At 56.8% G+C, this 141,068-nt stretch overlaps 1 protein-coding gene across 1 annotated transcript; it reads left to right on the top strand.

The window, feature by feature from the left end:
• Positions 1-48,374: 48,374 nt before the first annotated feature.
• On the top strand, positions 48,375-109,844 carry NECTIN1 (nectin cell adhesion molecule 1). The gene is made up of 6 exons (XM_030332646.2): positions 48,375-48,728; positions 93,849-94,199; positions 94,731-95,033; positions 95,445-95,562; positions 96,990-97,141; positions 105,587-109,844. Exons 1-6 carry the CDS (start codon positions 48,650-48,652, stop codon positions 106,132-106,134), a joined length of 1,551 nt encoding a protein of 516 aa, XP_030188506.1. The 5' UTR covers positions 48,375-48,649; the 3' UTR covers positions 106,135-109,844.
• Positions 109,845-141,068: the final 31,224 nt, after the last annotated feature.

Below are 141,068 nucleotides of genomic sequence, written 5' to 3'. Positions count from 1 at the left end.
CTTGTCTACACAGCACAACCACTGAAAACTTCAGAAAGCCCCCAGATGCCATCTGGCCCCCAAATATCTGGAAAGCCGTTTTGCTTTTTGTCTGGATGCTTGCAAAGGGCATGGGAGTAACAGGGCCTCTCTACCCCCAGGCTCCAGAGTCGCCCCACTAAGTACTCTTCAGGAAGGCAGCCAAGAGCCAAGGTGCTGGGTGAAGGGGTAGCCAAGCCCCCTGCTCTCATCAGAAGCCATGCCGGTATTTTTAGTACCGCAATCAACAGTGGGCCCGCCTCTGGATCGGTTTAGGCAGCCTGGGCCGAGCAGAGCTGTTAAAAATGGAAGGGCACACGCTGCAATCAGTTGTGGCGGACGAGGGGCACCGGAGGGGCAGCAGCTGTGACATCGGAAGCTATTGGCCCTCGAGCTGGCGGAGGGGAGCCCGGCAGGGGCATGGGGAGAGCAGCTTCCGGGAGCACGCTGGGGCCTGAGGTCATGCCGTCCCAAACCCATGGTGCCCCAGAAGCATCCGGGAGTCAGGCCCCTTCCCCAAAGCACTGCCTCCACACCCGCTTCTTACTGTGCCACAAACCCCACCGTTAGCATCCACACCCTTTCCTTCCCCTGCAGGCCTTTCTGTAAGTGGCCAACTTCGGATGTTGGGGGGTGGGGGGCCCAGTGAAAAGGGGAGGGACTACAGACCAGTGCTGCCCCGGGCTAGAGGGTGGTGAGCGCCGAAGAGCTGGATAGAGCAGGACACAGATGGCCCATCCCGCCCACTGAAATCGGGGAACCGACGGTTGTCGCCTCTATTGTCCCCCACTTCTCTGTTCTGGTGGAAAGCAGAGCTGCACCGAGAGCTCCCTGTGTCCCTTCCAGGGTGGGAACTGTAGTAGGCGGCCTGGGTCAGCGCACCTGTACTACGCTGAGACCCAGGAGGCCTGCCTTCTAAGCCATTTGTATCACTCTGTGGCACCTTTGGGGCCTCCAGCAAGTGACCTTCCCTCTCTGGCCTTGGTGGCTCTATGTAAAATGACAACACTGGGGTAGCAGCAGGCCAGGTGCAGTGATGGGTGCTTTGGAGGCCCTGGCCACAGCCTCTCCCCTCCATCCCAGAGCAGAGGACTCCTGGCTGGGGCGGAGCCGGGCCCCCAAAGAGGGACGGTACTCAGTGTCCCCTTCCAGAACAGAAGCCCAGAGGATGGGCTTCCTGGCATGGTTGGGACATCATTGTCCTGCCCAGCCAGGAGCAGAGAGGGCTGCGAGGGTGCAGAGAGGACAAGGAAGTGGATGCGGAACTCAGGGACCCAGGGCGCCTATCAAAGTAGTGCCTAGAGGCCACGCTGTCCCACCCCCTCACCGTACAAACCCTGGCACTGAAGTCAGGGGAAGGCAAGAGCCCCGGTGACCCCGCCAGACATGCGCCCGGGGGGAGACACGCATGGGACGCCCGAAGGCAGGAGCCAATGCCCCCTCCCCGCTGCGTCCTGGGTCCTTCAAACGACCCCTTCCATCGGGGTCTCCAGAACCCCGATTCACCCCAACTGAGCCCTCAGCCTCGCAGACGGGCCGTGGGGCTCCGCAGCCATCTGCCAGCCTGCATGCAGGAGCGCGGGGGTTGTAGAGTTTATTGAATTCATGTAGGAGCATAAATCCGTGTCAACTTGCCTCTGAACAGTGTTCAGCTGGCAGACGTGCTGTCCTAGGAAGATGCTTCGCTGCCTGTCCCACAACCCTTTACTCCCCAAGCAGGGCAGATCCAGGCCCCACCAGCTGGGTGCCTCGCTCGAGGAGGTGCCCTGACAGGTCATTCCTTCCATCCCCCTGCCGCACCGCCCCCCGCTCCCCGCACCAGGCCACAATCATGCCGAGTCAGCGTCTCCTTAACAGCATGCCCTGGACAACTGTGCTCCGTAGCCGCTTGGCCCTGCAGATGTTCGGCATCTGGACGTGTCCCTCCCCCCACCCCCGGGCATGGGAGGGGCCCTGCTGCCTTCCCTGAGCCGGGGCTCCTGGAGCCAGGGGCAGGAGGAAGCGTCCAGTTGTCCCCGCCCATCTCCGGCTGCCCTGCGGGCATCGCGTCTTCCCACCTGGAAGGTGGGTACCACACCCAGGGTGCACGGACAGGAGCGCCCCCAGGCTGGCATATGGCAGAGCCACGTTCGCCACCACGGTGTGGGCTGGGTGGCACATCTCGTGCTTCCTCAACACCTCAGGAGGCGGGATGAGAATCTGCCGTCTGACAGCCTCGGGCACCGCAGCTTGCTGAGGGCTCAGTCACGCACCTAGCTCTGCAGATGGCTGGGCCGCATCGGCATCAGGGGGGAGCAGGTGGTCGGCTCTCTCTGCGTGCGCTGCTGCGGCCACTCAGTCTGAGAGACGCGGCGATGCCCGCCTCCGGGGACAGCAAGAGGAGAGCTGCGCTGCCTCTGTACCCGGGCTGGCCTGCTGGACGGTGGCGGGCACGGCCACTGCCCTCTCTTCGTGTGGGGAGGCTCTCTGCTGGGGGCTCAAAGCCTCCCTCCCACCCACCCCCAAAAGCTGCTAGCTGTGGAAGATCAAGAGAAGGGCTGGTTGGGACTCAGCAGAGGGTAGAAAGAAAGAAACTGTGCCAATGAAGAGGCGCGGGAAGATTGGCGTCTCTCCACAACCAGCCAAGGGGACAGCGGCTTCTTCCAAGGGGCCGCAGCGGTGGCCATGCCTCCAAACCAGAGGAAGCGTTCAGTAGCTGAGAGTCGGGCAGTTGCGACAAAAAGGAACGGGGAAGGAGAGAGTAGTGATATTGCCCCCCTTTTCCGCCGCGACGTAGAAACCCCAAGCACTCTTCCTAGGAGAGAGAAGTACTGGTCTCTGAGCCGCCGAGAAGTTTGAGGTGACTGGGCCACCATCACGCGGCTCGCATTGAGACCCAGAAGGAAACCCCATTCTTACTTGGACATGAAACCATCATCCCCCCCTAGGCCCGAGTTTCATGCCCTGTATTCCCCCAGAGCCCTGAACGCAACCACCCTCAGCCAGGCTCACAGACAGTGGGATAGGCGCTCTCAGTGGTTTCTGTGGGTGAAGAATTGCCCCCCTCTGCTGCCCATCCTCTGCGGTGAAAATTGCCCTGGGCTGCTAGCCCTCGGTGTGAAGGCATCTTGGAAAGTCTGTAGAAAGACAGTGGGAGGCGATCCTGGGCTCCATCCATGCACAGTCTTGCTCAGGAAACACAAGGGGAAAACCTAGCTGCGTGGACTGGAGTCAACTCCCCACCAAGGCCCCCAGTTTCTTCATCTACAAAGCGAGGCGATGGGACTAGGAGATCCCTGAGGTCCCTCCCAGCTCGGACTCCGTGAATCTGGAAAGGAAAAACAACTACTCCGTGACTCTATCCCTGACCTCGTCCCCCTGGCCCTCTCTGTCTCGTGCTCCATTCTTTGGTTTGCGCGACGGTGAGAGGCCCTGCGTATTTCTCGGTCTTTCTCTGTCTTCCCCTGCTCTCCCTGCTTGTATCTGCCTCTCTCTGGTGGCACACTCCAACTGAGGGTCCTGTGTAGGGACAACCCTTCATGGATCCAAGGAAGGGAGCACCCACAGTTCTGAAACACTGTCTAGAACTAGTACTCTGTTCGGTAGAGAGGACAAAGCTGGTCACTGGTTGCTGTGCGCAAACAGTGATAGTGAGAAAAGAGAAGGCGACGTGCCTGCTGCCCTCAGGGAACCTCCTTTTTTTAATGGCAGAGACAAAACCATCCAGAAAGCGAAGAGGAAAGCTCAGACTGGCCATCGGGGCCCAGAGATAAGTCCCAGCAGCTGGGAAGAGGGAGGCAGACAAGCAGATGAGGGTTAGCACCTGCCATAAAGACTTCGAGGGGAACCAGGCATACGCACAGAACATCGGCCTTCCAGCAAGGGCTCAGGTCAAAGGCAAAGGAAAAGAGTCCAGACCGCCAAGGCCAAAGGGAAGGCGCAAGACCCAGGTCTGTTTTCTCAGTGTCCCCCCATCCCAGAGGCCTCTCCCTATTGGAGACCATGGCGAGTGCAGTGGCCTCAAGTGCTCCTGAGCAGAGAGATAGCATGCATATGTCCAGCACGAGGACTCAGACCCCCAAAGGACCTGGAAAAGTCTGGGACAATAGCAGATAGAGGGGGAAAGGGACGTTTCTGGTCTTAGAGGCAAAGTCTGGCTGCACAAGTACAAGATGGGGTGGAACCCACTTTGCAGCAGAATGTGGAAAACAGAACTCCGGGTGTAGCTGAAACCAGCTTGCGATGAGACCAGAACACGATGGGGCCGCTGACCCATCTCAACGTGTGTACCTTCGGCCAGAGCTGCGCCGATAGAATAGTGGCCAGAGGAGGGAGGTCAGGTCTCATGCTCCTGACATTCTGTGCTCAGTCCTGGGTCTCCCATCATGAAGGGTCACTGACAACCAAGTCACCTCCACAGGGGGACAATAAAGGGAGGGGTGGAGGGAGCCATGTCCTGTAGTTAATTTTACAAAATGCTTCTATAATGCTGTATCCCTGCACACTGCTAACTCCCGCATCCTCATGATGACCATGTGAGGGCGGGGCACTATTCCAGCCCCCTGGCCGGGATGAGGAAACTGAAGTGCAGAGAGCTTAATTAACTTGCTCAAGGTCAACCCCCAGGCACCTCGTGCAGTCAGGACTCAAACCCAGGAGATCTGGCTCCAGAATCGTGCTCTAACCCCAGCTCCGTTGCCTCCCGCACACAGACAGCTGAGAAGGAGCAGGGATCCTTAACCCACAGAGGAGAAGGCTCTAGAGTGACAGGCGATGGGGCTGCCTACCGTGCAGGGTGTGTGCGGGGTCAGCGCTGGGGGACCCGGACAGCAGCCTGGGCATCAGCGAGTGTTGTGGAGGCAACACTACTCCTCACCCCTCACGCTCACCTCCACACTATGCTATTCACGGGCCCCTCTGCTCTCCCATTATCCAGTCCTCTAGGGCACTTGTGCCACGTATTTGATAGAATCGTGGCATCTCGACGTGAGAAGTGGCTCCCTGAAGTTCTCCTGCTTGACTTCTCGCTCCTGCAGAATTCACACCAGCCCAAGGGAAGAGTATACAGTCTTGGCCACCTTCAGTAATGGGGAGCTCAGGACCAGTCAAGTCACCTATGCCAGTGGTAAGTGGGCAAGTCCGTTAGAATGAGAGCTTCTCAATATTCTAGGACAGTTTGTTGGGGGGGGGGGCAGGGGGAGGAAGAGGTGAACAAAGTAGAAATGTAGGGCCATTAGGCTGAAAGTCTTTCTGCGGAAGGAAATATAAGCACCTTCTATTTGTGGAAACCTGAGATAACAAGTTACAGCCTTCGGGTGCTGCAGAGAGGAAGCAAAATGATTCCCCCACGTTTACAGGAGCAGGTGACAGAAGCACAGAGGACCAGCCCTTGCTGACAGTTACAGAGCAAAGAACAGGAAGGATGGAGTGGGAACCCAAGATCCTGGCTTGCGGGGGGCTCTCTGACCTGTTGGCCCCCAGGGAAGAGGCCCGGCTGGTGCTTCAATGCCACGTGCAACATCCGGTGGCCCTTCCCAGTGCCAAAAGTTGTTTAGATGTGCTGTCCACCCTACTGGGACACGGAGCACTGGAAATGCGGCCAGGGGACATGAGAAGGGCTCCAGGTACAGAACACACCATGGGATTTGAAAAGAAGAGTGTAGGGGCGCCTGGGTGGCTCAGTCGGTTAGGCATCCGGCTTCGGCTCGGGTCATGATCTCGCGGTCCGTGAGTTCGAGCCCCACGTCAGGCTCTGTGCTGACAGCTCAGAGCCTGGAGCCTGTTTCAGATTCTATGTCTCCCTCTCTCTGACCCTCCCCCATTCATGCTCTGTCTCTCCCTGTCTCAAAAATAAATAAACGTTAAAAAAAAAAGTTAAAAAAAAGTGTAAGACATCTCGTTAATAATTTTGTAATACTGAGCACATGTTGAAATGATCCTATTGGGTTATATAAAATATATGATTAAATTTAAAACAACTGTTTAAACCACGGCATCCCAACACGGAACGAAGGCACACATGGGCAGAACGCAAATTCCCTATTAGTGCTAGGGGTCCAGAGAGTCAGAACCTTGGGAGTTCAGGAGTGAGAGAGCCCTCTGCAGTGTGAGGGAAGGGTCAGGAAGGAAGGGCTGGTGGCCTTAGGAAGAGCCCTGAAGGATAGGTCCAAAGTGGGCAAATATCGAGAGCAAAGAGGCATTCGTGTGTAAGGGAGTGGGGTGCACTGGGAGACTGGGAGGTTGAGGAAGGAGTTTCCTGGTGACAGCAGTCGAAAATGAATCAGGGCAGGGACGATGTCTCCCCACAGAGGCCCACCCAAGGTCCTGTCTTTGTTCCTCTTGAGCTCCCAATCCAGACTTCACTTTCCGTGGCCTCTTTCCTTAAAATGCATTCAGTAACCAATCGCTGAAGAGCGCCTACCATGTGCCAGGCACTCTGTGAGGTGTTGGGGGCACAGCAATGGACAAGACCTACTCGGTTCCTATCGTTGAGTTTACAACGACGGAGAACGTTGAGTTTACAACGTTGAGAAGGCAAAGAGATAAAAATTTACCAGTGCTTGTGCACTAACCTCCCCAAATCCAGTTCTAGCAACTACTATCCTGGCAGCGGGTCCATGACCCCCCTCGCTCCCGCCCCACCCGAAGGAACAGCCCCAGCTCCGTGACTCCTAGGCAGTCCAATCTTCTGAGGGTCCAGCCAGTCATGAAAGCCCAGCCTACCCCGTAAGTAGCCTGGGGACCCAGATCTGGATCTACTAGGACCTGTGGGTGTCTGACAACCCATGACCACCAGGCCACAGGCCTAGTAGGGGCACCAAAAGGTATGAAGGGACCTTCCTACCTTCATAGGCCCCGTCATGGATCCCGTCCGAGGTTCTGCATTCACAGAGAGGCCTGGCTCCTCCAAAGGGGGAAGATACCACTTGATTCAACTACCCACCCAGACACTTCTCAAGAAAACAGGGCCCTTGGAGTTTAGCTCATGTTCCCCGATCGGCCAGACCTGAGTTCCCAGTCCTGTCTCCTCCGATCTCATTTCTCCCTCAGCCAAGTTCACCGAAGAACCAGCTTGCAGAGGGCAGAAAGGTGGGGGCTGGGCCCGGCCCCCTCTCGGAGCCTCCCAGCCTGACCCAGAGGAAGCCAACGGAAGCAGGAAAAGCACCCCAGGCCCTCCTGAGTTGAACTCTGTCAGCCACTTGCTTGACTCCTCAGGACTCCCAAGAACGTAAGGGGACGTGAAGACCCACTCTCGTATTCCACAAATCAGAAATTGGACTTGGGGTTCTGTCTGTGTATTAGTACTATAGCCCTCCCTATACAGTCTGCAGCCCTCTACCTGCAACGCCCCCCACCCAGGCACCCCCACACACACACTTACATCCACGGGCACAATGGCAAGGACTAAGGACAGAGAACATTGCATGGAGATGGCCTCAGTGTAAGAGGCTCCGTCACATCCCAGGCCCTGTCAGTGGGCAGGCCGTCCGGTCCAGTCGCTGTGACAACAGGACCCATCACTCAAGGAGGGAGCTGCGTGAAGCTGCTCAGAGCTGGGTGTTGGAGGAGGCCATCCTCATGCCTTAAATATCGTTCACTAGAGACCTTTACCCTTCCTCACCCTTCACCCTACAGCTCTGAACCTCTCAGTGACCATGTCCCTGCTTCCGGAGGAGAAGACAAGTACAGCAGGGGAAATGAAAGCTGGATGCAAGAACAAACTCTGGAACGGGAATCGGGAAAGACCGGCTTTGACCTTGAGCGAGTCATTTCTCCTCTGGGCCTCCGTCTCACCCTTCCAGGAAAGTCAGCGATTGCTAAGGTCCCTGACAGCTTTGACATTGAAGGCTCCGGGGTTCCGTGGGCTTGTCCTCTGGAGCCTGGCAAGCTGACAACTATGCACATCAGAGCCCACATGAGCAACATATGTGCCAAAGGGTGGCAAATGCGTCTACAGGAAATCAGCCTGGCACTGCCTTCTCTGGTGACGTGGGAAGAACACAGCCCTCCCCTGCATCCCAGGACGCCCCGCAGCATCTCCCCATGTACACTGTGCAGTGAGAACAAATGAAAGAGCCTGGCACGGTGCCTGACCCAGAGTGGCTGTTCCAGAAGGGCCCAATGTCCCTTCCTTCCCCTCTCAGATGCTGAATGTGTATCTCTTTTCTTAGAGGACGGTGGGGGCAAGAGAAACTAGAAAGAAGAGGGGAAGGACAAGGTCAGGGAGGCTGGGAGAGTAGGAAGGACCACAGCTGCCATCATTAATCACCTTCCCTGGTAACCTGTGTCTGGTGACTCAGCACCTGTGACACTGATAAAGGCTGGAGGGATGGAGATGACAAAGTCACAGGCGGGATGTGATTGCATGGGGGAGGGAGAGGCAAGGTTGAGTCCTGCTTTCAGGGTTTAATCTCAGTTGGAGACACACACACAAACACATACACACACACACACACACACACACACACACACAAACACACACAGCCATTCTGCAGCCTGCAGAGCCCCCTCCTCCTGCTGCCACCCCATCTGTGCTCAGGCTGCAGCCCCCTCTGCCTACTCCCCATGGCCAACCAGGACAAGGAAGGCAACCGCTATTGAATATTTTACACATTAAGAATTCTATGAAGCCAGGTGCATTAGAAGGGCAGGGACTATGTAATGAGGCAAACTGGCGTAGTGGAAAGTGCACGAGGTGACCGAGGACCCATCTGCCTTCTCCGATCCTCCCCCAAGACTTGCTTGCTGAACGAATGGGCATCAGCTGGTTCCTGGCAAACCTTGCGACCAACTAGCTGTGTGACTGCACGCAACTCACATCCCCTCTCTGGGCCTCGGTTCCATCATCTGCACGATGACTAGGTTGGATGACAAGATCCCCAAAGTCCCCTCTGGCTCCAGTAGGCTGTGACTCTCAGATTCTATAAGCTATCCGCACGTCCCAGCAGATGGCCAATAGCAATAGTCATTGGTTGAGCTGGCTCCCACCAATTCCCTGTAAGAAGTGAGCACATACAGCAAATGCTCTTTTTGGTTCCTATCCACGCAACAGCCACTGTTTATAATTAAAATTCTGAATTATCAACTGTTTTCATTATAAGTAAGGAAGGGGAGGGCAGAGCACAGCAGAACAGAATTGCAGGTGGGCTCTTTAGGACTCCTGTGTTCTATATTCATCATTCCCTCTCATCTATAAACCTCTAAATACCTCTCTGTCTCCCTCTCTCAGCGCCCCCTCCCATTAAATATTGTCATGGGTAGAATTCTAGGGTGGCCCCGAGATTCCTGCCTCCTCCTGTATCATGATTATCATGAGATAATTGAGGTTTCAAATAAGTTGATTTTGAGTTACGTAAAAGGAAGATTGTCCTGGGTGGGCCTGACTTAATTAGGTGAAAGCACATAATAGAGGGAGGGGGCCTTTCCAGGAAGAGAGAGACCTCGCGGAAGTGAGCCACTGTGAAGTGAGTGAGTCCGCGTCAGTGCTACAGGTCAGGAAAACTGCGAGCAGCTTCTGGAGGTCAAGAGAGTCCCTTGGATGACAGCCAGCAAGAGAATGGGACTTCAGTCTTACAGCCACAAGGAACCGAATTCCAACATATGAGCTTGGAAGAGGATCCTGCGCTCCAGAAAGGACCACAGACCAGCCCACGGCTGGCTTTCAGCTCTGTGAGACCCTGAGCAAAGGACCAAGCTAGGGTGGCGTGGACTCCTGCCTCGCAGAAACCACGAGATGATAAAATTGCATGTCGTTTTAAGCTGGCAGGTTCGCGGTCACCTGCTACTGAGCGATAGAAAGCGAACAGAAATATCTAACCAGATGGTAAAACATCACACCAGCATCTCCTAACAGGGGTTGCCTGGATGCCACTCCAATGCCAAGCACAAGTGGCCTGCCCCCTCGGCTGTTTTGGAATTGCCTAAGAGCCCTCCCTCTGACCCCAGTCACTGAGACTAGGCCGCAAAGACAAAGGGCTACTCTACCCAGGGAGGTGCTGCCTCCTCCCACGTGAAGGCGATGACATCTGTTCAGTCCAGTGCCGACACGGGATGGCAGAGGCCACCCCAGGGGACAAGTGCCCTTCTATTTCTCCCAGCCAATCTGGTAATGGCATGCAAATGACTCCATTAGCTTCCAGGCCAATTGACAGCCAAGCCATGCGTTAGATAAATTGCCTCCAGGAGGGTGCCCACTCCCACCCCCCCATAACACAACACCTTGGCACCTAGTGCAGTCGCCGGCCCTCTGCCCTTCCTCCTTCCGTGTTCTCCCTCCTGCCCTCCTCTCTGCCTGCCCCATGGGGCACCAGCCCCTAGTGCCTCTGCCTGCCACTTCTGCCTTACTGCAGCAGAAGCCTCATCCAATGTGACATCGGAGGGCAAGGGGACAGGGAACTCAGTTGAGGTTTTGGAATGTGCCCTAGGAAGGCATGAGCGTGGAGGACAGGCCCTATCCCCCCTTGTCTCAGCACCCCTCCCAACCCTCTCACATCCCCACGTGTACCCCACTCCTTCCCTGACTCACACAGGTCGATGGTGAGCCAGGAGACCTTCCAGTGATGAGCAAATCCTATGGCACATTCCTAGGGCCTAGAATCTTTTCATCTATCCCATGCCCCTCCCCTGAATCTGCCAAGAGGACAGCTGTCCCCAAGCCCCAGAGAGAGGCACCTGACACTTAAGTTCTCCCTAGTAAGTAGCCCAGGACTCCTCTGTTTCCCTGCCTCCCCTCCCATCCTGGTCCGCACTTCCCCAAGGGCTAGATGGGCAGTGAGGTTTCTGGGACCTCATCCAAGAAGAGCCTGGAAGACCCCTAGAGTTTATTCTTTTATTAAAAGCAGAGACATAGCACTGGTCCTATCTCTGGGCACTGGAGAAACACACGAGTGGAAAGGAATTGGATCCCAAGCCACCGGCTCTGCAAAAGGACTTGCTGAAGTTGACTTAGCACCTTCGCTGCTTGTATGTAAGCAGCTACAAGTGCCCCACCCTCGGAGACAGGGATCCCAGACGCTCAGAATTCACAACCCACCCTCCCCATCCCACCCCACCCCCCCCCGTGCTTCTAGGGCTCCGCACCAAGCATCTCCTCCTTCTCTGAGCAGAGCAGACCTTACACTTCCCCCACATTTGCACGGGCTGAGCCAGAGCCCCGCAAAGCGTGGCCTCTTGGTGATGCACACCAGAGTCACGTGGGGAGCTGGTGAGGATACGGATTCCCTGCCCGGTTAGCACGTTCTTCAAGTGACTCTCACGCACGGAAGTTTGAGACCCGCTGTCTAGTTTCTCTGTGGATGTTACTCTCACGCTTTGCTACCAAGTCAATACTTACCCAGAAAGAAAACCATCTAGAAGCAAGATCAGATGTTTGATCCACTTGTTAGGTGATGCGGTGGCTACAGGACAATTTACTTAACCTCTTTTCAGCCTCAGCTTTCACAGGTATAGAATGGGAATACCCAGGTTACAGTATTCTTAGGCTAAAATTAACCTCCACTCATTCCACAAGGATTCACTGAGCTTATCCTCTGCTCAGTACAAAAGCAAAATCATAGTCTCTATCCTCCCAGAGCTCAGTTTTATAGGGGAAAAGCAGAAACAACATATAAAAATCAAGGAAATAAACAAGAACATATCATACAATGTAAAGGGCTGTGCAAAGAATAGAGCAATGGCAAACTACCAAAACTCATTTAAGACGAAGTGAACTGAATTCCCCTGTATTTATGAAAGAAATTGGAGTTGCAGTTAAAAATCTTCCCACAAAGAAAACTCCAGGCCCAGCAGGCTTCCCTGGTAAATTCTACCAAACATTGGAGAAACGAATATTACCAGATCTATATAAACTCTTCCAGAAAATTACAATGAGGAATCATTCAAAACTCATCTTATGAGGCCAGCATTACTCTGATACCAAAACCAGACAAAGACACTCTAAGAAAACTACGGGGGTGCCTGGGTGGCTCAGTCGATTGTGTCCGACTCCAGCTCAGGTCATGATCTCGCGGTCCGTGAGGTCGAGCCCCATGTTGGGTTCTGTGCTGACAGCTCAGAGCCTGGAACCTGCTTCCGATTCTGTCTCCCTCTCTCTCTGCCCCTCCCCCCCCACTAGTGTTCTGTCTCTCTCAAAATAAATAAACATTTAAAAAAAATTTTTTTTAAGAAAACTACAGACCAATATGTTTCATGCTGACAGATAGATGCAAAAATTCCGAACAAACTTTCCAGAAATGTATCCCAACAATATAGTAAAAGGACAACACATCACAACTAAGGGGAGCGCATCTCAGGAATACAGAGTTGGTTTAAAATTCAAAAATCAATTGATATAACTCACCGTGTTAATAGACTCCAAAAGAAAAGCCATAATGCTCCTCTCAAAAGACGCAGAAAAGGCATTGGACACAAATCCAACATCCATTCTTGATAAAAACTCTCCGCAAACCAGAGAAAAGGAAGGAACTTCCTCAAACCGATGAAGGGAACCTACAAAAATGCATAATCACAATAATGCAGCGGACATCCTATTTCATGGTGAAAGGCAAAAGCGGGCTCAAGTCAGGGCAGTGGCCACCCAGGCAGGGGGCGGGGGTGGAGAGTGCATGCTCACGGGCCGGGTGTGAGGTCAAGGCCGGCTCCTGCATCCGTGCAAGCAGCTGGCCCTCGGGACATGGTGGCTCTCGGATCTCCACAGACCCTCCCCTGGGCATCCCAGTGTGTCCAGTACAAACCTTGGTGTCTCTCCAGCTCAACTTACTGTGGTTGGTTACACCTGCCTCCCTTCTCTGCCCGAAGATCTCTTCCTCCTACCCCAGCACCCAGTACAGTACCTGGCACCAGACAGGTACAGTAAATGTATGTTGAGTAAATAAGTGAAGGAATGAATGGCGAATTCACTAATTAAATCATGAATGTGGAGCAAGGGAAACATTTCAATCTGCCTTGGCCTCAGTGTCGGATCCTCTCCTCCACCCCAGGTCAAGGGCGCCCCCAGCTACCACCCTCCTATTTCAGCAGCATCCCCGCCTGCTCTCTCTACCCAGAAGCTGCAACCACGTGGCCAGACCACTGGGCAGTCAGTGCTGGCCGACTCCTGGTGGCTGGCAGCCGGGCCTGACCTAGTTTGGAGCTGGCCGAGGCTGACATTTGCCACAGTACATGCAGCTCATCAGATGGGCTTAGCGTGTTGGGCTCTGAAGCCGGATTCGGCTTTGCATGCCAGAAATTTGGACAGAACACGATGGGCTCAGAGCCCCGTCTCGCCCTGTCCCACGGGGAGGCGTGAGGGACATTGCTAAAGGAACAGGGAGCGGGGAGGACTCCTCGTGGCACGGATTAGTTTACTAATCTAAGCATTTTCTGAACGTCTTTTGGTGCGTTTTCCGTTTACTACACATCGGCAACGTAGGTCAAACGCAGAGCGATTGCCGAGGGCCCCAAGGTGATTCAGACACTGTCTCAACCCTCAGTTACTCCCTGTCAAGAGTCAGGGAGAAACATCGTGAATAACCAAAGTAAAAGCAGATAGTTGTTACAACGGAGATGTGTGCCTCACTGGGTGGCATTTCCGTGGAAGGAGAGGCCAAGGGAAGCCTCACGGTGGAGGTGGATCTTGAGAGGAGACACGAAGGGTGGGGAGCATCTCTCTAGAGGATGAAGTCGGGTCACGGTCCAACCTGGCAGAGTGTCAGCGCGTCCCAGCGTTCAAGGTGGGAGCGAGCACGCTGTGTCTGGGGCTGTGTGCGTTCCCAGGGCCAGAGGACAGCCTTGGAGTACGGAGTAGGGAGAAGCAGGCTGTAGGGCAAAGCAGGGCTAAACCATGGATGGACCACAGGCGCCAGGCTCAAAAGTTAGATGTGGTGCTGTCAGCAATGGGAAGTTACTGCAGGATCAAGGGTAGGAAGGAGATATGGTCAGCATTTGCCTGGTGGATGCAATGGAGGCCAGTTAAGGCTATAGAGTGGCCTCGAGTCTGGATAAACAGTGACAAGGTCTGGGGTAATGGACCTGGAGAGGGCAGCTCAGGCCAGACCCCGAGGGGGTAGCTAGGAAGGCCTGGGGGGAAGGGGAGGATGCACCCTGCACCCTGGGGCTCACCTTGCACCAGGCTCACGCTCTCTACCCCTTCCCCCTTCGCTCCTTATTCTGGGTACCCCACAGAGCCTTGTACCCACCCCCCGAACCGCTTTCTTCCTCAGGGGTGTGGTTACGTGCCCTGTCTGCTCTCCCTCTGCTGCCCAGCCCTCAGGCTGTACAGAGGAAAGCAGGGGGGAGTTGCAGAGACAAAGCTGAAGTTGAGCAAAGCAGAAGGGAAACCACATTGATGGCAGGGGCCTGCTGGGTGTCCCTACAGGACTAACAGGGTCTTCTCCTTTCGGGAGGCAAGGTCTGAGTTTCTTCCCCGTGACATCCCGGCTTGTATCCACCTTCCCCTTGTATCCAGGCTTTGTTGGGCATCGCCTCTGCGCTGAGCTTACAGAGAGGGTCTGATGGGTCCTCGGAGCCTGAACTCTCCCCACCAAACCATGAAATAGGAGCCTGCCCCCCTGGAGACACCAGAATGATGTGTTAAGGGGTCAAAGCTTCCTTCCCTCAGTCAAACCCTCAGTCCCTAGGAAGTGGCGCCTCCCAAAGGCTGGGCACCCAGGAGGCCCTGACTGTATCCCCAGGGGTCAGGAATGCCACCGACTATGGCATCCAGCAGGAAGAAGGGAGAGAGGGGCAGGCAGCTGATCTCGTGGCTGGAGGGAGTGGGCACTGAGTGCCCACTTAATGCAGTATGACACCCAGGGCCCCATGGCAGCATAAATATTCCACGTCATGGTAACTGAATCTGACATGTCTTCCCTGGCACCCCCTGTGTGCACCTTCCCTAAGCCATCTCTACCCCCCCCCACCCCGGACCCAGGGGTCAGGACCAGGCGAGGGGAGTTCCAGAACCCCTGCTGTCACACTAGGTTTCCATTGTAGGAGAGGGCCAGCCTCTATACCAGCATGGGGGTGAAGGGGACTCTCCCCGGCCTGGGGGACAAAGCCACGCAGGAGTGGGAGAGGAACTGGGAGAAGACAGGTTCACTGGTACAACTGAGGCAGGTGAAGAGAGGCAACTTGGTGTCATAGAAAGAGCCCTGGCATTAAGGGATGCAGATCCCATCGCAGCTGGGACACTCACTGTGGGCAAGTCTCTTAACCTCCCTGAACCTCAGCATCTTCATTTCTAAGGGGGGTAGATAGAATCCCTGCCACATGGGATTCTTATGGAAGACAAAATGATGTCTGTGGGAGAGCTCACTGACAAGAAAATGCTAAACAAAGGCCGGTCAAGGTTATCAAGAGATGAAGCTAGATTCTGTGGCAGGACGATCCGCCGGGCAGGGGGCAGGCAGCCTGGGCGGGAGAGCCCAGTCCTCTGTCTCAATGAACAGAGGTGGCTGTGGGGGCAGGACTGAGCCCACTGTGCAGGTCTGGCTCCCTCCCCCGCCCTGGGAATGGTCAGGGACCAAGACTCGGGGGGTCCACCCTCCCCAAGTCTTAACAAACTATCCCTTCCCAGTCCTTCTCTGCCCTCACAACTAAAGGGGCAAGCAGTGATCAGGCAGGGGGTGCCCCAGGGCCACACACATCGCATCACTGAGACCACTCACCTGGGACCTTTCTGATGGGCAGCTTTAGAATCACCTTGACCCTCAAGAACCCAACCATCCTTAGGGAAACCATCCTATGAGTTAAAGCACGCCAAATGGAACTAGGCAACAAAGCCGAGTACGTGTGACATGCCCAGGAACAACAGTGACAGTAGCTACTAGCATTTGGACAGCACCGAAGACTTCCCAAGGCACCTCCCCGGGTACTTATCTCCTTCATTCTCATCGCAACCCTAGCAAGTCGGTGCTAAGTTATTATGCCCATTTTTCAAGTGAGGAAACTGAGGCTCAGAGACTCAAAGTGCTGCCTAAGCTCACACAGCCGTGCGGCAACAGGGCCGGGCTCTGAGCTCCCTCTCCTGCCACCATTAACACCAGTCAGCTGATGCTGCCTGAGCACCTGCTCGGTGCAGGCATCACGGGGCTGCTAGTGACACAAAGATGTGTGCAACGCGGGCCCTCAAGGGCAGAGCGAGAACCGTGGAATGCAGAATGACTCCACCACACGCCAGGAAGGAGCTTTCGCGGTACTTAACTCGGATTCCACATTACACAGACGAGGAGAGCAAGGTGCAGAGCCGGGCTTCTAGACCAGGGATCAGAAAACATTTTCTGTAAAACACCAAAGAGTAAATATTTTACACCTTGTGGCCACATACATCTCTGCAACATATTGTCCTTTGATAATTTTTTTATGTTTTACAACCCACCCCTTCGAAAATGTGCGCACCATTCTCAGCTCGAGGGCTCTACAAAATAGGCTGGCCGCAAGGGGCATAGAGCCCGCAGGCTACAGTTTGCCAACCCCTGTTCTGGGGAGGGGCGGGGTCACACATCCTAAGTTGCTTCCTAAGCTGGGGTTCATTCAGCCAACAAACCAGCCAATTCTTTGAGCACCTGCTATGTCCCAAGCACTGTGCTGTGAACTGGAGGGACCGAGAATGTCACCTAGGCCATGGCTTAAGATTGCCAACAGTAGGTGGGCAAGATAGTCAGATAAGGAAGTAGTGCCACCAGATGGGAGGCTGTGCAGGACAGGGCATCCTGAGCAGGGAGACCCCAGCTCTTCCTGGGTTTCCTGTGTGCTGCCTCCCCACCCCACGGAGGCAGATGTCACATCCTATTTTATTATTTTTTTTAATGTTCATTTATTTTTAAGAGAGAGAGCACAAGTGGGGGAGGAGCAGAGGGGGGGGGGGCAGAGGATCCAAAGCTGGCTCTGTGCTCAGAGCACAGAGCCCAGTGCAGGGGCTTGAACTCAAGAACCGCGAGATCATGACCTGTACCAAAGTCGACGCTTGACCGACTGGGCCATCCGGGCACCCCTTCCACAACATATTTAATCTCTATTCCTGTCTGTATGTCACATGGGGGCAATAACCTACGTCCATGATCTTCACTGCGTCATACTCAGCACCTACGACAATGCCTGGCAGATAGGAAGCAAGCAGTATTTGCTGAATGAACGCATGAATGAATGAATGAATGAATGATAACAACCACAGAGCTCTAGCGAGGGCCAGGTGGCTGGTGAGAGCTACCAGAGCTGAAGGATTGCTCACCCTGTCCCCCTCACTTGTCGAACAACGTGGGCTGACTGGGCCTGGAAACACAGCCCCACGCACCAGAAGCTTTCTGCACCCTCCTCTGTCCTCCCCCCACCCCCCCAGCCCGGGCCTCTGTTGACTCACAGCAGCTGCTAATCGCACCCCAGTCAAGCATGCTTAATTAAGCCCCAGTTACCCACAGCTTCCTAGCAAGAGGAAAGATGGGACTCCAGTCGCGTGCCAGACCCAGAGGGGGCTGGGCCGGGTGTGGGATTGCTGGGGAGACGCGTGCAGAAGACGGCAGGTCATTCACTGGGAACCGGCCATAGAAATGGTAGTAACAATAATAATCGTGATAATAATGCCGCAGACTAACAGAGCACCTACTCTGTGCCCGGCCTGACTCTTAACACTTTCTGTGTGTTTAAGCTTCCTCATAGTGAGCTCATGACGGGTACTATCATCACGTCCATTTTACAGGTGAAGGAAATGAGGCTCCGAGAAGCTACGTGACTTGTCCGAGGTCACACAGCTAGGAAGTCACAGAGGTGGAAGGACTCCCCTTTTCCTGTGGTCCATATTCAGGGAGAGGAAGGGCGATCACGTCCAGAGCGCTGACCCCACTGCCCGGTGGCCTCGGCTCCATCCCGACTCATATACAGGGATGCAACTCTATTTCTTTTTTTTTTAATTTTTTTTTTCAACGTTTATTTATTTTTGGGACAGAGAGAGACAGAGCATGAACGGGGGAGGGGCAGAGAGAGAGGGAGACACAGAATCAGAAACAGGCTCCAGGCTCCGAGCCATCAGCCCAGAGCCTGACGCGGGGCTCGAACTCACGGACCGCGAGATCGTGACCTGGCTGAAGTCGGACGCTTAACCGACTGCGCCACCCAGGCGCCCCATCTATTTCTAACTCAACTCACATTCGTCATATGGCCACTACATGCCATCGGGCCTTGGAGAGAGGAGTTGAAGGGACCGAATCCCTCCCACGGGGAGCTCACAGACCAGGGGTTAGTACCCATTCCACTGTGGGGACAGCACGATAAATACAGCCATAAATGCACATCCTGGTGCCTGGGGCTGAGGCCGGGGAAGAAAAGTAGCCTTTAGGGAACACCTCCCGGTACCAGATACCAAAGCTGTCACACTCCTTCCTTTTCCTTCCTGGCCTATAATCGCATACATGTTAGTGTGAACCTCTATCGCTGGTGTCCCTGGCGTGAGCGATTACTCCATGCTAGACCATATACTCCAAGATACAAACCAAGTATCCCAGCATCTGCCACAGGGCTGGGTGTAAAGTCCGTGCTCGGTAGGCTTTTAAAAAAATTTTTTTAATGTTTTTTTTTTAATTTATTTTTGAGACAGTGACAGAGCATGAGCAGGGGAGGGGCAGACACGGAATCCGAAGTGGGCTCCAGGCTCCGAGCTGTCAGCACAGAGCCCGACGCGCGGCTCGAACTCATGGACCGCAAGATCACGACCTGAGCTGAAGTCGGGCGCTTGACCGACTGAGCCACCCAGGCGCCCCTCGGTAAGCATTTTTAAATAAGTGAGTCAATGAAACATAGTCCCACCCTCCAGGAACTTGCAGCCTAGGAGGGGGAATTGAGGCACGGATAGATGGTTGCAATTGAGTGTGATGAACACAACAGGAACAAGACGCGGGTCACAGGGGAAGGGATCCTCCCGGAGCAGGGGAGCTGGGCACGGTGTCCCAGAGAGGGGGATGCCACAGACAGATCTTGGAGAAAGAGCAGGAGCTTTCCAGGAAGATGGGGGTCCTCGGCACTGAGAGCGTGGCCCTGGTGTGAACCACCAGCTCTATTAGAAAAGCTCTAGGTGACCCCAGAGACACAGCTGGAGAGGGGCTGGACCACATCTCAGAGGGCCTTGCTACCACCTGAGGAGATTGGACCTTACTCCTTAAGCAATTAGGAGCTATATAACAGGGTTTAAACAGTGGGGTGCTTAAGGGGGTATTTTTTGTGTTGTAGAAAACAGCCCTGGCAGGGCTATGGAGGTTGCATGGAAGATGGTAAGCTTGGGGCAGGCAGACCAGCTAGGAGGCTGGCGACGGACCCTGAGTGTTTAAGGGGAGCAGAAACAGCAAGGACGGGCAGGTGGGTGAGAAGAGGGACAAAAGTGACCCTGAATGCACAGAACTAAGTGGCCATGCGGTTGTGAAAGAGGAGCGATGCCACATAAGCTCTTAAGAGTCTCGGGCTCTGCCCACCTAAGATGGGGACAAGATGGTCTATCCAGCAGCGTCACCGTGAGCCTCCAAGGAGTCAGAGACTATAAAGGGCTGCACAGGGTCCCACTGGCAGTAGGCAGCTTTTTCCTTTGCACCTTGCTGTCCTTTTACGCCACGGGTTTCCACTAGGGCATCACGCAGCAGAGCCAAGTTCGGAGGGAAAGAACAATGGGGGGGACAGGAGGGAGGCGTCTCCTGGGCTCAGAGCTGCACCTGTGTCCTCAAGACATGTGCCCTGGCAGTGGAGAAAGGCTGCCAGCTCTGTAGGCCAACAGGTCCCAGGCACATCAAACCTGGCTGGTCTCACAGAGCCTTCTTTCTGAACAGAATAAGCAGCAATTTAGTCATTCATTTCATGAAGCCCACGGAGAAAACAGAAACCACTCTAGGCCTTTCAACCGGAGGGATTTACATCAGGGATTTGGTTGTAAGGTAACGGAAGAGGCGGGACAACCCAGAGATTAGCCACCACCTCCTTGGGGCTGCAAGGGGAAGGCTGTGTTCTAGGGTCCCAGGAGCTCAGGCCACCAGACAGAAGTGGGAACCACTGCAGGCCTGCCAGAGGGAGCTGGGCCGTGCCGGCTGCTCAGCAGGAGCCAAAGAGCAGACACAGACTCTGCAGAGACCTGGCTGGAAACTGAGCGAGGCAAGAAATACCCTGGCCTTTCCCCTCCTCCCACCCTCCACCCTCTTCCACTGCCTCTGATTGTCTGGACCTGCCCATAGGTAAGGGAGCCTGGGAAATGTAGTTCCCTGTGCCACCAAACAGGACCGAGCAAGGCAGGAAATGGACCTGGGAGCAACAAAGGACCGGCACACTCATTCATTCGTTCACTCACTCACTCCTTCGGCCAACATTGACTGAGCACCCAAGTGCTGGGGAGATGAAGACAAACAAAAATTCTGGGTCCTGTCCTCACTGAGCATAAAGTCCAGCAGGACCCCTCAGTGCCCACCGCACCTGCTCAACTAGCCTCGGTAGGGGGGTTGGTGTCGAGCTTTGGGGGGCCCTGGGAAGCTTCTAGTGTGCAGAGTAGGTGAAGCCAGGCTCTGCTTAGGCTGTGGATTTGGAGGAGCAGGAGCTCAGCCGGCTCGGCCTCCTCCCCAGCTGAAAGCTCACAGCTCAGAATGAAATGTCTCCAAAAAGGGAAGAAAACCCTTAAATCCCACTGTTTGTCTTTGGAGCCTGGGAAGCGAGGATCTAATGAACATGAAACGTGCGGGCTGCTCAGAAGTTGTCTTTGAAACCTCCCCAGGCCGGCTTTGTCAAGGAGCAGCATTGCCTTTCAAAGCTGCCTGGCTCCAACTCCCCTCTCCTCCTTCCTCGGTAGCAGGCGGCAGCTAATTAGCCAGAGATGTTAAACGCTCCCTAATTCCTCGGTGAAGTCCGCAGGCTTCTGGGGGACTGGCAGCAGGGCTGGCAAACTGAGTTCTTCCACTCCTCCTACCCCCTCCATCCGGTGCCAGCCCCTCCCCTGCCAGCACGCTCCCAGCCCGGGGCCGTCCTGGGTCTCATCCTCTGGGCCAACCTTGCCACCCCTCCCACTCCCTCACACTGGCCTGTGCAAAACCACCGCCTCTGGTTCCTAAAGTCTTGTGTGCCTCTTCCAAGAAGACTCCCTAGATGCACCAAGTGGGGGATGACCAACCACACGCCCTAAGTCTTTGTCCTCAGCGGGGCCCTAATACGCAGCCCCCCTCCTTCATACCGGCCCAGGGGGCTGCCCTCACTGCCCACCACTCAGAGCAGCCTCCCTAAAGAAAAAGTGCTCCAAACTAACCTGTCCCTGAGTATTTATGCCAGCCCAGGGGAAGGAGAGGCAAGAGGCAGAAACATCATACAGATGTTTACAGACAGGTCACCTAGAGTCATAGCCTGAACCTAATGCCACTTGCTGAGATCTTGGGTAAGACACGCCCCTCTCCGGGCCTCAGTTCCAAATCTGTAAAGCACGGGGGTTGGACCGGCCCAGCGCTTCTCAAACTGGCACAGGCATCAGAATCACCTGGAAGGCTTAAGCACAGATCACTAGCCCCACCCTCTGATTTCGGATTCAGCCGGGCTGGGGAGGGGCCTCCTGAGACTTTGCATTTCTAATAAGTCTGCAGGTGGTGCTGCCGTTCAGGGACCGCTGTGGAGAACTCGAGGGCTGGCTGGCTGGATTTTAAGCTGTATTTGTCAAAGCTCCAAGGGGTTGCAGCAAACTCGCTCCCTCAAGGGGCATGTGGGAATGGTAATGGGGGCTGGGGGATGCTGAGTTGGCTGGCCCCCAGCCCCCAGCCCCCACCCACCCTACCCCCAGCAGTTTGGCATCATCAGTTGGCTGTTTGTTCTCATGCCCAGGTAAGAGTTGGTCAGAACCGAGGTCCCATGCTTTAGGTGAAGTGTTTGAAAACCTGTCAACCAGATTAGCCCTTCCAGCTCGGACGTTGCAGGGTCCCCTGCTCATCCCGTTTCTCCTTCACAGTCAGGGATGGGGGCAGCAAGAACACGGCTGAGGATTCGGGTCCCGACTCTTAGGAGGGGCTGTGAGACTAGGTGGAGAAGCGGATGAGTTCCTGGGTCATCGCCATCGGGAGGTACATTTCAACTCAGAGATGCACCTCTGGGTGACGTGGGACCTGTGTGCACGCACACACACACACACAACACCTGTGCTTGCAGCCCCCACCCTGGAAAAGGGCCTGGGGCCCAGATGAGTTGGAGAAGTTCCTGGAAAACATACAGTAGCAAAGCTTCCTTCGGATGTGTGCATGTGTGTGTGTCTTCATGTGTGCATGTATGATGTCTGTGCATACAAATGAGTTCAAGAGAAAGAGAAAGAGAGATTGTAATTGAAATGATCATGGTGCAGACAGGTTCTAAATAGGGCAGAAGTCTCCTAGAATGTCAACGTTTTGGAATGAAACTAAAGGTCATCCGTTCCAAAGCCCTCGTCCATCTGATGAGAAAACCGAGGTTCCTCTGGAGCTAGAACCAGGGTTTCCCGACTCCTGTGTCAGGGCTCACCCTCCACCATGTGGGTGTCAAAGCCTCTCCCACGCACCAGAATGACATCAGCTGAAACCCATGAAACATCGTGGCAAATGGACAAAAATGTTCGCAGAAAAGCATCCAAGGCAAATAAATCCCTTCCCGGCCCTGCCTGCCCCCACCCACATAGCCATTCCTTGGCCAGCTCTTCCTGTGGATGCCACTTCGAGGAGGGGGCCCGCCCGGCCCTGCAGTCCTGCTGGAGGAGCCTGCAAAGATAGCAGCGAGAAGAAAAACAAGAGGAGAAAGAGCCCGGATCCGTTAAAGATTAATGGGGTTCTCTGGGACCCAGGGATGTGCCCGGATTGGAGAGAAACAAAGATCAGCGGAGAAGCAGGGGGATAGACAGAAAGTGTGTGTGTGTGTGTGTGTGTGTGTGTGAGTGTGTGTGTGTGTGTGAAGGAGACACAACAGAGGGATTATGACGCTGTGCGTATGTCTGTACAAACCCAAGAGAAGCCACTGCGGATGAACACACACACACACACACACACACACACACCCCGGATGTGGGCGAGGCTGGGAACAGGAGAGCCAAGGTGAGTGCCAGGAAGTGAAGCACCATCAGAACAAGCCAGGGTGCAGGCCTGTTTGTGTCTGATGGGTGTGTGACAAAGGACGACAGAGCGTGTCGGTGCACGTGTGCAACTGGGGCTTACCGCAGGGGCCCGGGGGGAGAATGAGGAAGGCAGGCCACGGCGTCCCACAGCCAGCAGCCCCCAGGACCGGATGCCCACTCGTGGATGTGCGCTCACCCTTCTGGGGGCCAGGCTGCCCCCCAGGGTCCCCTTCCTCGGACAGCCTCCTTCTGCTGCCACTTGGACCCTCTCCTGCCTTCACCTCCCACACTTGCCACCCCGCCCCCCTGCCCGGGAGTCTCCTCCTTCCTCCCCAGGGTTGCATGTCCCTGGCATGTGACAGTCTCCAGAAGCCACAAAACACCTGCCCGCCCCCACACCCGCTTCTGTCCTGAGCAGAGCACCAAACACAGGCCCCGAGTTGCACAACCCACCTTCAGATTTTGTCTCTCCCTCTTCTATTTGTGTGACCTTGGACAAGTTACTCAGGCCTTTCTAAGCCCTAGTTTCTTCCATTTAAAAAAAAAAAAAAAGAATAGAGTTCCTCTAAGAAATAAATAAGATATTTCTTGAAGCCCCTGGCACTGTGCCAACCATAAAGTAGTTACTAGTATTTTCCAGTCTCTCTGCTTCAAGCCCCCATGGGTAGGTTTTTGTCTCAGAGCCCTAGGGGCTTCCCAAGTTGCACCACCTCCTTAAAATCCTAAAGCTGGAAGTGACCTTAGAAGTCAGGAGGTCCAAGTGCCACCACATGCCCGTGTTGTAGGTGAAGACGTGAGGCTCACAGAGGTGTAACTTGTGTTAATACTGGAACCGAGACCAGAATACATTTCTCCCACTTTACTACCATCAGCCTTCAGCTTTCTGCCTTCAGCCAGAGCCAGAGGATTTCACCGTGCTATTCTTGGAAGGTTTGTTCCCACTGGTCTGGAGGTAAGACTTGAGTCCTGGGTGTGGGCCGGGCAGAGGGCAGGGGAGGAGGACGCAGCAGGACAGAGCCATGACTCCTTCCAGAGTTCTGTGCAATTCTGCTCTGGCCCCCGACTTGCATTCCCACTTAGCAAAGCCAAAAGCTCTGCAGAGAACTAGATCCTCCCTGCACCCCCCCCCCACTGTCGCTCGAAGGCAGGTTAGTGCCCATCTGTGGCCCCTCTCATGTGTCCCTAGGGGGGTTAGCCCCCACCGATTGTAAGCGATCAAAGGATTTCCCCCAACCACACGCCGCCCTCTCCCTAAAGGAAAGGATCTCAAGTGATTACAGGCTTCTCCATCCCATGATATTTCTGTGGCACAGACCAGTGCCAAGGAGCCTAGAAATCTGGCCCTTTATTCTGGCTCTGTGTCCTTAATACACCTCTGTCCTGGCCAACAGGATCACCTAGTGCTAGGGCTGGCGGGATTGTGCCAAAACAGATCCCCTCCTGGAAGACAGGAACAAAGCAGCCCCCTGACCCCCACTCTGTCCACGGGGCTTCCAGGGACACAGGAGGCCTGGGAGGAGGCAGACACCAGGACAGGGAATTCAGGGGTTCACACGTCCGTGCTGGTCTCCCTGCACTTCCGTAATTCTAGGCAGAGGGAACCAGGAACTACGGCAAGTCAGGGGGCCCTGAATGCACTCAGCACGTGACTGGGGAGGGGGCGGACGATGGGCCCACAGGCCCCCCCAGGACCTCCTGTCCCTCTGCAGATAAACGGGGGCCGGTTGTGTCCTGCTCCTCAGGACCACATGGCCCAGTCTATAGGAGTCACACCGTTCGCTCCCTCCCCGAAAACCCTCTTGTCCACATGCAGCACACATGATAAACGTGGAACGTGGCTCCCTCACCCGCGCCTTCTGAAAGGCAGCACAGCGCTGTCACTAAGAGCGTGGACTCTGGGGCCAAAACGGATGGCTTGAATCCTAGCTCCACCAGCTGATGGCTGTGTGGCCTTGGGCAAGTCACTTAACCTCTCTGTATCTCAGTTTCCTCACCTGTAAAATAGGGATGATGTGAATAACTAGCTCATAAGAGTCTTGTGAGGTTTAAATAGGTTAGTATATGGCAAGTGCTTGGGCTAATGGCTGGCACATTTTTAAAAACCGGGTAAGTATTTGCTGTCGTTATTACTTATTCAGTCATCAAAATGTTACTGAGCACTGACTACATTGTAGGTGCTCTTTCAAACCCCAGGCAAGCCGTCCAGATGTGGTCTCTACTCTCAGGGAGCTGACATTTTAGTGAGAGAGACAGTCAATAATCACTAAAATAAAAAAAAAAAAAGTCTACTTACAAATTGTAATGAGAGACAATAAAGGCAAAAAATAGAGAACTCGGAGCATACAACAGGGGACCCGACAGATTCTTGGGTCAGGGAAGGCTCTTTCAGGTGTGATGCTTATCTCGCTCCTCCCTGCTGAGTCTGACCACCCCGGGTGCGCCATGCCCGGCAGCCGCCACCCACCAAGGACAAAGCCCATCTGTGCCCTTCACGGGTCTGGTGGCAGCAGAGTATCTGCTCCCTCTCCGTGTCAGAAGCCCAGGCAGGGCCGAGTCCCCCTCGCCTGGCCTGCCACTGCCACCCCACTTCGGGACCTAGGGTGGCCTGGGAATAGAACCAGAAGTCCTGCATTCCGTCCAACCAAGAGGAGGCACTCTTCCTGCGGAATTTCCCGGCACAATCCGGCCACTCTGAAGGTCACGGCCATTTGTCAGGAGTCCTACCTTCTCCCTTCCAGGCTGTCCTAAATCTGGTCATCAGCCAGGAAGACAAAGCAACGTACTGTGCTAGGTACTTTACAGTTTATATCGCAGATTTATTCAGCCGTCTCGTTTAATCACCGCGGCAACACTGTGAAGTCGGTGTCGCTCTCATTGTTCGCACCGGTTTTGTAGATCAAGAAACTGAGGCTCCGAAAGGTTAAGCCACTTTCCCAAAGTCATACGTTAGGAGTAGTGGAACAGCTAGGACTCCAAACTAGGCCTGCTCGACTCCAGACCCTGTAGCGACATCATATGATCTTTTTAATAACACGAGGAACGATAATTCATGTAATGGCTAATATTTACAACAACACTTTTTTTTTTATTATTTTTTTTTAAGTTTATTTATTTTTGACAGAGAGAGAGGCAGAGAATGAGCAGGGGAGAGGCAGAGAGAGATGGAGACACAGACTCGGAAGCAGGCTCCAGGCTCTGAGTTGTCAGCACAGAGCCTGACGTGGGGCTCGAACTCACAAACTGCGAGATCACCTGAGCTGAAGTCAGATGCTCAACCAACTGAGCCACCCAGGCGCCCCTACAACAACACTTTCTATGGGGCAGGTACCACTGTGAATTGAAATCACTCAACCCCCATAAAAAAAATAGCCCTCTGAGGGAGATGCTATTGTTAATCTCGTGGTACAGGTCAGGAAACTGAGGCACAGAGAGGTTAAGTGAAGCCAGGGGCCCAAGGCCAGTTGGATGAGTCCTGAGGGACAGTCACCAAGATGAGAGTCACAGAACGGTGGGGCTGAGCATGACCTCGGCAGCCCCCAGCTGGAGGCCCAGAGGGAGGGACGGACGTCGTAGTGGAGCCACTCCGTGCCCGGCCACATCCCCTGCCTCTCCCCGTGCTGCCTCTCTCCCCCATCTGTCTCCAGGTATCCAGGGGCCTCTGCTTCCCTTGGGAACTTGCCCTCCACAACCCCCTCTGGCTCGCCGTGCTGGCCACGGCCTGGGCACCGCCTTATCTGCCTTGTCCGGCTCTGTCTCCCCGTGACCCCCAGGCTCTGCCGACCCTCTCGCAAGGCTCCCTCTATAGCTGAGCCAATGAAGGAAGAGGGTCAGCTGATGGCCGGCTCAGAGGCCTTGGGGCAAGGTGGCCCCTCCTTTCCGCTTGGGTTTTCTTCCAGAAGATGGCCTCAACCCAGCACAATGGGCCTATCCTAAAAACCCAGACTCAGGATACCTGGGTGGCTCAGTCAGTTAAGCGTCCGACTTCGGCTCAGGTCACAATCTCACAGTCCGTGAGTTCGAGCCCCGTGTCCGTGAGTTCGAGCTGTGCCGACAGCTCAGAGCCTGGAGCCTGCTTCCGGTTCTATCTCCCTCTCTCTCTGCCCCTCCCCACTCGCACCCTGTGTCTCTCTCTCTCAAAATTAAATAAACATTAAAAACAAAAAATGTTTTAATAAAACAGACCTTGGGGCAGGGTGGGGACAAGGGGTGCCCTTTGCAGTGTCACCTCTGTACCGGACAACCCTGCCCCCCTTCCTTGGGCCCCTTCAGGGCCGGCCCTCCCCACAGTGCACAGGTCCGTCTCTGCCTTCATCACAGGGCACGGGGTGAGGGGCCAGGGCAAGGGGGCAGGAGTTAAAGCCCAAAAAGGACCTGGGAAGCTGGAGAATTAATTTTGCTTGTGTCTCCGTGCCTATAGCGCCATCCTGCGGCTGCCCCTGGGGACCATGAGGTCCCTGCTACTTCGGTCTGTACACCTGCCAAGAGCTCAGTCTCCTTTTTGCTGGGGAAAAAACCAAGGGGAAGGGTTTGTTCGGGAGGGGCCCGTGGCAGGGGAGGGGAAGTCCTTGCCTCTAGCTGGGAGACGTGGGAGCACGGAGGGAGGTGGGGGGGAGCAGGGGCAGGCCTGGCAGGACACCGCTTGCCCAGCAAGGTGACCTGTCGTTGTCGCTCTCCCTCCTCCAGCTCCCGGGGCTTGATTCTCCAGGGGCCCTGTGTGGAGGACAGAGCCGAGTAGAGAAAGGAGCCTGGTGCGCAGCGAAGAAGGCCCCACAAACTAGACGCCGGCTCTCGCCTCCCTGGGGCTGGCAGAGCACAACCCTCGGGGAGCTGGAGAGGGAGCCACGGACCCTGGCGAGGTGGCGCCCTCCCTCCCAGTTGCTCGGAAGCATCTACACAAGGCCTTGTGCTGAGCTGGCATGTTTCTGCCTCCCAGCTGGACCACAAAATAGAAGGAAACATCCATAAAGTTCCCGAGCCGCCTCTGAGGCCGGAAGGCCTGCCAAGGGGCTGCTGGTTCCCCCTCTAATTGGTCTTAATTTCCATGATTTGCAGGTCCCAGGCTCACCGAGGGCCCGGTCTCCCTCGTGATGGATGGGCAGGAATAGTGGGCCTGGTGAGCCAGCTCCCGTGATCCAGCAGGGTCCTGTGGGGTGCAGGGCAACCTAGTCCCCCACCGGGGCTCAGCCAGAGCCCCTGGGGCCCGAGCCCACTAGAACACCATCCTTTCTCCCAGTTAACCTCTGCAGGACAGGGCCCATCCCTTCACACGGCAATAGGAAGTGGAAAGAGGAGGGGCTTAAACCAGGGCTCAGACTAGAGACCTGTGGCATCCTCCTAGGAGCCCCTCCCGGGGCCCGGCCCGTAGTAGATGCTCAATAAACACATGTTGCTCCACGGCTTGGCTGAGCTAAGGAGACCTGGCCTTATGCCATCGGAAGCTTGGACATCTTCTGCCTCCTGCTCTGTGGTTCTGCTTTTGTCACAGTAACTAAAGTACAACTCTGGAGTCAGGCTGCCTCGGTTTGAATCCCAAATAGATTAGTACCGGCAAGGTAATCTTGGGCAACTACTGAGCTGCTCTGTGCCTCCGTTTCCTTATCTTTAAAATGGGGGTAACAGCACTACCTACCTCACGGGTCCATTATATGAAAAAGCACAAGTACGCCGAGGTAGCAGAATAACGGATCCCAAAGATACCCACGCCCTAATCCCTGGGACCTGTGAAAATGTCACCTTACACGGCAAAGGGGCTTTGTGGAGGCGTTTAAAGTACGGCCCTTGAGATGGAGAGATGATCCTGGATTATTCAGGTGGGCCCAGCCTAATCACATGCGTCCTTAAGAGCAGAGAATCTCTCCTGGCTGGGTTGGGGAGAGACGTGCGACTGGAGGAAGCACCAGAGAGAGGCAGCATTGCTGGCTTTGAAGACGGAGGAAGGGGCCACAAGCCAAGGAATGCAGGCTTATGGAAGCTATAAAAGGTAAGAAAAAGGAAGCACCCCTAGAATCACCAGAAAGGAACACGACCCTCCCTGCACCCTGACTTTTAGCCCCGTGAGACCTGCATCAGACCTCTAACCCACAGAGAACCACAAGATTAATTCGCGTTGCCTTAAACCACTACGTTTGTGGTCACTTGTCACAGCTTCAACAGGAAACTCACACATACTGGTGTGTAAGCACATAGTCAGAACTCGATGTTGGCTCTGTCTGTCATCACCACCACCATTGTTATGGCCCAGGGCAGAGACACCCTGTTGCCTCCACCCTGCCCCCGGCAGCCACCTGTCCAGTGTGAGCTTCTCCAAGCCGGAATCACACTCAGCTAAGCACTGGAGAGTAAGTACAAGGCAGTCAGGGAGTAGGGAACATCCTCAAAACAATGTCCCTTGGCGCACTCCCGGTGAGCCAGAGGCAGATGACTGGCCTCCCTGTGATCCCTTTCTTTTAAAGAAGAGCCGTGGGGGGCCCCCTGGGAGAGGGGGGTGGGCCTGCCTGACCCCGACATTGTCACTGGAGAGATGACAGCTCCGGGGCTTACCTGCTCCCCATTCCAACCACGCACAGCGGGAGAGGCCTGGCCACTCCAGCGGCTTGGCACCCAAAACTTGCACCTGCTGTGCGCGTGGGAATATGGCAGGACCCGCAATAGGAACGACTTCGCCAGACGGAAGGGGGGACTTTCTCCCGTGAATCAACGCCAGGTACCGCAGCATCTGCCGGGATCCTTCCGAGCAGCTGTGTGATGGAGGCGGGATGGGGGAGGGAGACGGATGGTCTCCAGAGGCCTGGTCTGTGATCAGCAGTGGTCGCCCTCACAGAACAAGCTCCCCTCAGGGCTCACCCCCACACCCCTCATTCGCAGTCACTCCCCCAGCCAAGCAAAAGTGAGGCTTTCCCCCGACAGACACACCCCCCCCCAGCCTATGTACCTCCCTTTCCTCCTTCACCCCCAGTTTTCCTCCTCAGTGACACCCCACATTCTCCCCGGAGGGGAGAAACCTCCGAGATCTGTCCCCACTAGATCTCCTTCTTAGGAAGTCAGTGAGGCCCTGTGGTCCCTCTCAGAGCCTTCAGCCTCCGACCAGACTAAGCCCGGTGCAGGTACCAGACTGCCCAATGATGTTGACAGGCCTCTCGGGACAAAGGCCATTTCCTCTTAGACTCATGGGCAAATCACCGTTAGACTGGAAGTTCCCTGAGGACAGGGTTCATGCTGTCAATCTGCCACAGGGCCTGGCCCGGAGTGGACCTTCATTTGTTGGGTAAGGGAACACCTCTAAAAATCTACAGCCCTCTCAGAAGGCCCTGGAAAAAAACCTTACCCCTTCCCATCTCACTCACAAGGGGAACTCAGCACAAAGAGCCACCTCAAAGAGACCAGCTGCTTTGGAGGTAACTGGAGACGGGAGTGAGCCAGGCTGAGGGGACAAGGAGAGCCACTGCTCCCAGGGACACCCGTTCCCTTCGCCAAGGAGCCCATCCCATGTGGTCACCTACTGCCGGCTGAGACCTGCTTCCCTACACCCCCAGCCCCTCAAACTCCCTTTCTGTCTAAAGATTAGCTTCCCACAGACACTTGCCCACCCCTTCCGGGCGGGCAGTTCATGGGCCACGGAACCTCTCTTTGTTCCTCTCTCCAGCCCCCCAGCCCACAACCTCACCTTCTGATACAGAAATTCCCTTTACCACCACCACCCCAACTCTGACCAACCACAGGGGCCCAATCTGCGTGGGGACCTTGCAGGGTCACTACATGCGGTACCTCTGTGCAAATTAGGAAAAGGGCCTCTTTCCCCAGGTGGATGTAGGCCCCACCCATGCATAGCCTGGTGAGAACAGCCTAGGGCAGATTTCAGCCCCCATCCACCCCTTGGCCAAGTGTCCTTGCACGATGCACAACCTGCCCACCTGTGCACAGCAGCCCCGTTTGAATAGCTGCAGAATATACCCACTGTAGGGGTCTGATAGACCCACATTTTAGGGGTCTGATAGACCCTCATTTTAGAAATGAGAAAGGGGAGAAGGGCAGGGTAATTTATCCAAGGTCATACACCAAGCTGGGGGCAGACCCAAGGCCAAAGATCCAGGTGCCCTGACTCCCAATCTGCTGCTTATTCCCTCGGCTACTCTACCCATGCCTCGCTCTTGGGGACAGATGGCAAAGCCAAGACAGCCAGAGAGCTCCTGAAAGCGGTGCCTGGGGAAGCCTTCCTGCACTAATTAGAAGAAAAGTGATAACCTCATCCCAAACTCTGTCTAGACATAAAATTGAACATAAAACTCTCTGAACTGAGTACCACCTAACCCTTGGCTGGTGTGGAACATAAATACAGATCGTCCCCATTTGTTTCCTGTCCACCAACCGCATTTATCCCACACCTCTTCACTGTGAGTATGTCCCCTATGTCCCTCTAGGCCCGTACATCTGTCTTGGCCTGGAGACTCTCAGACTGTGCTTACTGCCTCAGGAGAACCCCTGAACACACAAGTGCTCAGAAGATGACTTTTAATTTAGACAAAGGGGAGGGCGATGGTGATGAAGAAGAAGGGGGGTGGGGAAGGGCGAGAGGGAAGGAGAGGAAAGGAAAGAAGGGCAATTTGGGGCATCTGGGCGGCTCACTCAGTTAAACAGCTGACATCAGCTCAGGTCATGATCTTGCAGCTCGTGGGTTCGAGCCCCACATCAGGCTCTCTGCTCTCAATGTAGAGCCTGTTTCAGATCTTCTGTCTCCCTCTCTCTCTGCCCCTCCCCCTCTGTCTCTCTCTCTCTCTCTCTCTCTCTCTCTCTCTAAGACAAATAAACATTGAGAGAGAGAGAGAGAGAAAGAAAGAGAAAGAAAGAAAGAAAGAAAGAAAGAAAGAAAGAAAGAAAGAAAGAAAGAAAGAAAGAAAGGCAATTCTTGATGCCTTAATTTCTTGTCCAGGATTACTGTGAACCTCTAATACTGCTAAACCTGAAATGAAGGTGAAGATACATACACACACACACACACACACACACACACACACACATTCTCTCTCTCTCTCTCTCTCTCTCTCTCTCTCTCTGGGTGGTGCCTACCATTATAATATGGTGATTAAGCTCAGGCAGAACCAGACTTTCTGGTTTTGAGACCTGGTTTTCCGACTTCTTGGCTATGAGATTTCAGGCAAGTGCCTTAACTACTCTGTGCCTCAGGTTCCTCTTCCATACAATTAGGTAACAACAGACATAACTTCATAGATTTTTATGAAGATTAGGAGAGTCAATATATGTGCAATACTTAGCACAGGGCCTGGCTGATAACCAGCACTCAGTAAACACTGGCTGTAAATATATTGGGTTGCTGTCTCTTGACACCTTGTCCTGGTCCTGTTTTCCTGCAGTCAGGGGTGGGGGTGGGAAAGGACATTGTCTAGGCTGCCTGGCAGAGTCTCCATCTCAGTATTCCAACTGCCAGAGCAGGGATGGACTGCCTTGGAGAGTAGTGAGCTCCCTGTCACTGGGAGCAATCAAGCAGAATACAGATGAGCACTCGGCATAGTTGGGGCAGAAGGGGGCAGGGGGTGGGGCAGAGAGTGAGCTCTTCCAAAGTCCCTTCAAACCCAGATAGACTGTGAATATGTGAAAAAAACCCACATCTCTAGGCACCCGTGTGGGCACAGCCTCGCCAACAAATGGGGGCACACATACAAGGGCACAGCCTCCACATCAGCTTTGAGGACTAGGAAGGAGTGTTTCAAAGCAGGCAAGCCAGCACCCCCAGCCAGCCCCTCCCCCAGCACCCAGCCAATTCCTGTGTGCACATAGGTATCCAGGTGGCAAGCAGAAGCTTTGAGGGAGGCACCAAGTGGGATTTCAAGGAGCCTGTTTCCTGCCACTCCCAGTTCTGTATTTCCAGGCACCAACTGCCAGCATCCCCTCCTCCCCATCTCCACTGCACCCAGCTCTAAGACAGGATGGGGGCAGGGACCAGGAGCCTCGCAAGGTAGGGAACCTGAGACAGCCCTGGCCTCTAAAGGGTCAAGGTGCCCAGAATTTGGAGGCGGTTTCCTTTTCACAGACGTTGATAAAGCAGGAGTTTGGAGAAGGGTCAGAAGTCCTGCCTCACGCCAAGGCTCAAACGTAGTTCCGCCCTCGAGGAGTAGGATAAGAAGAGAGACTCAGGGAATCCTTGCTCCAGAACTATTCCTGCCCCTGCCCTCTCCGGTCTCCCACCCCGCCTGGCACACCCCCCGCCCCCCCCGCCCCCCGCCCCCGACACTTCCTCTGAGTGCTGCGTGCCCTCTATTAGCCATTCTACAGAGAGGACCGAGTGCTGATAAACCAGAGCGGCAGCATGGTCAAACCTTCCTATCAGCCCGGGATGCATTACTGCATGTTATTTGTCTGCAGCAGCAGAGACAGCGGTTCCTGGTTCCTAACAATACTGGCTTCGCCTGGTATTAAAAAGGGCCCCTAAGTGCCCCGAACATCTTTGCTGGGAGAGGAGACCATATCTGGGGGGCCGATGGGGAGGATGGGGAGCTAGGCCAGCCTCTGGGAATGAACCATTCGCTGCGGATTAGTCCAGAGGTGGATCATGGGTGCAGAAATGAGGTGCGATGAGGGTGGGAGGACCGCAGAGGGCAGAGAAGGAGAAGTGGGCGAGGCGCAGAGCTCTCCCCAGGCCCTGTCGTCCAGCCCCATGCCGCCGCGGCCCCCACCCCCGCCCCCAGCAAGAGTGCTGGGCGCTGCAGGAGGCAGGGCGCGCGCGCGCGCGTGTGTGTGTGTGTGTGTGTCCGCGCGCGCGTCCCCTCCAGCTTTTCTACCACAACCCGGCTACTCTTCCCAATCAATGGCCTCTTTGTGGCTGCGGAAAGACGGGAACGACGACGCGAAGTGCGGGGGGAGGGGTGGAAGGCCGTCCTGAGGACGGCAGGACGCGCAAGACCCCAACTGCTGCCGTCGGGGCCAGGGCTCCCCGGAACCTGGGACGAGCGCGCTTGCCCGGAGGGCCTGCACTCTCTGGACGTAGAGAAAGGGGTCTAGCGGGGCGGTGGCCCTGGCCTCCCTACTCTGCGCTGGGGGGCGGTTGCTCTGCCGCAGGCCTGGGAAGACCCGGACGCGCTCTCCCCCGGCCCCGCGCCCGCTAGGTGGCGCTGGGCAGTCGTGCTCCTCCGACCCGCGTCGGAGGCAGCCCCAGCAGCCTCGGAGGCGCCAGGCGGGCGTGGGGCACCTGGAAGTGGGCTGGAGTGGCAGGTGTCGAGGCAGGGACCCGCAGGGGTGGGGGAGGGGGACAGGGGCAGCATCCTCCATTGAGACGTGTCTGTGGGATTTCTGCCGCACTCAGTTGCCTGTCCTCTTGAATCTTAAAGGTCTAAACACCCCAGTCCTGGGGAAGCTCACACAGCCTCAGCGACAAGAGATACCCACGGGAAAAGTTATTACAAAGGCCAAGTGAGAAGTACAGCCAGTGCTTTCCGTCTAGAAACAACCACAGAATAAGGCACCACAGACCTCTGAGAGGGGTTACCTTGACATTCTGCTACGAACCAATGGGACGGATGAGAGTCGCCCATTCCTTCCGGTGCCAGGCACCCACCGAGGCTCTGAGCATTCACTTGTGACCAGGTGACAATCCCTGCCCTCAGAGAGTTTGTGGACCAGTGAGGGAGAAAGACAGACATCAGGGAGATAACTAAACAAATAATTAACTAACTGCAGCTGTTGTTAAGTACACAGGTATATAAAGATTTAGGGTGGAATGTTCCAGTCACCCCGGGTCACCTGACCAGTCCTAACCAGGGTCAGAGGTGGGGAAGTTGTCCTATGGAAGACACGGGCCCCCTTCCCCTTGGCCCAAAGTAGACTTAAGAAAAAGTTGCCTAACATCCGAAGCAAACTCAGGGCTGGGGTGTCTCTTGTCCTCACTTCTCAATCTTCACTCTGTGGAGTGTAGGTTAAGCCCACTTTACAGAGGAAAAGATTGAGCTTGGGGAAGTTAAGGGACTAGCCCGGGGTGCCAAGAGCCAGCCTGTGGCAGAGCTGGGCTTCGAACCCACAACTGCCTGGGTCCAAATCCCACACCTCTTCTATAAAGCACTGCCTCTGGGACCCTGTCCGGATGCCCTGCTGGAAGCCGAGGCAGGGAACAGAGAAGGGGAGCGAGAGAACGAGAAAGGGGCAGGGCAGGCTAGAAAGTCACCAGATTGCCACCCCCCCCATCACCACCTCCCATTCTTCACAGCCAGCCCTTTCTCAGCATCTCCTGACCAAACCTCCACCCGCTTAACATTCCGTTCAGTTTCCACTCCGCTCCGACTCCCAATGTTTATCAACACATGCTGTAATGTAATCAGCTCCTGGGAAAATACACACCAGGTAACGGATGCTGACAAGAGTGTCAAACAGATGTCCCCTCCCTGCCCCTCCCTCCCTCCCAGCCAGAGCCGGCACACCCAGGAGCCTGGGGGAGCGCCTCTTGCCACACCACCCCTCCAGTCCTGGCCGCGGAGGCCCTCCCCGGGAGACTGACACCATGGAGCCCAGCGGCGCACCAGGCACCGTGCGGGGGGCTTTATACACCTCATCTCGTCTGGCCCTCACCACAGCAGTGTAAGGGTGGTCTTAATATCCCCATTTTGCAGACGCAGAAACTGAGGCACCAGTGATGATGAAACCAGAGTGAAGCAGCAGTGGCAGAAGCAAAGAAGGATGATCACACTGGCTGTCCTTTTACCATCAGGCCACCTCCCCACAGAGCCCAGGCCTTTGAAGAAAACTGTCTTTGTCACCTTTCCGAGTAATTGGATCTCAAGCCTAAGGGTCTGGCCCCCGTGGCTGTGGCAGGCCAGGTGTAAGGGGACTGGCAGCCTGTTCCGCATTTCTGCCCCAGCCAATAGAAGGCAGGGTGCTGGATGCCCCGAAGGCTCAGGACTGAGCAAAAGAGGGAGCCTTCTGCAGTGGCTTGGGGGAGAGGGGCTCTGGGGGAGGGAGAGACCTTTTATTGTCCTTTTGTCCCCTTCTCCAAGAACCAGAGCTCAGGACCCCCGAGGCCAGCCCAGACAGAGGGGAGAGGAAGTGCACAGAGTAGGGGAGCGCCCAGATGGGACAGGCTCCACCCACCCCAGGACCTCCGTGCCCTCCCCAGGATCAGCTGTCTGAGGCCACCGTCCTCGAGGAGCTCGGTGTTTGCTTTTCCCTCCAACGCAGTCAATTGCTCCTTTCATCTGACTGGAGTTGTAAATGAGACTTTATGGGATTCCTAATGATGGCGGTTTCCCTTTATCAGCCTCCAATTCCCACTTCTCAGCCAGGGTTGACTCGGGGAAATGTTTTGACCAGGAATCCAGAATCCAGCAGCAAGCCAGTGCCCCGCTTGCTGCTTTCCACAGTGCGAGCTGGAAGTTGTCAAACAGGCCTGGGGCCCCCCCGTGGAAGCTCGCTGCGGAGAAGTCAGATCTGGGTTCCAGGCCGCCTCCCAGATGGTGTATTTCTCCTCTCCTGGCTTCTGCTTCTTCAACCATAAACCTGGGGTAATAAAGCCTACTCCACCCACCCGCCTCACCGGGCCACTGTGAGAATCAAATGAGATTATAGGCTTGAAAACCCTTTGAAAAATATAAAGCAATCACCCAAGCCGGTTTTGCTATTATTATTATTGCTGTTGTGATTTTGTGTAGGTGCGGCTGGGAGAGCACATGATAGCAACCTGTACATCTTTGAGAGTAAAGCCTGTTTTTGCACACGGGAGTGTATGTACCTGTGTTGTGGAAGGATGGAGTTCTAGTGTTTGCACCTGCCTTTTTTTTTTTTTTAATGTTTATTTATTTTTGAAGGAGAGAGACAGAGCATGAGTGGGAGCGGGGCAGAGAGAGAGGGAGACACAGAATCTGAAGGGGCCCTAGGCTCTGAGCTGTCAACACAGAGCCAGATGCAGGGGCTCCAACTCACGAACCGTGAGATCATGACCTGAGCCGAAGTGGGACGCTTAACTGACTGAGCCACCCAGGCGCCCCTGCACCTGCATTTAAAGGAGTGTATGGGGCAGGGACGCCTGGGTGGCTCAGTCGGTTAAGCGTCTGAGTCTTGGTTTCGGCTCAGGTCATGATCTTGCGGTTTGTGGGTTCGAGCCCCGCATCTGCCTGCTTGGGATTCTCTCTCACCCCTCCCCTGCTCACCATGCTCTGTCTCTCTCTCAAATTAAATAAACAAACTTTAAGAACATTTTTTAAAAAATACAGGAATGTATGGGGCAAGGTATGGGTGTCTATGAGTATATGGGGACATGTGCACACATTCCAGTATCTTCATAGAATACCACATTGATACATAATAACATAATAATCTTGAGTGCCGGGCATTGTGCTAAGCACTTGATACAGGGGTGTGTGTCCGCATAGGTGTGCAGAGCATTTGCAACATACGCGTGTCAGTGTTGGAGGAATGCAATGGAACGTGTGACTATTCGTGTCATACCGGCAGTGGGGAATCCCTCCGTGTGCTTGCCCGGGGGTCAGTGATGGTGTGGGCCTAAATGTCAGTGAATCTGGGCATATGTGCGCATGCACGTGTCTGCACGCGCGTGCACATGGGTGCACACCCACCTCCCTGTTCCCGGACGGGTTGGTGTAATTGTTCGTTATTTATCAGCTGCCTGGGCTACGTGAGCCCCCTGCTTGCCCTGAGCTCGCTGCCACGCAGCCATCAAGCCCACACACACATTGTGGTGACAGCAGCCTGCTTGGGAGGGGGGCGCCACTCTGCTCTCTGGAGCCACACTCTGTGCCAGGCAGCAGGGCCCCTGCCGGGGAACGGCACAGATTGACGACACCAGACTTGGAGCTGCAGGAGTGCTCAGCAGATGGGTCGGGCTCAGGGGCCCTGGGAGCAGGACAGACAGAGCTGGCACCTTTAGGTCCAGACGACCTGGCTCTAACAAGCTGAACCCAGGGCCCGGCCCGAGACTACCACCTTAGCATAATACCGGTCGTGGCTGCCCAGTGGCCAGGAGTGAAACATCCTTGCTCTGCTGCACCCCCACCGTGGCTCATCGCTGCTCTCGGGATTAAGTCCAAACTCCCTCAGGCAGTGCACAAGGCCCACACCTGGCACATACCTCCCAGCCCCTTCTCCCCCCACCCCTCCTTGCACCGCACCAGGCAGACAGGACTACTCGCGGTCCTAAGATGCGCTTGGACCCATGGGTCTTTTCGCTGCCTTTCCCCTGTCTGATTTCTCCATGCAACATCCCTGGCTGGCCAGTCCTGGCTCCCAGGAGGTTCAGCTCACCTCCACAGGAATGCTTCCCTCGCCCTTTCTGACCACCCGGATTAGGGAAGAGTCCCCACACCCCCGACATTCCTGTAGGCCCCTAGATTCCCCTAGTATCCCGCTTCCTTATTCGCCCTCTCTTCTCCCATCGACTCGGGCCCCGGGAAGGGGCAGAGCATGCCTTAGTGGTTCATGGCTTTATTCCAACACTTAGCGTGGTCCCCAGTCATAGGTGGTCCATAAATACTTGTTAACGAATCGCTGCTAAAGCCTTTTGTGAGAGAGTGGCTCCCTTGAGTTCCCCACGTTACATCACAGCGTGCATCTGTACGGCTTTGGGTGTCTCAGATCTCCGGGCTGAGGAGAACTACCCCCTCTCCCCAGTCCCTCTCCTTCATCCCATCTTAACAGCAATAATCCCCATCCCCGACTTCTACAAATGGAAGTCAACGACACGATCTTACGAATGAGCAAACTGAGACGCAGAGAGGTAAAGGGCTCGTGAACAGGATGACCATCCCCCGGTTTGCCCAGAACTTTCCCCGTGGTAGCACTGAGAGCCCCATGTCCTGGGAAACCCCTTCGGTCCCGGGAAAACTGGGACAGTTCATCCCCCTTCTTGTCCACGGTCCTCAAGTGGCAGATCCAGGACGCAAACCTGGGACTCCTGACTCTGAATCATACACACCCCTCCCTGCTCAGCTGCCTCCCAGGCCTCCTCCAAGTTCAGTGACTTTGCATGGGCATTGTCTTCCCTTCGGATGTCACATCCAGGCCACTTGACACGCTCCTGGAGGAGCTGTGCCCAGAAGCATGTACTCAAGGAATACAGGGCATTAATATTAACCTAAATCAAATATAATTCAGAACCTCATTTCTGGAGGAAAAGCACTGTACCTGACACAGAAGGAAAAAAAAAAAAAGTAAATCTAGCATAAAATAACTTTATAATGATGTTAAAGTAAATTTTAAAATTAAAAAAAAAACACCACTTTACCTGCAAATCGTTTTCATTTCTCCACACGGCCTTCACCGTTCTCTCTTTACCGGTGTATGTTTTTTACAAAATTGCAACGCGGGACGTGTGTCGTGCTTCTTTTCAGCGCACGCGATAGAAATCTGGTTTCGATTTTCCTCATTCTGGACCCTCCGTGTCATTAACATCCCTCATTAGCCCAGATACCAGGGAGCCTGGGCTCAGGGCTGTCCCCTTCCTGAAGGACTCCTTCCTAACCCAGGGCCCAGCTGGGCTTCTGAGGGGCTGCCGTGTAATCGCTGTCCTGTGCATGTGTGCGGCCGGCAGGGCAGAGGGAGACAGCTTCTGCCGGATCCTGAAGAGGTCTGAGGCCCAAAGAGCTCAAGAGCCACACTCCACAGCGCCCCGGAGAAGAACAAACAGCCTCATCCCCCGGCTCCCAGGGCGAATGTCCACCACGCGCTTTCTCTACGAGGCTTGGGTTGACCCAGGATCTCTGTTCCTCCCTTAAGATCAAGTCCACTTCTTGACTTCCACATGGCTCTCAAAAAAATAAAAAGTAAAAAAATCTGGTTCCTCTAGACAAGTAGTACAACCTGATCATTATCCTGACCACAACCCCCACCCGCCCCCGATCTGAAGGCACCAGTGAAGAAAAGGGAGTGTGGGTGGGAGGCCGAGGGTCTTCGTCCTCGCTCTCCTCCCTCTGGCCTTCCCCATCAGGTATGCTGCAGGTGGAAACCTTCTCAGCCCCCTCCTGTGTCTTGGTTGAAGCTCCCTGGCCCATGCAGGTCCTCAGCAGAAGCTTCTTCGTACCACTGTTGAGTTTTAGGTATTCCCAAATCAGAAATGGTGCCTCCACTCACATCTAGAATCCTTTGGGGTCTCTCTCTCTCTCTCTCTTTCTCTCTCAAAATAAATAGAATCCCCTAGGACTTTGGACATGGTGATTCACAGCAATGCACTGAGGGCCTTCTAACCAGAGCCAGGGTGTGGACCAATTTGCCTTCTGGGCCCTTTCCTTCTGGAGAATTGGGTGGTTCGAGGTGAAACTGGGGCCTTCTATCATCGCTCAGAGCTCTCGCTCCCAAAGGCTTGGAGATCCCTGGGACAGCATGGCCCACAAGGGAGAGGCTGGCTGGCTGTCAGCCATCTTGGTACCGCTCTGACCTGGTCGTCATTGTACCTGGGGCAGAGCTGTGTTCAGCTGATCCGTCGTCCCCAAGAGCAATGGCAGCCGTGGCAATAGGGAGGCTCTGCAATGATCTCTGTAAGAATAACAATAATTAAACGTTTCTAAGCACTGTGGGATACACAGGCACCATCATAATCACCACAGCTACCAAGATGGTGATAACAGTAATTAGGTGCTGTGGTTTCCCACTGCCTGGGGTGAGGTTGGCCTGTCAGGTTAGGGAAGGGGGCCCCCACACCAGTGGGTCCTCTCTGGGGCTGGCTAGGGCTTAGCCATACTTCCTCTATGGGGTTCCCCTCCTCCTCTCCTCTCCCCTTGCCCTCAGCCTCCATTGACCCTAGACCCGGGACCAGGGTCACAGGAAAGGGTGACCCCCATTCGGCATACCATTCTAATATGTGTTCAAGCTTATCTTCTGTCAACAGATTTTGGGGTGTTGGGGAATCTTGGGGACTTCTTAAGAGGGCTCCCCGCACATCAAAGTGAGCTTTATTAGCCAATTACTAAATGACACAGAGGGGCCTGGAATATGGCCGGGAGGGGAAGTCATTATTGTGTTGACTTTGGGTCTTTTCCAAGCCCAACAGCTGTCTCTATGAAAGAGCCTGTGGAGGCTGAGGGGGGGCGGGGGACCTTGGGACAGTTTCCTGGTGATGGCACCTTCCTCGGAGCTGATCTCTGTGTGATCACTGGCCCCAGACACGGGGTTGGTGAGACAGGTGAATTCACGTGCCCGTCCTTTGAGTGTTATTCCTGCGGCCATCAGTCTCAGAGCCAGGAGAGAACATGGAATTCATATGGGCCACTCTCCACCCCGGGGCAAGGATCCCGCATACAGCAAGGGGGACCTGAGGCCTGAGTGGCAAAAGAGACAGGGAATCTACTCCATTTTCAGTTCCCTAAGCAGTCTTCCCAGACGAAACCAAAATCTACTTCCCCCCCACATATGCCCACTGGTCCTGATTCTTCTCTACGAAGGCACGCAGACCACGCTTGTTCCTTTTCCCTTCGGGTTTTGGAAGATCGCTAACCACACCTCCCTTCCCCCTCCTCTGGCCCTTCTCCTTTGTGAGGTCTGAAGCCACCTCTCTCGTCTCTGGGCAGGTAACTCCATCTCCTACCCCACTGCAACGACCTTATCATTCACTTCCCCGATGGCCACCCCAAAACTTCCGTCTTCACTGCCCTCTTCACATTCCCTCCAGGCTCAGAAGAAGAGAAGTCCCTTCTTTTCTAAGGCTGATCCCTCCTCCACCCAGGTGCCACCACCCGTGCCTCGTCCAGGGCCCACTCCATGAAGTGCACCCTTTTTCACACCTTACACCTGTTTCCCAGATCTCACTGTTCACTAGCTCTTTTCTCACTGCCTGCGAGTGGCTCAGAGTAGCTTCTGATTGCCCAGCAAAGAGGGGAACATAAGCCCCCTGGTCTCTGTCGCGCCAAGTCTCTCCAAGCTTCTGAGCCATTTCGCTCATTCCGACCACTACCAAACTTCTCAGGAGCGGGGTGGGACGCCTGCTGCCTCTGTTGGCTCACCTTCCATTTGCTTCTGCCCCGACTCTGCCATCACCATGACTCCAACGGGCCACTGGTGCTTCTGCCCCTGTTTCCAAAGACCCCCTTCTGATCCCTACCTGCTTTCTGCAACATCAGACACTACTGGCCACCTCCTCGTCCAATAAATTCTCTCCTCACTTGGCTTCCATGACAACCCTGTCTCCACACTCCCGTCCTCCCTCACTGACCAGTCCGCCTCTGACCATCGTGCCCGTGATATTGCCAGATTCATCTCCTGAACCACAGTCCCGGCAGCCCCCAATAAGTGCTTCTCTGCTCAGAGACCTTCCATGGCTCACTGCTGCCTGCAGAAAAAAATAAATCAAGGAGTTCTAAAATAATGCGACTACAGTTAACCCTTGGAAAAAATACGTGTTTAAACTACACAGGCCCACTTACACGTGGCTTTTTTTTTTTTTTTTTGCAATAAATACAGTCCAGTGCTACAAATGTATTTCCTCTTCCTTACGATTTTTTTCTTTTTCTTTTTTTCTTTTTGAGAGAGAGAGAGACAGAGCGTGAGCAGGGGAGGGGCAGAGAGAGAGGGAGACACAGAATCCGAAGCAGGCTGCAGGCTCCGAGGTGTCAGCACAGATCCCAATGCGGGGCTCAAACCCACGAACCGTGAGATAGTGATCTGAGCCAACCGACTGACGCTTAACCGACGGAGCCACCCAGGCGCCCCATGATTTTCTTAATAACGCTTTCATTCCCCTAGTTCACTTTATCGTAAGAATACAGTATATAATACGTAGAATATACAAAGTGTGTTAACCGACTGCTTATGTTATTAATAAGCCTTCCGGTCTTAGCAGTAGGCTGTTAGTAGTTAAGTTTGAGAGAAGTCAAAAGTCATATGCAGATTTTCAACTGTGTGGGAAGCTGGTGCCCCTAACCTCTGCGTTGTTCAAGAGTCAACCATCTATGTGATACAGAATACATAATGCAATAATATGTCGGGTTGGGGGGGTCAAACGTTTTAAGCAGCAGAATCCATTAGGAAGAAACTTCCTCAAAAAGCCCCATGTTTAAAGAGCGTAAAACAACGTGCTCTTTAAACATGGCTCCTAATTGAAGCAGGAAGTGGGGAACCCAGGAAAATGTAGGGCTTTCAAAGCGCAGTTGGAAAACCACTGAACAAATTCTATTCCTCAGGCTGCAGAGAAGACACCTGAAGCCCAGAAAGGAGAAGCAACTCCTAGCAAGTGGCACAGGGTGTGAGTTAGTCAAGCAACACGTTTTCGCTGAGTGCGGACCAAGTGGTAGGCACATTCCAGATGCTAGGGAGAGAGCAGACGAGACCCACAAGGTCTGCCCTGGAGAGGCTGAGAGCCCAGTGGGGAAAGAATCACGTATTATAAACACTTGCTGAAGGGTTACAGGCATGCGAGGGAGCTGTGAGAACATATAGAAGGGGACTCGCCTGGTCTAAAGGGTAGAGTGGACCATTCTGGGGAAACGACACATGTAAACTGAGCCATAAGAGATAAGTGGCTGGCCGAAAGGAAGAAAAAGAGCATTGGTGCAGATGAGTAAAGGCCAAGGAGGCGAACTAGATGGCCTCAAGAAACTTCAGGAAAGCCCAGTGGCTCCTACTCAAGGCCCTGGAACTGGGTAAGACCGGGCGGAGGAAACATGCAGCCCCACAGGCCTTGAAGAGAATTTGACACAGGCCTCCGAGGCTGGCAGGCCAAGGAAGGGGTCTCTCGTATGGGGTCCTGCTCATTTGCATTAGAACACAATCCACTGCTAAATGCAATGTCGTATTGGGGCGCCTGGTGGCTCAGTCGGTTAAGCATCTGACTTTGGCTCAGGTCATGATCTCACGTGTCAAGCCCCACGTGGGTCTCTGCCCTGACGACACCACACGGAACTGGCTTGGGATTCTCTCTCTCTCTCTCTCTCTCTCTCTCTCCCCCTACCTCTCTCTCTGCCCCTCCCCCACTTGCTCTCTCTCCAAATAAATAAACCTAAAAAACAAAAAGAAAAACTAAATGCAGTGTAGAATTGTGGACTGGAGCCTGGCACACTGAGCAGACATTAGTAGAAAACTGAGAAATCCAGACAAATTCTGTAGCTAATAGTATTATGCCAATGCTAATTTCCTGGTTTCAACAAATACACCATGGGCGCATCAGGTATCAACATGAAAGGAAGCTGGATGAAGGACACCTGGAAACTCTGTTCCACCTTTGCCACTCTTCTGTAGATTCCAAGTCACTTGAAAATCAACGTTTTAGGGGCGCCTGGGTGGCGCAGTCGGTTAAGCGTCCGACTTCAGCCAGGTCACGATCTCGCGGTCCGTGAGTTCGAGCCCCGCGTCGGGCTCTGGGCTGATGGCTCAGAGCCTGGAGCCTGTTTCCGATTCTGTGTCTCCCTCTCTCTCTGCCCCTCGCCCGTTCATGCTCTGTCTCTCTCTGTCCCAAAAATAAATAAACGTTGAAAAAAAAAAAAAATTTAAAAAAAAAAAAAAAAAAAAAAAAAAAGAAAATCAACGTTTTAACAATTCACGTAGCCCTCTAGCACCAGGGCAGAGAAGAGCCAAACTGGTGTGGGGAGATTACGGTTACACTCACGGCTAACACACATTGTTCTTTATGTATCCCAGACACTGTTCCAAGGACTTCATGTTGTCCAACCCGTCTGATCCTCACAACAAGTCCGGGAAGTAGGTGCTAGTATTTCCCCCTCATTTTACAGGGGAGGAACCCGGGCCCAGAGAGGTGAAGTCACTTGCCCAAGGGCACACAGCTACTGCATGGCATGGCAGGGCAGGGGTTTAAGGATTCAAATCCAGGCAGTCTAACTCCAGGGTCCCATGTGCTGGGCCATTTTACTCCCTCCCCTCTGGGTGCACTGTCTATACTGCTGATGAGCACGTGGATAGTGTGCTAACAGTAGAAATGGAGCAAAGTCACTTAGACTTAAGATAATGCTGGAGGTAGAATGAACAGTGTTTGCTTTTGGATTAGAATATGCTGGTTGAAGACAAAGCAGCAGCAGTGGATGACTCCTGGGCTTCCAGCTTAAGAGGAGGGACCAGAGTCTAGCCTCCTACCACGTGGTCCTGTGCTCCTTCCTGCCACCGAAGGAGCCCTTTCAGACCTTTTGAAATCTGACTGCAATTTTCTGTCCCTTTCTCTTACACATCCCCAGAATGCAAAAAAAAAAAAAAAAAAAAAAAAAAGAAAAAAAAAAGAAAAAGAAAAGAAAAACATAAAAAGCAAAACAACAAAAAAACAAACAAACAAACAAAAACCCCAAACAAACAAACAAAACTGCACTGTCAGTCGTTCCCCCACAGGGTCCCAACCTCTCCCACCTCCATGTGCTCGTACAAGCTGTTCCCTCCACCAAAGTTCTCTCCTCGGTCCCCCTTGGTCCAAATCTGATCCACCTTTCGGAGTCTCAAACAAAGGACACATCTTCCAAGAAGCCTTCCCTGTTCTCCACAATGAGAAGCACTCACTCCTCCCTCTAGGTGGCTGTGTTTGGGGGGCGGTCTTCGGCCGTGACCAGCTTCCATGCTATAATATACTTATTTGAGTTAAGGCCTTGGCTGTGCACTTTCGTCCCGTCAGTCCCTAGCACAGTAGACACTCAAAAAGACATCTGTTTACTCTCTGAGTAAACAACCTCTATCTTATTTTCCTCTGTGCCTCCCCTGGCTCTCTTATCTGTCCCCTGTAACCCAGTACACACACACACACACAACACACACACAACACACACACACACACACACACACACACACACACACACACACGGCACCTATTTGGTGCTTTGCATATTTCAGGGTCTGTTTAAAGGTGATGAATGAATGACCACACTATCTCATTTACTTGTCTTCTTCTTTTCCACCCAACCCCATCCCCAGACAGCCATGCTAACCCCCAGACACACCCTCTCTGGAAGCTCATTTAAGAGCAGATCAGAGAAGCCTTAGCCAAGGATGAAGAGGCGGGAGAACATGCGCAGGGCACTGGTGGGTACTGGTGCATCTGGAATGACCCTCTCAAACCCATCCATTCGTCTCCTACAATACGCCAGGCAGAGTCTCAGACCGCAGCAATGAACCAACTGAGCCCTGGCCCTTAAAGTACTTCCGGGCCAGAGAGGAGGTAGCTACCATCGGACTGGGTTACCACCTCCTGGTGGTCCCCCAGACATTCACAGACCCACAGGCCTCTCCCAGTCTTAGGCTCAGGCTACAACCAGTTCGTGGGTCCTACTCATCCAGTGATTGCTGGTCTTCGTGCCTTTCCTTACACGGACCTCCCCCAACCTTAAATCCAATCTCCTCAATGCCTCCCCACTCCAGTACATGTTTACCAGATGACTCACCAGCCCCTGTGTCGCTGCTCCCCAGAAGCCTTTCCTGATCCCCATCCCACCCCAGGCTGAACTCAGCACCTTCTCCAAAACCCACCAAATCCTGGGTGTGCACCCCTGGGACACACTACACACGTTAAATACTTATTTAAATACAATATCTGTTTCTATATCTGTCTTCTCCCTTTGCCCACCCCCCACCCCACCCCCACCCCCAACTAGATGTTGTGCCTTTAGGGCAATGACAAGGTCTCTATATCCCCAAGCCTGGCACACTGCTTGGCACAAAGACAGCTCGATTACATTTGTTAAATGTAGAAGATATACACACGAGGGCACAAACGTCCACGTGAGTGCCAAACTAGACCACTTCGGCAGGAAAACAAGAGACACTCCAGGGCCAGATCCCAAAAAGTGAGAAAATGGTGCCCTCCTTGCCCATCCTCCTTCTGTTCCTCCTACACCCAGGAACTGGTATTTACACGTGATCAGAAACCGGTGCTTCCTCTGGCTCCCACCCGCTGGGCAAATGGCAGCAATGGGCAAAGGGAGCATTATCTGGTCAAACATCTGGGGAGAACTTCTGGTGGGAAACCGTCTGTCTGTCTGTCTGTCTGTCTGCCTACTCCCAGGGTGCAGGACGAGGGTAGGACGTCCACAGAGAAGGCACAGAGGGCAGGCTTCTGGCTGCCAAGGGCCCTGAAGGTCCAGCCCCCTTGGCAGGAAGCCAGACACACCCCAGTGCGGTGGGTGGTGCACGGGATGGACTGGAGAGTCCCTGCCCTGCCGCGGACACTGACTGGATGGGTCACTTTCGCGGGATTTCTGCAAATCACTCAAAACCAAGGTTCTGGCAAAGGAAGCAGAGCTCGGTTTCCCGCTGACTTCAGAAGAGGGGGCTTCAGTCCCGGGAGAGGAGACCCCCGAAAAGCGGCGGAGATTAGAAAAGGCCAGAAACCTCGGTGGCCCCATCTCACCCACGGATGCCCACCACCGACTTCTCTGGCAGCTTCCGGTCGTCCCCGCAGAGCTGCCTCTCCCTTCAGCGTTCAGGAGATGCAGAGGAGAGGTGGGGGGAGCTCTGGCTCTCGGGTTCTAGTCCAAGCTCGTGCCTCTGGGCGAGTCGCCTTCCCTTCCTCTGGGCCTTTGTTTCCGCATCTGTAAAATGGGGCCAAGGCTGGCGTAGAGGGCCTGCAGACGCCCTTTCAGCTGGACTTCGCCAGATCCAGTAGGCTCCATACTGCACGCTCGCTCCTCCACAGCCCCCACCCCCGCCCCGTCTTAACTCCACCCCCACCGAGCGGCTTCTCCCCCCCACGCCGGCCGCTAGGGGTCACTGCCTCCCTTTGTCAGCGGGGAGGAAGGCGGCTAGCCCTCCGGCCCTCGCCCGGGCGGGAAGGCGACCGAAGGGGCACCTCCCGAGCCAGTGGGCCGCGGCCGACCCCACGGCCCTCGCCCGGGACCCGCCTCCGCCGGGGGCCGGAAGGTGCGCGCGGCCGGGCCGGGGCCGGGCGGGCGCGGGCCGCGCGTCGGAGCCAGGAGGGAGTTAACGCTAACCCCTCCCCCTCGGTCTGACATCACGGGCAGAGCGGCTGAGAGGCTGGAGCTCGGCGAGTGAGAGAAAGAGCGAGAGCGGCGAGCGCGGCGCGACTCGGCGCCCGGGCAGCTCCACATTGTTGCGGATCGGCCGGGACCCGGCAGCGCGAGCGGCGGCGGCGCGGGGAGGGGGGGGACGCGCGGCGCACCCGGCTCGCCCTCCGCGCGCGGAGCCGCACCGCCCGAGCAGCCGAGCCGCGCGCCCGCCCGCCCGCCGCCTGGGCCCCGAGCCCACCGCGCCGCCCGCCCGCCGCCTGGGCTCGTCCCGCCGCCCTCGGAGGACGGCCGGCCATGGACGCCTGCAAGTTGGAGCCGAGCGGGAGGGTGTGAGCGCGCCGGGGGCCGGGAGCCCGCGCCGCGCAGCCGGGCAGCCGGGCGCGCCGGGGGTGGGTCCCTCTCCCCAGCCCGGCTCTGCGTGGAAGAAGAGGGCGGGGACCGGCACGGGGAGGAGAGCGGAGGAGGAGAAGGGGGCATGACTCGTGCAACTTGCGGCGGGCATCCACCGAGCCTCTGAGCCGCCGGCGGCCCGGGGCCCGGATTGCGGCCGCGCGGATCCCACCCAGCCCACCCCGCCCCGGCCGACGGCTGCGGCTGACCTGGATCCTCGGAGCGCCCGGCGGCCGGCAGCGATCGGCCTTCGTCTTCCGGGCTGGTTTCTGGAGCGCGGGGAGCGCTCTCCTCGCGGCCCCTCTCGCCGGACCCCCGGACCCCGATGGCTCGGATGGGGCTTGCGGGCGCCGCTGGACGCTGGTGGGGACTCGCTCTCGGCTTGACCGCATTCTTCCTCCCAGGTAAGCGCGTTCCTCCTCTGCCTTCCACTCTCCCCCCACCCCCTTCCCCGCCACCATCCAATGCCTTCCCGAGGCTGGGAGCTGGATGGCGGGCACGTCTGGGTTACAGGCAGCAGAAGGAGGCAGAAAAGTTGGGTCACGGCTTAGGTAAGGGGGGTGCGGGTGGCACGGCGGAGAAAGAGAGGATGAGAAGCCTCACAGCCTGCCCTGCAGGGAGGCAGTCGGATGCACGTCTCTGTGTAGCAAGAAAGCACTTTCTCCGCTCTGTTTTTCACAAAAATAATAATATGTAATCGCGTTCTATTTATTTAATAACCAGCTCTCAGCTCGGGAAGCAGTTTGGAAACACTGCATGTTACATAAATGCAAAATAATCGCCGTAATCGCCGTCTCGGGGTATGAGACAACAGCCCCAGGGGGAGGGCGTCAGTCTCGGAGCTGGTGGGCTGCGGGTTTGGAGGATGGCAGGGGGGCTTCGTCTCTGTCGCCGGCCCCTTCGCCAGACGGCTCCGCGCGCTCGGGCCCCCTCCCGCCCCACGCAGCCACACGCGGGCGCGGAGAGCCGGCTCCTGCGTCAGAGACAGCTTCTCGCTCACCTGCGGTTCCTATCCCGGTGGGTGAGGCCCGGGCCGCGCGGGCTCGCAACCTCCCCGCCTTGCGCGAGCCGGACTTCGCCTCGGAACTCCGCGCCGGGTTTGGGGGCTCTCCCCGGAGGAAGCGCCGCGGGCTCGGTGCCAGCCAGGTGGCTGCATGACCCACTTTCCCGAGGCTGCCCCGCGTGTCCTTCCTCGAGGCGGCCGGCGGCTGAGGGGTTAACCCGATGCCCGACCCTGGGGTGCCCGCGGTGGCCCATCTGACGGGTGGGGTGGGGGCGGAGGCTGGGACCGGCCCCGGCGTATTGTGCTGGGGAATGAACTGGAAAATGCGTTTAGGAGGCAAATCCGACCGAGTCCCCTCGCCTGGGTTTAACCCTTTGTGTCCCTGGGGAAGCTGCTAGGCTCCCACGGTAGCTGGTGACACCAGCGAGGGTCAGGGTGGGGGTGGGGGTGCCTCCAGCCCTCCGGGAGGAAACCTGAGACGACCTCCCGCCCGGGCTAGATGGGGGATTTTGTGGGGGGAGGGCGGGGGTTGGCTGGAGCACGTGGTCTGGCCTTAGGATAAGGGGTCGGAGTAGGGAGAGACCAGCTCCGCATGGGGCAAGAATATCACATCTGGAGCGCCGCCGGCAGCGGCCCGTTGGAGACGCCAGCGGTGCCGCAGACTCGCCGGCTAGTTTGTTACCCCGGGGCGAGCCTGGCTGCCGAGGTCCGGGGCTGGGGTGTACCCCTGGAAGGCAGGAACCTGGCCTCATTCAATTCTATGCCCCTTCTGCCGCCAGCTCACTGCCAGGGCTCCACCGATCTGGCTGAATGGCCTATGGTAGCAAAAGCACTTTGTGGAGGCCGGCACCACGGTGCCCCCACCCCTGCAGCCTGTGGGGTGCTGCCCTGCTAGGTGGGGGGCGGGAGTTCTAGGGCACACAAGCAGCATTATCCATTTCTAGGGGCCTGAGTCGGCCTCCCCTTCCCCTGCAGGGTGGTCGTGGTGAGTGAGAGGTCTTTCTCTCACACCGGACCTCCTGGGAAGCCAGCCAGAGCTTGGGCCGTAGGACTTCTCTGACCACGGGAAGGGGGGTGCGGTGAGCTTCTGGGAACCCTTCGATTGCATAGTGTCCACACCCAGATGCTAGGGAAAGGAGAGCTTTTGGGGAGCTCTAGCTGGTCTGGCACACCAGGGGTTAACCTCATTCCCATCGGACAAAGAGTGGAAAGGCTTGGGGGCAAAGAATGGACTCACCCCCGTTTCCACTCCTTTCGTTGTTCTCTTCCCCCAGCTTTGAGGTACATAGTGGTTAACTCCTCTGGGGGGCTGGAAGCCTGCCCTGCTCCACCCCACTCAGGAAGTGGGGTCAGGGAGATGGCAGTCTCACCTGGCTCAGTGTAGACACTCCCCTCTCCCCAAAACTGCAGATTGAGGGGTGGGAGGCAGAGAACTACAACTCAGGCACTTAAGCCCTCCTCGGTCGACTGTCATTGTTACGGCCGGGGTGGCATCAGGGGCAGCCAGAATTCATCCCCCCGCTGGCCAAGCTCCCTCGCACACCCGCCTGTGTGCCCCTGTGCCCCTGCAAAGGGAGGTGGGCGGGTGTGGTTGTGCCCCTCTGACACTGGATGGAGGCTGGGGGGCTCAGAAGTTGCCTGCCCACACCCCACTTTCCACCACTCGCCAGCTCCCTCCTGGCGAGGAGCTTTCTGTTGCTCCTCTCTGGAGACTTGCCAGCCAGATGCTCTTTTCTGGGTTCTCCCGGGCTGTGTCAGGGAGCATGGAGGGCAAAGAGTGGTCCTCTCTCTGGGGCGAAGCAGGTGGGGGCAGCCCCCAGTGTGTGCGATGGCCCCCTGACTAAAAAAAAAAAATAAATAAAAACACTCAATCTGGCTATTGACGTGTAAATACAGAAGTATGTTTTCAACAACACAGCCTTTACCAGGCTGGGTGGTAAAGCCCTCAAGCTTCGGAGATAACAGTCTGTGGTTCCTACAGGTCAACTCAGAGGAGATGGCCAGTGGAGCATAGGGACTACACCCCCGAAGAGGGACAGGGGGAGCCCTGGGGAGGAGGCAGAGAACCTGCCTTAGAAGCAGGTGCACCGAGCCGGTGTCCCACCTACACCACACCCTCCCTAATTGGCTTCCCCAAACCTTTTGTCTGGAAAGAGAACACACACCCCAGGTGTCGTGCACACCCTCGGAAGACCTGTCGGGCCCGCGGCACATCCCTTCTCTGCAGTCTGTACAGAGCCTGCAGAAGGTGGTTTCCTTCAAAACTCCGAGTGTCGGAGCTGCTGGGCTATTTTCCTCTCTCCCCATTTCTCACAGGCAGTGATGTGCTCAGGCTTGCTGGGCAGGACATTATGGCCAAACCAATTCTGCCGGCCTGGGGATTACAGCGTGTGCGAACAGCAATCTCAGTGCCCGCTTTGGAGGCTGCGCTGTAGAGAGTGTCTCAGAATCAGATGCAAGGCCTGACAGTCCAAGCTGGAGGGGAGGAGAAGATGTTGCAGAGCCTGGGCCCCGCAGCCCTGGCTGAGCAGCCCGTGAGGCATCTCTGAGCCTGAATATCTGTGGCTCAGGGGGACAGGTGGTCCCTTGTTGCCCGATGCCGGCCAAGATGATGATACCAGTTCCCGTCTCAGCCACTCAGCTTTGCACAATGAACCCACCTACTCGTTAGCCACTTCCTGACCCAGGACCCCGTTGAATGCTGCCAGGACGGTCATACCGGCCAGCAGAACCCTGGTGCCGATGGCTCAGCAAGCGAGCAAGTGGGCCAGGCTTGGGGGGGGCAGGGGGGGGGGCGCGGGGCGGGGGCACGGGCAGAGGGTCTGCCCCCGTTGCTGCGTCTTACGATACTGCCATTGTTTAGCAGCTGACTAACGTTCATTGTTCGGCACAAACAGAAAACACCCGAGGGAGGTGTGAATATACCTTCGATTTTCCTGATTGTGTCTTTCCCTGGTTAACCTGGTAACTTGAATGGCTCCCACCTGGGGGAGAGACAGACTGAGGGGGTACCTGTGTATTCGCCTGTTTTACCGTCGTCGTCGTCGTTGTTGTTTTGACTCTGACCGTTAGCCCGCGTGCCGGACTAGACTGGACACCAGCCAGCTGTGGCGCTCTGGCGGTGACATTTCTGACAGCCTGCATATCGTCTCACCATCCGTGTGGATTGGCACACACACGTGCCAGGCTTTGTGTGCTTGCGTCGGTGATCTGCAATCCCCTGCGCACGGGCAGACCCACGGGCGCGAGGGCAAGGAGGTCTTGGGCGCTGGTGGCTGTGGGTCGGCACGGGACCAAGGCTATAACGGTATATCAGGTGTATATTCACATATAACTGATGTCTTCTGTCTTTCCCACTAGGATTTTGTGAGTGGCTCTGAGCCTTGATAAGACCTGTGTTGATGTCACAGGGTCAGAGAGGTGATTTTGGGAAGAGACCTAGGACTTCCCAGGTGGGCTGCTGGGTCCTTTGAGAGCGGGAAGCCTTTACACTGGTTTCTTTTTCTGTTCTTGCCCTTGGCGTTACACTGGGCCTCGGCATGCTCACCTGGTGAGGAAGGAGGCTTTCCTGTCTTGTCTCCCTGGCACATGGTATCTGGATCCTGGTGTTGACTGGGGCCCGGCTTGCCCCACGGCTTCTCGAGATCCCTAGAAGGCTGGGAGGGGCCCCGGGAGATAGGTTTGCAGCTACTGATTTGGCATCTTTACTTTCTGCGTGAACACTTGGGGGAAAGGGGATCATCTGAGGAGAAAGGTGGCCTACTCTGGGCATTTTAAAAGGGGCAGGAATGTGGGTTTGGGTCTTTGGGTCCTCCACGAAAATAGCCCCGTGGAACCAACCACAGGTGTACTCAGGTCGGCAACATACATGTGCCTGGAACCACCCTGGGCTCCGCGCAGCAGAATGGGAGAGCCCCCTTAGAGGGAATGAGGGGCGAGAGGCAGGGAAGAACTTTGCCTGTCCTGGGAACCCAGGACCCCGTGCCCAAGACCGGCTGGCAGGTGTTTCTCCCCCACAACGCCCGCCCCTCTCCATAGAGACCAGGTCTGCCGAGCCAGCAGCAGATGTGCTGGCGGGGGCAGGAGGTAACTTAAGATCTGAGCAGGGATCACTTTGCAGAGGGAATGCCCTGAGTTGGAGATAACACCCCTTAGTCCAGTTAACCCTTGAAACTCTGGATTGTGCCGATCTGGGAGGTGGGGAGAGGGAAGAGGTGGGAAGAAAACACATCAAGCCTAGCACCTGAACCCTGACCCGTTCCCGAAGGACAGATGAACACAGTGCAATAGGAGAGACCCGACAAGGACACAAAGGAAGTCTTCTGGTGGCAGATGACGGACTCTTTACTTTAGGGCAGTGGATAATCCCAAGGTTTATCCTTGAATGGGGGAGGGGAGCAATGGTATGTATTCCACCCCCCCCCCCCCCCCCCCCCGCCCCGGGCTCATGGGATCTGTGCCTTTCACAGTCTTCTAGGGCAAGGCAACAGCGGTCACGGGCCCTAGTTCTGAGAGAGAGCGGCAGACGGCTTGGTTCCTCTCCCTGCAGCCTAGGAAGGACCCCATCGTGGCCACCCAGCATAGTGAGACAGCAGAGTGCAGCCAGGTGGACTGGGTTTGAATCCCAGCTCTCCTACTTGCTGGCTGAGTGGGCTTGGTTAAGTTACTTTGTAGGCCTCCATTTTTCCCATCTGTAAAATGGATTTCTGTTAATACAGATTCCAGAGGAGGTTGCGAAGTGTAGATGGACAATAAAGTATGAAAAGTGCTTAGCTCGTCGCCCGGCCTGTGATAAACATGCAGTAAAGTAGCAGCTACTCCTATTCTCCACGCCCGTCCTCTGAGTGGTCCCGGCGCCCTCTCAGCTGCCCGCTGGGCAGTGGCCACTTTGTACTCCCTTGAGAAAGAGCCACTCAGCTGCCTGCCCAGTGCTGACCTCTCTTCCCTTGTCGCCAACCGGGAGCTGCTCATTGAGCCCCACCTGGAGATGAGGGCAGGGGCTGCAGCAGCCCCTGGGGGCTCAGGTGGCCTGGTGGGCTCCAGGCACCTGCGCGCCCAACCCCGGTGGTCATGTACTCACAAGCAGCAGGTGCTGTGTGGTCTTTGCTCTGCAGCGTGTCACCAGGGGCTCTCCCCGGCACCCTCCTCACTCCCTGGCTACATCTGGAGTACTGGCTGTGGTAGAAGCCGGGGCCGGCAGGGAGGGCCTGGGGCTCAGCCCCTGCCTTTCTTCAAAATTCCACGTTTGGGGGAAGGGTGGGCAGCACGACCCTCTCTCCAGCAGCCCACTCATCTGGCAAGACGGTACAGCCAGATAGAGCATCCCTCCTGGCGTCACCCCCTTCTCACTGGCAGGAAGCCCTCTTCCAGTTTCTCCGGTTGCAGATGGAATCCTTTCGCCACCAATAATAAAAATGTCTGTGGCGCTGTTTACGGCTCGTGGCTCCAGCCGATCCTCCCAGTAGCCCCGTGAGAATGGTATTCCTGGCCCTTCCATTTTACAGATGGGGAAAGTGAGTCAGGCTTAGTAATTTGCTGACCATCTCAAGCCAGGGAGGCCAAATCAGGTGCCAGAACTTGTGACTTCAGATCCAGTAGATGAGGGAGATGACACAGGCTGAGATGGACAGATACAGAAGAGGCTGAGCCGGGCCACCACAGAACGTGTCCGGTGAGACGGTCATTCACTTCACCAGCCACCACCATTCTCCCCCTACAACAAGCCAGAGCTCCCTGGGGAATGAAGGGAAACGGGGAGGACATAGGTTGGAGGGTGGCCCAGCTGGAGGGAGCTGACCATGGAGCCCAGGTCAGCACGCCCAGCAAGAACAGCTAGGGAAGCCAGGGACAACAGTGTCCCTCTGGAAGCTAGAGCATCACCCCCTGGAGATCTAGCCTGAGACATGGGCAGGGCCCTGAGGTATGAGCACAGAGCCCCAGGGCACAGGCAGGCACTGGGACAGAGAGTGGTGCTCCGAGAGCACGCGGACGGACAGAGCCACAGAGAGGGGAAGGGGTGAGATTTGGCAGGCAGAGCGGACTCCCTCTCCTGGGCCACTCCCCGCCCCGCTCTGGCCTGCACAGACCCCAATGTCATTCCCAGTTTATGAGGAGTCTCATTACCAAGCCACAGACAATAAAACCCGCCCGGCCACTCTGGCCCGGATCTCATTAGAGGACATTAGTTCCACTGGCTGGTAGCTCCACTGGGACACAGCTGCAGGCGTGGCCCAGGAAGCAAAGCAGGCCAGTGGCCATGGGCATGCGAAGGTCCCATTGGGAGTTGGAGTTCGCTCTGTGGGCTTAAATGGAGTTCTTTGCCTCCCCGTTCCCTGTCCTGGAATGTGTGCTCCCCAAAGCTGGAAACACAGGTTCCCTCCTGCCCACTCGAATCCCCAGTTCCGTCCCCTGCCCGAGGGGGAGAAGCACACGCTCCCTCCAGGGCTGTTCATAGGAGCCCGCCTTGTCTGGCACGAGCCGGCTGAGAAGCTTAGCAAAACACCATCCTGCGGAGGGGGGCCTTGGGGTCAGGGGACGGCTCCCCACGCTCACCCGTAGGTCTGAGAGTCACATCCCAGCAGTAGAGATGAGTTTGGCTTCCTCACGGCCACCCTGGCTTGAGAATCCTGGCCCATCCTCCTGCCCCGTGGGGGTAGAGGCCTGGGGACCCCACGGTGGAAACATTTTTCCTCCCTGAAGATGCACTCTTGTCACCTGACAGCTAGGACAGGGTCTCACCGGTCTCACACCGCTCCCTGAGGTGGGGTAACTTGTCCACAGTTGCTGTGACGGAGGCTTGGGTGCCGTCATGGGGTTCTCCCCACCACAGCCTGGATTGTTTCTTGCTCAGCAGATTCGAGTGCCTGTCGACAGCCCGTCTCCTCTCTGCCTCTACCTTCCCCTCTCCGCTCTATCTTGATCTCTCTTGTCCTACAATCCTCCGCATATACCTGCTGGTCACCAGAATACCACCGGGGCTCAGTGGTCATCACCATAAAAAACAAGACCAGAGCAAAGGAAAGCTCGCCCCTTCCTGGTACCTCCGTCTTGTGGAGGAAAAGTAAGCGACAGGCGCAAATAACTTGTTCTTAGCGCACACGAGCTCACTTGGTACGCTTCTGTGGAGGGTCACACAGGCCAGCCCACGCTTTGGCGCATGAGCCGGTTTGCCCGCCAAATGAGTCAGTGGAGCTGGGAGGGCCGATCTGTTTGGGCAGACGCGAGTCCGCCTCGCTCTGGAGAAAAGGGGACTAGAGACCTATACTAGCTCCTGGGGCTCCCCCGTAGGGCCCTAGTCTCGAGCCGGTCTGGAGTGCAGGCCCCAAGGGGGATCGGTGAGGCTGCCTCCATGCGCTCTGGTTCCTGGGGCCCCAGCAGCGCCCCCAGCACGCCCTCCCTCAGTCCTGGTATCTTGTGGGCAAATGCTGCCAGCTGCTAGGACAAAGAAAGTTAGAGAAGGTGCCTCAGAGCCAAGCCAGCCTTGCCACCACTTGATATGGGCCCCACCTCGGGAGGGGCTGTTAGCAGCGCCCTTGTTCACGGGACTGTTGCCACAGCCCCTGCCTCCTGGCTCTCTGGCTCCGGTCTGCTCACACTGCTTCTTGGATGGATACACCTAAAGTGCACGTGAGAAAGACGCTCACAGGCCCAGAAGCATCCGATGGCTACCCCCTCCCTAGCTCCTCTCTCACTGCCCTCACCCGCACGCCAGGCCCACCCAGCCACACACCCCTCTATTCACGTCCCACGTTTTCCCACCTCAGTGCCTTTGCACATGCCAGCACCCCCCCTCCCCCCCGCCGCCTAAAGTTCTCCCTTCCTTCCCATATCTAAATACTGAGATCAAGAGCCACTTCTGTCATGAACCTCGTGACCCACCCCCTCTCCCAGCTGGGAATAACCTCTCCCATCTCAAAGCCCCCTGGCACCTCCTCCATGCCCCCCTATGGCATTAACCATTCTGCATCTTGCTGTATAGTTATTTGAGCCTGGGGTTTTTCTTCTCCCCAAGACCAAGAGCTCCAAAAGGACAAGTCCACTGCTGATAGATCTCGGTGTCCCCAGGGCCTAGTACAGGCTTGGCCACATCGTGGGCCAGGTGGATACATGGTTGGTTGTTTTGGGCAGCTGATGACGATGGTGGTGATAACAAACTTTATATTGAGACTTCTTGGGTGCCCGACACTGTTATAAACACCTCACATGTAATCACTGACTTAATCTTCATTACCACTCATGTAGAGGGCCCTTCTCTTCTCCCTTTTTTCACACATGGAAAGATGAGGCCCAGGCAAAGGTTAGACCACCCGCCTGTGGTCCCACAGCTACTAGGTGGCAGAGCCGGGATTCAGATCCAGGAAGTCGGGCCCAGTGTCCATGATCATACCGCTTAGCTAAGCTGCCTCTCTCCTGGGTGGATGGGTGACGGAGAAAGACGGCTTACCACCCCTGGACTAACACAAGACCCTGCGTCCGGGATGCCCACCACCCTCGTATATCGCTCAGCACCCCCCTGCTCCCTTTGATGGCGCAGGAATAACCTGGCGCGGCCCTGGAGCGGGTGACGTTATTAGTGCCCATCATCAGAGTCTCGGTGGTCATTACTGTGTCCTTGGATACCTTACAGGTGCTCGAAGTAACAACCATTGCACTGCTGGTAGATTCCACCGCAGTCCCCGTTTTCTCTTGGGAGTGTGAATGTGGCTCTGCTAGAAAGAAATGTCTCAATGTCATCACTGTTTCATCCCCTGAGCTTCTGGGTATCACTGATGCCACCTGCGGGCGAAGGGGGGGCTCCTCCCATGCTTCACTGACGAGACTAGGGCCAGGTGTAACAGCTTCTCCCAAAGAAGCCGCCTGGAACTATCCACAGCGGGTGTTCCCAGGCAAGCCCCTGGTCCTGGGTGGGTCCGCAGCTCAGCAAGCTGATCCTATGCCAGTGCCTATCCAAAGCTTCTGGAAGGTTCTGGTCTCGCAGGCCCTCACCCAGCGATCCCAAAAGATGGCAAGGGAGGGGCCCCTACCTGGGGAGGTGGGGAGGATTTAGGGTGTTCACTTGTGCTGGCTGCTTTGATCCCCTGGGATGAAAGGGCCGGTGCTTCCTCTGCCCCAGGCAGGTTCAGAGCAGGGAGCTGAGGACAGAGGCCTGGCAGCCACGGAGCCGGCTTAGAGAACTATCCCAGGGAAGAGGGTCGTGGGAGCAGAAAAATCAAAACGCTCTCTGGACGTTGTGGCTGAGGACTAAGCGGCCTCCAGAACGCTCACGTGCAGATTGTCCTCTGGAGGGTGACCCCGGGCCGATGCTCCGCTCGGCACACCCTGACCCCGCACATCACCACGTGGACTCAGGCCTCACAAACTTGCTTAATTAGGAGGGTAACTGGGCTGCAAAACAGTCATCTGATAGGTTTCGACGCCAAAGAGAAATTCCTCCTAGACCCTCTGCTGTTCTAGATTATCCATGCTCCGTTAGCTTGAATTACGGCGCGGCCTCTGTGGCCCAGACACAGGCCAGCGCTATGCGATTGGTTCCTGGGCCCGGAATCTGCCCGGCGCCCAGGAAGTGCTTGGAAGGAATAGTAGGATGGAGGGCTCCGGACCCACCTGGCCCCCATCCAAACCTAAGGAGCGCCCTTTGTCGGCACCAAGGGACCCGCGTTGCCCTGGGCCCGCGGATGCCCAGCCGCACTCTCGAGCCACACCACCTCCGTGCCCCTCTTCTCTACCCTGTGGGCCAGATGTCCTCCGAGAGTTTGGTGTCAGTGGCAGAAGCTTCCTGCGGTGGCTACTGGGTAAAAATTGAAGCAGGGGCAGGGACAGCCTCCTCCTGAGTGTATATAAGATCAGAGCACAGCAGCCACACTGCACCGGATTATTTTATTATGATTGCCCACCTCCCCCGCCCCCCGAACTGTCCTCCATCTCATTGGCCTAGATAGCTACATCTCTCAGAATGATGGATGGGCTGCCTCCCCCTTCCCAGGCAGGGTGGCCAGCCCTGCTACCGAGCCGCCCTCCTACCCAGCCCCTTCCCAGATTTATTCCCTGTGTTTATGGTGCCCGGAGAGTAATCAGTGTCCTGGGCCGGCTGAGCACTCTGATTATCTCCATTCAGCTGATGGATGGGCCTTTGGGGAACTTAGGCAACAGCCCCCTGCTCCCCGTGCCTGCCCCAGCCCGCCCGGCACCCTTCCCAACCTGAGTCACCTCCCCAGAGTCAGATGATGGGCCTCCCTGCCCCTACCAAGGGGGTGGCAATGGGGGAGGGAGGCCGCAACGTCCGTAGGACCCACCTCTTGGCACTGTGGCAGCCTTAATCGGGAAGGGTCTCTGTGGCTCCCCCTTCCTCCCAGAGAGCCTGGAGTAGGGGCAGACAGAGCCACCAGGGCACTTTTCTGGGGACCAGCGCCCCCCCGCGCCCCCCCCCCCCCGACTCAGAAACATCCTGCCCAGGAAATGGCTCGATTCTCCTCTCCCACCTTCTCACTCCATCACTCCTACCCCCTCGGCACTTGTGTATACAGCTCGAGCTGTAATGATAATTTGTGCTGCTTTATGTGTTTCTTTACAAGTGTTTTTATGTCCTCTGTGTGTGTATGAGAGAGGTTTATGGTGTGTGTGTGTGTGTGTGTGTGTGTGTGTGCGCGCGCGTGTGTGTGTGTGTGTGTGTGTGCGCGCGCTCCCTATTAGACTCTGATTGCCATCTTCTCCCCCACGGAGGCAGGGGGCTCTCCCCCGGCTGGGGGAGGGGAATGGGCAGAGCCTGGATACTGGGGGGCAGGGGCAGGAAGTGGGGGGAAGAGGCAGGCAATCAAAGACCATAACTGTCAGAGGCAGGGTCTGCACTGCCCCCCAGCCGCCAGTTAGAGAATGCAGAAGGTCAATCTTGGATAATTGTTTTGTCTATAGGATCGCAAACAACTGGTTTGACTGTTTCCTCCCCAGCAAATTGAACCCACCGGCCGCATTGGAACCACGTGGTCCCCCTCTCTTATCACTTACGTGCGCCCTCACGCGTATCTGGGTCTCGTCTCCTCTAAACTTGAGTTCCCTTCCCTGGAAAGCAGGGATGTGATGATGAGAGGTTTAGAAAAGGTAAATAATGCATGTGGTGTGATGAACACAGTGCCTGCTCCAGAGCGAGCCTGCACACCACTTGGTTATTGTTAGCTGCTGCTGGCCCGGGGAGCCTCCATCGAGGGGAGGGGCAGTTCCCTGGGACCGGGCAGCCTGGCCCAGCACACCGCAGGGGTCCCTCGGCTGGGTTCCTGTCACTCCTCAACTTGGCCTAACAGGGGACGGCACCTGCCCTCTGACCTGACACACAGCAGGTGACAGCTGAGGGTGCCCTCTCTTAGTGGCCACAGGACAGTGGCCTGGCTGGGAGATGGAGAGAAGGAGCTGGGGCCTTGTAGGGTCGGCCCAAGTAAACCTATCACTCCTCCTAAGCCTTCCCTGCTGGGCTGTGAAGGGGCTAGGAACAGGAGTGCATTCTCCTGCCCCCTTGCAGGCGGGTTAAATTTCTGAGCCTATGGGTTCCCGTCCCCTCCCATCCTCGGGTCCAAAAAGAGCCTCCCGGCTATCAGCTGAGGGTACCTCCCTTCCCTGCAGGGGAAGATAACTCCCTTCCCTGTGGAGGATAGACTGGGTAAGTCAGGAGAAACCTGGCATTGGAAGGAGAGACGAATGATCCTTCTTAAAACCCCTCAACTGCATCCCCACCAGCTGGTTGAACATCCAGCTTCAGCATGAATACCTCCAACGATGGGGAACTCACCACCCTACGTGGATGCCCCTACAGCTCTCACTGCCCCAGATTCTTCCTCGCACGGAGCTGAAGTCTGCATGCCTGAAGCTCCCACCCATTAATCCTGCTTCTGCCCACTTGGAATCGTGTGGAGCACGTCTGATCTTGCACGTGATATACTTCAGGCATTAAAGAGGGTCTCCAGCTCTCAGTTTTCTCTCCCACGAGTGCTTTTGACCAGGTCTGACACGCTTTCCCATCTTAGGTGCGCTCCATGGAACCAGGCTCTCTCGATCCCCGGTGGCCGGTGTGATGCCCCAAATACGGGCTGACCTACCCGAGGATTTTGGCCTAGGATTCCCCAGCCACTACAACCACCCTAGGATCCGGGAGTTGGCACAGTGGGTCGGCTGCCTTCACGCCTCCCCACCTCCACCTCACCCCTTCCGAACCCTGTTTTCCTTTGGATTAACAATAAATTGCAGTGAAAGATCCGCTTATCTCCAGCGGGAATTAAGGAATTAAGTTGGTGATGGGGAGAGAAGGGCCTGAGAAAGGGAGCATATTGCACAGATTCAGGGCATAGGGAGGACAGCGGGGAGGGCAGTGGGGAGGGGCCGCCTGCCGTCACTGTCACTTCGCCCTGGAGACAGCAGGAGCGGCCCCTAATGCTCCCAGCAGCCTGTGCCCTGATGGGGACGGGTGGGGGCCGGTTGGAATGGGTGTGGTCACCGTGGGAGGCAGTGCACCACAGGGACGCCCACATGGGGTGATCTCCTGGCAGCCTCTCCTGTCGCCCATTAGTGCCTCACGACATGGGGCAGCGGCTCCATGGCATGTCGCGGCACTAAGGGCGAGCTGGGGCATGCGGCCGGGTGAGGCACCCCACCCCGCTGTCTGACACTGTGATACGGAGGCCGTGATGTGGTCCACCACCCTGCAGGCAGTTCATCGGTACCATCCAGGCACTACATAACCCGTAGGCAGACCCTTGTGACCCACTTTGTTTCTCAGTTGAGACTGAATTAACCGTGGCTTCCTGTGGCCAGTTGTTAGATGAGGCTCTCGCCCCTGGAGAATCTGGGCTTCCCTCTATCCTGAAGGCAACCCAGCAAGCAGCCTCCCTCCTGAACCCCAGCATGCCTCTGCCCTTCTCAGCTCCAGTGCCCCTGCCCAAAGCCCAGGAGGCTCAGCTTGGAACCCCTTCTCCCACGTCCCCGAGGCTCCCCGATCCCTGCCACCCTCCCTGTCACCAGACCCCTCCCTAGCAGCACATTTGGGAGCTCCCCTCCCTCCTTTTCCCTACTCCTCCGGCCTCCCCCTGCCCTGCCAAACCCTGGGGCTGAGCAGGGAGAGATAAGGGGCTGAGCTACCCTCCAGAGGGTGAGGGTGGGGGTTGGAAGCCAAGAGGGGATGGATCCCAAGGTCCGCTGCCTTCGGGTCATCCAGACTGAGCATGGGACCTGCCCCAAATAATAGTTGCAATCACTTGTCATCCTAGTCTCTCCCGACACCCTCCCAGGGCTGGGAGTAGGGGTTGATATTCAATAGCAGCCGCCACCTCTGGGAAGGGCACCGGAAGATAAAATGCAAGGCCAGGCCTGGAGATAGTCTCCACGAGAGGAGGAGGGGCAGGGAGATCTAGGGATGCTTGGGATTCAACACCGGTGAAGGGGTGAAGCCAGAAATGGGGCGCTCAAGTCCAAGAGTCTAGCTGGTTAATAATTAGTAGCTCTGGTTAATCATTGGTGTTTTTCCCCCAATTTCAGCTCCCCCACCCCCACCTTCTAGGCTCTGCCCAGGCCTCTGAAAAAGAAGCCCCCACCTCCGCCCCTGCCCCGGGCCGCCACCTCCCCCCTGCCCCCTCCCCCCCAGCTGGTTTCTGGTCCCTGGAGCCAGTGTGGTATTTAATCTTCAAGAGAGATTAGTGGCCTGTTTTAGCCAGCCTCCCCCCACAGGCTCTTTGGATGCCCCTAGATATTTCCTGCTGGGAGGGCGGGCCCCACGACCACCCCAGAAGGCATCTCCTTAGCAGGGTCCCTGGCCTCTGTTGACTCACTTGGCTGACCTTGCCGCTGCCAGGTAGGGTCCTGGGGTGACCCTGTGGGTAATGCTTCCCTAATCCTTTAGCTGAGGTCAGTTAGTCAACAGATGTTTATCTATAGGTGCCAGATCCCTTGTGTCAAGAAAAAGTACTTTCAGCAGCTCAAACAGAGGTTAAAGGCTTTATTGAAAGGCTAATGTGCCTCAGGGGGCACCTGAAGACCAGGTGACTCCCCAAGTGGAAACAGGATTGGAGGCTCAGGGTGAGGAGGAGAGGGGGCCACGCGTCCTTGAGCTTGGGCTTTGGGGCGACATTTTCATCTCCAACTGCTAGAAAACTTGCTGTTGGGCCGCGTGGGTTTCCGGGCCTCTTCCTCCATCCGGATCCTTGGTGCTCCCCCACCCGATGGGTGCCAGAACAGTTCCTTGAGACCTGTTTTTATAAGGCGTGTGGTCAGGGGATGGGGAGGTGGGAAAGGGGAACCTCTCCCACCTGTTTCAGTCCTTTGCGGGGAGCTGGTAGGGAGGTCCGGCGCTCCAAACAGGTGTCATTCCTGTTCTCTGGGCACAGAGATGCACAGAGCGGTGCAGAGAATTTCCCGAGCGAATAAACTAGGCACGGGGCTCTGAAGGGGACATGGGGTGGGGGTGGGGCCCTAATCTGGGCCCTGGAGCAGCGACCTTGAGGCTGAGACCTGGAGTCTGAGTAGGAGTGGCTGAAGCGGGCCCTCCCCCGCCCACAACCACCACCCTCTGAGACATCCTGGGGGCCTCTCCCCATTCCTGGGGAGCCCGCATACCCCAGTCAGAGCAAGAAGTGTGATGTGTCACAGCCCTGCTCTGTCTGAAGCTCTCTCAAGCTCCCCAGTGCTAGTGACTTAAGTACAGACCCCGTGGTCCACGTCGGGGTTTCTCAGCCCCAGCCAGCACTATCTGGACGTTTGGGGCCAGATCATTCCTTTTTATGTGGGACTATCCTGTGCACTGTAGGATGTTCGGTCTCTACCCAGTAGAAGCCAGCAGGGTCCTCCCTCACCCCCCACTGCGTGACACTTAAAAAATGCCTTTAGACATTGCTAAATGTCCCCTGGGAGGCAGAGGCACCCCAGGTGAGAACCACTGGTCTAGGGTCTCACTGTAGCCAGAACCTCCTGCATGGTCTCGTACTTTCTCTCCTCCCCTCGCCCCAGACACTGAGCTCTTTGAAGGAGAGGGCTCAGCCTTAAGATCTCTGCAGGCCTTAGCTCGGTGCCTTGTACACAGTAGATGCTCCGTAAACGTACAGTAAACCGATGGGAGCTGGCTGGCTTCCCTCCTTCTCAGCCCCTAGTAGGCGACGATGAGGTTTCCTTCTTCTGCGCACCTCTCCGTGTTGTTGGCACTTTGCGTAACCCCCGTAGCCAAGATGTGCAAACTTCCGACGCTTCCCTTTCTCCTTCCTGACACCTCCCATACCCACCTCATGTTGTTTGCGGCAAACAAAAGCATCTTTTCTCATGTCGTTCACATTTGCTAAGTATCTCCTGGGCATCGAGCCCTGGGGGGACCGGAGGGCGCTGTGGCTGCGTGTGTGAAGTCGGGCGTGGCTGTGTGCTTCCGCAGGCAGGTGCCTGCTGGGAGGTGTGTCCGTGTGTGGCGTCCAGACCCCACTCCCGCTGAGCTCGTGCCCTCTGCTCGCTGTTTCTCACCTTTCACCCCACCAGGCCTTTGCTCTTGCTGTCCCTCTGCTTGGCGGGCCTTGCTTCGTGACCTGGCAAGAATCCCCTGCCCCCAATTCATCATTTCCCCCCCAGTATCGTCATGACACTTTCGAGCATTCTTGCCATAGCACATTGATCACGTTAGTGGTTAATATTTCCTGTGTCCTTGGGCCTGGGACCATGTCGTGCATGCACGTGTGTGTGTGTGTGTGTGTGTGTGTGTGTGTGTGTGTGTGTTTGCAATTCCTACTTTCTTAATACATGCTTATTAAATAAATTGAAATAAATTGCTTACTTTATTTTCCAGAGCATTTTCTTTGTACTATTCTAAGCATGTGTCTGATTAATGGCTTTGCGTAACCTTTCTGCGCGTGCCCTCATGAGTTTCTGTGCGTGTGCGTGTGCACGGACATGCGCATGTATATGTGTGCAGCACTATTTTGTTGCACATGGATGTTTGGGTGTACATGTGCGCGTGCATCTCTGTTCCAGCGTTTCTGTAGATTTAAATGTGTGTCCCCACCCCCCCCCGGTAGTGCCCCTCTCCAAGGTGGCATTCCCTCAACCTTTGCCAAGGGGTGAGGTTAGAGGGGACTGAGTTGGGACCCTCCTCCGGCCAGCTTTCTCCACCCACCTCCCAGAACGTCCTTCTGACCCCAGTCCCTGGTCTGCCGGAAGGGATCGGGGGCTTCCTGTCCATCCTCGGGGAGCCCAGGGCGGGCAGGCTGGGTTGGGGGGCAGAGCCCTCTGTGGCCTAGTCGCATACACCCCTTTCTCCATCCATCTCTGCCCTGTTTAATTGGAATTTGGCTAGTGGAGACCATCTGTTCTATTCCGCCTGTTTCCATGACAACCAAGTGGCTTGAGACTGAGGTTTGTAGTGAGAGAAGTGGCCTAGGGGATGCTGGGAAAAATCATTGAGGCCCTCCCCCTCACACCTGCTCCGCCTCGCCTTCTCCTCTCTGCCCTGCCCTCGCCCCCAAGCCCAGAGTAAGAATAAAGCTACTGCCCACCAGGGAGTCGGGAGGGCATCACCTTCCTTTCCCAGGCTGCTTTGGGCTTCCTCCGGCTTCCATTCATAAGCACTTGCCCCCGTGCAGACCGGGGTGGGGGGTGGGAGGGGGGCTGGTCCTGCCCTCTGCCCGCCCTGGGACCAGAAGGAAAACCTGGAGACGTGAAAGCCTGCAGGTTTTCCTATAGTTTCAAGCCTCAGCCACCCCTGCCTCCAGACCTCTTCCTCACCCCATCTGAGTGTCAAAATCTTCAACCAAGGACCACACACACACACACACACACACACACACACACACACCACTGTACAAGCATCAGAAATTTCAACTCACTTGTGATGTCTGATCCGTCTCCCCCCTCCCCCAATGCCGGTGTCCAGGGAACCCGAGTCCCCAGACCTTCCAGGTGACAGGGCTTTGAGAATGGGGTCCTTTGCTTCCCAACCTCACGGGTGAGTGCTCCCTCACAGCCCTGTTATAGTCGCTCAGGACCACACACAAAGGACTCTGTCAGAGCACCTTGCTCCCCAGGGGTCTCCCTCTACCCCTGGTGCAGAGTGGGCCCCACCAAGTACGTGGCACATAAAAGAGCTCAGAGCCCAGCAGAGAAACTGGTTGTCCCTGGGCTCCCAGGAGCTCAGACAGGCCCTGACACACTGGGATGTGAGTAAGGCTCCCTCTCTCCTATTTCTGGACAGTTCCGTTTTCACGGTGTTATTTTCTGCCCTAATTTCTCCGTCTATGGCAAAGCCGCTTCCCTGCCTGCTCTATTACCGGGGGACCTGCCTGTCTTCAGAATTAAGTGCTGTGGCTTGTCAGGTGACCTGTCTGTCGCTCAGGTCCCAGGCGAAAGGTGCCAGCCACACCTCTTGAGCATAGGGAGACGGGGAGCCTGCCCCAGATGGGGAGGTGGTCCCAGGATCTCTCCAGTGGCCTGCACCCTGCAGAAGGTCGTTGCTCGGAGCAGCTGTGCTGAGCGGGGACCTCTACATTTGAGGGTGCTGCAGCCTTGCCGAGGGTCTCCCAGTGGCCAGCCTGGGTCCGTCAGGGCAGTGGTGGTATCCAGCCCCCCACCATCCATTCTTCCAACCCCTGGCAACCACTCATCTACTTCTGCGCCTATGGATTTTCCTGTTCTGGACATTTCCTATAAATGGAATCACACCGTGTGGCCTTTTGGTGGCCGCTGCCTTTCACTGTACATTCCACGTGCCTGCTTCTGTGTCACCACCCTGCTTAGAGAGGGTCGGCGGCCCCCCGGTTGCTACAGGGTGACGTGCAGACCCTTGTCGCCTGCAGAGCCCTCTTTAAACCAGCGCCCATCTCCCGCCCCATTCACCTCTGCACCAGGAGCCAACGCTCAGCGACATTCAGGCTGTAAAAGACGCTGTCCTGTTCCTGCTCCCTCTTCTCTCTCCGAGGGGCTCCTGCTTACCCTGCAAGACCCAGCTAAAAACCTCCCTCTCCTCCGATCCCTGCATCCCCCTCAGAATCGCTTTTCCTCTTGCACTCCCATCGCTTTTGGTTCATACTTCAAAAAACAAACGAAACATAGCACTTAACTCGAGAATTATTTGTTTGCACGCCTGGGTTCCCTGCTAGACGGAGCCTCTAGAGAAAAAGAAAATGCCTTATCCTCTCTCATCCCTCTATCCATCCTCCCACCTCCCCCATGGCTGTCACCTCCACGCAAGGGAAGCTGGCCCGGTGCTTGACTCCGAGTGTACACACTCGGTAACACTTGAGAGATAAAGGCGAGGGAACTAGGAAAGCCAGAGCCGGGAGAGTTCATCCGGGAGAGGTGACCCCGGAGAAGGACCCGGAAGGAGGGGAGGTTTCGGCATCCTGACGTAGCAAAGACTGGCTGGGTGTGGCTGCGTCTGAGAGCTGCCTTCCCGTGGATGCTCAAGGTGACAGAAGGCGGGGAGGCGTCCTTCCCTGAGTTAGAAAGCCTTTGCGGAGCGGGGCGCCTGGGTGGTCACTAGCATGGGAGATGGGCTGGAAAGTTTGGCCAAAGGGTGGAGGCCGAGTGGGGGAGGGGCAGCAAAAGAGAGCAGAGGGCGACCCTTAGCTAGAAAAGGAGAGCGGTGGGTACAGGAGAGGAAGGTGCCCCAGCAGACGCAACAGCTTGTGCAAAGGCCCAGAGGCAAGGCAGAGCCTAAAATATCCTGGAGGAGAGAGCCTGGCATGGGGGAGGGGGAGGGCCGGGTGAAGCTCAGGCTGGTGGGATGAACGGGACCCCAGTTGCCCAGGGAGCTTTACGACAAGCTGAGCATGGTGACCTATACACCTGTCTCTGATGAAAACCTCCCCGTCCTTCAAGGGCCACTTAAGGACGGGCGGACTTTCCCTGACCACCCCAGCTGGCAAGGGTGGCTGTCCTCTGCATATGGAAACTACTGGAAGGCGAACGATGGGTTTTAAAACCCTCCCCTTCCTCAGCCAGCCCCACGGGGAGGACTTGAAGGGCAGGGGTGGACTGGGGTTGCCTGCCACATCCTAGCTTTGTGCCTTGGACATCCTAGTCGGCTTCTCTGACCGTCAGTTTCTGCCCCTCTGAATGTTGACCACCTGAGCACGAAAGCGGGGTGACACCACCGACTCCAAGGATTTGATGAGCTGGGACACAGATGCTCTGAAGGGGCCGTGTGGGCCTTAACCCCCACGTGCGCTTATCAGCACAGCCAACCAAGCGAAGGAGCCGAGGCCCCTTGTCTTTTACGTCGTTTCCAAAAGACTGGAAACGCTGACGGGGGCAGGTCCCGGCCGTGTGAAATGGGCTCGAAAGCCATCATATTGGGGGTGGCCGGTGGATCACAAACACAGCCTTCACTCTCCAAGGGCAAGGATGTGCAGAGAAAAGCTACAGTGGTGCTCCCCCGGGGGGGGCCGGTGAGGGGCTGGGGGCCGGGCCAGGGGTAGGACCCAGCCGAGGCCAGCAGCCTTCTCCACGGGGAGTCACCGGAGCCGCTGGCCCTCCCCACGGTGGCATCCAGTTCCCAAGGAGGGTGCCAAGCACACCTTCTGCCCCTGCAAAAACAAAGCTGCCTAATTGCCTTTTAATCTGGGGATGTCGGTGTGCTCGTGTTGGTGCTGAATTGTAAGGGGAGATAATATCTTTCCCTTTGAGTGAAAAGTTATTTGATCTCTGTGTGTCAGAGGAAAGCCTGTGCCCAGAGAAGAGGTGGGACGGAAGGGAAAGGTGGAAGGGGAGGGTGCTGGCTTTATTTCTCCCAACAACTATCATAAATAAAGGAGAACAAGCATCTCTGTTGTCCTGGCTCAAGGCCATTGTTTTGTGGAGGGCTTTCTCCTCACCCCTGCCCCTCCCACCTCCCTTTCAGGCCCTGGTTGGGAGGCCAGCTTGTCTGCAGGTAGGGGTGAGCCGCCAGCTGCCTCACCTGGAGAGGTGGGAGAGGTGGGCCCCTGAGACCCGGGTGCCGGCCCTGCCACACCCCCTGGGGCCTTGGCTGTCCCTCCCCAACTCTGCAGGGGCTGCTGAGCTGTCCCAGGTGATTGCGGTAGCCTCCCTGCCTCCCTCCCTTCCAGCCACATGGGCCAGATGACTTCCCAGGCGCACTCCCACCTCAGGCCTCTGCACCTGGAATGTCCTCCAAGGCAGACACATGGTTGGTACTTGGCTCTTGGCTCAAATGTCGCCTCTCACAATGAGGCCTTCCTGGCCACCCTTCATCTTCAATAGTCCTCTGTGTACACACACACACACACACACACACACACACACACACACACATTCTCCTTGAAAATCCCGCTCTCCACAGCCTGCTCTGGGAGCTGACCCTGACCAGCCATGCCGCCCTGTCCCCTGCCAGGGCCACTCTTCCTGCTTTGTAGCATCCACCGAGTGCTCACAACCTCATCCCCTTGCAGCCTCCAGAGGTCAGGGTGGTCATCCCTGTTTTACATTTGCGGAAAGTTCCGGGAGAACCCCACCTTGAGCAGCAGGCTCTTAGACAGTGCTGTCCACATTTGCCACAGAGGCTTCCACCAGGCTGTGAGTGGGAGAATGTCCGAGCCCTGCCCCAGCCTCGGGTCTGACACCGGGCCAGGGATGCACACTGACTTGTCCTGGGAGTAGCTCTCCGTTCACAGCCAAGGGCAGGCTGGGTCTTGGCCTGGCTCCTGCTGACCGCCAGCTGCCCATGTCCCGGCTCAGCTGGGTCCCCTCCCGCCCCCTCTCCCCTCCCTCCCTGCACACAGACACAGCTGAATCTTCAGCCCTGTCCCTGCATCCGTCCACCTGGCTGGGCGTGTGGCAGGGGTATTCTCAGCACCTCCGGGGCCTGCCCTTACCCCAAGGAGGAGAGTCAGACCTGCAGTGAGCCCTCACGGTGCTCAGTAAACCAAATTATAGATGGGGAGGTGGAAGCTGGGAGGGCCCAAGGGACCTATTTTTACACTGAGGACAGCCCTCTTGTCCCCGGAAGCCCTTCTCTTACAGCCCTGGGCCCTCTCCATCTCCAGAAACAACTGGGGTGGTCCCGGGAAAGATCCAGAGGGAGGAGGGAGACAGCCCTGCCCGCCAGTGCACGTGCAGAAACAAGATGGCAACCAAAAATGCCAGCCGTGTGGCCTTGGGTGAGCCACCAGAGGTGCTCCTTCCACTGGGTGCTAAGGCAGGGTCCCTGAGCCAGGAGCTGGTGGCACTCATAGGGGCAGGCTTCCTGAAGGAGTAGCGTCCGGGGGGGGGGGGGGGGGGGGGAGGCAGCGACTGGTCTTGGAGAAGAGGCATGGACGCAGTGTAGTGGACAGTCTGGAAGAGCCAAGTGCACGTTTCTTTAACCTGGCATTGTGAACGTCTTGCACCGTATGTGATCGATCCTTTTGGGACCTCACTTGGAGCACTGGACGGGGGAGTTACTTTCACAGTAATCCAGGGTGACGGGAATCAAATGTGGGAATCAGACAGAAAGCAGGTTTGCTTTCTGTTTGTTTGTGAGCAGGGGAAAGAGCCTCAGAGTTAGGAGTCCTGCGTCGGCCACCTGCCGGCCAGGTCACCCTGGCACTGTCCAGCCCCTGTATCCTTGTCTGTACAGCAAGAGGGTCGGATCAGTCGGTCCTGTCCAGGCTCTTCTGGCCCATCCTTGGTGCACAGTGGATGCAAGCAGGGCCCATAGCTGTCCTCCACCACGTGGTCAAGTCCAAGGCCCTCCAAGGCCAGGAAGGGCACAAAAGAATGGGATGCTGTGACTTCCCAGGGGCCGGCCGGTCTCTGAGGTCTAGAGATGTGTAACTGCCTTTACCGTAAGACATTTCTCTGTCCCTTTGGCCACCAGCGGGAAAGTCCTTCCCAACTACTTTTGGGCCTCCTGCGTGGGGGACCCAGAATGGAGCCAGGCAGGAGAGGCTTACGATCCGAGCCGGCCCCCTCTATCCCTGCCAGGAGCACTTCTCGAAACTGTCTCAGTCCCAGACACCGTGGCCTCCCAGTCACGCCATATATCAATCGACTTCTAGAGACTGAGGGGCTGAGTGCAGGCCCTGGCGGGGCGCTGGGGTCCAGCTTGAGCAGGCGGGCGCCATCAGGGTTCTCCCGGAGCCCCGGCCCAGTAGGGGGCGGACAGTGAACAAGGTCTTCCGGGTGTAGCGATGGCCAAAGACGATGATGGCCCGGCGGGAACGCGCCACAAAGGGGTCTTAACGGGTGAGGGCGCTAATCTTCCCAACAACCAAGGGGAAGTTACTACTACCATTCCATTTGTACACGTGAGGAAACCGGAACGGAAAGTCTAAAGTCACACAGCAAGCCAGCGGCAGAGCCGGGCTTTGAACCCAGGAGCCTGGAGCTGGGGCCTCTCTGCTACCCCACCAGAAAACACACCAGTCTGTGTGCCACCCCCGACGGGACCCAGCGAAGCGGACGAGATGACTCTGTGGACCTTGAGGCCCAAAGTCTGGCCTCTCACAGACTCCTCCTCCCTTCCTCCTGCTCAGGAGGAGCAAATGCCACTGACGAGGCAGGACCGGGAGCGTGCAAAAGGCAGGGCCGAGCCCAAGCGAACCCAAATCCAAAGGGAAGACCCGCTTCCTTCCGGCACCAGAGCTGGCCTGCCAATTCACGCACGGCCTCTTTCCCCAACCCTGGACTGGCCTGGTGGTTTCTGGCAGTGGCTGACCCTCTCCCAGATTCCGTATCAAAAGGCATGGGGAAATGCACTTGCCTTTCAGCGAAAGGGATCAAGATTAAACAGCGGGAAGAATTTCCGAGCTGTCATGACCATACGCTATTAAAACAGGCAGCCGGAGGAGGTGGAGGCCCTCGTGGAGAAGGTCAATGCCTTGGCTGCTCAGAGCCGCAGAAGGGGTGAGTGGAGGCAGAGGAACCTAGAGGAATGACCCCTCCCGCTGGTATTTGGCTGGGCGCTGAAAATGACATAATGTCAGGCGGATCGAAGACCCCGCCCCACGGAGAGAGGAGGCTATCCGCCGTCCCCAAGCTAGCGCCACCCTCTTCCTGGGACCCTGTCTGCCCCAGCCCTGCCATCGGACTTCATTAAATTGCATTCTCCCGAAGCAGGGCAGGCCGGTGACAGAATGAGTCAACGCCAGCTTGCTCCCACTGTCGCCCCTGGAGCCAGCGGGCATGGAGGGAGATAATTGGGAGTGGCTTGACAGCTTAATGTCCGGGGAGGGGCGGGGTGGCGCGGGGTGGCCAGCGAGGAGGAGGCAGGTTGATCTGGGCCGGACCCGTCTTCAGATGACCCCGCCGCCGCCACCTTTCCCCTCCATTTCCCGAGCAGCAGCTTGTTGGGCAGGAAAATAAAGCACGGGGAAGGAAATTAGATCCGGAGAATAAATTAGGCTTTCTTTATTAATTTGTCAGAACTAATTAACATCTCCCCCAGATTCGTCTCCTCTCCAGATGCCCCCCTGAGCAGGAGGAAGGGAGGAGTCTGTGAGAGGCCAGACTTTGGGCCTCAAGGTCCACAGAGTCATCTCGTCCGCTTCCCTGGGTCCCGTCGGGGATGGCACCAGTGAGGGCTGGAGCCCCAGAAACCCCAGCGCCAGGTCTCATGACTTCACCCCTCTGAGCTTCCAGTACCTTATCGGTGAAGCCGAGTCAGGGCCTGCCTCCCCCCACCCCCCTGACCCCTGGGTGTCAGGAGAGTGGGAGGCAGTAAGTGCCCGGTGCGGTCAGCCTTCGATGCTGCTTTGAGAGACAGAGCTCGGGCACTGCAAAGGTCTCCGAGTTCCTTCGTATTCAAAGGCCACCTAACGATAATCTCAGGAGGTGTTAAGAGCGGTCACCAGTATTCCTGTTTCACAGGTGACAGAAAGGAAGCACAGAGTGGTTAGGTACCTTATTGAGACCACACAGCAAATCGCTGCGGAGATGGGATCAGAGCCCAGCTGGGCAAGAGCCCCGTTTCCAGGCCTGAGCCACCCACCCCTGTCCCTGGGCTCTGCGGGGACCCAACACCTGACTCACTGCCGGAGTCTCACTTACTAACAGACGCCTCATTTCCTGGGTGTGAGTTCAAGGTCTCCAGCCCAGGGGCCTCCCCAGCTACCAAAGCTCGGGCACTTCTGCAGGCTGCCCCTCGGCTTGGGCAAGAGCCTGCATTCGTTCTGTGGAGTTGGTGGCTTCCCTTAGACACCCACCCCTGTCCCAGAACAGGGCCCAGCCCTGCCATTTCAGCGAGTAACCAGCTCCCAGAAACACCCCTCCACACCAGGCGCATGAGAAGCCCTTGAGGACCAGCCACACCTTGTTTGCAACGCCTCGGAGAATTGCAAAATCCAGTCTGTTCTCTGTCCTGTTGTGCAGCGATAGCGTCCCAAAGGTTCCACTGCTGCCAACCTGCAGCCCCCTCCCTCCCGGGGCCCCTGGGAACACACACACGGAGGTGAACACCCCCACCCAGCAGCGTCTCCCTGAGGCCCCTGAGCCTGTTGCTTTCTGCACCTGCAGCCCGCTGGGGGCTGGCTACGGAGCAGAGACTCCCAGGCCAGCCACGCCCGAGGGAACCTGCAGGAAGCCTGAACTGACTAGCTCCTACATTTAAATGAGGAAACTGAGGCCCACACGGAGCAAGTCGCACGCTTCACTGGCCCATGGCAGCACCGGGATTAGAACCCAGGACTCCTGACTCCCAGCGCAGGCGCCTTTCAGGAACCAGGTGTTAGTGCTTGGGATATGACATCAAAACAAAATGAATTTGTCACATCAGGGACCCTCAGAGCCAAAAACAGGCTGAGGACCTGGCGGCGGCCAGACGGTGCAATGTCCCTGCGGGATAGGACATTCGCCAACGTGGCCGGACTGCAGGGCGCGGGTCTGGGGGCGAGTCACTGCCCCCACCCCCTCCAGGACCCCTGGCAAAGCTCTCGGGGGGCGGCCCACCCCCACGGGGGACAGAGTCCCGTCCCGTGTCCCCACATCATGGACCGGTAGTAGCTGGGCACCTCTGGTCTGGCCACTCAGCCCTCTCTGCGGAGTTGGTCTTTTTCGATGTCTTCAACAAGCCTATAAGAGCAGAGGTGCTAGGGAAGAGCAGGGGTACTGGGGGTGGCCACTCTGGGTTTGGTCTTGAGGTCTCCTCATTCTGGAAGCCTTGTGGGGGAGGGGCAAGCCAGGGGGCAGACCTGGGTTTTCATCTGACTCCACCACTCCACCACTGACTGACCGTGCCTGAGTGCCCGAGTGCCGCCGAGCCTCCTCTTCCTCAGCTGTCTCCTAGCGCTTGCTCCGGAAGGTCACGCTAAGCAGCTCCTGAGCCGGGTGAGCCAGTGCCCAGTGAGTCCGCCCAGTGTCTCTCAAAAGGCCCTACCCCAGGCTCCTGCCACGTTCCCTCGCACGTTTGTGGGTAATGAGGAAGCAGGGCGAGCTGGCGGAATGGGGCCCTCCCAGCCATCCTGTGACTACTCTAGCCAGGCCCGGAGGGCGGGCAGCTCGGATGGGGGCCTCTGCTCTCCAGAACTCAGCTGGGTGTGGCTGGCTTGGGGTGGTAGGGAGGAGCTGGCAGAGTTGGCATCTGCTGGCCGGACGGGTGAAGGAGTCCCAGAATTCCCATAAGGACACTCAGAACGCTCTTAGACTCCCAGAACTGGGGGAGGAGGTTGGAGGAAGGCCCTCCACCCACGTCAAACGTCTAGAACCTCTAGAACCTCTAGTCCTTCTTTCTTCTGCATCCTCAGGGCCCGAGATGTGAATACGGGTCTGTGCTGGCACCCGCTCAGGAGGCCAGCTGGCAGAGACACAGGGGCACTGCCACTCACCCTCTGCAGGAACATACTGGGGCGCCCTGCAGAGCATTTCTGGGTCCCCCCTTGCCATAGGACCCCAGGGCCTGGCCAGGCACGATAGGCCAGAGTAAGGATGCTGATTTGGGGCAGGGCGGGGAAAGCAATTGTGCTGAGACTTGGTGTGGAGCTCTGAGGCTGCTCATTCTTCTGCAGGAGGACACAGGTAGCTTCCAGGATCCAGACATGTGGGGGTAGCCTTGGCCTTTGGGGTGCTGGAAGCAGTCTGCTCCAGTCTTCAGGAAGGATCTCAGCTTATGGGCTCTGTCCATGACCTCAAAGTATCTGCATACCAGCTGCCAAGTCCTGATCAATTACTCTGTGTCGCACCCACCATGTATATACGTTATTTCATTGACTGCTTATAGTCATTTTTTTAAATATTAAGTCCATTTTACAGATGAGGAAATAGGCTCACTGAGGCTCATTACCAGTGCTTGGAAGAGCCCAGCCCAGGTCTGTCTGCCGCATACGTCCCCTCCCTACTCTTCCTCTTCTCTCCTTAAGAGGAGGGCCTGCTTGATCTCTAGCTCTGGTACCGGGTTCAGAGGCCCAAGAACACCACAGGACAGAGTCTGCTTCCATTGCAACAAAAGCAATTGAAGACAGACATCAGGAAGAACTTCTCCATCAGTGAAGGGTGTAGAACATTTTAGCAGTTTCCCCAGTAGGAAAGGGTAGGATCTCCTACTATGAAGACCTTAAAAGAAGGGGGCAAGATTTATTTAGTCACCTGGGTGAAGGTTTTTAGGGTAAAACCTTGCCAGGGGCAGAGAGTAGTCTATGACAGCCCCTCTCTCTAACCTCTGCTTGGGCAGTTCAGAGGCTCAGGCCCCCAGCTCTGGCTGGACATGCCTCTGCTGCTACCGCCTGGCCCAGGGGGTCAAGCACAATGTCGCCTTTCCAAGGACACGCTTTCTTGCCCAAGCCCATTTGGTAGCCCTTGCCAGCTGGTGGTGCCTGGGGCAGCATGTTGGGCAGGGTAGGGCAGGGCCTGGGCAGGTGTGGTCCCCAGCTACCTGTCCAGGCACTCGTCGACTCCACCGTGAGAGCTCAGCTACTCCAAAACCCCAGTCTTACTCCCTTTCCCTTCCCTGCTTCCAGAACAGGCTGGGAGGAAACCCAGACCGGGCGGGTCTTCAACCTCTGATGCCCACCCTGTCCTCCGGGGAAACTCACCCCTGTTCTCTTAAGCAAGTCCGCAGAGGACCTGTGAATGTCAGCCAGTTTGGGCTCTGAGTTAGGCACTGCATGCCTAGAAAGCTGGAATCTGCTTAGGAGAGGCTGTAACTGAGCAGACAGAAAAACAGAGGGCGTTCTCATTCCGAAAGGAAGTACAGTGCACAGAAGCCAGAAGGCTGCGGCTCAAGTCCGGACGGACCACTTTCTGGCTTTGCGACTTGGCAAATCTCTCCACCACTGGGCCTCAGTTTTCTCCTCTGTAAAGTGGGAATATCAATACTTGCTCCAAAGGATGGAAGTGAAATACTATGAGACCCTAAGCAGGAAACACTTCCCAATGCCCGGTACATAAGAGGTGTTCAGTCAACATCGGTGGAAATAATATAACTTGCTGCTAGAATTCTGAGAGGCAGAAAGCACAAATTTTGCCCACCAGTATTTCTTTTTAGGGATGAGGGAACCTACAAGGAGGGGGAGCTGAGCCTTGTAAAAACTTGGGGACGCACTCAGTTGGTCTCATCACTTTGAAGGCCAACGGCGACTGCGGCCATTCTGAGAGGGCCAGAGCTAGATAGAGCAAAGACGGAGAGACACAGCAAGGCAGGTTGTGTAGAACAAAATGCAGATTTTTAATTGCTTGAGTCCACATCTCATAAAAGAAAAAAAAAAAAAAAAAAAACACAAGCCTGGCCATTCCCGCCCCCCCACCGCCCCCTTTCTCTGCCTTGAGTCAAGAACCAGTTCCCACCAGTCTTTCTTGAGTTCAAAGTGTCTCCCCGCCCTAATCCCGCCCCCACCTCCCACATCCACTGTGGGCGCTGGCCCTCCGGGGGCCCCTCTGCCCACTGCCCACCCAGAGTCCGCAGGCCTGGTGGGAGGCAGGGAGGGAGATAGGAGAGCAGGCAGCCCCCCACCTCTGCCTGCCAGAGGTTGATTGTAGCTCATTGTCCTGATTCTTCCCCAGACAATGAGACTAGATACCGCTTCCCACCTTGCCCCTCTCTGCAGCCAGCAGCCCTGCCTTCCGGACCTGTCTGAGCCTGCGACCGACCGGGGAGGCAGGGGCCTTGGGCCAAAGACCCGCTGAGCCAACACTCTTCATTTCCCCCACCCACCCCCACCAAGCCCACCCTTTCCCTACCTCCTGCCAGCCTGGGTCCCCGTGTCCCCTGAGGTGGGACAGACCACCCAGTCCCCTGCCTGCCCCTCTCTGTCCTTCCCCGTCACTTTCTCAGCCCCCCAACCCCTTGACTCACTCCCTCACTTCCCAGTCAAGCTGTTCCCTGGGACGTGTCAGGACAGGGCGCCTGGATTCTGGTCCTACAGGCTCCACTCTGCCCGCCCTCAGTGGGGGTGGGGCATGTGGGGAGGATTTGCTTTGACCTGCTTCTTTAGGCTTCCCTCCCTCCTCCACCCCCTCCGCAAGGGAGCAGGCTGGGGTGAACTCCAGAGCACCTCCTGATTGCACCCAGCCAGGACCCAGCCTGGGGCTGCTGAGGCCTAGTGGGGGGGGGCAAAGGGGAGCGCCCATCTCACCTTCACTCAGGCCAACCTGCCTTCCAAAGACTGCTACCCAGAAGCCCTCACTCGGCCAGGGGCAATTCCTCCTGTCTTCCTCATCCCTTTGGGACCAGGAAAGTAAAAGAAGGGGCAAGAGACTCAGATTCTGTCCTTGGCTTTTCAGTGAATTGACTGCACAGCCTCAGTAAGTCACCTCACTTCGACATCTGTGAAATGGGTGGCCCCCCCTTCCTTGAATCATTCCAGAAGCTAGGATCATCAGGGTGAAGGGGGCTAGAAGAGCAGAGCGATGGGATTTGGCCCTGGTGGACCAGACTGGAGAGCAGAGGAAGGGGGCCTCCCACCTCCCACTGCACACATGGGCCTCTCAGCCCTTCTCTTACAGAGAAGCCTTCCTCTTCACAAATAATCATGGCATTCTCCAGGGAGTCTGCTCCTCCTTTGATCGTGAGCTTCCTAAGAAGTCTTGATTAAAGAATCCCAAGGACTGGAGAAGTCGACCGAGCCCCACGTCCCCCGAGTGTGCTCTCTGAGATTTGACTAGCCTGGCTCAGGTCGTTGAACAAACACAGGTTGAGGCCCCATCCCGAGCAGGGATGCTGGGGCTTCAGAGATGACCCGTCTCTGGCAAAGCCCAGCACTGTGCCCCCCAAGAGCTGCTGTGTGGGAACCTGGGCACAGAGCTGGTGGCGGTGTGGGTGCAAGTTTTCTGTGGCGGCCAATGTGGAGGGTGGGGACGTGGGAAGGACAGGAGAAAAGCTGGGAGCACAGGCAGAGACAGACTGTGAAGGCTGATCAGTAGCTCCGATCCATCTCAGACTTCCCCCTAGGGCAGCGGAGAGCTAGGACCTGTGCGACAAGATCAGGTCTGTATTCAGACCCATTTAACAGTGTGGCTGTGGTTGGACCCTTCGCCAGCCTGAGTCCCAAGTTTCCTGGCAGTAACAGGAAGACCTCTCTTGGAGGATTTTCGTGAGGATGAGAGGAGGTTCAGTGCCTCACAATACCATGTAGATAGTGAGTGCTCATTAAAGGTTGGCTCCTTTCAGTGCTATTAGTGCCTGGATTCCAGATAGGAAAAGGTCAGTCTGGGCCTGACCTCCCAGCCAAGTCGTAGTAAGGATCGGGAGGTCAAAGGACTGTGTTCTGGAAACTCAGAGGACGGGGTCCACGGGATGCAGAGAGGTGACTGATGTAGTGGGGCCCTGGGAGGGTGAGGTGCCCACTTGGCTGCTGGACAGCTTGGATTCAGGGCCCTCGACATACAGGCGTCCTCCAGGCCGTGGGGCACGTGGGCTTACCCTACGGTGGGGGCCGGGTAGCCACCCCCAGGCATCCGGTCCTCTCCCACCCGCTTCTCGTCTCCTATTCCAACCCCAGTCCCCTCCCTCCCCAGCAAGGTGCCAAACCTACAGGCCACCATGAAGTTCAAGGGGCAGATGTCTTCTCTATCTGTCCCTCCTCCCCAACCCTTCGGGATCAGGCTCGTGGGTCCGAGCCAAGCAGGAAAGATACAGGAGATACCTCAAGAGACGCCCCACCCGGTTCTGTCCCTAAGGAACAGAGAGGGGGGAAAGATGCACATCTAGAAGTGGTGTAGAGGCGGTGGCCTTCCAGGGCCTTCCACGACCCGCTCACCACTACTCCTTTCTACGCGTGGCTGCCTCCGGGCTTGACGAGCTCTTTGCTTCCCTACTGACCCAGAGGCAGGGCCTTTGTCACTGCAACCGGACACAACCACAGTATGTTTCCATGGGCCGGCGTCGGGCTGATAGCTGTTCCCCAGGCGCGCTCACGTCCATTATCACATTATTGAACCTTCGGAGGCTAAAGTCACACGTTCCCACCCCTGTTCTTCCAGGGCCCAGCTCCGCCAGCTCCTCCTGCCTCCATCCCCACCAACCCCTTGGCGATCTCGGTTGCGTTGCTTTTCTCTGCACCTCTGTTTCCTCATCCACGAACGGGGGAGCTCTTGGGCTAGGTGGTCCCCACCACCAGCCGAAGGATTCTCCACCTGGCCTCTCCCGTCACCCCCAGTCTCTCCCGGGGGTCTCATTCCGCATCCCTTTGTCCCTTTGACTTTTCTGTCTATGTATACACAGAATTCACCCACGACATTTCAGTTTTCCAATAGAATCATTAATTACCCCAGTAATTAAACCCAATTAGCATTGTAGGGGCCTTTCTGAGAGAGGAGCCATTAGCCAGGGTGAAAACGCACAGGCGCGAGAAAGAAAACCCACCCCTTCCCAGCATTAAAAATGAAAGCAGGAGACAGCACAGCAAAGCAGAGGGCCCCAATTAAAGCTGGGGCCTCGCTCATTAAGCTAATTTGACATGCTATCCCGGCAGCCTCTGGTGGGAAGCCCGCCAGTGGAGCTGGCTGGGAGCTCTCTGTCCGCGGTCTGTTCTCACCTTGGGCACCGAGTGGACCCCACAGTACCCCCTCCAGGCCGCCAGTCCCCTGCTCAGGGAGGGGGGTGAAGAATCTCTGCTGATTTTTCCTGAGCACCTGCTGACCACTTCCTGGGCCTCAGGGTAGTTAACTACCCAGAGTAGGTGGGCAACGCATGCCAGGTAGGAGGAGCAGGGATGAAAAATGAGAAGAGTAGCAGAACCCCACACTTCTGGGGTTTGGGGAAAGGACAGAAGTTGGCAGTCACTCTCCTCTTTGACCCTGGGGCTGAGGGGACTCCTCTCGTGGGCTGGCTATGAAGACCAAGTGAGATTATACATGTAAATGCCTGACACATCATCAGCAGTGGCCATCATTCGAATTTCCAGAGCTTCGGCATCCACACCTGGTCGTCCCAAGCCCCAAGGCCCCAGAGGCAATGAGGGAGGATGTGACCCTTCCATCTCCCAGGTGGAGAAACCCAGGAACAGAAGGAGGAAGACCCATAGACAGAGATTGGCAGAGTTTAGACTAGGGGTCAAGTTTTGTAACTCCCGAGCCGGAAGGGAAAGGGAACAAGGGGAGAATGACGGTTTTATGTGTTTCAGGCTTCCGGTGACATCTCATTGGCTAGGAAGGCCCCGGTCCCAGCCAGCCCTGTGGTCCTGACGGGTGGGAATAGAGGGGGTGCCGTCTGCCCTCCCAACAAAGAACCCCATCACCTTGGCTCCCAATCGGCAAGGGTCCCGTGCATCAAGTCCCACCCTTACCCGTGATTCTGGGGCTTGCGGGTGTGTGCGGGCCACTCGTCTCCCCAGGAAGGGAAGAAAGGAAGGCCAAGGGCAGCCCGTGTCGTGGTGAAGAGCGTAGCCTCTCCCTGAACCAAGCCTCGTGGAGACCGCGTGTGTGGAATCGGCTTCATAGACAGTGTGACCTTAGGCAGGTTACTTGACCTCTCTGTTTCCTCATCTCTGAAATGGAGACAATAAGGCTACCCGGCTCCGGAGTGGTTATGAGGATTAAGTGAGTTAATACAAGTAAACACTCAGGCCTGGGCCTGGCACAGATAAGTTATACACATGTGTTAACTGTTGTTGCCATCCATTGGCAAGGGCCTGGCAGGGAACATCATCCTTCTGTACTTTCTCTTCTGGGGAGGGACGGGAGCATGTGAGACCCCTGGCTTGTGCTGCTAAGCACCCAGTCTTGGGGCAGCTGAAGGTGGCAGGCAGCATCCTTCTCAGACATGGCAGAATGTGAACCCCCTCCCCCCCCCCCCACACACACCTCTGCCACCAGCCGCCCCTGGGCTTCCGGGGACCATTCTGAGCAGTGTGGTGGGCATGGCAAAGAGGGCATGAGAATGGGCAGGAGGGGGAAGGAGGGGAGCGAGGGGAAGCGGGTGGCCAGGAGGCTGGGCTGCACCCCTCCAGCTGGGCGCCATGCCCCACCGCCTACGTGCTCACTCTTTCTGCAAAGCAGGACAGGAAACAGGTCTTGGCATGCCGGGCCCCTACCCAGTGACTCCTGAAACCCCAACAAGTCTGAGCTGGAAGCGGGACTGGGCGCGGCTCCTGATAGATTTATGTTGGGCAAAGGGATGGCGGGGCGGGGGGGGGGGGAGAGGGGGAAGAGTATGGGCGAGACAACCCCCCTCCGTTAAAAACTCTGACACTCCCAGTGACAGGGGTGCTGAGGGGAATGGCTGGGTCTCGGGGTTTTCACCTCCTGCCTCATGGGTCCCCTCATCCCCTGTAGCCCTGCCCCGTGGGCAGGAAGAGGACGGGCCGTGGCAACGGTAGGGACCTGCTCCCCTCAGCATTTTGCCAAGAAGAGGGTGATGATTTCAATGCTGAGGAAGGAAGCAAGGTGACAGCCTGAGGCCGGCAGCACAGGGAGGCCAGGCAGGCGGTGTCCCCGGAGGCCCCAGGACCAAGGAAGTCCTTTTATACAGATGCCCTCCCTCCTTCCTCAGCCAAACAAGGTGGCCTTGCTTTGGGCCTGTTTTGTGGGTGAGAAGGCTGGGCTTCGGGGAGGCGTTGGTCCTACTGCTAGAGTAAGAGCTGAGGCTGAAATGATCAGGACAAACTAGAAAGTGCATGCCCACCCACCACCCTTTCAGCCTCCTGGGCGCTGGGGAAGGGACAGCCCAGGGCAGGCTTTTCTCCAGGGACTGCAGACCCACCCACCCAGGGGAGGCCTTCAACCTCAGCCAGCCTCTCCCTTCATTGTGACGTCAGGACCCTTTGAAGACCCCACTTCCTCTGGCTACGCCAAAAGGGAAGACTGTCAGATGGGAAAAGAAAACAAAACTGTGAGCCAGACTTCCTTCCTCCTGGGGTGCCCCCAAGCTGAGGCTGAGTCCAGACCAGGGGTGAATTGAGATTAGGGTTGAAATGGCGGCCACACGTCGCGTTGCACTTCTTCCTGTGGTTGAAACCAGTAAGAGCTTACCACCAGGGGTAGGGTGATATGATAACCCAGGTCTCAGGGTCTGGTTTGGTGTTGACTTTGGGATTGGGCCGGGGCTGGCGTTGGGGTTTACGTTGCGGCTGGGGAGGCTGCTTCTCAGGGCTAGCGGCGGGGTGGGTACAGTGAGCGGGGGGCATTTCAGCTAAAGCTGGTGTCATCAGAGAGGTTGGAAGGGCTCGAGGGATTCATTTCCCCACCAGCTGCTGTGCCCCGGCCCGTACCCAGAAGTCTGGAAGGCCCCTGCCAGTCCAGCCCTAGGAGGAGCCCCCAGGGGCAGGAGGCAGAGCTGGCGGCCCACATGGAGGAACCTGGCACGGGACGGGGGTGCTGGGAGCTACAAATGCCAGCCCAGGGTGGGACGGGCACAAGGGCTGATGCTGGAGGGTCCGAATGCCTGCGGTGGGGGGGGGGGGACGGGGGGGGGGAGAGGATGTGCACATGCGCGTGCACGCCTCCCGAGGCCGAGAAACTGAACAACCTGTAGTCAGGCCGCCTGCATTAAAAGGAAAGACAGAAGAGAGCCAGGCCCGGGGTGAGAAGAGCAAACGGCAAAACTTAATGACTTTAATATGAAAGAATTTGCCACTAATTAAGCACAAACACTCCACTAATGCAGGGAACACATGTTGTGGATTTCACTTAAGCAGGAACCAAATGAGGTGCAAACCTTCCGAAATGATAGCGGTTTACCAGCCGGAGGAAGACGCTGCCTGACCTCGTTTCTGAAACACACGCCCTGGTCTCCGCAGCCTCCCCGCCTCCCTACCCAAGGCTTCCAGCCACATTTCCACTGTCTGCGTCTCTCCTGATCTGTCCTCTGAGAACGTGCCATTCTGTAACCCATGTTCTGACAGCACGGGGCAGTCAGCTCCGAGGCTCCCCGGGGCCTCCAGTCCTCTCCACCTGTCTTCCCCAAACACACGCCTCACACTCCTCCTCCTACAGAGCTGACGGCAGGCTCTCCACACCGGAAGGCCTGCACCCCTGCTCTGATCCACCTCTGGGCCCTCTGTCCCAGGACACAGGATACTTCCCCTCCAGAGAGCCCCCCCGCCCCTACCCTCCTGCCCTGGCTGGCGTGGGTCTGCCCTGCACATCCCTCACTCACGCCAGCACCCCTGCCCGAGCTCCATGCCCTCTCCTCTAGGACAGTCCTTTTGCCCCGTAGGGAACATTTGGCACCTTCTAGAGATACTTTTGGTTGTCACAACGGAGGAAGGGTAGGCAGAGGCCAGCGGTGGCACCAAACACAGGTCAGCCCTGCAACCGAGAATCGTCAGGCCCCAAACGTCAACAGTGCGGAGGTCGAGGACCTCTGCTCGGGGGCAGTGGCCTCGCCATAGCAAGGACTTGCGCAAGATCTCGCGGCGGTTAGCAGAACCAGAATGGAAGCCAGCCTACCTGATTTCTGGGCAGCTTCTTCCCCTGAGACTGTAATAACAATAACGTGGCCCTTTATGCAGCATAACTACGTGCCGAGCGCCGCACTGAGAGCGTGTATGAATTATCTCACTTAATCGTCACGTCAACCCTAGGCAACGGCACTATTAATCGTTCCCACTTCTTGCATGAGAAAACTGAGGCACAGAGAGGTTGACGCTTGCTCAGTCACCCAGCCCGTGAGTCGCACGTACAAGCCCAGGCCCATCTGAACTCCAGCTCGGTGCTCATGGATGACTGACTTTCTACGCCCCCGCCACCGTCCTCTTAACCCCTTCCCTGTCAGTCTCCCACCCAACCCTTCCCTCTCAGAATGTACCCGCACAGAGGCAGGCAGGCCATGCCTCCCCTCTCGGCACCGGCCGAGCCCCCAGCCTCGGGTGCAGACAGCTGACTGGAGCCGGACGGGGCGTGGGCAGAGCTGGACACTGGGGTGGTCAGACAGGTCCCTCCTGGCAAGAGGCACATCTAGAGATTTCCACTTCCAAACAGGTGGTGAACATCGGCACAGAACCCGCAGGACTGAGACAATGCATATGTTGATACTGAGATTTTAAGAGGTTCTTCTGGGGAGGCCCAGGGAATTCTCCCTCTGTTTTCAGGCAGCCCCCAGCCTCTCCCACCCCCACACTAGCCTTCTGAAGAGGCTGCTGCCTACGCTCCCCAAAATATGGCATTAAAGACGCACCCTTGCTGAGGGGAGCCCTGGCTGCCGTGGGCGTCTGTTGTGAGACGTGTCGTCTGCGCAGGTGGGGTGGACGAGGTTGGCGTGGGCTGCGGAGATGCGACCCGTGGAAACCCCAGACTTAGAGCCAGGCCTTCGAGGCCTCAAAAGGCCAGGCCAGGAGAAACCCAGGCCGTGTGTTGGGAAGGGAATGGCACCGCGGGGAGGGGGGGGAAGCGGGGGGCGGGTGGTGTAGGCCTCGCAGGGCGAAGACCTGGGGAGCAGGGCCTCCGGCTGCAGCTTGCTTGGGTGAGAAGAATATTTTTCACCTCTGGTCTAGAGTGAGGAAGGAAGTGGGGCTGGGTGCTAGGAAGTGGGACAGAGGAGAGAGGGAAGGAACCAAGAAGTGACAACTGGGAAGCCAGCAGAGGATGCGATGCCGTGGGGAGGCAAGAGGTCAGGCAGACCTCTACCTTTTGGGGTGCAGCTTCCCGGCTCCAGTCAGGGAGAAGATTCCGGCCCTGACCTGCCGGCCCTCGGTGCAGACGGGAGGCCTCACCTCCCAGCTCTTTCCTCCTGCCCTACCTGCCGAGCCTGGTCTGGAGCCCCATCTGGCTTGCAGCCTTCACCAGCTGCTCGGGGCCCCCTTACCCTATTGTATGCCAGGCACTGGCTGAAGCCCCGGCCTTTGCCCTCAGCAGGGGAGATGCTGTGATGGATGTGTGCGCAGGTACTGGGCCCTCGGGCTGCTGGACTGCCTCACTCGGGGGCAGGGGGTGTGCCCCAGGAAGCCACCTCCTCAAAATCAAGGCTCGGCTCATTGAGTACGGATGAAGAGGACTGAGGCAGGGAAATGGGGTATGTGCTTTCAGCAGAGGGAGTAACAGGGCAGGGAATGGATGGTATTGTTCCATATGGCAGGAGAGAGAGAGGGAGAGAGGAGGGAGAGAGAGAGGGCTGCAGGCTCTGATGCCCAAGATGAGGTCCAGAGCCCAAAAGGGCTTTGGACTTGATCCCGGGGGCTGCAGGAAACCATGGAAGGATTTTAAACAGAAAAGGATTCCGGATTTAGAAAGTGGCCAGCGGGGTCACCTGGGTGGCTCAGTTGGTTAAGCATCCAGCTCTTTCTGGGTTTCTGCTCAGGTCATGATCTCACGGTTTGTGGCTTCAAGCCCCGCATTGGGCTCCATGCTGGCAACACAGAGCCCGCTCGGGATTCTCTCTCTCTCTCTGCCCTTCCCCTGCCCAAGCTGTCTCTCACAAAAATAAATAAAAACATTAAAACAAAAAAAGTGGCCAATGGGTTGGGGGAAGGCCTGGAGGCAGTTACGTAGGCTTGGTGTCATGCTGCAGCGGCCGGGTAAGCGGTGACTGTGGCCTGCACCGGGGCAGGTCTTGGGAAGAGGGAGGGGACAAGGCAGGAGGAGCGAGATGGTGGGTGCTAAGGGGCAAAGGGAAGGGTTTGGGATTTGCTTAGCTGGGCTACAGTCGTGGCCCAGGAGTGTTGAGAAAATAAGGAAGTGAGACTCTGCTGGAGGTGGGGGGCAGGGAAGGGGCTGCGCTGGCGGGAGGGGCTCAGGGGGAGTCTGGATTGGGGCCAGTGGGGACGGAGAACAAAGATGAATTCCCGCTGTGCTTGCGCGAACGCGGAAGAACCCTGTGCTACGTGTAGCCTGGATTTGCCTGGCATCCCAGTTCGATCTGGGAGGCCTTCCTGGAGGAGCTGGGCAGTATACAGAGGTGGAGTAGCCACTTGGTAGAAACAGTCCAGAGTCTGATCCAGGGAAGGTGCAGAGGTAGGGCAGAGAGAGGGCCAGACAGGTTATGTCCAAAGTATAGTCTTCCGGGATCATGGGGTCCCAACACTCTCATTTTAAAGAAAGGGACACTGAGGCCCGGGAGGGGAACTGGCCTACCTACCTAAGGCCATCTAGAAAACCGTAACCAACTGGTGGGGACCAGAGACTTCTCTCCTGATCTCCGGTATGTACCCTTCCTCCCCACCGCCTGGCCAGAGGGAGTGTGACAGGTAAAGGGTGAGTGGTACAGAGGGGACCAAAAGGTGGAACCAGAAGGCTAGAGATGGAGAGGGGCAGAGCCGAGAGGCGCTGCTCGGGACTGGCCTTGCCCTGGGCCTTGGGGAGGGGGTAGCCGATGTGAAACCGGCCTGCCTGTCGGGCGAGATCCAGATGTCCCTGGCCACTTGCTCCTCGGTGGGAAAAGACGAAACGCAGTTCCCTGATTCATCCCTGTCCCCCAACCTGTCCTGCTAGGTTTCGGAGAGACGGGACTTGCCAGAGCAGCCCCCAGCGCCGTCACCACAACCCCGGGGCTTCCCGGCTTTCATGCTGCCGGGGATTGGGCTGGCCCAGCCCGTCTGGAAGATCCTGGGCTCCTTCTCCTGCTTTTCCCAGGCTGCCGCGCCCCCTCCTCTCCCACGCGCTGCACTCACCCGCCCAAGGCTCCGGCGCCAGCCCCACAGCCCATCATTAACCAGCTCTGTGTCGGGGAGTCGGGGGTTGGGGTGGGGGGGGGGGGGGATCAGCCAAGAAGAAGAAAACATCGGCAATTTCTGTGACCCCAAATGAAGGGGCGGAGGCGCCTGGGTTTGGACAGTAGCAATTAGCCCTGACTGTGGGATCATGGGATGTTATCACCTCTGCTGGCAAGGTGGATGCAGCGGGGACTCAAGGCCCCAGGACACCTGGAGCCATCCCAGCAGGCATTGCTCCCAGAGAGGGTCCCCCAGGGCCCACACCCACCAGGCAGAGCGCCTGCGTGCAGGAGGCAGGGGCACTGAGCCCCAGCGAGGGATGGCTAGGGGTGTGGGGACAAGGACCGGGTCAGTTGATGCTTCTGTGCCCTCTGACCTGGGGGCACCCTGGACCCCGTCCCGGGCATGGCGGGCGAGTCCGAGGGTAGAGATGCAGCCTGGGCCCTAGGGGGCTCCTGAATAATGGGGAGACACAGATACGGGACAGGACAAGTTCAGAGGACCTCAGTGAGAAGCCTGCTCGTGTGGGTCCTTGGGGGCAGAGCGATTGGGTCTGGGCAACACTGACTGGCCAAACCTTGCCCAGAGGAGGGGGCCCTAGCAAGGGGATTCCCTCCTGATCACACCGTCTCCTTGCCAGCTCCTCCAGCCTGGGAGTTGACATTTGGGGAAGTAGCTGCACTGGGAGGAGGGGCCCTGTAGCCTTCAGGTCGCTGTGCTGACTCAGCAGGGTTTCGGCTGGAGGCCCTCCCCTCCCCCCGCCCCCATAGGTGAGTCATCCCCACTTACCACTTAGCTGGTTTCTGACCGGATGGTCCTCTTCCTTTCTGCCAGTTCTGGGGTGGTGGGAGGGAGGGGGATCCCTGGGAAGCCCTAGAGATGGACCCCAAAGGATTCTGGTCTCAGAGAGGCCCCCGCTGAGGTCCCCAGCGCTCCTCCCCCAGGGTGTCCCCGGTTGCCTCCAGGCCAGGTCTGCCACTGCCGACCGCCCAACTGAGGGCACCCCGGCGGGGATGGGGGACACAAAAAGAGGTGGTCTGTGCCAGAAATCCCAGAACCCCTCCCCCCTTGCCTGTGTCCGTCCCCCCCCCCCCCCCGCCACTTTCACCCACATGGGCCCAGTCCCAGCCTGCCTGGCCAGGGAGAGAAGGGTCTGAAGTTTCAAAGGGCGGGAAGAGAAACTGCTTGAGGTGGGTACGGGGAGCAGAGTGCCCCCCCCCCATTCTGGGCCACACCCCACTGCGTGGGAACCCATGGCCCCAGCCTCAGATTAGCTCCATGGCGGGCAGGGCAGGCGGGCAGGGCCCTGGGGAGCAGGTTTGTCGGCCACAACTGAGGAGCCTTTGTGTTTTGTTGCTGAGCTCGGGCTTTTGCACTTCTGTGACGTCTCGGGGGGCCGGCCCGACGCCTGCCTTGTTGGCTCAGCACTTCTGGGCAGCCACGAAGGCAGCCCGAACCGCCCAACCGGAGCTCCAATGGGGAAACTGAGGCACTGGCACACAGGCCCCAGGGGCCCGAGTCCCAGACCGTGGAGCCCGTAGGGTGGTCAGGGAGAATACAGGCAGTACTTGAGGTCAAAAAGAAAAACATTCCTTGATATCCCTAGGATGCAAGAACCTCTCTACTGAGGGCAGAGGTTCCCATGGATCTCTCTACCTTTCACTCCCCACCTCTCTGGCTCCTCCCTCCTCTGTACATAGCCTCCTGGAGGTGCCCCCACCTGGCTTCCACTTTGCTTTACCCCTGGCCCCCAACCCCCCCCCCCCAACCAAGCCCAGTGCAGGGCAGCCCGCGGGCACTGTGGCTACGGTAATGTAACTGGTATTCCTGCCACTTATCAAAAGGAGCAAGAGAGGCTCTGAGCTTTATTCCAGGAGGGACACCGCCCAGAGGGAGGGAGGCCCTGGGGGGTTAGGTTGAGAACGTGAGTCCCTTGTAAAAAGGCAGGGTGGGAAGCGCACTGGGTTGGATTTGCCCTTCCATGTCGCCAAGCAAGTGACCCAGCCCCTCGTGGACTCTGGACTCCTCCTTTGTAAAACCATGGATCACGTGTTCCACTGAGGTCCAGTATGGTACCATTTTAGTGGTCCTGGTTTCCACATCTGGGACAGCCCCTGCCTCTCATGTAAGAGGGGGCCTGTGAGGAAGGAGAGACGATGCCTTGTGTGGACCACCCTAACTGCCCGGGGAACCACAGAAAGTTAGCAGGGTAGTCTCCAGGCCCTAGACCCTGCCAGGGAGCCGCGATGTGGCCAACAAAACCCGAGGTCTCGCCGGTGCCTTCCCTCTCACACAGGGAGTCGCGATCTGTTGGGAGCCAGGGAACACACAATAAGAAACACGCTAGACGTGCATGCCAGGAAACAGAAAATAAAGGGATACAGATGACGACGAAGGTGGTGGTGAGGAGGAGGATGATGATGGCAGCCAGCACTTACTGACCGTCTCGTTCTGTGCTAAGTGCCGATCTCTAGCTTCCCGTGTGGTCATTTGATCCTTAGGACCACTGCATGGGATAGGTGGTGTTGTAATCCCCGTTTCACAGACGAGAAATCTCAGTGCAAACTGAGGCACAGAGCGGTTGAGTCATTTGCCCAACGTTTCTCGGCTCGTAAGTGACAGAGGGAGTCTGCAAAGCCACACCGTCTGGCTCTTCACAAGCCCATGCGTACTGGGGGGGGGGGGGGCAGGGGCAGCCCCTCAGAGGGTGGGAGGAGCTCGGGCAGTGAGCTCAACTTCCAGGTCATCTGGGCCCAAGGGGTTGGGACCTTGGACCCAACTTGGACCAGCCTGCCCTCCTGCTTCTGCCCCTTGGCCCCGGGCCTTCCAGACGAGGCCTATGGTTCTACCTCTTCCTGCACAGAGGAGGGGCCTCCTCCTGGGTTCCTGCCCTGAACCAGCCCTTTCTCTGCCTTTTCAGTGGGGATCCCCACTCTCCCATTCATTGCCTCACCCAGACCCTGGAGGTCTGCCCCCCTTCTCTGAAAGTTTCCCAACCTGACCAGTCTAAAGAACGAGGGACATTCTCCCCAACCCTGCACCCTCCGTCCAAGACTGGCAGCCCCAGGGAACCTGGGTGGCTCAGCCGGTTGAGCGTCCGACTCTTGATTTCGGCTCAGGTCATGATCTGCCGGTTTGTGAGTTCGAGCCCCTAGTTAGACTCTGAGCTGACAGCGTGGAGATCCTCTCTGTCCCTCTCTGTCTGTCCCTCCCCCATTCGTGCTTGTGCTTACACACGCGTAAGCGCTCTCTCTCTCTCTCTTTCTCTCTCATTAAAAAAAAAAAAAAAAAAAAAAAAGACAGGAAGCCCCAAGCCAGAAGCAAGAGCTCTGGGTCCCTTAGCCCGGAGTGGGGTGGAGGGCTAAGGGAGGGTCTTCAGACCTTGCCGGTGGCCCCAGCCCCTCCCACTTCCTCTGGGGTCAGGGAGTGGCCCCAAACCCTATGCTCCAAAAGCTCCCTTGTGCCCACTAGGCTGTGGATGGAGAGGTGAACACCAGAATAAGTCTGCCTGCACCTTAGAGGTCCTCTCCCACTCTGGCCTGCGCACTCTTCACTAGCGCAAAAGGGGCAAGGGCCAGGAGAACCCACTTTGTGCGCAGTGGGTGGACACCCCAGGCACTCTCCTTACTGCTCCCTGTGGGGTTGCTTCTGGGAGAGCCACACTGGAGAGGAGAGAGGGGCCTTAACCCCAAAACAGACATTAGGGTGGGGAAGGCCTCCTTGGCCTGGTGAGGCACCGATGCATGAGACAGGGCCGCTAGGGTGCCCGAGCCCCTGGCAGCGGCCGCCCCGCCCCCACGCCCAGGCCACTATCAGCGATCTTCGCTCCTGGCATTCACAGCTCTGAAGGGTGAGGTCACTGCTGAAGATGCAGCAAATGAATGGCAGTGTGTGTGCCGGCTGCTGAAGCCTGCCTGTCCCCACACCTGCGGGGAGCGGGGGGTGGGGAGGCGGAGGGGGTCGCGGCAGGCTTGGTGGGCTATGTCCAGCTATAGGTTCCCCCATGCCCTGGCACCAATCCCAAGATGGTTCCCGGTGCCCACACGCCAACCCCCCCCCCCACCACACACACACACACACACACACACACACACACACAAGCTATGGCCCAAGCCCTCCCAACTGGCTTTTCCTGTTTCTGGCTTTGTGTGGTGAAAGTTCCCCAATTATACCCACATTATCTCAGCTGCTGGGCAACCTCCAGCAGGTTGGTGAGTGGAGGCGGGGGCGGGGGGGGGAGCACCCACTTATCCTCCTGGAAGGGCCTGGGGCTTAGCCGCTTGCCAGCTGGCCAGTCAGCAGGAGCACTGGACTGTCTGGCCCGCTGACCTCACCATGGGACTCTATCTGGGGTGGGGCCTCAGCGAGGCTGGGCTGCAGTTCAGGGGATCAGACTCAGGCCCAGAAGGGACCACTAAGACTGGGGAGTCCAGCCCGCTCTCTTATAGAGGAGGAAGATAGGGCTCGGGAGGGGGAAGTGACCGGCCAAGGTCTCAGCGCAGAATAGGGCTGAGCAGAACCCAACCCTCCTGCCTCCCTGGTGGGTGCTTCCTCCTGTACTCCCACCAGCCCACGGTGCTCTCTGCCCAAGGACATGTCAGAACCCCACACACCGGCCAGGGGGACAACTGGAGGGGTAGGGGTGGGGGCACTCCCAGGTGGGCCTTGAAGGGCTGCACGGATGTGAATAGGCATAAAGAAGGAGGGAGCACTGGGGAAGTTTTCAGGGCATGACAAGGGGCCAAAGATCTATTTATTCAGCAAATTTTTGAGTATCTGCTGTATGGTACACACAGAGGACACCGCAGTGACCCTGGGGACACAGCCTGTGCCCTCCTTAGGGGAGGGGGGGGGACAGCCTTCACCTATCATGGGCTTCCAAGCCCTCAGAGGAGTGTGCCCTGCTCTTGTGCCTCCGCCATGCAGAGGCTGAGGTGAGCCCCGAGTTTCCACTCCCTTGGGGAGCCACTGAGGCCATCCCCCCGCCTCTAGGTCAGTACGGGACCCGGCATTGATATTATCGATGGTGCTCAATAAACTGAGTGAAGTAAGGATACGACAATATGAAGGGTACAGATGCGTGGCCAATAACAGAGGTCAAGAAAGAGCCTGGGCCAGAGAGACCCGCTGGAGGGTCTCTGCCCTGCGTTCAGGATCAGGGAAAAGCTCAAACAAGCCATTCTAGTGAAACAAAGCAATCAGTAAGGAGACTGGGGGGAATTTATTCATTCATCCAACGCCACTGATCACTCCCTCCTTCTTGCAAATCTTATTCCCATGGGTTCCGTTGCAGTCTGCCTGGCCAGAGCTATCTACTGAGTACCTACTGTGTGCCAGATGCTGGGCTGGGCACTAGGGCTGGGGCGACTGGGAAAGACACAGACCCTGTGCTGGCGGAGAAGTCACAGGCGTGAACAACCACATCCGGAGGCAGAAAAGATCTGTGATAGAAGTGGCTGGATTCACACGTGCAGGGAAGATCTGGGAAGCTTCCCAAAGGAGGTGGCCTGAGTGGGAGATCCATAGGGGAAGGAGGGGGAAGAGCCTTCTAGGGCTTTCTAGGGAACTGCACGAGCAAGAGTCTAGGAGTGACAGGAGGAGGGAGAGAGAGAGGAAGGGAACATGGAAACATGGCATGTTCTGAGGAGCGGCCCGGGCCCTGTGAGAGGGACGGAGCCAGCGCACCCCAGGACACGGGCACTCCGCCTTGAGGGAGAAGACCATGGTGGGGAGCATAATGGTGGCCACCGTGAGCCCGCATGGTCAGCGCCTCCTGCCTCCTGACACTTTCTCGTTAGTCTCATTTGGTTCTCCCAGCAACCCCGTGAGGTAGAGGACTGGATTCTATGCCCCATTTGCCAGAAGGGAACTGAGGCCCGGGAAGGTGAGGCAGTTGATGGCTCCTAGGGAAAGCAGTGCATTCGACTCCCGCCCCTTATTAAAAATAAGGGTGTTTGGGGCGCCTGGGTGGCGCAGTCGGTTAAGCGTCCGACTTCAGCCAGGTCACGATCTCGCGGTCCGTGAGTTCGAGCCCCGCGTCAGGCTCTGGGCTGATGGCTCAGAGCCTGGAGCCTGTTTCCGATTCTGTGTCTCCCTCTCTCTCTGCCCCTCCCCCGTTCATGCTCTGTGTTTCTCTGTCCCAAAAATAAATAAACGTTGAAAAAAAAATTTAAAAAAAAAAAAATAAGGGTGCAGGTATATATTTACTGCCCAATGGAGCACTATGGGTAATGCATCGCTAGACGAAAAGGCAGCTATGGAACAATACGTACAGTATCATTCTGATTTCGTCTTAAAAAAAAAAAGATGGTTATGCAGAGAAACCTGGAGATCGAGAAATTAATATAGCGAGAAAAAAATAAAAGAAGGGATTTCCTACAAGACGATCAGTGATCCTTCTGAGTGGTGGGGATCACGGTCTTTTTCAGCATCCTCCAGAGTGCTTTAGTAACAAGCAATTATTTATTCCTATGATCAGAATCAAGAGTAACAAGAGGTAGAAAGAAAAGAGCAGCGCACAGGGAGTCGGGGGCGGGGGGTGCGGGCGGCCGTGCCTGTCACTGACCAGTCCCGCCGGCTCCTTTGACCAGGCGCCCACGCCCAGGTGGTCCAGGTGAACGACTCCATGTACGGTTTCATCGGCACGGACGTGGTCCTGCACTGCAGCTTCGCCAACCCGCTGCCCGGCGTGAAGATCACCCAGGTCACGTGGCAGAAGGCCACCAACGGCTCCAAGCAGAATGTGGCCATCTACAACCCCGCCATGGGCGTCTCCGTGCTGGCTCCCTACCGTGAGCGCGTAGAATTCCTGCGGCCCTCTTTCACCGACGGCACCATCCGCCTCTCCCGCCTTGAGCTGGAGGACGAGGGCGTCTACATCTGCGAGTTCGCCACCTTCCCTGCCGGCAATCGAGAGAGCCAGCTCAACCTCACTGTAATGGGTAAGCTGGCCTCACCACCCCCTCCCTGCTCGTGCAGAGGCCCGTGGCCTGGGGCTTGGCCACCCTCATCGTGTGCCTCGGTGGCCCCAGACAGTCTCCTTGGTTGGCATGCTCCCAAAGCTTCCGGTCCCTTCCGGCCAGGCTGTCCCACAGCTCACTCGGGATTGGGTGCAAGGCCTTAGCTGTGCACAGAGCTGAGGGTCACGATTCGGGTTGGAAGCCCCACCACAGGGTACTTTGTGGGTGACCAGGAAGCAGGCAGAAGCTTCCGACACCACGGTAAGGAAAAGGGCCACGTGAGCCGCCAGCCTTGAGCACACCAAGACTCCAGGAAGGCCTCCGCTTGACCAAAGGGGGTGCCAGGTAGGGCAGGAAGGACACAGGTTAGACAGGAAGCAGTCCCCATGAGAAGGGCTGGGAGGGGCTTTGGGCACAGCTCAGAGGCAGGGATGGCCAGGGTGACCTCCTGGGCCAGCACACTTTGGATGAAGCCGTAGCGCTAGCCCCACGGCTCCCTCTGCTTCCCCGCAGCCAAACCCACCAACTGGGTAGAGGGCACCCAGACGGTGCTTCGAGCCAAGAAGGGGCAGGATGACAAGGTCCTGGTGGCCACCTGTACCTCAGCCAACGGGAAGCCTCCCAGCGTGGTGTCCTGGGAAACGCGCCTGAAGGGCGAGGCGGAGTACCAAGAGATCCGGAACCCCAACGGCACGGTGACCGTCATTAGCCGCTACCGCCTGGTGCCCAGCCGGGAAGCCCACCAGCAGACCCTGGCCTGCATCGTCAACTACCACATGGACCGCTTCCGGGAAAGCCTCACCCTCAACGTGCAATGTGAGCAGGGCGCAGCACAGGCGGGTTTCGGGGTGGGGGGTGCTGCTGTCCCCTCCTACCGCCCCACTCTTGCCAGCCCTCCCTCCTCCTTTGCTCCGGTCTCTCTTCCTTTGCTTCCTTTGCCCCCTTTCTGCTCCTGCCCGCCCCCCAGCCTTTCCCTCCCTTTCTCTTTTCAGGGGTGCGTTGTCCTCCCCCCCCTTTCCCCATCTCCTTCCTGTGCCCATCTGTCCTCCTCCTTCCTCCATTCCCTTGCTGCTTCTGCTCCGAGGGTCCTCCCCCCTCTCTCCCCGTCTTCCAGCTCTTTCCATGTCACTGCCCCTTCCACCCCTGCCCCATCTGAGGCTCACTCCCTCGCCCCAAGCCCTGCTCTCCTGACCTCACCCTTCTCAAACATCGTCCCTTGCCCCACAGACGAGCCCGAGGTGACCATCGAGGGGTTTGATGGGAACTGGTACCTGCAGCGGACGGATGTGAAGCTCACGTGCAAAGCCGATGCTAACCCCCCTGCCACCGACTACCACTGGACCACGTAAGTGCTCTGGGGCTGGCTGGTCGCCTTGCAGGGTGCCTAGCTGGTCACAGGGAGGCACCCCACCCCACCTCCAGGAGCATTACGTGGGGAGAAAGTTAGGGTCTTGGTTCAGGATTCTCAGAAGGGGAGGGGCTGCGAGAGACCCCAGCCACGACAGCATCAGGGTCAGTGGGACAAACCATTCTGCCAGAGGGGGATCCCCTCATCAACTGCCTGCCTTCTTCCCCCTAATAAAGAATCTAGTCGTTCTCCTTTGGTGATTCAGTCTGAGTCACTCCCACCCCAGCCCCCGGTATTTATTTTTATCGAGGTGTCCCCAGGGAAGCTGGCTTTCTGGAGCATACCAGATCTTTCTTTGTTCCCGTTCCTTCTCTCCAGCACCCCCAGATTGTCAAGGAGGGGGCAGCCGTCACCCCAGAATGCCTGCGTCCGTGGAGTGCTTGCCCCGTACCCCGCCGTGCCATTCTTGGCTTCACAGTCTTTGAGCCTGGCTTTCGAAGGGTCCTGTCTGCCCCTCCAACCGGCTCTGATGGCCTGAGCCAAGGTTCTTCCCAGAGAAAAGCTAGATGGGACGCATAGAAAGGAGGATGTGGGGAAGCCAGGAAGCGGGTTGACGTGGATGGCCAGGAGATGGCTGCCCACATTGTCTACACTCTGTTTCCTGGAAGTAGAAGGCATTGGCCTGCCCTAGCTAGTTCTCACCCTCCACTTTCTGGAGCCAGAAGTGTTATCTGAAGGTACAAGTGACCAGTTTCGGCTCTGTGTACCAGGGAGCTGCGAGGTCCAACAGAATAATAGCTTTGTGACATCGAAAATCAGGAGGAGGCTCCCCTGTGTCTCCCCCAGGAAAATGGCCTATGATATGCCCAGCAAGAAAATGAGATAGTGTACCGGAGCACGATTCCTCCACATGGGTCACATCTCATCACCTGAGCAGCTTGTTAAGATACAGATCTCCAAGCCGTGGCCCCAGCGGTTCAACCTCAGTAGATCTGGGGTGAGAACCCAAACAGCTATATTATCAACTAGCAACCCAGGAAACCAACGACCAACCACCAGGAACCAGGCGTAGTTGGGAGAGCACTGTGCCAGGAGCCAAAGACCTGGCTAGAGCCCCAGTTCTGTCACTTACTAGCTGTGTTCTTTGACCCTGAACTCAAAGAGCTTCTCGTCTGTTCAGTGGGACCAGTCCCTTTCCGGCCTGTCTACATCTCAGTGCTGGGACATGAGCGTGAGACGCCGAATAATGGGAATCTGCCAAACGCAAGAGATTATTGTTGTGGTTATTGTCGGTACTCCGTCCAAGACAGACCCTGCCTATCAACTCAACAAGAGGGCTGGGAGTCTTGGAGGCTGGGTAACACCCGGGGAAGCTTCTGGGCTGGAGGGTCATAACCCACTGCCATGTCTCCCCATCCCTGCAGGCTGAATGGCTCTCTCCCCAAGGGCGTGGAGGCCCAGAACCGAACCCTCTTCTTCAGGGGGCCTATCAACTACAGCCTGGCAGGGACCTACGTGTGTGAGGCCACCAACCCCATCGGCACCCGCTCGGGCCAGGTGGAGGTCAATATCACAGGTAGGAAGCTGTCCCCTGTCCTGCCTCTCCCCACCCACTGCTCTGCCTTTGGGGCTAGGTCACTGCAGCAAGTTTCCGTCTCCCCTTCTCTGGTTCTCTCCTGAGCTCTGGCCACTGGTCTTGCTTTGCTTTTCTCTTTCCTCTGTTGAGGCTGTGTGTGAAACAGCGTGACCCCCGATCAGAGAGGGATCAGAGAGAGGCTCCAGCAGAGAGATAGTAAGTGCTGTTGCGGGTGGGGGAACGGTGGGGGGATAGGTGTTAGAGCCTGCCCAGGTCCTGTGATGCCGGCTTGGTGGGGCTGGGCTTGGAGGTGGAGCTCATTTGCTCCTGCAGTTCAGGAAACCCGCACAGACAGGCGGGAGGGTGAGGCTGTCCTCAAGCAGGGACACTGGAGGAAACACAAGGAGACAGCCCAGAGCCATGGTGGTTGTGTGCCCTGAATTGCTGTCTTCCCTGCATTTTTCTCTGTGTCGGTGCAGATGAAGAGATTCGGCCGCCTGACCCTCTCAGGGCAAAGGGAGCAAAGAGCTAGGATGTCCTGGGGGAGCCTTCATGTGGGCCATGAAGGGAGCATGGGTTTTAATGTCAGACAGCAGGGACGTGGACAAGTGCTCCTCGGAAAATGGGCATAATTCGAGGTGCCTTGAAAGCTTCTTGTCGGAATGTACGTAATGTGGGCCAAGGACCTAGTGCAGACCAGCCTGTCAATAAATGGCCCCTGCTCTATGATCATTATCTTGGCCCCTGTCATTATCATTATTAATGGGAGGATCAAAACAAGCCAAGAGAGAGGTAAACTTGCCATCACAGCTTCACAGCCAGAAGAGGGAGTGTCTTTAACATTGTGGCTGAGGTAGTTGCAGGAAAAGAAAGTGACAGAAAGAAACACCTGGGACGGGCAGGGGTGTCATGCGGCTGGAGGGATGGACAGGAAGTGACCTCAGGGAGATGTTGAGCTGGGCTCCAGAGTCTGGGAAGTTGGGCAGTGGTTGCTGGACTCCAGGCACAGGACTTGGGCAAGCCCTATAGACACATCGGCTCCGGGCCCGCGTCCCAGAAGTAGGAGACCTCATGTGTGGGTCCATCCGAGGCACAGCGGCAAAAGGAGCCGTCCAGGGTCTGCACCTACCTGTGCAGTCACACTCGGGGCCGTTCCGTCCCACTCTCACCAGGGAGGTGGAGTCACTTGTCGATTGCTATTTTCTTCAACTCCCTGCCTGTGGCTCTCACACTGGTCAACTCCCTGCCCGTGAGCCAGAAGTAGTAGAAGCGTCCGAGGTGGAGCCTGGGAAAAGCTACGGCAGCCCGTCCTCCAGGCTAGGGTTGGGGGCGGTGGGGAGGGGGAGGGCCAGAAGCACAGACTTCTCCCCTCCTGGAGAGAATTTGGGCAAAGCTCAGTAAGAGCCTCACGGGTGCCCGAGCTCTGGCCGTGGGGCCATGGGACAGACAGGGATGAGGAGTATTCATAAGGGAGCATAACCACGCCACAGGGAGGCATGTCGTACGGGGGCCATGTCAGACTTGGCCTGAGTGTGGTCACGTAGCGGTTCTTCCTGGCTGTGTCGCTTTCACGTCTCAGAGTCTCAGCTTCCCGGTCTGTATGGCAGAGATCATATACTTATCTCAGGCCAGATGCATACTCCGCTGGCTGGAGACACTGCTGACTGGGAAGTCAGGGGAGGGGGCCGAGAAACGGGAGCAGTGATCTCCCGTGATCCTACCCCTGGCACGAGTGGACCAGCCAGAGGCCCTTCTAGGCTAATGGGGCCAGGTGGCGCTACCCAGCCAAGTCGGGGCCTCCCTTCTCCCAAAGCTCGAGAGGAGGCAGGATGACTGTGAATGCACGCTGCTCATCAGGGACTCAGTGGCATCCCGGAGCAGGGAGGAAGGGAAGGGGGCACTTCCCAGGCCCAGGCTAAAGAGAAGAGAGGAAAGGGAGGACGCGAAGCCAGCCGTGGAGGCGGGCCGTCTCCTTGGGGCTGATGGCAGCAGTGGGATGCCCCGCGTGGGATCTGTGGTCAGGCCTAGCTGGCCTGTGGGCAGGCGGGCCAAGCTGCCCAGGGCTCCAGCTGGAAGACGCATGCGGCATAGCCTCCCGTGCTCCCCGGAGGCACAGAGAGAGACAGGGCTGGTAAGCAAAGTCACACGCAGGTGACTTGCATGAGGACACTCTTGTTGACAGCCCAGTTAGGCAGAGGCCAGGGCTGCGTGGTGCCCACCGAATCACTGATGGGCCCGGGAGCCATTTAGCCGGCCCTCCCGAGGGAGGACCTCTCGGGCCCGCAAGACGGCTCAGCCGGGAAGCCTGAGCCTTTTCACAGCCATGTGTTCTGGTGCTCACGGACAATCTCCGAGCAGCCGCTGACACCACCGGCCCTTGTCCCACATCAGCTGGTGCCTATCACGTTCTCTGGGGGCCCACTGTGGGGGCACAGCCATGCCCTGTGCTCCAAGCCCCACTGGTCAGGAGGGAATGCATCAGCGAGACGGATAAGTGGAAATTTAATTTTTCATTCTGGCCATCCGTTCGGGTAATAGCTTTGCCCTGGGCGCATCTGGAGAGGAAAATGAAGAGAAGCCGGGGCAGGGGTGGGAGGAGGCGGGCCGCAGGGTGTGTGCCAGAGACACGTGCGTGTGCAGGGCACACGGGTGCGGGGCACTGCACCTGCACAGGCTTCTCAGGGCCCCGGACCCTGGAGAAGGTGGCATTCGAGTTGTTCCTACAAGGATGAGTGGGCAGTGATGGAGGGTGGGGGTCCCCAGGCAGGGGAAGCTTGTGGGAGGAGAATGGTGGGAGCACTGGAAGGAGTGGGGCTTTCTCTGTGTCGCCAAAGGGGAGCCTCTCAAGGGTTCTCAGCAGAGAGGCAGGTGGTTTAGACCAAGCGTTTGGGAGGGGCTGTACAGTGAGGAAGCAACAGGCCTCGGCTGTGGTCATGAGGACGAAGAGACAGACTCCCCAGAATTGGCGTGGACGTGTCCATGGGGCCCGGGGCCCTCACACAGGCCCATTTTTGAGATCTGAGTACTGAGAGCAGTTTCATGGGGTTAGCCCAACAGTCACAAAACAACCCAGTGAGCTTCCTTCCCTTCTCCCTCCAGGGGTAATGTGAAAGGTGGGGAGGGGCGCTCAGGGTACGGCCTTGACCAGATGAAAGAGGCCAAATGGGGCAGCATCTATCCCTGGGACGGGGGCTGTTGGGAAAAGAGTATCCAGGCCGCTCTAGGAGCAGAGCAGGGAGGCCACTGTGGTGCAAGCGTCTGGCCCAGTTCCCATTTCCGGGAAGCCCCAGGTTCATCCACTGGGGACAACCACTTGAAGGTGAAGGTAACAGGGCTCCTCCCTCTTAGACCGGGTGTTCCTGTGACCGCGTGTTGGTGGGGCTTCGGGGTCCTTTTGGGACGGAGGGCGCATGCCTCTGAGCGTGTAAACGCAAGCAGACGAGCGCCTATGTGCAGGCCGAGTGGGCACACGGGAACCCTGGCTGTGCCATGGGCAAACATGCCTTTCTGCGGGCGGGCGGATGGCAGGGTGTGTCGGGGAGCCCCTGGACGGACAGCTGTGTCTGCGCCCCTGGGAGGATTCGGTCCTGCTCCGGCGTGACGAGGCCCTGCCCCGTGGCCTACACAGCTGCTGCAGCTGTCTGACCCCGGGCCTTCCCACTCTCCCTGCGGCCCCTGCACTGCACACTGGGAGCTGTAGTTCCAGCAGCTTCCCGGCCTCATCCCGTGATGCTAGAGCATTTCCCGCCTGCCTGAGGAAGCACCAGGCGTTGGTTCTAGAAGCAAGCCCAAACATCCTCTTTGACGCTAAAACTCCTCCAGATCCCGGAACCAGACCATAAACCCTAACCTGCCCTCCACCTCAGATCCATCCAAAGCCCCTGTACCAGCCCACCCGTCCCAGTCAGGAAACCTTGGCCCCAAAGGAATGCAGAGCTCCCACTGCCCCCAGGGTCCCGGCCAGCCTGCCATCCCAGAGTGGAGGCTGCAGTCCTTCAGGAAAGGGGGCTGAGCTGCCCGCTTTGTAAGATGATGTGAGGGAGGCCCGTGAGACCCCACCACCCAGCTCTTCTCTCCCCGGCCAGCAGAGGCCCTTGAGGCTCTGCTTCTGGTGCCCCAGGAACTACTAGCTGACCGTGACAGCTGGAAGGACAGAGGGGGCGGGCGGGTGCTTCATTCCACACCAAGCAGCCGCCTCTCCTCGCAGATGAATGAGGTCCCCATATGGCATCTTCACACGGAAGTCTGCAATGCTGGACAGTCATCTCAGCCATTTGTCTACCTCTAGGCAGACCTGGCCCTAAAGCAGATAATCAGGGTTCCCTTTGGTCCCAAAAGAACCCCAGGGAAGAGTAAACTCCCTTAGGACTTGAGGAAGAAAAGTGAAACAGAAGGACCTAGAGGGGGACCCAGAGGCTCAGCTCTAAGACAAGCTTTGCCGTGACACAATTCATTCAACAGATGTTCTTGAACTCCGGCCACATGCCAGGCAGTGGCCTGTCCCTGTCCCTCTGGAGTCTATGTTTTAGCACAGAAGGAGGACAGACAGCAAACAGATAGAATACATTTGAAAAATTACATAGTCATTTTGAAGGTGACTTGGACAAAAGAGCAAGGTCAAGGGGTCACAAGTACAGGGGTGGGGTTTGTGAGCTGTGGTTTTAAACAGGGCAGTCAGGGGAGGCGTTGGTGAGAAGGTGATGTCAATGAGAAGTTTGATCCAGGCCCTGAAGGAGGTGAAGGAGTAACCTGAGACATGGGAGCAGAGTCTTCCGGGGTGGAGAGCAGCCAGTGCAAAGGCCCTGAGGAAGTTTGGAGCAGAGTGAGCCAGGAGGAAAGCAAGAGATGGAATCAGAGGTGGAGAGCAGAGGCACAGGTCACGTAGAGCATTTGAAGCTCTTCAGACTTAACAGGATCTCTGTGGCTCCTGATTCAAGATCATCTATAGAGGCAAAAGGTAGAATCGGGGAAGCCGGTTAGGCAATTACTACAATAATCCAGGTGACCGATGATGGTAGCATGGATTACAGAGGTGGTGATGGTGGGAAATGGTCACATTCTAGATTTACTTTAAATTCAAACTTATACACTAATTTGGGACACAAGCCACGCCCGTGAAACGGGTAGTAAACTACCATACTGTGATTAGTGGGGGCCAAAAACTTCAATCTAGTCAAATAAAACGTAGGAGAGCTTTATTGTTCATTGGGTCTCTGCTGGCGCAAAAAGCATAAGAATAAATATAATGGAACTCCTACTGCACACAACTGTAACACATTGAATGGAAGCAGTCCCAAATTATCATGAGTCCGCCATTTCCCCAGCTCTTCTCCTCGCTCCCTCGGGAGAGAACTTTAGCCATTTGAAAACTGGTGGAAGGACCAGAGCCAATTGTGGTGGATCCTGATTTGCATTTACTACAGGGTGTTTCATCAGAGGCTTTACCATCATATATCAGTATATGACAAATGGAATGGAATTGGGTATTGTTTCTACTAGAATGAGATGCGTAGACCATTAATACATAAAAGTTCAACAGGGAACAGGGAAGTGTGAGCTGGAGAAGGCCAGGCTGCACAAAGACAGGACTGAAGAACGGAAATGGGCACGAGGGGATGAGGAAGGGCATTCCTGGCAGAGTGAACAGCAGGAGCAAAGGCTTGAAGGAAAGAATCAACTTGGACAGCAAGGATGGTGAGTTAGCCAAGGCCAAGATCAAGTGGCATGATGAAAAAGCTCTGAAGCCCAGACTGGCGTGGTCCAGCAGGCAGTGGGGAGGGACGTTATTGCTAGTCTTTGAGAAAGGGAGTGGCAGTGTGTACGCAATGGAAATTAACCTGGTGACTGTGGATGGTGACTGAAAGAGAACAGAGACCAAATGAAGGTGGGAGATTCAGGAATCTACAGTAAAACCTGGCATGAAGTGGTAAGAAATTGAATAGGAGAAGTCAACAAGATTTGATGGAAAGACTTGAAAGGAAACGGAGTTCCCTCCACTTGGAGACCTTTCTTATTCTCTTGGCCTCTCCAAGTCCTTGCCATCCTTCAAGGCTTGGCTTAAGTCTTTCTGAGAAACATTTTCTAACTCCAGGCCACCAGTGCCCTCTTTCCCCTGCATTCCTGAGGCACTTCTCTGCCACTGTCTTTGATTGTCTGCAGGCGGCTTTATCCCTAAGGGTGTCATTGGGTTCCCCAGATAGGCTGTGAGTTTTTTGTATCCTGTGACTAGCAAAATAGATGTTCCATAGAGGATTGTTGATTGGATAGGTGGATGGATGAATGGATTGGTAGATGGGTACATGGGTGGATAGGTGGATGGATGGACAGATGGGTAGATGGGTGGGGGGATGGGTGGGGGGATAGATGTATGGGTAGGTGTGTGGGTGGATGGGTGGATGTATGTATGGATGGATGGATGGGTGGATGGATGGATGAATGGATCAGTGGATGGTTGGGTAGATGGATGGGTGGATAGATAGATGGGTGGGTGGATGGATGGATGGATGGATAGATAGATGAGTGAGTGGATGGATGGATAGATGGATGGATAAGTGGACAGGTGGGTGGTTGGGTGGATGGATAGATGGATGGACAGATTAGTGGATGGGTGGGTATATGGGTGAAGCAATGAGGCAGTTGTACGGAGGAGAGAGCACTCAGATATGGGGTGAGAACTGAAGAGGGAGCAGACGGGTAGAAAGTATGGAAGAGGCCAGGTTCCTATTAGCTGCCTTTTGGGTGTGCCTTGTGGAGGCAGCTCCCACTTCCTGGGGAGCAGGTGTGCAGCCCTTTTAAAGGCAGTAAACAGACCTGGTGAAGCAGGAGAAGCTTGAGGTTCCACGGAAACCGTTCTGGAAGTGAGCGGTGAGGACAAATATTCAATAAATATTTATTGGGCAGCCACTCGGTGACCTACACTGAGGACACAGTGGTGACAAGTGGTTGTGTTTCTCTGCCAACTCCTGCATGTGGAGAGGCCGGGAACGGGAGCATCTGGGTGGTCCCTGCTCAGCCATGTGACTGCAGGCAAATCGCCTCCCCTTGTCGGGGCCCCTGTGATTTCATCAGCCCTTCCAGCCTGGACTCCCGGAAGTCCTTTCCTCTTCTCTTCTAGAGCCTCTGCCCTGCTCTTGCCTGCTGCTGCCAGCACCCCACCCACTCACACACATGGCCGGAGTGGGCCGGCTTTACCTCTGGGAGGAGGGAGTGGGCCCATAGGAGGAGCAGGATTCCCTTGGAATGAGTGATGCTCAATCAGGGAGTGAGCTGGCAGAAACCGATTCCCAGGGACCGGAACAAATGCCCAAACCATACACCTTTACCCTGGCCTAAAGAGAGGAGGGCCTAGAATAGCCCAGCAGCCCTCCCAGGTTCCCTGGAAAACCTGCCCACCTGTGCCTCCTGACCGGGGCCAACCGTGGTCTCCGGTGCCACCCTGTGGTGGTGCTGGGAACCGCCTCCCTCAGTCTCCCCTCCGGGCAGCATTGACCACAGCGCGGGCAGTCACCCACCCAGCCTTCCCTCCCTCCCACCTACTTCCTTTCCCTCCTTTCCACCTTTCCTGCTTTCTTGTTTCCACCCTGTCCTCAGCGCGCACATGTTCGTATACATACGTTCATCGCATCAGCACAGGTATGCAGGCTCGCCGTGACGGGCCAGGGTGTGCCCGGGCACGCGCTCCCTGGTGACGCCACTCGTCATCGTGGCCGTGAACTCACGTGCGCTCGTGCCCCCTCTCTGCACAGCCATGCTGAGTGTCTTTTGCTCACAGCCCAGGCTGGCAGCACCCCGGCACCCACCTTGCCCTTCAGGGCCAGACGGCAGCCGAGAGCCACAGCCCTGGTTTCTGGCACTCACAGGGCATCTATGGGGCCAGCCTGGGAACCCGCCCTCTTCCCCGTGCCCTGGGAGCAGGTGAAATCAGGCATGGGGCACCCAGTGACCAGCAGGCGTCGGACAGAGGGGCAGTGGGGACGTTTGCACAGGGTTTCCGTGCAAGAGAACCAATGTCAGTCACTGGCTGGTGGCCACAGGCAAGCTATTTAACCTAAGACGTGTTGCCTGGTGCATTGGCTAGAAATTAACAGCATACTTGTTTCTCAAGGTGCTGTGATGGTGACTGGCACCTAGGGGACACTGGGTCCACGGTGGGCTCCACTAATGGGGGTGATCCAGGCTGGCACCACAACCAAGGAGAAAGCCAGCATGGAGCCTCCGGGGCTCCGGGACTCTCTGCCTCTTCGCCCGCTTCAGCCACAATACTGCGGCGCACTGGAGGGCTGGGGCACCGTGGGGCCTGTGGAACCGGAGCCGCCCTTGGGCCTTGGGCCCACTTCCTGGCCTTTCCATCCCCTGCCTCGCTCCCTCCCTGCCATCCCTGCTGACGCCCCCACCCCCAGGAGCAGTCACTGACACTGTCCCCCTCCGTGTCTTTTCCTCACCCAGAATTCCCCTACACCCCGTCTCCTCCCGAGCACGGGCGGCGCGCCGGGCCGGTGCCCACGGCCATCATTGGGGGCGTGGCGGGTAGCATCCTGTTGGTGGTGATCGTGGTCGGCGGGATCGTGGTCGCCCTGCGCCGGCGCAGGCACACCTTCAAGGGCGACTACAGCACCAAGAAACACGTGTATGGCAACGGCTACAGCAAGGCGGGCATCCCCCAGCACCACCCGCCCATGGCCCAGAACCTGCAGTACCCTGATGACTCGGACGATGAGAAGAAGGCTGGCCCCCTGGGCGGGAGCAGCTACGAGGAAGAAGAGGAGGAGGAGGGCGGCGGAGGGGGCGAGCGCAAGGTGGGCGGCCCCCACCCCAAATACGACGAGGACGCCAAGCGGCCCTACTTCACGGTGGATGAGGCAGAGGCCCGTCAGGACGGCTACGGGGACCGGACTCTGGGCTACCAGTATGACCCTGAGCAGCTGGACTTGGCCGAGAACATGGTTTCTCAGAACGACGGGTCTTTCATTTCCAAGAAGGAGTGGTACGTGTAGCCTCCCTCTCCGGAGCCTCTGTCGGCTCCCCTTTCTCCCCGGCCCCCACCCGCACGCCCCCTGCCCTCCCCCACTCGCCCACTCCTCCAGGAGCTCGACAGAGACTCGCCCGGCTGCCCAAAGCCAGCCCCACACTGCCGGGGAGCGGGGAGCCCAGGGCAGACACGACCTGGCTTTGTTTTGATTTCCTCCCTGTCCCCCGCCCTCCCCGTGGTGTTGTGTTCACTGTGGCTTTGGTGTCGCTGTACCTTCCCTCCCCTGACCGCCACCACCCGCCCCCCGCCCTCCCCCCACCGCCTGCCCTCTCTGTGGGGAGCCCTGTTCTCGTCTTGTGTACCTGGGCGTCCCTCCAGGGTTTGGGGAGCCAGCCCTCCCCGGCCCCCCGACGCTGGAATTTGTGTTCTTTCCACTGGGGGCGGAGGGCTGAGGGGCTCCGAGAGGAAAAGCCCCAAGCCACCCCCGGATGCCGCTCTTCTTCTCCCAGGGAGGGGGAGCCCACACCCCTTGCCACGAGCAGCCAGGAGCTGGGGACCCCGCTCTAGACAGTCGTTGCACCCAGGAGACAGGGAGAGGCTTCTCCAAAGCACCCAGGGTTGTCTTGTTTGTTAAGCGAATCGAATCGAGGTCCCTACCGGGGGGGCCTTGGGCAGTATGTTCTCCTGGTGAGGTTGGTTTTACACTTTTTGTCCTCATTGGCCAGCAGAGAGTGAAGTTGGCCCAGCTCTGGTGTGTCTGTCCTCTTGACCCCTATCTGCTCCCCACATAGTGGGACTTTAGGTGGCCCACACTTCCCGTACGCCTCCACCAACGCATACACGCACCCACATGCACACTCACCACTCGTGTCTGCCCCTCGTTCCCCTGGGGTCACAGGCCCTCCCCGGCCGGACACTGCCCGAGGCCCACCCCTCCCTGCCCCACCTCTTCCCTCCCAGCTGAGGATGGGGACAGCCTTCGGAAGCCTCCAGGGACGGCAGAGACCAGGGCCCCCTGGAGCCTCCACCCTAGGAGCTCAGGCTGGCCCTAAATTGCTTCTTTCAGCACGGGAGGTTCTCAGATTTCTCCCTTCTCTATCACGTGCTAGCAACTCTGTCTGGATTCTCCTGGGGAGTCAGGGCAGGGGGTCCCTAGGCTGTCTGGGAGTCACAGGTGACTGAGCACCACCATGGAGGGCACGGGGAAGGGAGTCCACCGGGTAGAAGCTTTGCAGACACAGATGCTGAAGAGTGTAGGTGGTGGCTCACCCGCCAAGGCCAATGCAGATGTCCTGGGCTTGCCAGAAAGTGCAAGGGGCATGGGGGAGCCAGGAATCCCGGTTCTGCAGCTCCTGCTCCCTGCTCTCCACTCCCCGCTCAGCTGTCCCTGGTCTCCGTTCTGGGATGGGGTGGGAGGGACCTTGGGGAAGCTTTCCCTTTGAGTTACAGATTCCCTCCTTGAATGGGGCTCCGGGGCCCATCCGTCACCCAAGACGTGGGTTTCCTGTCTGTACAGTGGGGGACAGGCCCCTCCCAGCTCTCTCAGTTCCCCCAGCTCAAAGTGCCTCAGTTCCTTCATCTGCCCACCCCGGTCCCCCCCGGGTACTCTAGATAGGAAAGACCCTGGGATGGGAGAGCAGGCTCATGCCTGCCCATTAGGGTTCCGGTTAACCCAGGCCATCAGGGGCTCTGTGGGATGGCAAGTGTTGCGGGGGGAGGGAAGCAGACCACTCTGTGCCCCACGGGCACTGACCTACCCTGCCATAGGCTTCCCAAGGGAGCCCCAGGCCCCAGCCCTCTCCCTCCCCTCCCCTCCCTGGTGCTGCTATTAACCCCCCCCCCCACCAGCCCCGTCTCTGCCCTGGTGACCCTGGGCCCACCAGCTGGGCCACCCTCACCCGGCCCCCACTGCCCCAGCCCCAGCCCTGGCTGCCCAGTAGCCACGTAGCAGAAGTCTGAAGCCATGCCAGCCCTGGGGCAGCTCTCCCCTCTTGGCATTGGGTGGAGATGGGGGAGAAAATTCTGGGGTCTTTCAAGCCACAGGGCAGAGAGGGGTGGAGGAGCCGGGCTGCCTCTCCCAGCAGTATTAGTGTCACCCCAGGGCAGAGGACCTTTTCCATATTACATCACTGCCCCATTCCACCTCACGGCACTCTGGCCCCTCTGCTTGGTCTCCTGCCCCCCCCCCCGCACCCCCTGGCAGGAGGAAATCCCAGGGGCCTCCCTGATAGAGGCATTCTCTGACCCCTTGAAACCATGAAACCGAAAGTCTCCCTCCTGCCACCCCCTATTCCTCATTATGTGATGTACTTAGGAGGGCCCCTGGGCCCAGCCAAAGCCCTGAGTCCCCGTTGAGACACCTCCATGCCCTCCCCCCAAGCAAAGCACAAAGTATGGGGTCCATGCCACACGCATGGGCCGCGTGGGAGGCTCCTGCCTACCTTGTCCAGCAGCAGCACACCCGGCAGGGCGGTCGCTCCTCAGGGGCCCAGGGTAGGCCGGGGGCAGGCAGGGGTCGGCGCTCGGGCATACGGAGATGGGGCTTCCTGCGCCCCGAGTTTGCGGGAAGGTGGGCACTGCCGCCGGGCCCACAGACACAGCCAGCGGGCAAAGGGGAGGTCTGGCCCGACAGAGAGATGAGGATCTTTTGCTTCTCCTTTGTGCCCCCAGCATGAGCTGAGCCTTCTGCCTTTGCTGGAGATGAAATAAACTTGGTATTCATTGTGCCAAGGCCTCCCCCGTTGTCACCCTGCCTCTTGTTACCCTCCCTCTTCTTGCCCCCGACCCTGCTCCCCTGCTCCCCTTATTTCTTTAAGATTTTGATATTGTTCTAACGTGTAAGCGAACCATCCCGAGTCCCCTTTCATCAGAAGGAGCCGAAAAGCAGCAGCAGGGAATCGGTGACCACGAGCAGGCAAGCGCGGCCCCCTCGGGCCCAGTCTGCGCGCACACGGGGCACGCTCCCCTCCGACAGGTGCACACGCACAGACGCGCAGACACAGCAGAGGAACGGGCTGGTCCTGCCAAAAGCCCCGCAGCAGAGACGTGATTTCCCAGTGCTCGGGCCGTAAGAGAGACTCACGGGGGCCTCGTTTCCCGGGCGTACACCCCCCCCCATCAGCCCCCTCCATGTGCCCAAGTCACTGGTGCAATAATTTTTCTGCCACCCTCCAAGCAGAGGAATCGGGAACTGTGTTAGGTGGATGTGGGTGACCCGCCTGGGAGGACAGGGGCCCAGACAGAGACCTCTGAAGCCACCAGGAGCCCTCTCCTGCTAAGGAGCACGTGGGCCCCTCCCAGGCCACAAAGAGACCTGCTGTGGCTACGGGTGCCGTGAGGGGCTCCCGAGGCCTTGCCTCTGCTGCTGCTGCTGCTGCTGCCCCAACCGTAAGGCCCAGCCGAGCCCCCTGCCTCCCGGTGCTGTTCTTCTAACTCCTGCTGTGAGGAATGGGATTCTTGGCCGGAAAAAAGAAAAAAAAAATGGTTTTCTCTTTTTGTACAAATGGAAGCAAAATCCAGGAGAAGCTGCCACCCCTCACCTCCGAGTGCGATGCGCTACCTTGGCATCAGTTTCTTCGTCACCGTGTTCGTCTTTGGTCCCGGGACGACCCAGCAGATTCTCCTGGTTCTGACCCAGGGGGTGTTTGCATCACCCCCTTTTACTTGTATAAAAAAAAAAATGATGAGTTGAAAAATGTACTGAGGGAAAAAAAAATGTACTTTTTTATAAATAAAGTGTTTAAAACAACGTTGTTGCCTGTGTCGCTCGTCTCCCTGCGGTGGCCGTGCTGGGGGCACAGGGACAGGGGAGAGCTAGAGATGGGCCAGCACGGTAGTGAAGGGGAGGGAGCCTCTGGCCGGTGCCCAGGTCCCATGGTTCTGGGGCAGTGACACCGACCCCTGCAGGAGCCTGCCTCCCGGGGTGGGGGGCGGTCAGGGTCCTGCCTGAAATGTCACCCCAGCTCCCAGGCTCTGCCAGGAAGTAGCACCCACACCCGGGAAGACTGGTGGGCAGCAGAGGCGGGAAGGCTGGGCCTCTACAGGCACAGGCAGGGAGGAGGCAGGGCCCTCCCTGGGCTGGCCGGAGTCCCTGCCTTCCTGAGTTTAGGCCTCTGCTGCCCTCCAGCAGCCGAGCACAGCTCAGGCTTCTTCCCTTCCCCCTTCTCGCCCACTCCCTGCTGCCCTGCTCCTTCCTGCCAGTTCGCCTCCTGTGGTCTTTTGGAGAGGAAAGCCAACAGTTATCGCCTGCCGTGTCAGACAGAGAAGAGATGGGGAGCTTTATCTTCTGTCCCCTGCCAGGGCTCTCCAAGAGACCCAGCCCTACATCTCCAGGGGTGGGGGGAGCGGGGCTGGGTGCAGGGAGGGTGTCCTCATTCCTTGCTTACCTCCCCTCCCCGTTCCACCACCATCTGCTTCCCATCTCCGGGGCTGGAATGCAGGACAAATCGATCCTAGGTGGGAGTGGCAGGGGCTTCACCTCCCCCAGTCACCCCCGGTAGCCTCTTTTCCCTGAAATCCACACCATACACCTCTGAGAAAAGGGGGTAGGGATGCTGAGAGCCAAGGTGGCCACTTAGCGGAAAGCCCTCCTGCACATGTGGGGGGAAGCCCCGTCCTCCTTTCCTAGGATCGGGGTGGGGAGGCCAGGGCCAGCAGGAATCAGGCGGAATCGGGCCGGGAGAAGCAGCCGGCAGCTGTTGGCAACTGGCTGGGCCCCTCACTGGAAGGCCAAACCCAGCACCCTAGACTGTGTTTAGATGCGGATTCGCGAATGAGATGCAAATTGGTTGTTTAAGTGGTCACTTCCTCAGTTTTCCAGGCTGTCCGTTCAAGTTAATTTTTAATTTGCGCAGGCAATAAATGCTTAATTACATTATTAATATATTGGAAGAGAGCAGTGGACAGAACGTCCTAATTGGCATTTAACTAGAGCGTTCCGGCAAATTAGCCAAGACTTTCTCCGGCATCAGAAGGAGGGCAAGCCAATTAGTCCCAGGCACAGCCTCTCCTGGCGGGAGGAGCCCAATCTGGCCCCTTCCCCCAGGGTCCCAGGAGTCCAGGGAACACCTAGCTTTCTAGGTGCTAGCTGAGCTGGGTGCGGGAAGAACTTGGCTCGTTAGGGTCCTTCTGCCCCAACCTCAAACCTCGGCCCTGTCCCCGCATCCCCACCCTCAGCACAGCAGAGGACCAAATGCTGGGGACAGGGGTCCTGGGGTCCTGGGGACAGGACCTGTCTGGGTGGCTAAGGTCCCCCTGGGTGTGCCCACCATTGCCCTACCTCAGCTGTGGAACAGGACTAAGATAGCTGGGCACCCAGAGCTGCTTTCTGGATACCGTGGAGGCCTCTTTCCCTTCCTCTTTACCTTGACCACTCTGCTTGCCGACGGTTAAGAGAATGAACTTGAAGAACTTGAGGGTTGCATCCTTCACTCACGCGTGCATTCATTTGTTTTGGCCACTCTGGGCCAGGCCCTGTGAGATACTGTGATAGTCCCACCCAGAGTCCCTGCTTTGAAAGAATTCAGAGGCTCTAGGGGTCCCAAATTCCAAAACAGCAGTGCCTGCTGGCCACAGGTTGGAGCAGAGCTGTGTGCAAAGCCCTATGACAGCACAAAACGGGAATGGCTCATTTTGCTTGGGAAGGTCTGAAAGGTTTGATGGAAGGTGTGACGATTTCCCCCTGGGCCTGAAGGATGTGCAGTTCTCCAGACCAGAGGTGTGTTAAGAGCATCCCAGGCTAACTTGCGGCTTTAGCATCTTATATCAGTTGTTCTAAAAGAGATCATTCTAGTCCAACACACTTAGCACGGTGAGAACAGAAGCCTAGAGGAGGAAACTAAGGCTTGGTGACCAGACCAGCAGAGAGCACATGTTGAACATGCTCTGGGCCAGAACCGGAGCCAGGTGTTGAGAGCAGTGGGGGGTGGGGGGGAGGAAGCCAGGGAAGGGGGTGGCACCCCCCTGACTGGAGAATGCTAGAGCTGACACCACTTTCGATTCACCCACGGAGCAGAGCGAACCCCCGCGGGTGATCAGCTGGGCTCGTGGGCGCCACATTTGGTGTGTTCAGTGGAAAAGACGGTACAATTCTGGCTCCAGTTCCCGTGTGCATTTTCTTCCACGCCACCAAGCAATAAACTCAATTCTGACACTATGGACCCGGAAGGAGCATCGGATCCCACAGGCCAGGGGCTCATTCCCATAAGACTGACTGTCCCCGACTCCAACGCCAGGGTCAACTGCAGGATGCCACCTGTGCCTCTGACCGACTGGCTATAAATCAGAGAGGTTCCTTGGGTTCCGATAATTTGCGAGAGTGGCTCACAGAACGTAGGAAGCCAGTTAACTCAGTAGATCACCTGTTTATTATAAACGGCTGTAACTCATGGAAGAGCCGCCTAGGGCAAGGTGCATGGGACGGGGCTGGGAGCTTCTCTTCCCGCACCTGCGGGTGTTCACCAACCCGGAACGCTCTCGAATCCCGTCCCTTTGGGTATTTATGGAGGCCTCGGTACACAGGCCTGATTGACTGACTTATCGGCCACTAGCGACTGAACTCAGTCTCCAGCCCCTCCCTTCTCCCTGGAGGTCAGAGGTGGGGCGGAAAGTTCCAAATTTCTAATCACGTGGTTGGCTCCCCTGGCAGCCAGCCCCCATTCTTAGGTGTTTTCCAAACTTAATTAACTTAAACCCAGGTGTGGCTGAAAGGATTTCTTCTGAGCATCAAGACACCTTTTATGGCTCTTATCGCTTAGGAATTTCCAAGGGTTGTAGGAGCTTTGTGCCAGGAACCAGGACAAAGACCAAATGCGTGCTTCTTATTATAAATCACAATATCACGGGTGATATCTGCCATGCTTTTGAAGAATGGGAGGTAGGTGGGTCAGGGGCAAGGCCTCCTGTGCAAGCTGGAGGGGAGCCCCGGCTCCTGGAGGCACCTCTGCCCTGCCCCCAGGGCCAGATACTTTTGGGGAGCAATCCTTGGGCACCACCTTGGTACTGGCTTCTGTGGCCCCCCAAGCCCTATTTTCTCCCCTGGTCTGCAGGCTTGATGGGAGAGCCAGGCCAATCCTCGCTCTAGCTCCACACTCAACCTCCAGATGAGAAGCTGCAGGCCCTGCCCTCTTCCCTCCCCTCCGCACACACACTCCACTGCCTGGGGCCTCATCCAAGCTGGCCCCCCCCGGCCTGGTGCATCCAAGCTCATCTTGAACTCCGCTAGGAAGGGCACAGGGATAGCCTTGTTTGGCTCGAGAACCAGCTCCAGGGCACCATCCGCACACATCACTGGCTCCATCGGGCCAGGGAACAGACCCAAATCACTCGGGGGTTAAAAACAGAAATATCCAGGCCCCACCCCAGATGAAGAAGGTCAGAGCCTCTGGGGGTTGGACCCAGACAGGTGTATTCTCAACAAGCTACCCAGGAGATTCTAATGGTGTGGAGGCAGAGGCCACCCCAGGTGTCAATCATGAGGAAGAAGCAGGTCCTGAGATAGGAGACTGGATCCAGGGGTGGCTAGGTGGGCGATGCAGTGGATAAGCACATAAGAGCTTGGGGTGCCAATACGCTATTTATTGTCATGACAAGATCATCGCCATCATCATCACCTCTGAGACCTGGGACCCTGGGTGCTAGTGACTGTAGTGGAGGCCAGTACCTGGGGGCAAGTACAGAGCCAGGAGGGAGCCATACCTGTAGTTCTCATGAGGCAGGCTTTCCAGTTTCAGACCCTTCCTGGGCACCCGGTCTCTGGGCACATGCCAGAAGGCCAAGCGGGCTTCTGAGTTAAAAGCCCAGGCAGGAGGTCCAACAGGCCCTCCTTGAATGGAGATTCTTGCTCCACAGTGTGACCACCTTGGAAGCAGTGGGTGTGCTTTATGAAGGACAGTAACAGCCCCCTTAGATGAAGGGGGACACGCTGAGAGAGGCAGAGGGGAGGATGGCAGGCCTGTGCCCTGCAAGCCCTTTACTCCCGCTGCCTGAGGACTGGCCCCGAGGACCCCTGGAGGCCCATCTCTGAACAGGGTATACTATTCCACAGGAAGCAGGCCTTTTGGGGGATGGCTGACTCAGAGCCCAGGAAGCTGGGGTCCCCTCAGCCTGAACTCCTCACACCCACTCTCCCCTCACTTAGTGCCCAGCTCCTTTCTGCTGTGCCATGCTCCCAGGATCCTCAGGCCTGAGAGAGCCTCCATGGCCAGCAAGAGTCAGCAAGTACTCGAACCATACGAGCTGCCTTGCCCATAGGCTGGAAGCCCCTTGAAGGCTAGAATCAGGGCTTATTCATCCGCAGCACCTAGCCCGGGGCAGGCACACAGTGAGTGCTCAATAAAGGTTGAACACAACTAAATGTTATCAAAGCGAGAGTCAAAAAGACCTTGTAGGTGGAATGACCCAACCTCCCTTAAGGCAGGGTTTTGCTTCAAGCATCCCAGGTACCTCTGGGGACGGGCAGCTCACTACCTCTCGAATTAAGCCCCACCATCATATGGCAACTCCTCTACTCAGACAAAATTCCCCTCCACTAAGTTTTACCCACTGGTCCAAGTATTTCCCTGAGAAGCTGGCCTGGCCTTCTTAGGACAGTCCTTCAAATATTTGGAGATGGTTAGTCCTGGCCAAACTTCTTGCCCATGTGTTTATCCCTCTGCTCGAAACATCAGGCCACTTAGCAACACATCTGTTAGGAGCCTGGACTTGAGTCAGGCAAACCTGGGTTCAAGTCTTGGCTCAGGTGACCAGTAGCTGTAGAAAAGCATTATCACAATGCCCAGCATAGAGCAAGCTCTCAAAGCCACATCAAAAATCCCAGGTACCAGGGCGCCTGGATGGCTCAGTCAATTAAGCATCCGAGTTCGTCTCAGGTCATAATCTCATGGTTTGTGAGTTCAAGACCCGCATCCGGCTCTGTGCTGACAGCTCAGAGCCTGGAGCCTGCTTCAGATTCTGTCTCTCTCTCTCTCTCTCTCTCTCTGCCCCTCCCCTGCTCATGCTCTCTCTCTCTCAAAGATAAAATAAATGTTTAAAAAAATAATAAAAATAAATAAATTTTAAAAATCCCAGTTACCTATGGACTTTGGACTCTATGGACTTTTGTCCTCATCACAAGTGCACTCCTTAATCCCCATCACCTATTTAACCCATCCCCCCCACCTGCCTCTACCTATGGACTTTGGGTGGTCATAATGTATCAGAAGTTTATTGATTGTAACAAAATGGATTATAATAAATGTACCACTCTTGTGCGGGATTTTGGTAGTAGGGGAGGCTGTGCATAATGGGGTCACAGGGTATATGGGAAATATCTATATCTTCCACTCAATTTTGCTGTGAACCTAAAACTGCTCCTAAAAAATTGTATTTAAAAAAAAACATAATCTGATACTCCAGCTCTTTGGAAAAACAACACATAACCAGCTCCCTCTCATTCTGAGGACCAGGGATAAAATAGTCTTCCCTGGAACTGATCTGACCAGCAGGGGATGAGAGATGGAGGGGTGGAAGGATTGTCTGAGTGTCCTCCCTGAACCTGGCCTATTCCTCTTACACCGTGGATATACCCAACCCAGCTGACCTCAATAATAGTGGTGACATGAAACACCTGGTGGCGTGGGCTCTATCCTGGTGGGTAAGCTTCTGGGTGGGTGGGTGGATGGATGGATGGATGGATGGGTGAGTGGATGGATGGATGGATGCATGGATGGATGGATGGATGCATGGATGGATGGATAGATGGGTGGGTGGACAGACAGATGGATGAATGGGTGGATGGATGGATGGGTGAGAGGGTGGGTGGATGGGTGGGTAGATGGGTGAGTGGATGGATGGATGGTTTGGATGAATGGACAGATGGATGAATGGGTGGATGGATGGATGGGTGAGTGGATGGATGGATGGATGGATGGATGGTTTGGATGGATGGATGGATGGATGAATGGGTGGATGGATGGATGGGTGAGTAGGTGGGTGGATGGGTGGGTAGATGAGTGAGTGGATGGATAGGTGAGTGGATGGATGGGTGGATGGATGAGTAAACCTTTGAATCTTTTTCATGTGTTCTATTTCTAAGCAGATCTCTCTTATTCAGTACTTGTACTGTCTATTTTTCCCTCTAAATGTGGTGATTTCTCTGCTATCCATTTATCTTAATGATCTGGGTCAGTATTTCAGCCCATTGTGGTCCTTTTAGATGATTCTATCATCAGTTCAGTTCACAGCAGACATTTGTTGAAACCCTGGTGAAAGGAAAGAGGAAGGCTTCAGGGTCCAACTGACCTTGATTCCATCCCTAGTTGTACCATTTGTCAGCTGTGTGGACCTAAGGCAAGTTGCTTGCCTTCCCTGAGCTTTATAACTCAAGCTACATGAATTGACTGCTGAGATGAATAAAAACAGTTGTATATAGAGAAAGTTATTTGTAAAGCAGATAATAGTGGCACCTACCACAGAAGGCTGCTGCAGGGATTAAAGGAGAATCATCCCTTTGTAAAGCACTTGACACAATGCCTGGAACCGAGCGAGTGCTCAGCCAAGTTAAGTGGGGATAGAATTATCTCTTACTATTCTTTCCACCCCTGCCTATCTGCCCTAAGCAGCAAACTACAGCAGGGAAACGGAACCTGTCATGGAAATGACATCAGGTTTTTGGACACTTGCCAAGTCCCAGCTAGTTGCCCAGTTCTGGGGCTTCCTGGCTCGGTGGTGACCACATTATTTGCATCGTCCCATAATACCTGCCATCTTGTGGGAGGGACAAGGGCATGGAGAAGCTAGGATGTGTCCCTCAGAGGCAGGACCCTGACTGAGGTGAGGCCATGTTTACTCCGGGGTAAAAGCTTCCAGTGTGTCCTCCAGAGTGGTATCTGCAGAAATGCCCCAGGAGGCTCCCGATGTGGGAAGCAAGAGGATGGGTATTGGCTTCCACCTGTTTTACCCACCAAGGCTCCATGTAAGGTTTTAGTTCTTTGTTGTTTTTAACTTTTTGTATTTTTTTTTAAGGTGAGGGATACCATACCAACAATAGAGTATACCAATCTTAAAATTTTTTTATTTTGAGAGAGACAGAGACAGCGCAAGTGGGAGAGGGACAGAGAGAGAGGGAGAGAATCCCAAACAGGTTCCACACTGTCGGCGGGGAGCCCGATGTAGGGCTCGAACTCAGGAAACCGTGAGATCATGAGCTGAACTGAAACCAACAGTCGGACGCTTAACTGACTGAGCCACCCAGGTGACCCTAGAGCGTACCAGTCTTAAGGGTACAGCTGCACACGTATACACCCACGTCACTACCCCCTCAGACAAGACACAGACGGTCACTCAAGCTCCCTCCCAGACGATACCCCTATTTTGGAAATTTGCATGAATGGAATCGTACAAAGTATACAATTACTTGTCTGTCTGTCTTCTTTCACTCCATATGATATCTGTGAGATATATCCACGTGGAGTGTTTTTGCGTGCTGTGTAATATCGCATTGTGTGAATATGTTGCAATGCATTACTTCTATGCTGTCATCAACAGATATGCGTGTGTTGTTTCCGGTTTGGGCCAATTATGAATAAAGTTGCTACAGCATTCTTATATGTAACTTTCGGGCACACGACGTTCATTGCTGTTTTGGTATATACTTGGGAATAGAATGAGGATTAGCAGATACAACCAAACAGTCTTCCAAAGTGGTTGTGCCAATATATGCCCCCATCAGGAGAATACGAGGGGGTCTAGTTACTCAACTTCCTTGCCTAGGCATGATACCATCTGGTCTTTCTGTGGTAGCAATTCTGGCAAGGGCGTAGTGGCATCCCATTGTGATTTTTATTTGCCTTTCTCTGATGACTAAGCATGTCAAGCACATTTTCGTATGACTATCTGATAGTTGGGGTTTTGAAAGGACTTTAAAAAAAAAAAAGCTTGAAGATGCATTGTCATGCATTCCCAGGAGGAGGGGTTGGTGTCCATCCAGCTACGCTGTGATCCTCCTCAGGTCCCTGTTCTGGGGGGCCCAGGAGGCACTGGGGAGGCAGGACAGGATGGGGAGAGCCAGAAGTGGAGGGAGGATGGTGTGTCTCTGGAGGAGCCCCCGAGTAGCGGGAAGGAAGGGCCAGCGATCAGGAAATGCCAATCCTGACACAAAACAGGGTGATGCCCTGCGGCCACGATGAGGTGTTGAGGTGCCATAATGGCCACGCTGGGTGGGGCCAGCTGGGAAACCTTCCTCTGCTGCCTGGATTGACTCCTAAGCAATGCGGGCTTCCTGGGGTTTCACAAGAAGGGCAGGGGACGGTGAGCCACACCCAGATGCAGTTTTCACTGATGGCTGTGATGGGCTGGAGGGATGTCAGAGCCCGAGGACGGGCAAGAGGCAGGTAGACAGTGGGAAGAGCCTTGGACTGGGACTGGGGCTCTCCTTCCATCATGGCCACTTCCCCAGCGAGGCTCTTCACCTGAGCCCATGCCTACCTGCACGGAGAACCAAGAGCCTGGAGGACGGGAGCTTGGCAGCCTCTCCCGGACACCAAGTGGGGCTGGGGTAGCAGGTCCCCCAGAGCTCCCCGGCAGGACAGTGATGAGTCACCACACCCCATCCATCACCTCTATCTACTACAAGTGATCCTGAGACCAGGTGTCCAGGGTGCTGGTGGCCAGGGAAGCTTCCAGAAGAGTCCGGCCTGCTGCAGCAGTGGGAGCATGTGGGAGGGTGGACGGCAGCCCTTTGGGCTGTTCTCACCCCGCTTGCTGCTGAGCCTCCCTGCTCTGCCCTCCTCTGCACAGAAGTGAAGAATCTGCCTTGCTAACAGAGCAAAGACCTACCTGAGCAGAGCAGAGAAGGGGTCCCCAACAGAGAAGATCACAATGAGAATGGGTGAGAATGTCTCTTCTGACAACCCACTTAGGGAGTGCCAGGGTCGGGGGAAGGCCAGAACCCCAAGAAGGACTGTGGCCGCCGTCTGTCTGTCCCCAGGGTTTTCCTCCAGAGAAGGAAAAAGTTGGGGGGTTTGATCAGTGAGAAGTGCTGGTCCCTTACAAACAGCTCTTTCAGGAGGCATCCCAGCCCCCCATTGGGAACCGGGGCCCCCAGCTGGCTGGTCGTGGCCTTCCTACAGGCTCCAGATAAAGACAGCACACAGGGCCGCCCTGGTTGGGAAGGCTCACCATCCAACGTCTGCCGCTCCTCCTGCGTGTTTTCTGCCATCACCTTCCAGCTACCGGATTCTCTGTCCCGAAGCCTGGGCGTTTGGGTGTCACCCCCGTGCCCTGTGCTTCGGTCCCTACAGCGCCACACATGCGGGTCCCAAGCAAGACATTCACCTACCTGTTTTAGAATTGTAAGTCACTAACACCAGAGGAACCTCAAAGATCATTTGCCCCAACCCTCAAATGGGGAAGTTGAGTCCCAGAAGGCTAATAACCGTAAGAATTCCTTACCGTTATGTAATGTTTGGAAATTACAGAATGACCCAAGGGCTTCTACTGATAGCTAAGACTTACAATATCGCTCACTAAGTGCCTGGCACTGTTCAAAGGACTTTATGATAAGAAGTCCTTACCTCAGCCTCGGGAGGTAAGGTAGTATTCGTGCCATCATCCCAAGACACAGAAACCAAGACACGAAGGGAGCTGCTGAGTGAGAGTTGGCTGGCACGGGAAGGGGGCGGCCTGGCCGCAGAAGCTGTGTCTCTAACCGCTTTACAGCGTGCGCACTGCCTGCCACCATCAAGACCCTGAAGATCAGAGCCACGTCCTGATGACAGGGTAGGAGGAGGGCCAGGAGAAGGGGCCACACCAGCCTAATGCACGGGGGGGTCCTGGGCCTGACACAAGTTTCAGTACGCCCACAAAGCAGCAAGTGCCCCAGGCGGGTACAACCGGGCTTGTGGGAACCATGTTTGCTATCAGATGGAGTCATCCGAGGCAGGCGGGGCTCCCGGGAAAAGGTTTCCTGGAAAAAGATAGTACCAAAGATGACGTTGCAAAGCGGAAATGATCTTCAAAAGCCGTCAAACACCCAGCACCGGGAGGACCTCCGTGCAAACGTGTGCAGCAGGAATCGACCAGACGAGGCCAGGCCCCTTGGGCTGCAGGAAGGGAAGCTCTGTGCCCCAGGATTCTCACGGCCAGCTGGGGAGGCAAGCAGGAGGCAGGTCCTCCCGGCCCCATTTAGCTGATGATTAACCAGAGGCTCAGGAAGTTCAGTGTCTTGCCCAAAGTCACACAGGTGGTGAGGAGGCGACTCATAACTTGGACCCAGGCCTTCTGACGCCAAGCCAAGTGCTCTTTGCAACGTACCGAACTTCACATTAAAAAGAACCAAAATGCCACCGTGCCTCACGATTTCGCAATGGTTTGTAACTTGCAAAACACATTGAACACACACACAGTCCCATCCGAGGTCGTGCTCCAGGGCCTTAAAGCACAGCCCAGACACCTGCGAACACGGGCGGGCAGGCCTGCTTCTGGGGTTACACAGGCCCGGGTGCAGCCACCAAATCTGTGTCGTGTTAGCTTGGCGATTTGAGACCAGGAGTATAAAACGGAGACGAGGACCCCTATTTCAAGGGCCACCGTGAGGGGTATGTAGGGAAAAACTGAGGAACCTATGCACAGGAAATACCCTCTCAGTGCCACCCCCACCCAGCCCCACGCCCCCACCCAACTCTCACAGCCCAGTCCCCATCAGACGTCCTCCGGCGTCTCTTCCAGGAAGGACCTGGAGCCCAGGTGTCCCCACTTCTCTCTTTGAGATTGTTTTCCCCTGGGGAAAACAGATGACCCAAATCATCTCTCTGAGGCGTCCCATGGTGTCGCTCATAGAACTTGCTGGAACTAAGCTGGCCTGCTCCTCCTCGCCTTCCTAGATGTGTCCAGGTCTTGAGTCCTCCAGAATTCTGGAGTCTTCTGCGCCCCCTAGGGTTTCAAAGCTCACTGCCAACCTGCCCCAACACACCCCCTCTAAGAACCAGAGGGTTCTGTGTCTGCCAGCTTGGCAAGGCCCAGAGAAAAGCCATTAAGGGTCATTACATTTTAGCATGAGCATTTTCATATCTAAATCCCCTCTCGTTTCAATAACTCCACATGGTGCTGTGGTTACTCTCATTCTACATTTGACGTGGGAGATTTTCTACAAGGAGAGGCCATGATGTGGGGTCCTGAGATGATGGAGGGCCCCCTGCCTGGGATGGACAGACTGCTACACCATCAACACTCATCACCCCCAGGGAGACTGCCCCTCGGCTTCCTGCCTTTGTTTTGGGAGTTCTACCCTTTCTGGTCCCCTGCCCTCCTAGCCCCTCCTAGGAGCCTTGAGACCCCCATCCCCACCCCAGTCTGTCATGCTAACATGCCCTTTGGGGGAAGTGATGCCTCCACCGTCCCTGCTGAAGGCCATTAATTCCAGAATCACCTCTGGCCACCTCCTAAGTACCTTGCAAATGTGGGCCACCCTTACCTCCAGTTTGGTGGGGGCAGAACAGGAGCGGGGTGGGGCCTGAAGCTGAAGCAGCTGTACCCCAGGGGCCTCCCCATGTGAATCCCAGCCAGGGTGGTCACTACCTCGAGGCACCTTTGAAAAAGCCACTTTTCTCTTATGCCTCAGTTTTCTTACCTGTAAAACAGTGACAGTGATCCATATTCTATTTTCTAGGATTATACCAAAGACATCAGAAAACAGCTGAAAGCCCTACGTAAACCCTGAAGTTCAGTGTGGATGTAAAGAATCCTCCTTATGTACTGACCTTTCAAAATCACCTCCCACCAAGGAGCCATCAGGGCCCTGCTAGAACACCTCCAATGACAGGGACCTCACTTCCTTCCAGGGAAGCCCAAGCTTTCTGCCAGCAGCACTTGACCTTCGGAGATTCCTAGTGAGTCTGTGGCTGGAAGACAAATTACATTAGGAGAAGAAATAGCTTCTCCGTGAACTTGGCCACTCCTGTGTTCTTATATTGCCTGTTCTTTTTTTTTTTTTTTAATGTTTATTTATTTTTGAGAAAGAGAGACAGAGTGACAGAGTGCAAGCGGGGGAGGGGCAGAGAGAGGGAGGGAGACAGAATCTGAAGCAGGCTCCAGGCTCTGAGTTGTCAGCACAGAGCCCGATGCGGGGCTCCAACTCTCGAGAAGGGTGAGATCATGACCTGAGCCGCAGTCAGAAGTCAGGCGCCTAACCGACTGAGCCACCCAGGGGCCCCTATTGCCTGCCTGTTCTTATTTTCCTAGTAACGTTCCTTTTGAAAAATGCTCAGCTTGTCCCAGTGGAATAAAGTGACAGAATGACCTGGCCCTACGGGTAGTAATTGGCGTGGCAAGAAGTTCAGGCTGGCAGGGCCACGTGGCGTGGGGGGGAGGGGGTCGAGGACCCCCACCCCCACCCCCACCCCCATCCCACAGTCAGGGCCTGTTGAGAGGGTCATCAGGAAGAGAAGAGCCTGTAAGAGGTACAGCCCCTCACAGGCCATCCTCAATCCACACGGGGGAAGCCCTGGGCCTCGTGGGGTGGGTGAGGGATTCCTTGGGTACCACCAAGACCGGGAGGGAGTGATGGGCCCCCTTGAACGGGCAGCAGGGGGCTCAGAGGACAGGCTGTTTCTGAGACCTGGGGTAGTGTGTATTTTGGAGTGGGGGAGGGGCAGTCAGACTGTTTCTTACCCCCGCCCTCCCCACCACCACTTACACCGCAGACCGACCGTGCCCTGTGGGGTGGAGGCAGATAAATGGCTTCCCTGTGCCCCCAGCCCTACCCCCTGGCTGCATACCCCTCACTCATCCCCTCCCTCAGAGAGGGATGGGGGTCAGGTCCCTGCCTGGCAGGATCCCCATCAGAGAGATAGTCCTCCTCCCCCTAGGAATGTGCGTGAAATCTCAGTAACTCTCTCCAGCTGGTCCTGACCTTGGAGGCGGCTCTGACAAACCCTGTGGTGGGGGTGAGCTTCTGGGAAAGTGAGCCTCTTCGGGATCCTTTTTTCTCCTAATGACAACTCAAGGTGTGAAAAGCCGGTGGGAGGGGCTGGGAGGCCTGGTGACACGGGGGAGAACATTCCAGATGGCCGAACATGGTGTGCCGAGTGCCATAGTCTCTCACACTGCACATGCTCACCTGAAGTGGGAGGCCCTGACCCCTTGTCCTAGAGCCCGCGCACGGCCCTACGCAAGTTGGGGTTTGTGGGTCACGACTGGCAAAGTATAGGGAAAGCTGAGGGCAAGGCTAGGAGGCCAACAGGCAGGATTAGAGCAGAGGTCAGAGCCCCGGCTGCCTGGGATTTGCCCAAGGAGCAGACATGTCCCTGCCCTCCTAGAAACAAAGCTTCCTAGCAGTAAGTAGGCACAGGCACCGGCTAAGGGCCTGAACATCCATTACCTCACTTACACCTGACAGCAACCCTGTTATTCCCATTTTACAGGTGAAGACGCTGAGGCTCAGAAGGTTTCATAATTGCCCAAGATTATACAGCTACGTAAGCGGCAAACTCAAGACAGCTGGCCTGTCTTCCTCCACAGATATACCTAGAAATGGAGGCAGCAGAGGGCAGGAAAAAGGCCCCAGTCAGGGTCCTCGAGGGGGCGGGTCAGAGCACTGCCCTGAGGAAGGGGATGCCTGGGTTCCTGTCCCATATCCATCACCAGTGAGTTGCGTGACCCTGAGCATTTTCCTAAATTTCTCTGAGCCTCCACTTACCCACCTGGCAACAGAGGCAAAGGGGTGGAAGTGCATGCGTACGATAAAAATGATATGCCAGTGTGGCCTCAGGGGTAACGGGGCCCTTGGGGTTTGGGTAAAGACGCCAAGCTTCCGGGGACCAACATCATCACTGTCATTATCAGCACCAACATCACCATCAGCAACAACATCATCACCATCAATTTACATTTATTGAATAGTAATAACAAAACTACTGACCACGTATTACATGCCGACTACGTGCCAATCACTGTGCCGAGCACCTTCCATAATCCGCGTCTGCTCGAGACAGGCCGAACGGAAGTCAGGGGCGAGGGAGACGAGAGGGAGGGCTACAACAGCCTGGAGCCTCCAGGCTCCAACTAGGAAGTCTGAAGAAGGTGACCGCAAAGGGACCGCCACCTGGGTTCAGAACCTAGCAAATTCTGTGGCCGAAGAGAAAAGGCTATTTGCGCTAATCCTGATACACACCAGGGCAGATACAGGGCTGAAGTGCAACGCAGTCCAAGGCAGAGGGAGCGACCCGGAGCCCACCCCAGGGAAGAGGCAGGCGGGGGACTCCCCCAGCTTCAACCCCAGCGCCAGCCCAGGGCCACCTCAGGCTATAAGCTAACGGGCCAGGCCTCCTGCCTCTATAGCCCAAGGGAAGGCCAAGGCAGAGGCCTGGCTGAGTCCAAGGTAACCACTGGCTGGCTACATCAGTTCCATGCCTCTGGGTGGGTTCTCTCACCTCCCTGGGTCAGAGGAAAGTGCCTCCCGTAGGGGCCGAACTGGAGAAGAGAGGGATACGTCTGCTCCCGGGCAAAGGGGAAGAGATTTCCACAATCTCCAAGTGGGGCACTACAGCAACCACCCAGGAGTCCTGGGAAGGAAGAATTGAAAGAGAGACGCAAAGAGCTGGAGCAAGCCGGAACGCACAACCAGGCTGTGCGGAAGGGATGTGCGGCCCGGCAGGGAGTTCATGCGGGGCCCTGGAGGGCAGGCTGGGAGCTTGGTCTCGATGCCAAGGCCACAGAGCTACAGGGATACCAGTGCTGGTTCCCTAGTGCAGAGGGCTGTGCCAGAAGCTCCCTGCCCCTCACTGTCCCAGGCTCAGTGGTGCCCTGGCCTGTGCGGTCAGAAGCCCCCTATCGCCTGTGGATCAGGACCTGTATCTTACAGTTGATATTCTGTACGGCGACAAGATTAAAACGGATCTTGGGAGCCCTGCCTCCATCTGGCACTCAGAAATATGGGGTACCCATGAGACTGCTGGGGAGCCTTCAGACCTTCCCGAGAGGGGAGAGTGGTCCAGAGCGCCCTCGCTCAAGCCCTTGCCACCTGCCTCTGGCCATCAGGAAGGAGCCACTGCTGCACACCTGGGCTGGAGAAATAGTCAGATGGACTCTGACCCACCAGGCAGGCCCTAGGCAGTATAAACAGCCCCTCCTCCACCGGCCTGTCCTACCTTGGGGCACTGGGGCCAAATCCAGACACCCAGACTCCTCTAAACTCCTGGTCCCCCAGAAACACCTGTTGTGCCTGCGTCACAGGATGCTGAGGGTGGACCCCCCCAGGACAGCTCTGTGAGCAGAAGGGCCGGGTGCTGCCCCGAGGGGCTCATTAAGAGGCAACCACAAGGGAGCCCTGGTCAGTCCAGCTCCTGAGAAGGCAGTGTTTCTGTCCCCAGGCAGGGGGAGCAGGAGAGAAGGTGCTACATTACTTCCGGGTAAAATCTAAACCTCTGAGTGGGGTCTGCCTCCTCCCCTGCCCCAGATTCCTGTCCTGCCCGTCTCCCCTTGCATCCCATTTCCCAGCAGATCCAGTCCTTGGAATTTCCCTCATACAGCCCACGTTTCACACACGTGTCCCTGCACCGCTCCTCGCGCTGCCTTCAATGCTCGTCTCCTTTTCTCCTGGTAAACTCCTCGTACGCTTTCAAAACCCTGCTCAAAAGGCCCCTCCTGTGTGAAGCCATGAACTCCCGGAGCTAATCGCTCTCTTCTCTACACCTGTCCTGGGCCTTGGACAGACTTGTTTTGAGGAATCACAAAAGACGGTGCTTATTTGTGTACATTTCTGACTACCCCCCCCCCCGAGCCAGGGGCAAGCCCCCCAGCACCTGTCACAGCGCTTGGCACCATAGAAGGTGCTCGGGACAAGTTTATTGAACTGAAGGAGGGGCAGGGGGCAGAGCAAGGGGGCACGCTGTGAAGTCACTGACCTAGGGCGGGTGTTCAGGACCGCTGAGATCTGGCTGAGAGTCAGCGTGGTGGGGAGAAGCAGGCTGGGATTATTGAACATTGGGTGGGATCCGAGCTCCTCACACTCCCCACCCTGGGGCCTCAGGGCGGAGGGCAGATCTGGTTTGAAGAAGAGCCAAGAAGCCCCTGACCGTCCCTGGCCTGCAGCCCCCCAGACTGGAATCTAGGTCTGTGTTTATGTCCTACCTGGGGATTTCACTTGCTCAGTCAGAGGGCAGGAAAGCCAGGTGTGATGTCACCATGTGACAGGTGAGAACACCGAGGCTTGGAGGTGTCACTGGCGTGGCCCTAGATACAGGCCAGAGGCAGGTGGTCCTTGGGGCCTGAGCCAGGGTGAGGGCAGGCGCTGCCTGGGGAGGGGCTCCTGGGTCACAGAGACACCAGCCCCTGCAGACAAAAGGAGAAAGAGGGATTTCAGAAGTCGACCTTGTCCGATTCCAGCTGTGGCGTTCCTGGCCGTGGGACTCTGGACGACCAACTTGACCTCTGTGAGCCTTCTCAGTAGGATAAGGCCAACACAACCAGCCTCAGCCCAGCACCCAGCCCACCTCCCAGGAGATGCTCTCCGGATCCTCCTCCCTCGAACACTGATCCCCCCCTCTCCCAGGCCCTGCACTCCAGCCCCAGCCAGGCCCGGCTGCCTGTAGGTGACCAGCCCTGCCCTCAAGCCTGTGGAGCTTGGGGAGTGGATTCGTCCCGGTGTAACCAGAGAATGTCTGAGGGCTCAGTGCCAGGGCTCCAGCTGGGGCCAGCGCTGGGCCCCCACCTCACAGCTGTCAAGGGGAGGCTCAGACACAAAGCAACCCAAGGCGAGGGGGTCGGTAGGGATGTGTCTGCCAAGGGGGGTGGGGGAACCGCTTCTTGCCATACGAGGGACCAGGATTACTAAGAAAACCCGCAGCCTCATCCGAGAATGTCAGACAGATGCAGGTTCCGGTGCCCACCCTGCCATTGACTGGCTGGGTGACCTTGAGCAAATTACTTAACCTCTCTGAGTCTTGTTTTCCTCCTTGAGAGTAACATTTATCTAATGTTACAGGCTTGATGTGAGGATCAAACCAACCCCACATCAGCCCAGGTGCCTGGCCCAGACTTCAGGCCAATCTCTTCTGCTTGTCTTTCCTTAGTCTCCATTTCTCATTCTTCCACTGCTATTATTTCTTCCACCAGGGGGGCACCCTCCAGGGGGATCAGGCAGGGCCCAGGGGCTCTTGGGATCTTGCACTCCTATTTTGTGAGGGTGGGACATGCAGAGAGGGCAGCTGGGAGGGAACAAAACCAGAGTTATCCACTCTGGTCCTGGCACCTTTGAGGCCTTGCCCACAGCATCCCACCCATTATGATCCTTTCCCCGATGCCCACACTGGTGCATTCACAGTCTCACTTACCATGTTATTGTCTGTACTGTAAGCACGACAGAAGGCCCCTTAGAAGGACAGCTGCCTCCCTCTTCTGCTAAAGTGGCTCCAGAGTTCCAGGGGGAGGTCACCTGGAAGCAGGGAGCCGAGGCAGGGCCGATGTGAAACTGTCTCTCCCTCCTGCCCGGATTCCCCCATGGGGTTGCCCCCAAGCCCCATGGTGAGCTGGCTGTGGGAGGAGAGAAACCTGAACCGTGTGAGCCAGACCCGGTACCTGTGCTAATGCCTCTTTGTTCGTTTCCCCCACTGCTCTGCCCACCCAGTCCTTTGAAGTGCCAGCCTGCCTCCGCTGTGCGGAGAGGAAACGGGGAGATAGGTTTGGGTTGTGCCCCCAGAAACAGAATTCCCAGGTCCAGTGCAGAGGGGCTGAAGACTCTGTACCCCCTGGTGGGAGCGGAGATTCCAAGGGACAGGCGGCCTCAGAAACTGCCAGCTGCCTTTGTTCAAGCGAGCATTGACTGATTCGTCAACCCTTCCGGAGAACTTCCCACATACTAGGTGCTGTGCAGAGGACTAGGGGGACAGAGACCAACCAGACACGCATTCACGGTCGTATCAGAAAAGGAAGACGCCCATTCCAGCCAAGGAGAAGGGAGGGTTCCCCCAGAGGACTGGTTGGCCTGGCAAGGAGGGTGCATGAGAGAAAAAGCCTGGCGGAGAGAGGGAGCAGGGGACGCGCCCCCCCACCCCACCCCCACCCCCGCCTCGCCACCGCCACTGGGAACTGCAAATAGCCTGGGTGGGCTGCACAAGCCGAGCCATGGGAAGCACTGAGTCGCCTCCTCCAGAATGAGCAGGACCCAGGTCAAAGCCTTGAAGCTCAGACACTTTGCTGGGGCCACGAGGGCCTCTTGGAAAGTTTTAAGCAGGGATGTAGCCTGATGAGTTTTGATTTTAGAAAGGTCACTCAGGCTCAGGGTGGAGAAGGGCTCAGAGGGGACAAGACTGGGAGCAGGGAGGCTAGGTCCGGATGCTGGCGGTGTGGACCGGCGTGGAGGCACCAGAGCCAGGGAGGCGCAGCCGTACTTGCGAACTGTCCACGAGGCAGAAGGAAGATGAATGGGACCCAGCGGCGTTCAGAGGCAGGGCCTGTGCCTCTCTGTTGCCCGGCACCAGAACAGTGCCTGGAACGCAGCAGAGGAGCAAAGGAGTACCTGCAAAACCAAAGGAGAAGCAGAGTTGGAAGACGGCAGGGGAGGAAGCAGGAAGGTTTGAGGATAAAGAAGAAAGGCCAGGAAGGAGGGTGGGGTGGGTACTAAGATGCTACGGTTTGGAGCAAAGGGGGCAGGTTTGTTTAACTGATGGCAGTTATCCCCACCCAGGGGGCTGTGACAGTCAAGAAGAGACGGTGCTGGCACAGGGTCCAGGGTGTCTGGGGCTCCTGAGTCCCCATGATACACACAGACACCGCCCTCCCAATGGGGCCACAGCCCACCGGCTGGGGATGGACAGGAGCCCAGCCAGAGAGGGGCTGCGGACTCGCTGGGAGCCAGGCTGGTGCTGAGGTCTCCCCCGGGCACCGCCTCAGTCAGGGCACTGGGATGGAGCAGAGAGAGGCGGGTGCTTGTCAATCCCGCTTCAGGAAAATTGGCTCCGTGGTGTTTATTGCAAACTGCAATTTAGCATCCCTATTCAGGTGCTCTTGTGTTTAATTATATATAATACGGTGCAGGGAGGAAAGAGGGGAGGAAGCATTTATGATTTTCCCACCAGTCCCTTCCTCCCTGCATGATGTAAGGGTCAGAGGTGAGAAATGGAGCCCAGCAGAGGGAGGGAAAAGAAAGCCTGGCATGGCCGTGGCCTTGCATGCCAACCTGGGGCAGCAGGGCCAGGCCAGAAAGCAGCGTGTGCTCCCCACTTTCCTGCCATAGACGCCTTTCCAGCAGCCCCGTGGCGTCTTCGCCCTCAGGGACAGCCAGTGGCTCTGGCTCAGGCTGGGAAATCAGTCAACAAACCTTCACAAGCCCCCAGGACGCCTTGCTTTCCCAGGCCCAGAGAGATTGCGTGATTTGTCCCACCCACCACAGAGCAGGTGGCGAGGAGCTCCTGCACCCCAGCCCCACTCCTGACCGTGGGGCTAATGCTCCTGGGAGAACAGCCAGGTATGTCCAGACAGCCCCCAGGGCTTAGACGGAGGCCCTCTGAGTTCTTCAGCTTCCACGCTGGACAAACGTGGTTTGCCACCAACCCAGGGTCCCCCCGCAATCTCGGCGTTTCTGCCTTCCCTCCGGTCCTCCCTCCCTCTCCAGAGCTGGGAGGGCAAAGCACCAATTAGTTCATTTGCTTGTTTAATTGGGTAGGGAGGGGAAGAAAATTAAACTCCTCAACAGGAATCTTCCCTGCAGGGCCAGAGATAGAATTAGGGGGTGGGGACCCCCATCTCTGAGCACCCCTCTGCCTGCCCTGGCTCCCCACCCCCCACCCCCATGCCCCAGATCCCCAGATCAGAGTCTGAGATTATGGGGCCCTGGGGAGCCAGAGTAGGAGGTCTACCCCACCCTAACTGGGCCAGCCCCTCCCAGAACTGGAGCGGGATGGAGGAGGGGCACGACAGGGGAGGGGGAGGGGGACCAGGCTGGGGCACTGCCTCAGGGTCTGGTTCTCTTGCTTTGTGCCCACCTCTCCGACTCCGAGAGTCCTCTCCCTCTCTTTCTCTCTCTCTCTCTCTCTCAACCTCTCTCTCTCTCTCCACCTTCCTCTCTCGGCTCTAGAAAAGCCCCTCCCCCAGGAAGACCCTGGAAATGTGGCCAGGTTTCTAGGGGGTACCGTGACCATTGTCCTCATCCTTGGCGTGGCTCTTGCCATCTTCATACAGCATCACCGACAGCAGAAGAACCAAATGGAGCCGGACTGTGGCGGGTGAGTGTTGGCAAGCCCACCCATCTGCCCACCCAGACGCCCCCTTTCAGCTGCCGCTGCCCTTTCTGAGAAGTAGGTGTGCGATTATAATCCACGGTTTACAGATGAGGAAACGAGGCACACAGGTTAAATGCTTTACACAAGTTTACCCCAGCCGCTGACAAAGGGTGAAGGCAAAAGTCCATGATGAACGGAATGTCAACATGTTAAGTAAAGACAGGATCAGAAATAGTATCATGCAAGCTATTTTGGAGCATGAGGTGAAAGGAAAAATCAGTAATACTAATCCTACTTTTTAAACTTTTATGTTATTTTTTTTTAAGTATTTTTATTTTTGAGAGAGAGAGCGTGCACACACACGCACGCACATGAGAGGGGGAAGGGCAGAGAGAAGTGGGGGACAGAGGATCCAAAGCAGGTTCTGTGCTGACAGCACAGAGTCCAAGGTGGGGCTTGAACTCACCAACCATGAGATGGTGACCTGAGCCAAAAGCAGACTTAACCAGCGAAACCACCCAGGCGCCCTTCTCCTACCTTATTTTAAAATGCTGGTATTTTGTTCGTCTTGGACTTTTTTGCATTAATTTTATTTTTAAATATATTGTATTCAACTATTATTTATCATGATGACCAAGACTTCTGGGGCCCCCATAAGCTTTGCACTTGAGGTCTTGCTCCCGTCACCCTGGTCGTAGCCCGAATGCATCCTCGGGATTTCCCACTGTCCTCCAAGCCAGGACACCGGACTCTCACACGGTTCCCATACCCGGGCTGGAGGGAGGGACAGGCTGGGCTGGGGGCAGAGATGCCCAGGGAGATAGGAGGGGCACTCTCAGCCTCTACCCAGCTATGCTGAGTAACCGCACCCCAAGCTCAGACCATCTGGGAAGCTGCCTGGGAGCAGAGCACTGGGGGGCCGTCAGGGACCAGGACTGTCAGATGGCCTGCCTGGACCAGAACCCCCTATGTGAGCCTTATTCTGTTCCCCCAGGACTTCAATGCCCTCCTCCCAGAAGCTGGAGCCTCCCCACCACAGGCAGAGCCACCTTGCACCTGAGGACATCCAGGTGGGCCTGAGGCCCTGGAATGGGGGGCTGGGGAGGGAAACTGGGAGACGGCCACCTGAAGGCAGAGGCCTCCCACATGCATGGGCCTCTAACCAGTCCCCAGCACGATGCTAGCCCTGGCCAGTTCCCAAAAGGCCAGGCCTGGGTGAGAGGCCGTGGCCCAGGCTTTCCCCTCCCCCTACAGAAATGACAAACTAGGATCCTCCCTCCCTGCCCAGGGCCCACAGGGGAAGCTCTTCCTCCACTGCTCGGTGCATTCATTCATTAAAAAAAAAAAAAATCAAGTACCCAGCAGATGCCTGACCCTGTGCTGATCACTTGTGCCTCCCAGACAGCCACGAGCGTGGTGAGTGCCAGGATGGGGATGCATGAGAACCAGACTGGGGGGGTCCAAGACGGCTGCAGGGAGCAGGGTGCAGGGAATAGGCCGGGTAGCCAGCCGCTGGCCTCCTTCTCTTCCAGATTCTCCACCTGGAGCCAGGGAATCCGCAGGTGCAGAAGAAAAAGAATGCAGGTGCAGAACAAAAGGAAATGCAACAGCTGGTCCTGCAGACCCCCTACTATGACCTGGGAACCTCCCCCTCCTACTGCCCCTCGGTAAGGACCACCGAACCTCCGGGAGGGTTCCCCAAACCCAGCTCCATTCAGCCTGGCCACGAGCCCAGCTGCCTAGAGGGAAAGAGGGCAGAGGAAGCCCAGGAGATGGGGCAGGGAGGGCACAGGTCAGCCCACTAGGGAGGGGAGGGGTGGCCCTTCATGGCGGCAGCGGGTTCCCTGGGCAAAGCGGGGTCTCGGATGCTGACAGACCAGGGCAGGAGAGTGGGGCTTCCAGTGGGGTGGAACCCCAACCTGAAGCCCAACTCTCTCTCCCCCAAGCCCCGCCCTCCATCTCTGCGTCCTGCACCCCAGTCCTCCGTCCTGCCAACGACCACCCAAAAGCCAGCAGCGGCCCCTCCTCCTGGCCCCACTCCCAGCCGCTCAGAGGGCCAGCGTCCACTTGAATGGCTGCCATCTCTGCCCACAGCTTCTGCCTTTCAGCAGACGTGGGGGCTGGGGCGGCCCCTAGACGGCACCAGCCCAGAGACCCAGGCCAGACCACCTGGGCCCAAAGATAACACATTCTCTCCTGGCACTGGTGGGAGAACCAGGCCTTTGTCTTCAGGGCACAGCCATCCTCCCTCTCAGCTGGGAGAGCCAAAGTGAGCCCATCTTGAGATGCCAAATCCAGCCCCTGGTGGGGGTAGCGTTCCCAGGATGCCAAGCCCAGAGGACCAACCTAGCCCCTACCTTCTGATTCTATGCAGGGGGTAAGGAGACCCCCAGCCGTTTATTGTTCCTCAACCAGCCTAGAGATTTGGAAGCGAGCTAGGACACACTGGGGACACAAAGTCCGCTCCTTAGACAGCAGCTAGACAGCCCCTTCCCAAGTGAGGGTGCACGCCCAACCCTGTGTCCCAGGCTGCACTGCGTGGTCCTGTCAGTTCCAACAGAAGGGATCATAATGGCGGCGTGAGCAGTTGCTATGTGGAGAGGTTCCAAACACTATTCTATTCAACCCTCACAACAACCTACATTGTTAAGTCCTGTTATCGCCCCATTTTCTAGAGGAGGAAACTGAGGCTCAGTGGAGTTGTGAGGTTTGTCCAAGATCACCCAGAGAGCACTGGGAAAAGCATTATTCAAACCCCTGGTCCTCTGGCTCCCAAGTCCAGGCCCTAACCACGCAGCAGCCACTAGGATGAGCAGACCGGTGGGGAGTTCACCTAAAAACAGGAGCCTCGAGACTTGCGGAGCCTCCGGGTGGGAACCAGCTGATGCAGAGCATCCTTCAGCCCCACGCTTCCTGTCTGAAACAGAATGCCCAGCTCTACTGCCTGGCTGTCCCTCAGCTCCAGGGACCCAGAGAGCACACAAGCCAGGCCCTGAGAGCTCGGGTCTGGCGTTCTGAGTTCAGTATTGGGTGTCACTTTGGGCCACCCAATAAACACAGAGATTCAGCTCACCCACCCCTTCCTCCGGACGGTGAGAAAGGACATTCTTCCCAGGCCTGAGCATGGTTAAGGTAGGAGGGAGTGCAGGGACCCTGATATTTCCAGAAAGGAGAAAGCCATGCCCTGTTTAGGATTCTCCAAATCAGCCTCGCTCCTCAGCTCAGGCCCTAGCCAAGAATCCGTAAACTTGTCAGAGCCCTGGGTGGACAGAGAAGTGGGGAGGGAGGGAAATAAGCAGAAATGGGGGTGGGGGGAGGGCTGAGGCACAGGGGGGGAGAGGCTAGTGATTTAGAAAGTCACGGAAGCCTCCAACGGGATCCCCTGAAGAGGGGCCCAGGCTCGGCATAAAAATCGCTGTGATGTAACGGGACAGCTGCAGCTGGCTGGCCCCAGTCCCCACTAACGACTTCCCAGTCCTGGGCTCTGACTGCTGCCCCCTCAGCCTGGCATGCAGAGCCCTCCCTGGGGGCACAGGAGGGGCCGGACAGCTCAAGGACAGCCCCACCACCTCAGCCCCCCACAAAGCACACTTACACACACACTTACACACTTACACACACACACGCCCTCTCTCGTACAAGCCCCTCACTCCAGGACAGCCCGCCTCAGCCCCGCACCCCCAATCACACTCCCCCTGCAACCTCTCTCCTATAAGCTCCAGGCCTCGGCACGTGGCTCCGACCCTGTCCCCTCCTTTCTAGCCCTCCCTCCCCGGCCTCTGCTCATATCGGATTGAAGGAAACCCCGACTGAGCTTGTGCATTCAAGAAACACAACAAGACCACTTGGGACACAGAACAGAGCGAGCCAACCTCTACCCATCAGCCACGGCGCAGACGGGGCCAGATGATGGGGACATCTACGGTCCCGAACCCAGAGGCCACGCGACTAGGGCACTGGGGTGGATGCGTGCGCATGAGAATGGCCTGTAGGGTGGCGTAGGGAGGTCAACTCTGGTGTCCTGGGGAGGCAGTGGTGTTGTCGCCAAAAGAAGTGTAATTCCTTTTGGCTCACAGAGCAATTACCGGGCCGGGAGAGGATTTATCCCCGGCGCTCTGGTCTGTTGGCAGTGCAGCTTGTATACAAGTCACATTATTGATGTCGTCATCAATTCTCCTTCCCAACAAGTGGTGAGAGGGAGCCAGGCAGAGAGCATGCACTGTTTGCAGAAGCAGGGCTGGGGAGGAGAGTGAGAGGGCTGCAGGGGGTCCAGGGGCCCAGTGACTAGAGCCTGGGCGGCCCAGTCCCCGTGCTGCACACACACCCAAGGGCACTGACCAAGATGGCAGCACAGCCCTCAATTTCTATCAAGGTTCCTGGGCTAGGAGTCTACTCACGTGGCAGGTACCATTTGAAGAGCTTGGTGGCTCCGGAGGCTAGAACTCAGGAAGGACTCCCAGAGGCTCCAGAGCAGAGCCACGAACTCTAGGAGAGCCAAGAGGAGGAGACATTGCCTTGTCTCGAAGGAGAGACAAAGCCCAGGCTCGGAGCAGAAGACTGGACACAACGACCTTTGGAGGGATGGAGTTCTGAAACTACTGTATCGGTTCAGGTCTCTCAAGAAGGAGCCACCCAGATGGGATTAGATGCAGTGGGGGGTGGGGGGGGAGGGCAGCTGTGAGGGACCAAGGAGGGAGCAGGCAGGGAGAGTTGTCAGCCCCTGCTTCAGGCCTGATACCTGGGAAGGGGGTGGGGAAGGAAGGCGGGTTGGGTGGGAAGAGTCTCGGCTGGCCTCACGTTCTACAAAAGTTTGGGGCAGGCCACAGAGTCCTGGAGCCACAGTCACTCATTCACTGCTAGCAAAGTCCTGCCCCCGCAGGAACGGTCCCGCATGGGATCCCCGCCATGCTCAGTCCTTGGTGGGAGCAGCCGGAGGGCTGTGACCTCAGCACAGACACGGCGAGGGATCCAGCTCCGGCTGCGTCAGCCACACTGCCCACAGCAGCCCTGAGTGGCGCATGTCCACGGCCGCCATGGTCCACCCTGGCACCACGGAGGTCTGCTCCGTGCCACGCGGGCCCCTCTTCCTGAGGGACGTAACCCCTGTTGCTCCAGAAGATCTCAGGGTCACAGCTGGTACGCATCTGTCCTTTCCACACCCCTTCTAGATTCCTCTCCCTCAGCTACCGCCTCAGCAGGTCTCGGTGGCTTTCCCGGGCTACGACCCAAATCTTCATTCCTGAGGGGTCTGAGCCCTTGACCAGCACACCCTGCTCAGCCGGGGCCGTTGCATGTGTCCATTCACCATTAAAGTAGAAGCCCCAGTAGTCACCTGTGCCCTGCACCTATCCCTCCCTGTGTGACAGCAGCCCCGCCTCCTCCTGCCGATCAGAGCCAATTCGCTCCACCAAGAAGGGCTCCACCAAGAAGGGTGCCTGAACACCAGCGGGCAAGTGCCCCGGTAGTAGCCTGAGCTCAGTGTGCAGTGGGGCCCTCTGCCCTCCAGGGCCCACGGTTGTGAGGCTGGGAAACACAGCTTCCCCCGCTGGGCCACTGGGAGTGATGGTCAGTGGGGCCACCCCTGTTTTCCCTTGGGTCTTCGGACCCATGTATTTCCCTGCTGGGGACACAGCACCCTACGGAGGCTTTCAAAGTATTGCCACCGAGCTAGCCCTTCTGCTGGTATTTGGATGGTCCAGCAGCTACACATGGGGCTGCCATTCAATTAAGCCTCTGGTAGTCAACAATCCTTCTCTGGGCTCCATCCAGTTTCTGTAGGGCAGAGACTATGGGTTAAACGGAACTAAGACAGAGACCACCCCTGTATCCTTCTGGGCTGTAATGACAGCATTAGTCTCTCCCCGACCTCAGCAATGACATCACTTTTGACTTGCCCTCTTGGCTGGTGGGGGCATTTCCAGAGGTTTCCACCTGGCTCTTGTCCCACTGACCAAGGGTCCAATGCGGTATGAGCACGTCAAATGCCATGCCCCCTAGCAATGAATTTGCCCTGTTCTCTGAGGTCCTTGCCAGGGTGTTGAATCCCATGTCCTGCGAAGACACCCCCAACTAAAAGCATTCTTGCCTATCCAGCCTTGGTTCTGGCCCCTTTGATCCAGAACCCTCCAAATCCAACCCAGGAGCGCTAGCCTGGTTTCTGCCGGGACATGCCAGTTAATTCCTGCCACCGCATTCTCCCTGGGTGGAATCTCTCCTCTTTCATCAGGCCAGCTGTCCCCAGCTGGGTCACTCCAGACTTTATCTTCAGTTATCAGCCTGGCAGCCCAGAACAGAGGTGGGGCAGCTCCCAAGGGAGGCACCTGTTGCCTTGCAGGGGGAAGACCCCCGCAGCGTCTTCCGGCCTGGAATGGTGCTGACTCTTGCCGGGGATGGATGGGCCACCTGCGTGCTCTGAGGGGACACATCCATTTACTGTCACCTCAGTTCCCGAGTTCCAGGTTTTCCCAGCCGGAGCCCTAGCACAACACACCTGGCTTAGCCAAGCATCTCTGGCGCTCTGTGATGCTTATTCTCAAATCTTGGATCTGTCCCGCTGCTGGGTCGGCTGCAGGTGGAGGTGGGGCCTCTCTATCACCCCCTACAAGGGCCTCCGGCTCTCACATTGAGCCCCTCGCTGTCGGTGACTCCCAGCTTCTCATTATCCCTAAGTGCCAACATCACCAAATAACCAGCCACGTCCGTCACTTCCCTGACACTGCTTCCTGCACGTCTCCAGCGGCTGAATCACCGAGCCTGACAGAGCATCCCCTCCGCCAGGGCGCTTCTCCCAGGTCCTCACGGGTGAGAGCGTTACCACCGGGCTCTGTGGCCTACTTTCCACCCGCGGTGGGTCCTCCTTGCTGCCAGGCCCCAATGCCCAGGTTACCTGTTGCCACCTATCCTTCTCAGACCGTTCCCGGTGTCGCCGGTGCTAGTTCGAGGCCTCCTGGAAGAGATGACAAGATGTGATGGACGAGAGCTTCCCCGGGAGGGAAGGCCTGTGGAGGCCAAAGCAGAGGGGACAGAAGGCAGGTCTGGCCTCAACACAGGTCCGGGCCTGAGGAAGGAGTGGGGAAGAAGGGCGGAGCACGTGGGACAAATCTCAGGCTGCGGCACAGCTCTGCGAAAGCTGCCGCTGGGCCCGTGGGGAACCCTCCAGCCGGAGTCGGAGAAGTCCTGCCAGAACGGCCTACGCCAGCACCTGGCCCTGCTGCTCAGGGACAGGAACAGCAGGGGAAGCGCGCTCACCACAAATGCCACGGTGGATCCGGCAGGTGACAGCTGTCACCCAGCAGTGTTCCCCACGGCGGACCCGAGTAGCGTATTTCCAGGGCTGCTACAGTTTCAGACAAAACGGAGTATGGGACGTCCCGGGCATGGATGACCTTGGGGTGACCTCGGGATGGAGCCGGTGGTCAGGTTTCCCAGGGGCCATCTCAGGGTGTGACAGCTACCAGTTCTCCGAACTCATCCCGGGAGGCGTGTGCCTTCCAGGACGGGCTGGTGGCCAGGGCCAGGCCTACAAGGTGCTCGTGCCAAGCGGGGCTCAGGTCACTGCTCTTTGAATCTTTGAGAAAGTTCTATCAAGGCTGAAGGCGAAGCATCCAGGGTTTCCGGGGGACCTCTCCCCGCCCCCCGGAACCCAGAACTGGAGAGCTCCCCTCCACCCCCCTGGGTGAGACGGCCTGGAACCACCTCTCGCCATCACCCCCAATCTCCCAGGCCTCGGTGGGGATCAGAGCCAAGGCTGCCCCAAACAGACGGCACTCGGTCGGGAAGGGTCCACACAGAGAAGTTTTGTGGACATGCTGGTCTCTGAGCAGACAGCCTCGGTGGGAATGCGCCCGGGCTCCCACCTACCTGAAGCACCCATCCCTAGGCATCTTCATGATGACGGGAAGGACAGGAGGCAGGGTCCATTCATCCCATGGCACCGCTGGCGTGTGGAATGAGGACACCATCGATGTGTCCATCACCTGCCTCCGCAGGATGGTGTGCACACCATCCGGGGAGGCGGCCACCCCTCCCATCTGGGGGAGTCCCCACTTGTGGAGTCCCAGCTCCTCTGGCCTCAGGGGCTCTCGGGGATGAGGCGAGTCTGCGCTGCCTCCAGGAGACCCCTTCCTCTCAGCAGCTGCTGCTCACACACTGCCCTGCTTGCGTCGAGCCCACCTTCCCGGCCCTCCAGCTCAGGGCTTGGGAGCCAGTCCTCCTGTCTATTCAGCCTCGCCCCCCTTCCTTCTGCCTCTAGCGTCCTGTGCCCTCAACCTCCTCCCTCACCTCCAGGCAGGCTCTGGAAACACTGGGGGCTGCAGAAGGAAAGGCGCAAGGGTGTCAGTTTCACTTCTGGGAAATCAGGAGCTAATTGCTCTAATCTTAGCCCTGCCATGTGTCCCTGACGATGGTCACTGATGGGCACGGGATGGGCGTTGCTGAAAGGCAGATGAAATCAGGACACTCAGCCTTCCTGCCATGCAAGCAGCCCAGCCAAGGAAAAGAAAACGGGCACCAGCCTAGGTCACAGGGGGTCGGCCTCCCATGGAGCGGAGCCCTCCACCTTGCCCCCAGGCTCCTGCCCTGCAGGCCCTGGGAAAGTCACCTCTTCCTCCACTGACGGGACCATCTGTCTGTCTGCTTGAACACTGGCACTGAGCTTAGGAGGAGGCGCTGGTGAGGCAAGCTCCAGGGCTAAGAGCTGGCAGGGCCTCAGAAGTCACTGAGAGACCCTTTGATCTTGCTGAAGGGGAAACCAAGGCCAGGTGAGAGAGAGAGGGAGGGGCTCGGCCCAGCCACAGCGGGAGTAAGCAGTAGAGCAGCAGCCCCTGCCCTCAGGTGACTCTTGTTCTAATAACCCCCCAATCCAAGTAAGAGTCAGAAGTAATGCAGTGGCCCCTTGCAGAGCTCAGGTACGAGCTGGAGCCCTAGGTTTCCATGATAGTGCTAGTTCACATAAAATTTTCGTCCCCCGCTTTACAAATGAAAAACTAGGCTCAGTTGGCTCGCCTACTTGACCGGCTGCGGCAAGAAGCCCAGCTGAAGTTCAAAGCCAGGTCTTCTGACTTCAGGTTTCATTTGATGCCCCCACAGCTCTGCCAGCATCCTCCCTGTAACCTCAGGCACATCGCTTCCCCTCTGTGGGCCTCAGTCTCCGCCCTCCGCAAAATGAGAGGGTTGGCCAAAATAATCTCCCGGAGCCAAGCACAGGGGGGCTGGGGGCAGGACCCACTCTGCCTCCACTCACCCCAGAGCCCTCCAGTGATCTACAGGTGGTAGAGACAGCTTCGCAGAGCAGCACATAAATGCTTTGTGACCAATTTTGTAAACGCTTTTGCCAACCCATTTTCTCTCTTGCCACTGATAGATTGCTTTTCTGGTTCTCTCTCTCCCTTCATACCTCACAATTTTCCACGGCCCCCCTTTCTCCCCCATGCACCCACCTCACCCCCACACCTCCCCATCTCATCCCGATGCCTGGCCCTGAGGCACTCTGTCCCTGTCCTTACCCACCTCGCCCCCTCCTGCACCTCTGCCTCATCTCTAGGGCTCTGGTCTAACGGACCCTGATCTCCGCTATGCAGAACCGGACATCTCAGCCCTGGAACTGGTGCCAGGGTCATGGACCACCGTGCCAGGGCCTGGAGAGGTTGTGGAATATGCCACCATCCAGCTGAGCCCACCCTAGCACATGACCCCTAGCCACCCAGCCCTGCCTCTGGACAACAGGTACATTCGGCCCTCCTCACTCTTCCCAGTGAGACAAACGCATGGAGGGCTGGAGAGAAACTGTGACAAAAAGGGGAGGGGAGGTGGGCCAGACAGGTGCAGAAGGCACCTGCACCAGGGGCTGGGAGGTCTGCAACGTAGTCTCATTTCTGCCGTGAGTTTCCTGTGTTACCTCGTGCATATAATTTCCCCCCTTGGAGACTCAGTTTCCCCCATCTGTGAAACAAGGAGGTTGGAACCAAGAATTGTTAGGGCTCCTTCCTGCTCCAACGGTCCCCAATTATCCTTCTGTGACTCCAATAGGGATACATTCCTCCCAGCGGCTGCCTCACTGCCGACATCACGGGTGACCTCTTAGCCCTCACCCGGCACCTGGGTGCTCCACTTTATTTTCTAATCACGGGGCCCCCAAGGTCAAGGCTGCATGCTCACATCTCCTCTTGACCTCTCTTGGCTCAGTTGAGCAGCTGGATTCAACCAACCTTTACTGAACATCTGCTCTGGCCAGGCACTGTGCTAAGGACTCAGGATTCAGAGATTCCCACCCAAAGCAAGGTCCTGCCCGGGGGCTCCCGGCAGAGGGGAGGGTCCTGAGCTCCTGGACTGAAAGAGGAACTGCTGGGCTCTGCAGGGGGTGGTGAGCAGGGCTCTCTCTGCAGCCTGGATCCTGGAGTTACATGGAGGTCACAGAGCAGAGAATCAGAGAGACAATAAGGAAAGTCACCAAACACGTGAACCTCCCTGAGAGGTTAAAGGAAGCTCAGGACCCCTCAAACTAAGAAGCTAGAATCCCAGGGCTGGAGACTCAGGTCCAAGGGTTCACTGCTCCAGCAGCAGGTGAGGAAATCTGAGCTCGAGGCCCTGCGCTACGGGCTGGTGTGGGGATGCACAGGGTCGGGGAGGACAGAGAAAGAGACATGATGGAGAAGGTCAGGATTAGCCGGGAGAGATGGCAGTGCTGAGTGTGAGAAAAGTCCCACAAGGCCGCTGAGGGCTGACACTGGAGGGGGTAGGACCCAGGAGGGACTCACTGGTGGCCCCCGCG

This window comes from Lynx canadensis, chromosome D1 (genome assembly GCF_007474595.2).
Source record: "Lynx canadensis isolate LIC74 chromosome D1, mLynCan4.pri.v2, whole genome shotgun sequence".
Classification (NCBI taxonomy): Eukaryota; Metazoa; Chordata; class Mammalia; order Carnivora; family Felidae; genus Lynx; species Lynx canadensis.
This window is presented reverse-complemented; position numbering and strand designations above follow the sequence as displayed.

Bases quoted from the DNA above. Each gene is read 5' to 3' on its own strand.
- NECTIN1 (XM_030332646.2), top strand. From the start codon at position 48,650: ATGGCTCGGATGGGGCTTGCGGGCGCCGCTGGACGCTGGTGGGGACTC. The intron at 48,729-93,848 runs GTAAGCGCGTTC...TCCTTTGACCAG, and splicing joins GACCGCATTCTTCCTCCCAG to GCGCCCACGCCCAGGTGGTC. The intron at 95,563-96,989 runs GTAAGTGCTCTG...CCATCCCTGCAG, and splicing joins ACCGACTACCACTGGACCAC to GCTGAATGGCTCTCTCCCCA.